Source organism: Bos taurus, chromosome 29 (assembly GCF_002263795.3).
Source record: "Bos taurus isolate L1 Dominette 01449 registration number 42190680 breed Hereford chromosome 29, ARS-UCD2.0, whole genome shotgun sequence".
Lineage (NCBI taxonomy): Eukaryota > Metazoa > Chordata > Mammalia > Artiodactyla > Bovidae > Bos > Bos taurus.
Window position 1 is genome coordinate 32,601,249 of NC_037356.1, and position 134,502 is coordinate 32,735,750.

The following is a 134,502-nucleotide window of genomic DNA, read 5'->3' on the forward strand; positions in this document are numbered from 1 at the left end:
TGTAAGCCTCTAATGAAATAAGCTATTTGGAAATTTTCTGTAAATGTAAGTGTTCTGCACATGTAAGATGTTTTAAAAGTATATAATATTTTTGAACTTAAATGAAATGCTTTTGAGGAAAATGAGAAATGTTAATTGAAAAATAATTCAAACAATATGAAAAACTACAGAAAGGAAAGTAAGTCCCTCAAAATTTCACTATTAAGAAATTATCACTGTTAGTATTTGAACATGTTTTCAGACAACTCTGCATGTCCATATTTACATATGTATGTAAACAGTGTTTCAAAAGTTAAATTGTATTCCACATTCTCTTATTTAAATGCCTTTTCCTCCACTCAACTTTGCATAATATCTAATATTTATTGATCTTTAATAATGTGTCAAGCTTTATCTAAGCCTTTTAAGTGAACCCTTATTTAATCTCAGAGCAGTGGCATTGAGTATCTACTTTTATTGTAAAGATGGGGAACTGAGGTTCAGAGAAGTGAAATAACATTTTCCAATTTCCTGCCACTTTAAGGAGTCTTAGAACTAACGTATTTGCTTCTGCTTATGGCTTTTTCTACTTTTATTACTATGTCTTCAGCACCCTGTTTATTGGTAATGAAATCAAGAGAGCTACTTATTTAATACGTCGATTCTCATACCTGCAAATCTCTGGGGAAAGAGACTTAGGGGTTGAGAAATTTTTAAACAAGCTCTCCTTGGAAGTTGTTCTGTGTACAGTCATGTTTGAGAACCACAACCTTGGTTTAAATTCCTAGGTTGGGTTTGCTGGATCAGTCTTAAATCTGAGACATAATGCCAAACGGCCCTCCAGAAACGTCAACCAGTTTACATTCCCACAAACCGTGTGACTAATTTAGGCTCTTTTGCTTGGATCTCTTTTTCTATTCCACAATAGTATCTTATAAATTGTTTCCTAGTTTGTCATCAGGACAGTAACCTACTTCTTGGCTATTTAGCGTGTGTGTGTGTGTGTGCGCTGAAGTTTCAGTTTGAGGTTGAGCACTTGTTTTGAAATATGTTAATTATTTGAAGTTCAGGAACCTTTGTGTGTATTCTGTTCAACACTACCTTCTCTTCCTGTCTCATCTCTCTAACACCTTGCCTCATGCTGTTCTCTTTCTGGTCTCCAAGCCATTGTCTTCAGGACTATAAAACGTATTTTTCTAAAATCCTACTGGATAAATGAAAGTATAAACTGCATAATTAGTACCTCCAGGTGGAAAACAGATTCTTGTTATTTCCACAAGAAGTCAACTATAATCTACCTTCTGCCCCCGTTTGATCTCCTTAGTTTATCCTATTCTTAACCCAGAATCCTTCTGCCAAATTCTCCAAAATGTCTTGATCTTACCAACCTCCAGTCTCCCCACGTCAGAACTAAAGTCCTCCCCCTTGTCTACGTGAACATCATTCCTTTACTGGATCCCAGAGTTTATGAAGCAAGATTCTCCTTGTACTAAAGTTCTAAATAAAACTCCTTTTCTCCTTTTCAAAAACTATCTTCTTCCTACCTAGGAAACTGGATTTCTTTGAATTTCTTTGTCCTCAAAGTAAAGAGTTATTTTCTCTCCTAAAGAATACAGACTTTTTTTTTTAACCCATTCGTTAACTATTAACTTTTAACAATTAAGATACAGACAATTCACAAGTTATACACAGACAGCCCCTAAGTGACCATGTACTCTGGAATATTCAGTAGGAGGGTGAGTCATCTCAGACTTAAAGTTTACATTATTCATTTATGACAGTAATTGTTTCTAATTGTCTGTATCTTATAAAAAAACATTTAAATCTATACGCAGAGAATAAAGCCCTGTAAAATTAGACATAGGTTAAGTTATCTGGATTTCATTTTGCCCAAAAGAATATAAAAATGTCTTCTTTTTCTAATGCATTTATGCAAGTGAGAGCTTTCGTTCTGATACAGTTTTCTGAAACAAATTATTTTATAAACTGTTTCAGATCAGAAGATTTTTAGTCTGTGAATGAGAGCATGAATGTGAAAGGAAGACGGGTTAGTACAAGCAGAATGTTGGGCTGAGGTCCTGACACTTTCTCTTCCCTTCTCTGAGCATTTGTTTCTCTTTGGGGCTGTCTCTATGTCATCTAGAAAGGTAGTGATTTGAAATCACAAATATTCGTTGACAATTCCATATAGGAGGCTGAAAAAAATAAAAGGATTTCATTGTTATGATGATTTTACAGAGAAGCATTCTATGAAGCAGTGATTCAAAGAAACGGCTGTATTCTCATATATGTGGTCGTTCAAATAATGTATCAGATTTCCTTTAAGTGAGGACATAGGCGGACAGGAATGCTAGTAAATTCCAGGGGAATAAACACTATTCGGTGATTTCTAATACTGCTGCTTTTATTTTTCAACATTTAACAAACACCAGTCTGGCTTAATTCTGGCATGATCCCAACCTTGAGAACGTCGAATTCAAATGAACACAGAATCGTCTCAGAGACATGGCTAAGCCATCTTCATACCCATGACATTTTGGACTGAAGATCTGTCAGAACACCTCCCAAACATTAACCGATAAAAATCGCAACCTCCTTCAGGAACCGGTTTCAGAAGAGAAAATTAAAACCTTTTGAGCTGTATCCACTTACTGTCTACTCTGAGAAAACAACCCATTGTTCTGCTGTACAAATGACTAATTTGACTAATTTTTTCCCCTGACTTGGCAGAATCTTTTATTGAACTGATTGAAATGACCAGATGTTTTGGCAGCTTATGTAGACATAATCTAAGAAACTCAGTAATTGACTTAAGTAAACGTATCAGGATGTGGACTGGCAATAGAATTGGGGATTCTCTGTTCTGTGATGACTTCAAATCCCTTTTTAAAAGGAAGGCTGCTTGTGTAGTTGAAATGCACAACAGAGATTGGCACCATCTCATTCATTTACTTTAGTAATTTATAGCCTATGTAGATCTGAGCAACTCTGTAACTTTCAGAAAAAAAGCAAGGAAAAGCTTCAGCATTAGAGAGCTATAAAAATTGTCTGTGAGGCTGTCTGCTCAAGTGAAATGAAATACTTCTCTGCATAAGAATCCCCAGATGAAAAGATTGAAGCAGACTTTCATTTGACTCAAATTATCTAGAAAATGATACAGTTGCTTGCCTTAAGTTTTTGAGTGTTTTTTTGAGAAACTATTTAATACCAGAATTTTCCATTTTATTTTTTGATTCTCCATTTTGCTTTTAGCACACTTCTGTGTTATAATCTCTACTGATAATTAAAAATATTCATCATAAATAACTCACTAAGGTCAACTTTCTCTTAAAAGCCTATAACCAAAAGAAATATTTTAAATTGTGGTTTATTCCTTAGAAAAGGAAACAGTCTAATGAAAAAAGAAAAAAAAAAAAAGGAAACAGTCTACACGTCTTTCTGTGTCCAAAAGTCTGCCAACCTGGGAAGACCACAGGGCAGACAGAAAACAAATGTCAAACTTTGGGCTGGACAATTCACTTGGCCTCAGGTTTTTTGTTTTTTTTTTTAAGAGTGTTTTTTTCCCCCTCTCCTCTAAGATTAAGGATTCCTCCTGAATTTGTTTAGGAAACAAGGTTTTTTAATATCTCTTATTTCCCCCTTTTCCTGTTTGTTCCTACTCATTTATTCCTATATTCTAAAAAATGTATAGAACCTGGGCTCTGGCAAGTGTGCAGACTCACCTCCTCTACACTTAGAACTAAGTGGGTGATTAGCACCTGTGTCCAGGAGTCCAAGCAACTTCCTCTTCCTTACCAGCTTGGAGAGCAGAGGCCATTACGTTCTGATTGGCACTCTGCACCCAGTGTTCTTGGTAAATATTGTTCTGTAAGAGCATAATAACAAACCCGCCAGCAAGTTAATCATTTGAGCATTGTTTTCCCTTCATGTGGTCAGAGGCAGACTGGCTCCACAAGTCTTTCCCTGTGCTGGCTGACACAGGAACCTTCCTGTCCTTGATAACAGCCTATGCCAACAACCAAACGACTGATCGCTCTCTTTGAAATCTGGCCTCTCTGGGTTGGTTGCTGGCTGGCCCTTTATTAGGGCAGATTACAGAGAATTCACATGAAACCTAACTGAGGCCTGCTTGAGGCAGAGGAGAGAATAAAAATACTTTATGAGATGATTTGGGTAAGCTGTCACCCAGTGGGTGCAGGATCTTAGCATTGTTTCGTGCAGACAGAAAACAACAACGATCAATGAGCCAGTCTCTTGTGAAGTGCTGGTTAGGATGATTGACACCTACAGATGTGCTGAGTCTGGGCTGCAGGTGCCAGATGTTGAGTAGCACTCAGGGACGCTTGGTGGCCAGCGCCATTCCCCTCAGTTAATGACAGTCCCTTACTCTTATACCGGTCCCTCCCACTCTTCATTTCTTGGTTGATCCTAGGTTCTGAACATTGAACAAAAGCCCAAACCAGATGTATATGAAACTGCAGTGGCTCTGACTCCTTTTAAAATATGCAGTTGTATTTTGTGATGGTTTTTTAGCCTAATCCTTGCTGTTTATCTATTAAAAAAATTTTTTTTTGGCTACTTCACAAGGCGTGTGGGATCTTAGTTTCCTGACCAGGGATCTAACTTGCACTCCCCCTGCATTGGAAGCTTGGAGTCTTAACCACTGAACTGCCAGGGAAATCCCTTTGTGATTTAAAAAAAAAAATATATATATATATATATATATATTAGTTCATTTATTTATTTTTGGTTGCACTGGGTCTTCACTGATGCACAAAAGCTTTAATCTCGTTGCAGTGCGTGGGGGCTACTGTTTCCTGGGGTGAGCGGGCTGCTTATTGCAGCGGCTTCTCTTGTTGCCAGCCACAAGCTGTAGGGTGCGTGGGCCTCAGTAGCTGCAGCTCCCAGGTTCTAGAGCACAGGTTCAACGTTTATGGCACATGGACTTAGTTGCCCCGAGGCCTGTGGTGTCTTCCCAGATCAGGGATCAAACCCATATCTCATATATTGGCAGGAGGATTCGTTACCACTCACTGAGCTTCCAGGGAAGCCCTGTGATGGTTTTTGAAAGCAAATTGCTTCCTAGGTTCTGGACATTGAACAAAAAACCAACCAAAGGCTCGGATGCTTTTTGAAAAATGCAGTTGTATTGTGTGATGGTTTTTGAAAGTGAATAGCGTATTTTATAGAACTCAGAGTAAAGGCAGTGGGAGCACCGGCTTCTCATAAATTAGCACAGTGCCTACAGTCCTCCATGGAACCCTCCAGCAAAAGTGAGTTGGCTATCATCATCCCACGTTGCGGGTGCAGACCAGAGGTCAGGGAGATTACTAACTGATTGGGCTGTGAATGGAACACACATTTGCCTGACTCAAAAGTTCTTTCCACTTACCCCAGGCTCAGAGCACTGCTCCCTAACATATTGAAAAATGATTCTCCTCTCTTGTGGCAGCTTCCTCATGAGTGAGGGATATTATTTCCAAAAAAAGAACAAATCAAAAGCAGTGGTGTCCCAAACATCAATATCCATTTCTACAACATTATGAAAAACATAGGAGTGCTTAAATTTTATTTTCCTGGCTATATCCAATGGGATAATTGAGAAAAATAGGCAGAAACAAGACTGTTTAGCCTGGATGGAAGGGAAGGTTGGGGGAGAATGGATACATGTATATGTATGACTGGGTCCCTTTGCCGTCCACCTAAAATTATAACAACATTGCTAGGCAGATATATTCCAATATAAAATAAAAAGTTAAAAAAAAAGAAAAAGAAAGAAGACTGTTTAATGTTAGGATAGAGCAATTTTAAAAAGGAAATAATCAACAAAACAAATGTTTTTTGAACTTTTTATTTTATATTGGAGTATAGCTGATTCACAATGTTGTGATTGTTTCAGGTGGACAGCAAAGGGACCCAGCCATACACATATGTGCATCCATTCTCCCCCAAACTTCCCTCCCACCCAGGCTCCCACATAACATTGAGCAGAGTTCCCTGTGCTATACAGTAGGTCCTCAAAACAAATGTGTGTGTGTGTGTGTTTTAATTTTTAAACCTGTATACCAAGCTTCTAAAAATTTGGAAACATTTGGATGATTCACTGCATTATCACTTTTCACATAAATGTTAGGTGCCCTGTAGATACAGCAATCGTCTTTTTTTTTTTTTTCAGTTTAAAAACTTTTCCACCAGAAAGATGTTTCGAGAAAGAAGGACCTATTCAGACATTTCCAAGCCCATTTGTCAAGTGCATTGCATTTGTACCCTCTCTTAAAAAGATGCTTTACAGAGTATGAGAGCAGTTTTTGTAAATTAATATCATCATTAAAAATAAGCTGGCTTTCTTGTCTGCCTCCTTTGACTTCTTGTGCAAGACTGCTGGGCCGGGCTCTGCAGGCAGCAGTTTTGGCATGGCCCTGGAGCCCAGGGGAATATTAACTTACAAGGCTTTCCCTATTTTGCTTTTACATGTCTGAAACTATTTCAAAACTTAGCGACTGAAATACAAGTTATTAAACACACTTTACTGGAGTGTAAGGAGTGCTTTCGCTCCCCTCTCCCTACTTGGAGAAAAGACGATGGGGAATGAATTCGTTTACTCAGAAGGCTTATTTATGCACTGGCCGCTTCGGTATCTACCTTGACACATTGCCCAAGGTTATAAAATGATAGTTACACAAAAAATGAAGCTGAGTTCATTTACCTAGGGTTAGCTCCTAGAGGCAATTTAAATGCCACCCTAGGATTTTTAAATACCATTTTGTTTTATTAAATTTTCGTGTATTCTGGTTGAGTAGAGACACTGGGTGTCAGCTGAAATGGGAAAGAGCCGGTCTTTGGTTTCTAGTTGTCAAAACCTTAAACTTTACACAGGTGTTTTTGCCCCTTCTTTCTGGCTGGCCCTATCCCCAGGAATCAGGCGCCAGATGGGGGAGGGGAGCTGAGCTCCTGAAGCCTCCTGGGGGTGTGCATTATTATCCCCTTCCCTGCCTGCCTGAGCAAGAATGGCTGGGTACAGACGGGTCTGTTTCTCTCCGTGTGTGTTCCTCCCGGTAGAGGGGCAGACACCGCTGGGGCACCGTCGTCACAGGAGGCTGGGAAGTGTCTGTGGGTCTCCAGCAGCTGGAAAAGGTTTGAGGCTCTTTGGCAGATGTTTGCTGTTCCAGCCACTTCATTAATGTTGGAAACTAAACCCCGGACTATTTCTGACCAAAGCCCCACTTTGTGATTGACAGCTGGGGTGTGCTTCCTTCTACCGAAGCCCTTTACAATCTGAGATCAGGAGAAGGGGAGTGAAAAGAGAGAGATGAGAGCAAAATGGGAGCTGGGCTAGATGCCATTGCTGAAAAATCAAAACTACAAAGGAAAGAGAGATGGATTTAAGGAGAAAGACAAATTCAGTACAACCAGTGAAGATTCTGAAGTCCCACCAAGTTCTCGAGTCTTAGACACATTATACAATGATACAAACTTTCATGCATTAACTTATTCATGACATGTACTGAGAACCTACTATGTGCCAGGTGCTATGCTGGTCTTGGTGATATAAGATGAATTGTTCAGTGGGTGACACTAACACAGAGAAGACAGTAATTCGGTAAAGAAACCCCTAAGATAGGAACAGCAACCCCAGTCTTGAGAAGTGGGGGATATTTTTCCAGAGGAGGTGACATATGAGATGGGCCCTGAATTACTTTTTCAGGCAGAGAACGAGGGAGGGGATGGGGTGCCTTGGGCATTCTCATTGAAGGCAAGAGCTGTAAAAAGGCACGGATCATGAAATGCCAACCTTGTTAAATAGATATTATGATGGTCACGTACAAATGAAAAAACACGCTTGTCTTTGATTATAAGTAACACAGAACTGGAGGCTCCAGACTCCAATATCCGGCATCCCTCTCCACTCTACTTGGAGACTTGTGCCCTCAGACCCCTTCTGAGATTTCTTGCGTCTGTGGTAGAAAATAGAAAAGACGGAAAGCCCAAGAATTATTACTTAATTTATTATGTAGCTATTTGAATACGCTGCAGATTTCCAATCGCAGGACCAGTTGCGGGAGAGTCTGGGCGAACGTTGTGCAGTGCTCGTGTGCACGCTGAGAGGAACGCGGGCTAGAGGGCGCGGAGGGCAGAGGCGAGGCCGGTTCCCCCCAGAACGGGCGGCTGGGGCTTTGGCGCAGTCCGGTCCCACGAGCCACCCGCAGCCGTCCGGGCGGCAGAGCGGCGATGCAGGAGCACAGGGAAGCGGCTTCAGATGCGTGTCTGAAGAGAGGGGGAGGGAGAGGACAAGAAGGAGCAAGGAAAGGAAGAGAGGAAAGAAAGAAAAAGAAATCAGGCTGGCAGATGGGGAGAAGGGGAAAAGCGGGAGTTCGATCGAGCAGAGGAGGCCCGAAGGCCTGGGAACAGTGGGGGAAGGAGAAATGGGCGCAAGCGGAGGAAAGGGACGGTGGCGGTGCAAGGGCCAGGAAGAGCCGGCGAGGGGAGGACCGGGCAAGAGGTGGAGGAAAAGACAGGGGCCAAAGGGCGCGCGCGTTCCGTGAAGGCCCAACAGAGGGTTCAAGTGGTTAACGCTCGATCCCTCGCCAGGGTCGCTGGGTGCGATGCAGAGGCCCACCCCACAGCACGCCGCGCCCTCCGCTCCCACCAAACAGTTTCTCGTCGCTGCAGACAACGCTGCACTTTCCAGCAGGAAATTTAGCTCCGCACCCAACAATGTCCTCTGCTTCAACGCCGTACCCCCTGGGACTGTCCCCAGCTCGTGGCGCAGCGTGTTCTGAAGGCGCCGGGCGGCGCTGCCCAGACTGAGCCCGGAGCATCCTCGGCCAGGCTTGGGGCAGAGGACAGGCCGCGGAACCCGCCACCACGGCCGGGGGCGCACCGGGGCCCAGCAGGGCGACCTCCAGGCCTTGCGGCGGGACGCGCGCCGCACCCGGACACATGGCTGCAGCTCCCGCGGGCCCTCGAGCTGTCTCTCCGGGGGAGAGAAGAATGAGCATAAGGAGATATGAGAATAAACGAAAATCGTACTAAATGCAGGGAAGGGGCGGAGGGGAGCCAGGGTGCACGCAAACACTTTGGGAATGAAGTTCCTCAAAGGCGCGTAGCGGGCCATGTCTAATGTAAGGCTATAATTCGGTTTATTACTACTTTTTTTCTAAGTGCCTCGTTATTAGTTCTCCAGGCGTGGCCCTTCCCTCGGAGTCGAACCACTCGCCCAGGCGCGCGCGTTCACTTGCTTTGCCGCGACTCCGGCTCCGGGACAAGCAGCTCCGCGGGGAGCCCGCCGCGATCGAGACCGCGAGATCTCACCAGCCCCAAACTCGGTCTCGGCGAAGGCCATTCGCATCTGTAATTCTTAATACTCCTTACGGCCCCGCGCAAACCCATTTCCAGACTAAATCGCGAGGAACTGGCAGCACCAACAGTTTCTGCCGAGCGCGGGCGCGCGAGGAGGATGCCGGCAGCACTGTCAGTCCGGGTGCCTAGGCTGGGTGGGGTCCCCTTGCCCAACAATTTCAACTGAAAGCAAAACTTCGTTCAGCTACTAATTGGAGCAGACTCGGAAGTTAGGCACCCAGGAGGCAAAAGACAAAACATTGCATGAACGCGTGTCCTCGAGAGTCCCCGAACCCTGCGCGTTGCCAGGGACCTGGGGGAGGAACGCTGCGGTGCCCGAGTATTCGGCGCCAGGAGCCACCGCCGGGCCGGCTGCCCGAGGACCGGCCGCACCGGCAGTCACTCTCCGCTGGCCCTCCTGGAGACGAAAAAAGGTTTATAAACAGAGTTAAAGAATAAAAATAAAAACACACACGCACACACATGTTTTTACTGATTTCTTTCTTTTTTTTTTTTAAAGTTTACTGGTGGGATAACGGACAGCGCTAGGGTCATTGATGGCTTGGGATCTCCGTGGAACCATTAAGTTCGCGATCCCAGCGCACACTCCGGGTGCTGGAGCGCGCGGGCTGGGCGCGGGCTGCGAGCCTAAGGAACGCGAGGGGATGCCGTAGTCCTCGGGAAACGGCCTCCGGAAGTCCAGGTGGAGAGGGAAGAAGGCAACCAGATGCTGGGGGTCGCCGATTCTGGGGGTCGCCGATTCTGGGGTCCGCAGTCTCGGGAGCCACGGCGAGGTCTCCACTTCTTTCTAGTAACAGACCAGGAGGTGCCGGCCGGCTGGGTGCTGGCGATGGGAGCGGGACCGGGAGCGCAGCATGCCCAGAGCGTCGGGCTCGGCGGGGGCCGCGGCCAGCTGAGGCCTGGCCGGCAGGCGGGGGCGGCGCGCGCTCCCCTCACCGCGCGCACACACGGGCGCGCACACTGCACACACACCTGGAGCTCGTCCCGGGAAGGGGGTGGGGAGGAAAGCCAAAGCAAGTGTCTTAAAATAGGCAGGCAGAAGAGCGCTAGACGCTGAGAGGCGGGAGGAGGCGATCGCGAGCGGCAGGCACTAGGCGCGCAGGTCCGCGCCGGGTTGCACAGGAGGGCTGGGCGGGGTGGGCGCCGACGCCCCTCGGCGGCCAGCCCTCGGCGCAGCTCCGCACCCTGTCCCGCAGGAAGCGCGCGCTGATTGACAGCTGCGATGTCCCCAAAAGGCTCCGCGAAGATGCTGATCCGCGGGTGGGTCTAGACGCGCGGCCGGCGCGCCCGGTGCCGCCTCCCCTCCGCACGCCTCCTGAGCCCCGCCGCCTCCCGGCCGCGGAGGAGCCGGGCCGAGGCCCCCGCCGGCGTGCCAGCCCCACGGCCCCGGCTGGTGGGCGCTCGCCCGGGCTCACCATGCACTGCCACGCGGAGCTGAGGCTGAGCTCGCCCGGCCAACTCAAAGCAGCCAGGCGGCGCTACAAGACTTTCATGATCGACGAGATCCTCTCCAAGGAGACCTGCGATTACTTTGAGAAACTTTCCCTCTACTCCGTGTGCCCGTCACTGGTCGTGCGACCCAAGCCTCTGCATTCCTGTACCGGTAAGACGGCCTGCGGGGGCGCAGTGGGGTGCGGCAGCTTTGGCACCAGGGTCGGGCGCTTGACCACCTCTGTTCTCGCACCCGAGGGCGAGAGGAAGGAACCCGGGAATTCTGGGCCCCTGCAAGGGAACTAGGCTTCTCCGCGGCTAGCATGGCAGAGGCCTCTGCAAGTTGGGGAAAGGCCCCGCAAGGTGTCGATGGCCAGGTTGGAAACGCAGTCACGGCAGCGCGCCCCCGAGAAACCGTGGCTCCGCAGCGCCCTGGGATCCGCCGGCAGGAGAACCTTCCTTCTTCCCAGCGCCGCTGTGGTTTTCCGGCAGAAAAGGCTTGTTTTCGGGCACAGAAGGCAACCCCCTGACCTGGTTCAGCGCCTAAATCACAGTTTCTCACCTGAGTTAACTCGTCCAACCCCCTCCTGTCTCCAGTGAGAATTTTACATGTAAATCAGTAGTATCCTGAGGTTCCCAGAAAAATCGTGAATCCGCTGAAGTTTGCTTTAAAGGATCGCCTTCTGGGAAAGTAGTACTTCTGGGGAAGAAGTGTGGCGTTGTGCGCCAAACACAACCCCCTGAGTTCTAAGCGAGTGAGAAACAATGCTCACAATAAAAACGGTCCTCAGGTCTGGTTTCCTTTCTCCATAAGAGCTAAGACCCTTGGGAAAGATAAAGAGCACTTAATAAATATATTTTAAAAGTCGTAGGTTTATATAGAAAATAAAACTTTACATTAAGAGAAGCTCCAAGTTTCATAGTACCCTGGTATTATAATTATAAAATCATTATAATTTGGATTTGGACTATCCAAACGTGGGTGTAGCAAAAAAAAATTTTTTTTAATCAAAAAAAAAACCTGTTGACTGTGCTTCAACTTAAGGTAAAAAGTTTAGTTTTTTCAAACTGGAAGACTCTTTGAAGTTATGTTTGTTGCATGGGTGATATGAAATAAATGAATTTAATTGTACTAACATTGAAAAAGTAAAGGGAAGTGTTAGCAGTGGTTTTCAAAGACAATTTTGTAATGTTCGGGCCAACTGCTGGTACACAATGCTTGGAATACTACATTTTCTGGTGGCTCCATTGACAGGCTCTTTAGGGAAATCAGTAAATCAGTGTGTGAATAGATAAAGTTCTTTCACAACCAAGTTGTTGCTACATGTGTTTGGTAATAAATGAATATTCTATTCAGTTACTCCTTTGTAAAATACAATTTGTCTGTAAGGTGAAGTTAGGTCTGATAGCCCAGAGTAAGACTTGAAATACTGAATTTCAAAAGCCAAGAAATTTATGAAACAAGAAATGAAGAAGAAATTTTAGAAACAAGACAGATATGGTTGATGTTGATGTTTTTACTTTTGTGTGTCTGCTGTGCGTTAGCCCTGGGATGACTCGTCCACATAGATCTTGAATGAAGAGAGGAGGTAGGCTGAACCTTATTTTGAGTATGAAGAATCATTTCCTGAAAAAACTCAAATCCCTTAAAGGAAAAAGAGAGGATCTGTTTTAATCATAAATCTCCATGAACCCTGCAAAGACATTGCATACCTGGGGGTCCCTAGGACAAAGCAGAACAGCTTCTCCTAAGCACCTTGGCATAGGCTGATGCCTGCAAACTTTTTAGTGACTTTGTACCATGCGTTGACTGGAAGGCAGCTTTTCCTGGCTTTTAGCAGTCACAGAGTTGGATCATAGAAGAAATCATGCCATAAAAAGAGTAATAAATAGCCTCCAAAAACAATGATCCAGTCATCAGTCAAGGCTGAGTAAGTTCTATGTTTTATTGAACCTTGTGCGGGACATAAATCAGAGGAAAATACAGTGATTCATATGTACTTTTGTGAGTGTTAAGAGTGAATTGCACATATTTCACAAACTAAACGTTTTGCTCAGTCTTGTGCTCTTGAAGTTCTTTGATGGTTTGTTGGGAAGCATGGTTGTTGGCACTGACATTCTTTCCCTATCATTCCCGCGCTTGATTTCTTTAGGTTGTTCTTTTGAAACGTGTGTTATGATTTTGCTCTAGTTGAGATTTAAAATATAGAAACTGGGATTGGCCAGTGGAATTAAACTCAAGAAAACTGGCTACAATAGTCCATCCTTTCAGATCATAAGCTTTCAGTGGGTTTACGATTACAGTTAAAGCCTTACATGTATTAGATCATGGGAATACCATTAACGACTTCTCAAAGGCTTTGCAAATACCACGCTTTGAAAGTTTTGCTTTTAACAGTAATATTCAGGTTCACAAATCTTAAGATTGGATGAACTTAATTTTTTTTTGAACTTAATTTTTATTAATTGAAAAAAACAGCAATAAGTTGCTGGCATCCATAATGAAACTATATATACATATATATATGTATATATAGGATAGAAATAAGTACCTTAGCACTTTGGTGGAACCAATGAATAAAATATTCAAATCAAGTGAAAGGCATAATTTGGAATTAAAGTTACTGAACTGTCTCATCCTTTGGTTTTGCTGTTTTAAGGTTTAAATAACTAAGAGAAATGAACTTTGTCAGATAAAATAATGAAAACTAAGATAGTAAAGTGACCACCCTCCACAATAAGTACATAAAATTGTAGAGAAAAAACTACAGTGTTTTAAAAGCCTCTACATAATTAAACAATCTGTGTTGTTTAGATTTAGCAATCCAAATGTCAGTTTATGATACCGATCTCCTTAGGCAGAAGAGCATGTATTCAAGTAAACTGAGAAATGGAAACATTTTTCATCAGGCAGATAATCGCCTGACAGTAATTTATTATTAGATACTTTAACCTTGATGGACTACTCATCTTCAAAAAAACTTATTTGTTTGAACAGGTCTTTTCTTATTAAAATATAGTAATTTTAGTTTTAGGACGCAATCTCTAAACGGATTTAAGTTTCCTAATGGATCTCTTACATCATATAATAGATATTGAGTGAAGCAATCCTTTTCTTAAAGCCAAAATAAAGGAATATTTGTCATTAAATTTAAAATGAAATAACTTAAAGAGAGTCTCCATTTGAAAAAAAATTGTTATTCTGACCATTGATGAATGTGGAACATGTTTAGAATTGAGTTTAGAACATGTTGTTCATATTTTAAAATCTGATAACAGTAATCTTTATTCAGAGGGGAACGATATTGTCGTTTAGAAGCCAGTGATGATCTCTCATAAATATTAGAATGTTGACAGTGATTGAAGCGCAATATGACTTGTAGTGTATGATATCATGTTTAACTTTCTGGTGCCTTGTTTTATTTTTCTGGTTGTGATGACTGTTTCTTGGTGGGAGAGTTGCTTGAACTGGCTTCTCAGGACAGAACATTGCAGAGGTATCGTCACGGTTCCTTTGGAAGAATCTCTTTCAGTTTGATCTTTAGAAATGGGCAGGGTTTCTAAATTTGAGGAGTGTTTGGAAAAAATGAGTAACTTGAATCACAAAAATGAGTTGTTACAATTTACCCTAAGAGTTTTCATATGAGGATACTGAGAAACCAATGCACTGTGCATAATTACATATAGCATTATAATTATTGAGATTTATAACCTAGAATTACCCTAGGTCTTGGACATGCACATTTAGGGGGAGCTGACTATGATATTTGAACATTTTACAACCCGTGACCGCTACATGATTTTTAGTGATCTTACTGAAACCTATAGTTTAATTCCTTTTCTCTTCTCTGGGTTCTGTTGACTGTCTCCGGGACCTCCAGTGGCCAGTCTTATAGAGCTGACTGGTGAGTTTTAGAGCTGGAAGGAAACATACCAATCACAGACCAAGCTTCCCAAGTAGACATACTTTTATTTTTTGCAAAGTCCCCAAACTCCCCTCCCATCCAGGCTGCCACAATATGGAGAAGAGTTTCATGTAATGTATGGCTGAGACCCTTCACTTCACCCGAAGCTATCACAACATTGTCTGTTAATTGATTATACCCAGTACAAAATTAAAAGTTAAAAAAAAAGTGCTGTGGTCACATCATCGACATATGACAGCTTAGACGTACTTTCAGCCCGCACCAAACACTGCTGCCTTTCATATTAGGGTACTCAGAACTCAGGAAGATTTTTCCAATTCATTTACACACCCAGGATAAATCCGCACAGTCACACCCAAGAGACAGTCAACCAGTCAATTAAAAGGGGCATGTGGGGAAGGGTGTTTATCTTAGGAGGTGGCTTTGAGAACATTTTATTCTTTGGTGGGTCTAAGAGAAACAAGTTCTTTTGGGTGGTGTCCTTGGGTTCATTTTTTTATCATAAAGATTGAGTGTCATCCTGGTTAAGAATGAAATGAGGTGTGGACATGTGTGATGACTTCTTTGGGACTTAGGGAGCTGGCCGCTGCTTCATGAGTTGGCTCCAGTGAGTCCCTAGATTGTAGCTCAGTTTTTTAAAATTAGAGCCCAAAACCCATTGGATATTGGGAGCCTGGCTCCTGGGCCCTGAAATGTTGATGGAGAAATGTAAACTGTGGGTTTGGAAAATGGTCTTTATCAACAGGCATTTGTATTTCTGCCAGAGGCAAATGGGCTTTTATTAGCAATTACTCATCTCTGTCTTTCCTGTTCCCATTCTCAGGGTAAATAAACTGAGGAATGCATGGGGTAGAGGACTCAGAGTCAGAATATATTTGGAGCGGAGCTCTTTTTGGATACTGAGTTTGGGATCCTCAGCTGTTGTCTCTTTCCTCTTTAAATTTTATAATGCCTCTGCAAAATAGAGAGGCTAAGGGGATTCCTTAGGAGTCAGTTTTAAGGAGTTTATTAGCAGTTTCTTCTCTGGTTCTGCTTTTTCTAATAGGAAATGGGAAAATGATTCCAAATTTAGCAAGTTAAAAATGCCTTTCCAAAAGTCTATAATCTTCAGTATCATTTAACTCAGTAATTTAATTCAACAAATATTTACACTTGGTTGGTGATGGCAGTCCCATTATTTTTAAGTTTATTTTAAGTCTTGACTAACAGTGGGGATATTTTAAACCTTTCTCTGAAGCACCTGTAGAGCCACTGCCTACTTTGTGGTCCTCTGAAGTCTGTTCGGGCAATTTAGAATTGTGGACATTAAGGGCATAGTAACCCACTCCAGTATTCTTGCCTGGAGAATCTCATGGACAGGGGAGACTGGCAGGGTTGCAGAGAGTCAGAGATGACTGAACTTCATGACTGAAGCAACTGAGCATGCATGCATGACAATTAAATCCTTTTGCTTACCATCTGGAATTTTCTTTTTGAAGTACACCTGAAGGGTATTATCAGCACCAAAATTGTCACATTAACCTCCTTAAATGCAACTCAACTGACACTGCATATATAATAAATCTTTTATGAAACCAGTTTCCTACAGTGTCAGTTGTACCTCTGGGTTGAAAATAGAATTTGTGATCCCAGCGTAGCCCGTATACAGTTGCTCGGCGGAAATCTAAATGAAAAGATTGTTACATTTTTACATCCAAGAAATCTATGTGGAAAGCAGTAAGGATGGTAAGATGTTGTTGAGATTGTAAAGAGAGATGAAAATGAAAGAAGAGATGGAATAGGGAAAAATAAAAAGAGTAGGTTTCTTTGAAACTCTTGAAGCCACTTGATTCCACCTTGTATGTAGCACAGTGTCCTTCAGGATGACCGTAGGGGTGACACAAAGGTGGCTTCTAAGATTCTTCTGTCCCTGCGTGGAGAGGAAATGACCAACGCTGATTTTACTTAGACACCTCCCTGGGGTGTCTCCCTCAGGGGAGAGCCTGGCGCCAGTGCCCTGCCTGGCATTTAGGCCTCACGGTGCAGGACTGAGCCCGGGTGAACCCAGAGCATTTTTAGATGCTGTTTGCACTTTGTTTTGAGGTCAGAAGGAAGGGGTGGAAGTTAGGCAGGGCACGGACCAGAAGCGCCCTCCTTTGTAGGAGCCTGGGGACTTTGGTGTTGGAGCCTACAGGCTGCACTCACCACTCATCCATCCAGAGTGAAGACACTTTGGGTCCCCTGGCGACACCGTTGCTGACCTCTTAGCTGGAATATGATTAGAGGTCGTGGGGCTTTGGTTAGATGGATAGATAGAGGCCTCATTCTGCATTCTCTTGGGGAGTGTCAGTGTCCATTCTGATCTTGAGACGGTGGAGTTTTTCTCATGGACCCCTGACTCTGCTAGATTCACCCCCTTCTAACCCAGAACTTGCCAAAACCAACAGGTGCTCTCTGGCCTGCTGCGAATCACTGGGCTGCAGGTCTTTTGGGAACAGTACGACAAAGAGGAGGAAGGAGAGAAAGAAAAATAGAGAACCTTTGGGTAGAGACTTCCCATGTGAGGCAAAGGCCCTCCGTCCCACCTGGCATGCCTGCCTCCGTTTCAGCTGCTGTGATGTTGGAATGGTTGTTTCTCCTTCCGTAACACAGATGACGGGATTAGAACTGGCCTTAGGATTGATCAAGAATGGGGTTCAGACCAGGACCGTGTACCAACTTAGTGATATTAATAAAATCAGAAATACTCTTGGTCCAGGAGGAGAGCTGTTTGTTTGTTTTTCACCAGAAATGCCTTGCAAACCCTCAGAATTTAATTTATTTTTATTGCAGTTTAATAACAGTTAGAAAAAGAAATGTCTTGTTAAAATGAATGCTCTAAATAAAAACAAGGTTAATTTTCCATTACAGTGTCTAATTACTTATCATCACCAGGGCATTTTTATATGGCGATTTAACTTCTTGGAAGCAGAAACTTGGCACACATTTAGGGAAGAAAGCAATACACCCAGATAGATATCAGAAGAGGGTCTAATTATATTTGGGCTGGAGTTGACACTTACACATGATTGCTCTGCCGAAGGCAGGAGGAGGGTCACTGAGGAAAGTCTCTGGTTTCTTGAGTGCTGGTGGAAACTGAATCTGGAGGGAGAGATGAGGTGCCAGTCACCTGTTGAAGCTGATGTCAGGACTTCTTGATCGGCCTGGAGGTCAGCTGTAAACGCTCCCTGACTCCCCTGGCAGAGTTCATGAGGATGAATGTGGCCCTTCTCCAAGGAGAAGCCAAGATGCAACTGAGCAGAAGCCAACCTGGGAGGCTCTTGGCACAAAATTAAATATGTTAAGAGTCTGAGCAGAGAGGCTTACGTGATTCCTTTTTATTGCATCTCTCTAGCTCACCACCATACCCTTAGAAACATGTGCTTCTGGATAGCAGGGATAGATAAGTATTTTCACAGAGTGCTTGCCACCGAGGTGATGTCAGTGTACTTTTGGTCACTATTATAAAAAACACTTCTCTGTTTGATATGTGATAGGATGATTGTCTTTTTGCTGTTCTTATGTGAGGGACGTCATGGAGGCATCTCATGAAGTCAAGGCTGTGCTTCCATCCCAGGAACACCAACAGGTCTCTAGCACTGACTTACCTGCTGGCTTCTACCACCACCTGCCCCCCTCCCTTTTCATGCAGGTACTTGAAATTCAGGATCATGGTCCTTCTGCAGACAAGATCACAGTCGCTTGTGGATTGGAGGATGTGTCACTTTGATGTTTCGTTTAAGCTGTCTGGGAGAATCAGCACTGCACACGTTCCTCATAGAAACTTGTAAACAACAGAATCTTATTATGTTCTTGTATCTAGGGGAAGTCGGAGTAAGAGATGCTCAGAGTCCCCTTCCTGGGTCCTGCAACATTTATCCCAAAGGAGTTGTGAACTGGGGAGGAAGGCTACAAATGCATACTCTAAACCTCATTCTTCATCTTCATCACAATAATGGAAATAGTGACTTGTTTTGAGGCTCTATGTGTAACAGGCACTGGACTCAGTGCTTTTTGATCTGCTTCCGATTGTTCCTAAGAGATGTTATCTCTACTTTTCTGATAGGAGGCTGAGAAATTAAGTCACTTTCCCAAAGTCACAGAATATATAAACATCTCTTCCAGACCAATTAAGAAAAAAAATGCAAGTAGGACTTCCCTGGTGGCGCAGTGGATGAGAATCTGCCTACCAATGCAGATAGGGGACTGGGTTCAATCCCTGGTCTGGGAAGATCCCACATGCCAGAGAACAGCTAAGCCCATGTGCCATGACTACTGAAGCCCAAGCTCTAGAGCCCATGCTCCGCAACAAGAGAAGCCACTGCAATGAGAAGCGCTTGCCCAGCTAGAGAGTAGCTCCTGCTCGCTGCTACCAGAGAAAAGCCCACAAAAAGTAACAAAGACCCAGCTCAGCCCAAAATAAATTTAAAAAGACAGCTTAAAAAAGGAAAAAATGCAAGTAGAAAAATTGGCAATTCATAGAAATGAAGATCTATGTCCAGTGAACATGAAAAGGACTTTCCTGGTAATCAAGAAAACACAAATGAAAACGAGGTACCGTTTCATACCCATCGGACAAGCGAGCATGAAAGAGTCTGATGCTATCGCTAGATGAGAAGGGTGCAGAACAATAGGCACTCTCATCCCCTGATGGTGGAAGTGTTGTTTGGTACAATTACTTTGGAAGCCATGTGGCAGCACCTGAAACTGCACATATGCACAGAAGCCCTTGATCTGGCACTTCCACCTCTGTTTACGCCCTAGATCACTGCATGTGGGCAACGGGATGCTGGGAGAGGAATGTTCATGTCTCTGTTGTTTATGCTAATGAAAAATCTCAAGCAGTTTAACTGCCTTCAGAGGAAAAAAATCATATGTATTGTATTCATGCAGTTAAATTCATGCAATAATGAAAATGAATGTGTGTGTGTGTGTGTGTGTTCGCGTATGCTCACTTGTGTCCAGCTCTTTACAACGCCATGGACTGTGGCCCGTCAGGCTCCTCTGTCCATGAAATTTTCCAGGCAAGAATACTGGAGTGGGTTGCCATTTCCTTCTCTGGGGTATCTTCCCGACCTAGGAATCGAAACCTCGTCTCCTGTCTCCTGCATTGCTGGGTGGATTCTTTCCTACTGTGCCACTAAGGAAACCCAAAAATGGATGACCCAGACCTAACTGTATGAAGATAGATAAGATTTAGAATTACAAGGCTGAGGAAGAACAAGCTGTAGGTTGACACCATGTATATAATGCTGGAAAATGTGTAGACTGATACTGTTATATTGTTTAGGAAAGCAGGTGCATGGGATTGGGAGGGCTACACACAGATTTTTTATTTTCCTGTGTAGTAATTTATTTATTAAGGAAAAGAAAAGGCCTAATGTCAGTATAGCCAGGCATAAATATTGGACAAAGTTGGTCACGGGCACAAAAATGTTCCTTACATTATTTTGTGGACTTTTCTGCATGTTTGAAAATTTTTATAGTATAAACTTTGAAAATGATAGTACAGGAGACTCCACATATTCATACACCTCTTGGTCTTGGGGACTTCTGATGGTTTTCTTCATTGCTTTCTATCCTGAAACAGAAACTTTTAAATACAAGCTTCCTGTATTCATACTCACAGTAGGGAAAGAACTTTATAATTAGACCTGTGTGTGTGCTCACCCTGAAACAACCAAAGCAGCTTCTGAAATTGGGTTTTGGATCTCACTTACCTACCCTGGCTGGATGGGGATGTCATTTATCACCAAGATAACTGCTGTTCCCCCAAGTAATGCTTTGGCATCTGAATAAATGGGCTGAGTTGGGCTTGGAGACAGGAGGGAATTGCTGATGAACTGTGTGTTTATTTTCCCTAAATACCCGTCAGTGATCATGAGAGCAAGAGTCGTGAGGTTCTTTTCCCCTCTTTCTTAATGATGTTTCAAAATCCAAGTAAATTGCCTTTGATTGCATCCTGCTTTGCTGTTTATCTGCTCAAATGATATGCCACCCTTAGCTTTTGACCAGTGGTCATTGCTATTAACAGTTTAACTTAAAATTTGTCTAGGGACATTGGTGAATATCAAATAATCAAAAACTGTTTTAAAAAACATAGCTTCTTGTATATTTTTGAGATTAGTTGTTTGTCAGTTGCTTCATTTGCTATTATTTTCTCCCATTCTGAAGGCTGTCTTTTCACCTTGCTGATAGTTTCCTTTGATGTGCAGAAGCTTTTAAGGTTAATTAGGTCCCATTTGTTTGTTTTTGCTTTTATTTCTGATATTCTGGGAGGTGGGTCATAGAGGATCCTGCTGTGATGTATGTCAGAGAGTGTTTTGCCTATGTTCTCCTCTAGGAGTTTTATAGTTTCTGGTCTTATGTTTAGATCTTTAATCCATTTTGAGTTTATTTTTGTGTATGGTGTTAGAAAGTGTTCTAGTTTCATTCTTTTACAAGTGGTTGACCAGTTTTCCCAGCACCACTTGTTAAAGAGATTGTCTTTAATCCATTGTATATTCTTGCCTCCTTTGTCAAAGATAAGGTGTCCATATGTGCGTGGATTTATCTCTGGGCTTTCTATTTTGTTCCATTGATCAATATTTCTGTCTTTGTGCCAGTACCATACTGTCTTGATAACTGTGGCTTTGTAGTAGAGCCTGAAGTCAGGTAGGTTGATTCCTCCAGTTCCATTCTTCTTTCTCAAGATCGCTTTGGCTATTCGAGGTTTTTTGTATTTCCATACAAATTGTGAAATTATTTGTTCTAGCTCTGTGAAGAATACTGTTGGTAGCTTGATAGGGATTGCATTGAATCTATAGATTGCTTTGGGTAGTATACTCATTTTCACTATATTGATTCTTCCAATCCATGAACATGGTATATTTCTCCATCTATTAGTGTCCTCTTTGATTTCTTTCACCAGTGTTTTATAGTTTTCTATATATAGGTCTTTAGTTTCTTTAGGTAGATATATTCCTAAGTATTTTATTCTTTCCGTTGCAATGGTGAATGGAATTGTTTCCTTAATTTCTCTTTCTGTTTTCTCATTATTAGTGTATAGGAATGCAAGGGATTTCTGTGTGTTGATTTTATATCCTGCAACTTTACTATAGTCATTGATTAGTTCTAGTAATTTTCTGGTGGAGTCTTTAGGGTTTTCTATGTAGAGGATCATGTCATCTGCAAATAGTGAGAGTTTTACTTCTTCTTTTCCAATTTGCAACTCCTACAGCTCAACTCCAGAAAAATAAATGACCCAATCAAAAAATGGGCCAAAGAACTAAATAGACATTTCTCCAAAGAAGACATACAGATGGCTAACAAACACATGAAAAGATGCTCAACATCACTCATTATCAGAGAAATGCAAATCAAGACCACTATGAGGTACCATTTCACACCAGTCAGAATGGCTGCGATCCAAAAGTCTACAAATAATAAATGTTGGAGAGGGTGTGGAGGAAAGGGAACCCTCTTACACTGTTGGTGGAAATGCAAACTAGTACAGCCACTATGGAGAACAGTGTGGAGATTCCTTAAAAAACTGGAAATAGAACTGCCTTATGATCTAGCAATCCCACTGCTGGGCATACACACTGAGGAAACCAGAAGGGAAAGAGACACGTGTACCCCAATGTTCATCGCAGCACTGTTTATAATAGCCAGGACATGGAAGCAACCTAGATGTCCATCAGCAGGTGAATGGATAAGAAAGCTGTGGTACATATACACAATGGAGTATTACTCAGCCATTAAAAAGAATACATTTGAATCAGTTCTAATGAGATGGATGAAACTGGAGCCTATTATACAGAGTGAAGTAAGCCAGAAGGAAAAACACCAATACAGTATACTAACACATATATATGGAATTTAGAAGGATGATAACAATAACCCTGTGTACGAAACAGCAAGGGTGACGCTGATGTATGGAACAGTCTTATGGACCCTGTGGGAGAGGGAGAGGGTGGGAAGATTTGGGAGAATAGCATTGAAACATGTAAAGTATCATGTATGAAACGAGATGCCAGTCCAGGTTCAATGAATGATACTGGATGCTTGGGGCTAGTGCACTGGGACGACCCAGAGGGATGGTGTGGGGAGGGAGGAGGGAGGAGGGTTCAGGATGGGGAGCACATGTATACCTGTGATGGATTCATTTTGATATTTGGCAAAACTAATACAATTATGTAAAGTTTAAAAATAAAATAAAATTTAAAAAAAAACAAAAACATAGCTTCTTAGCTGGGAACAATCATGTGGATGTTGGCACATAAGCTGGTGAGTTCTCTTTATAGTCTATAACCATGATTTGATTTTAAAACTTTGATGTGTGGTGTCAGGGATTGTTAGGAAGGAATGAGAACTATTACCATGGTAATCACACAGAGAGCTGTCTGTTAGGGGTGATGGATGGTCGTATTGTGGTTTGGAGAGGTTAACCTGGACCACATTACTTTCCAGTGACAACTGTGATGGCAGGTGCTTTGTTCAGCCTCTCTTAACAGCCCACAAATTCTTCTTTTCTCTGCAGAATAGTTGCAATGTATAAATGTTGCTTTAAGGTACTGTGACAAAACCCTGACATTTTGGGAGCTCTATCTTTCTATGTCCCTTCAGAGGGAATGTACTCCTTGGTGTGAATGAAACAGTCTGTACAGTCAAGAGTTTGCCAAAGCATTTCTCCTTCCAAAACCACCCCTCTGTCCAAAGTAAGGTACAGAGTGCATGAGTGCTCAGTCATGTTTGACTCTTTGCTACCCCGTGGACTGTAGCTGGCCAGGCTCCTCTGTCCATGGGATTCTCCAGGCAATAATACTGGAGTGGGTTGCCATTTCCTCCTCCAGGAGATCTTCCAGCCCCAGGGATCATACCTGGGTTTCCCTACATATCCTCCATTGGCAGGCAGATTCTTTACCAACTGCACCAGCTGGGAAGCCTCTCTCCAAAATCCATATATAAATGGAGAAGCAAATAGATCAAAGCATCCAGAGCCCACATCTCATCCCTACCGTCCATAGCCAGGGTCGCTGTGCTGTCTTTGGTACTTGGCAGTGTGGCGAGGTCTGCAGGAATTAATGACCACATCTGGAGGGTGGTGGCCAAACTGCACATGACTGAAAGGCCGGTGGATCTAGCAGACCTGCTGCCAGTGGACAGACTTTCAGGGCTACAGGAGCGAGGCCTTCTGCATTTGATCTTATCTGTATGGAAGCACAGAATGGCTTCAGTGAGAAGAATAGATTGAAACTTCATTTTTGCCACACTCTGTCCCCTTCCTGGGTTTCTCTAGTGAAATCTTATTCCTTCAAGATGGACTTACCAGGCTTGAGGCTCTGAACGGAGTGAATACTATCGAGAAACACACTCCATGGGCTGTGTGCGGCTGTCCAAGGAAGATAAAATGCAAGTCTTGCTCCTGCTGCCCTGACTGCCCATTTACTGGCAGCAAATCTGACGGCTCCACCTTTGATCTTCTCTTTGGAATGACTTGGGAAAGGACAAGCAAGGATTTGGTGTATTTATGGTAACTTTGAACAAGTTTCACTGACAGAGGGGATATATCTCACTAAGGTTCCAACCCAAGTTCTTTCTTTGTCACCACTGAACATTTGATTGAAATAATTCGTAACTTTCCCCAGAGGAGATTTTTTTAGGGAGAGAATGTTGTTAATTTTGTTATCCCTGGATATCATGGCAACTCATTATTGCTCTTAGCATGTTAGACAGCTGTGTGTCTTGGAAGCATGCTCTCAATCCTCAGTTGGGAGGACGGCAGAAAGGAATGTCCTACTGGAGGGCTGGATTTTTTTTTTTTTTTAACTGGGACATTGAGCCTGGGCAGTTAGCTGCATAAACAAAATGTGTTTCACTTTTCAGAGAACGGGAAAGTAAAAATAATAACAATTATAAATGGTAACTGTGAGCCATTTGTAGAGGAGCCAACTGTGCTCCTCTATACTGAGTAATTTAACCATAAGTGGATACTCTATAGGAAGTAGTTATGGTTATCACTGTTTTTCAGAGGAGGACAGTATTAGTAAAACTCAGAGAGGTGAAGAAAATCATAACACGATCCCGTGAGGAAGTGGCAGAGTTGAGACTGGAATTCAGGTCTGTCTCTTTCAATATCAAGTTCCATCCTGTGATAATATGTTGTTGTTGTTCAGTCACTAAGTCGTGTCTGCCTCTTTGAGACCCCATGGACTGCAGCATGCCAGGCTTGCCTGTTCTTCACTATTTCCTGGAGTTTGCTCGGTGATGCTATCTAACCATCTCATTGTCTGTCGCCCCCTTCCCCTTTTGCCTTCAATCTCTCTCAGCATCAGGGCCTTTTCCAATGAGTCTGCTCTTTGTATTAGGTGGCCAGCTTCAGCATCAGTCCTTCCAATGAATATTCAGGGTTGATTTCCTTTAGGACTGACCGCTTTGATCTCCTTGCAGTCCAAGGGATTCTCAAGAGTCTTCTCCAGTGCCACAATTCGAAAGCATCAGTTCTTTGGCACTCTGCCTTCTTTATGGTCCAACTCTCACATCCATACATGACTACTGGAAAAATCATAGCTTTGAATCTACAGACATTTGTCAGCATAATGATGTCTCTGCTTTTTAATATGCTGTCTAGGTGTGTCATAGCTTTCCTTCCAAGGAGCAAGCGTCTTTCAATTTCTTGGCTGCAGTCACCGTCTGCAGTGATTTTGGAGCCCAAGAAAATAAAACCCATCACCTTTTTTGAGATCATACAAAGGTGTGTCAATTAGGAGTCAAGTATATCTTCTTGCATGGAGGCACCATGCTCTGTGTAAGGAAAGGTCCAGTGAATGCCGGCTCCCTAAGGATTTATTTTGAATGTATTAACTCCTTTACACATGTATTATACAAATGTATTTATGATCATTTCACATGTTTCTGAACAATTCCAGATGAATCTTAAGCAGCAGTGCCTTCTTTGGAGGACGTGAGTGGTGGGCAGATTTTGGGCCTGCAGCCGTCTGGCTGGGTCACCCTGAACTCATGTCATTATTTCTGGACATTAGTGTTCCCTGCCCAGGGATCAAACTGACACCCCCTGCATCAAAAGTGCAGAGTCTTAACCACTGGACACCAGGGAAGCCCCTGGAAGCTTCTTCTTCTGGATAAAGCTTTTCTGTGGGAGTCCAGAGTAGAATTCCCAGGCATGCCTGTGTTCATTCATTTATTCATTCTTGTGAACCAGAGAGAAAGTACTGAACAATGGAATGCTAGCCAATTGCCTTGAGAGTTAAGATTTTGAGTATTTTTTGTGAAATATTCATTATTAAGTTCAGTGGGGAAAAAAAAAATCTGGGACTTCCCTGCTAGTCCAGTGGCATCTGCCTTGAAATGCAGGCCTGGTTTGATCCCTGGTTGGGGAACTAACATCCCACATGCCGAGGGGCAACTAAGCCTGGGCAGTATTACTGAGCCAAGAGAAATTCAAAGTGAGAGAAAAAAATCTGGCCATTTTTTTGGCATCGCTTAAAACAAAAGAATAAAAGATTAATTTCTTTCATATTTTATCCAGTCGGGTTGGGGTGAGTTCTGGGAATCTCCATTTTGAAAAAGAGATTGTAATGAAAAGTCAAGTTTGGGAATCACTGTAGTAGATGGTAGCTTAAGGATGAGATTGAGGTAATTTATATCCATGACTCAAATATATGAAGCTGTTGAGCAGAATGATCCTACTGGATGGATTTTGAGTCAGATGGTCCTGGATTTGTTTGTGTTTTATTATTGGTGTGACCTTAGGCAAGTCATTTAGTCTTTCTGACACTCAATTTCCTCATCTGTAAAAGGAAGATAGTAATAGCTACCTAATAGGGTTAGTCATATAGGTTAAATGAGATAATGTGTATAAAGCACTTAGCATTAGTTCCTGGCACGTAAGTACTTGGTAATTGATAGCTTCTATTACAACTAATTATCTTATAATAATAACCTCATCTTGGTTGGCTGAAGCACAGCCATTTAGAGAATGATTACTATTCCTGGTGAATGAAACTCAAGAAAAATTAAATATCCTTTAAAAACCACTTCACTCTAGGGCATTCTTGTGGGTTATGTCATTGTACTGGCTGCCTTGTAAGTCCTCTGCAACCTGGGTGGTCTGTGAGCTGTTGAAGTCTTCATGAGTAGGTATGTTTCATTCTCTCCACCATTCTGGTTTATAGTGTGAATTTAGAATTTTGTGAATTCATACATGAGTGGCACAAACAAGTCAAACACTACAGCATCACAAAATGTGCTTTGTTACTTTACTTTTTACAAGAATTGCTCGGGATTCATTTACCCCTAGGAAATATTTCATCATACATCTATGCATCTCAAGAACTGTTTTAGAAAAGTGGCAGAATTTCTCAGCATGTTTTTTTTTTTCCTTTGAAGAATAGAGTTAGGAAAAGTCTTTTCTTTTGAAAGAGAATATGTGTTTTTATTTTCTTATCTCAAAGTACTAAGAGAAGGAAAGAAATGCAGTTGATATCTTTCTTTCTGATTGGTAGTGTGGAAAAAGGTGGCAGGTTGGGGGTAATCCTTGTCTTCCTATATTTTTGAATCTGTGATTCAGAGGGAGTTCTAAAGGAAACCCCTGTATTACAGCTTTCGGTTGCTCATGGGGGTCTTTTATGATTGCCTTCTGATCAGTAATGATGACCATTGTATAGAAGGGGCTCAATGCACAGGGTTTGCATGGATTTTTCCTGGAATTGTGTTTCTTAACTACTCACTGGTATCTTAGGAAGCCAAGTATCTGCCAATGAAACTAACTGGTGGATCCCCTTCATAGGGTGAGAAGATTCCCATGGGCTGAAGGAAGTTACAGTGACCAGGGCAGCAGCTCTGTCCAACTATTTATAGTGGCGGTTCCTGCAGACAGTTTCTAGTGACATCATCCAGGTTCAGAGGGGGTGGGGGCTGGCTGGAAGCAGGTGGGATAGGAAGGAGGAGGTGCCTTGGGTGGTATTAATTTGTGGAGAGAATGCCAAAGTGGTCCCTTAAGCTCCTCAGAACCCTTGTAGAAATAGGACTCAGTTGGAGATAAGGATCTTTCTCCCCTCTCTTTATGTTTACTTTTGAAGACCATTATTTTTTTATTTATTTGGCGTGCTGTGCCTTACTTGTGGCATGTGGGATGTAGTTCCCCAACCAGGGATTGAACCTGTGCCCCCTGCTTTGGGAACGAGGAGTCTTAATCATTGGACGACCAGGGAAGTCCCTATTTTCATGATTTTTTTAAACCTTTTATTTTATATTGGAGAATAGCCGATCAACAATATTGTGATAGTTTCAGGTGGATAACAAAGAGATATGGATCTATGGCAGCCTGTTGAGAATACTCTGTTCCCGGTGAATTTGGAGAAGCAGTGTTTCTACTCTGGTGGGAGGGGAGCAGGCAGGGATAGGTCGGGGGTGAGAAAGAATGAGGGGGGTGGGGAGAGAGGAGTCAGCGGAAGGCTTAAACAGGCTATTCTCCTGACGTGTGGATCCTTATGTGCTTGTTCAGCACTTGTTGTCCAGATTTGAAAATGAGAATGGGACATTTCATTTGGGAAATTGCCCTGTGAGTACGTGCTGCTTCTCAGAGGCGTAACTCAGAACTGACAGCAGCGATGACTTGGGGTTGGGCCAGGACTTGCTCAGCCACATAGGTTGCCTCATTATCATATATATTATGATAATATATATTAATGATGCATTAAAGAGTTTCACCATCCTGGGTCATGGAAGATACTATTATCCCATTAGGATGCAGTAATAGTGCTCTTGCAGTGCTCTGCAGGAGATGTGTGTACTCGAGATGAGCAGGCAATGGGGGCACAGAGTTCAAGGTGGAATTGCTCTCAGAAAGCCTCCCCTAGGACTTCCCTGGTGGTTGAGTGGCTAAGCCTCCACACTCCCAATCAGGAGGCTGGGGTTTGATCCCTGGTCAGGAAACTAGATTCCAAATGCAGAAACTAAGAGTTCACGTGCCGCAACTACAAGATCCTGCATGCTGCAACAAAGACCAAAGAGCCTGCGTGCCATAACTAAGACCCAATAAACATAAAATTTTTTAAAAAAGAGAACCTCCTCTGGGGCCCCCTCTCTCTGGGTTCATTCTGGGTCGGCTCAGTGTTTCAGTTTCTGCATTGATAAGACAGACCTGCCTCCCCGGTGTGTGGGCAAGAGTGGTTGATTAAGGATTATTAACTTAATGCCCTGAGAAGATCAAGGTGCAATGAACAAGCACAGTCTCCACATGAGGGCAGCTGTTCAGTGTCAGGATCATTCTGCTTTTCCTAAATGGCTGGACCCCAGAGAGGCCAAACCTGGACCAACACCTGTCTTCCTGTTGTCATGAGCTCATGATGGCTTTTACACCTGTGCACAAAAGTCAGAAGAACAATATTCCATGACGTGTGAAAGTTATATCAGGTCCAGGTATCAGTGTCTATGAAGTTTTACTGGGGACAGCCATTCCCCTTTGTATACATACGGAGTCCTTTTGACGGAGAAAGTGTGGTCCACAGGATCTAAAATATTTACTATCCTGGCCCTTCGCGGGAAGAGTTTGCAGACCCTTGAATGAGACTGTTGGAAACAGGGTCCCTCGGCTGTGAAATGAAGTTGTTACCGATCCACATATGGGATGTCCTTCTAGGCTACAGCCTGATGCCTCACACACCAGGCTTGTGTAGTCATCTTGAAATGTGTGGAGGCCAGAAAGTGGGAGCTTAGTGGGGAATTTTACACAGACTCTCTGAACTTGGGATCAGGCTCTTAGCTCTATGGAGACATTTCCATGCCTTTCTAGAAATAACACTAGATTATTTTCTGCACAGAGACAGGGGTCAAAAATACTTCCAGGAAAGTGGTTGGGATTCCACTGAACTGGGGAGACTTTTCTTTATAGTTCTAAAGAGGAAATCTTTAGATTTCCCAGAGGAAATATGAGAATGACGACTGATGAGAGGCTGGGAGCAGCAAAATTACTGGCCTTTTTCCGTTTGAGGTTTGAGTGACTTTTATATGCTTCTTCTCTGACTTTAATTTGTTGCCTGGCCCTTGAAGTAATAGTAATAATAATAAACATTGTGCAATCACGGTAGCACAACCCCACCTGGAAGGGTGTGTATCACTGGATGAAGTGCATAATTGCTGTGGTCCTTTCTGCTGTGGTTTCCACACACATCTGTGTGTGTCCATCGGAATCATCAGCTCACCAGGGTCAGGGCTGCCAGGCCTCTCTGGAGGGACCAAGCGTGATTCTCTCGGTGCCTTGTCCCATCCTTGTTTTGTCTGAGCACTTGAGTTCCAGTGAGGCTTCTGGGTTCCAAAGCAACCGTGAAGTGTTAGGGGAAGTGGGAGACTGAAATTAACCTGATGAGGCGCTAACTTCCTATTTGTGTTGGGTTGTTCCAGCCACCAGCCTGAGAATCCTTTAGGTTTAACCCTTGCCACTGGGATGGAGTGGAGAGTGTGAGGGCAAGTGGAAGGCAGAGTAACTTCAGAGGAGAAAGTGGTTGATGTTGCAGGTAAAATTCTACCTGGAAGAGAAGTATGTGTGGGAGCACTTCATCAGACTTTCTTACACCAAATCAGAGGTGAAGTCACAAAGCAACAGTAATAACAATAATAAACAAAAGAACTGTAAAAACAAATACGCATGATAGCAGACACTTACGTAATTGTTCCTATATACCAGGCACTGCTCTGATGACTTATGTGAATTAACTTATTTAATTCCTAATGCAATCATATGAGACTATTTTTTTTTCTTTTTTTTTGGAAGTAAAGTTGAATTACAGCATTGTTTTAATTACTGCTGTACAGCAAAGTGATCAGTTATATGTATACTGTTTTTCATAGTCTTTTACATTATGGTTTATCAGAGGATATTGAATGTAATTTCCTGTGCAGACTAGTTCTCTTATAATCCCTGTTTCACCTGCAGCTGAGAAATGAAGCCTAGAATGTGGGAGAGGGTAGAATCAATGACTCTCCCTCCTAATTGCTATTTTCAGGCCTCATTGCATTTGAGACACTATTATTCTTCCTGTTTAATAGTCGTGTCTGACCCTTGGGACCCCGTGGACTGTAGCCCACCAGGCTTCTCTATGCATGGGATTTTCTAGGCAAGAGTACTGAAGTGGGCTGCCATTTCCTTCTCCAGGGGATCTTCCCAACCTGGGGATAGATCCCTTGTCTCCTGCATCACAGGCAGATTCTACCAACTGAGCCACAGAGAAAGCACCTAATAGAGGAGGAAGCAGATAGAACGAAGTAGGGAGATAGACCTCTTCCTGGGTGGGAGATTATGGGAGAGAAGAGGAGAGACAGCAGGATTCTAGGTTGTATAGAGAGTGACTACATTAAGGGATAATCTCTGAGATCTATGATGCTAATATAGAAAGACAAAAACTCTACTCAAAAAATATGTGAGAAAAAAAAAATATGTGAGGGAAGGCAGAGGAGAAATCAAAACCTGTCACGCATAGAGAACTGTGTTGCCTCATTTGGAGCTTAAACACCTGTGCTGGGTACAAAGTAGGTCTTCAGCAATATTTAAATTTATTTTTCTTTGATTACAACCAATTTGACTTTCCCTTACCTAGTTCTTTATTTCTAGGCAATAAAAACACCCCTAGAGTGATGAGGACATGTTTTTTTGCCCTCAAGGAGCAGTAAAGTTCTTACACAGCTGGAGCCCTAGGGAATGTCTGGATACCCAAATATGCCAGGTGTGCCAGTGATGGACGAAATTCACTATTTTATCCATTATGCTTCACTTCCTTAGGTATTGTTCCAGGGTGAGTACGATTTAAGTAAATTTCACCTGATTGTTGGATGCCAAGGTGGGAAAGGAGGGGTGGGATGGATTGGGAGATATATACACCACTATGGATAAAGTAGATAAGTAATGAGAAGCTACACTATAGCACAAGGAGCTCTACTCAGTGCTCTGTGGCGCCCTAAATGGGAAGGAAATCCCAAAAGGGGGATATATGTGTATGTATAACTGATTCACTTTACTGCACAGCAGAAAATAACACAACATTGTAAAGTGACTATACTCCAATAAAAACTTTAAATAAATAAATGTCACCTGATTATAAATATTGTTAATATAAATACCAGGTAGATAAAAATATTTATATAAGATATGTAGGATAGAAAAATAACAATACAGAGGGGTAGATGAGGGAGGGACTGCAAATTTGAGATTAACAGATGCAAATTATTATATAGAGAATGGATAAACAAGGTCCTACTGTATAGCATAGGGAACTCTATTTAGTATTTTGTGGTAAACCATCATGGAAAAGAATATGAAAAAAGAATATATATATATACACACACATAACTGAATCACTGTTGCACAGCATAAATTAATACAACATTTAAATCAACTACACTTCTATAAAAAAGAGTAATGGTGAATAGCTGTGTACCTGCCACTTGGTTTAAGACAAAGGGCATTTTGTCTTAGGCTGCCTATGCTCTGGCCTGACACTGTCCTCAGCGCTTTGCCCATTAAGGACCCCGTATCTCAGCTCGCTATGCACACCTTGTGGTTTTCTGCAGTCTTACCATGTATTTGATGGTTCAGCTAGTAAAGAACCAGCCTGCCAATTCAGGAGATGCAAGAGATGCAAGTTCGATTTCTGGATCTGGACAAAGTGAAAGTGAAGTCACTCAGTCGTGTCAGACTCTTTGCGACCCCATGGACTGTAGCCTACCAGGCTCCTCCGTCCATGGGATTTTCCAGGCAAGAGTACTGGAGTGGGTTGCCATTTCCTTCTCCAGGAGATCTTCCCAACCCAGGGATTGAACCCGGGTCTCCTGTATTGTAGGCAGACACTTTACCATCTATCTGGACATGGAAATGACAACTCGATCCAGTATTCTTGCTTGGAAAATCCCATAGACAGAGGAGCCTGGTGGGCTACAGACCATGGGATCTCAAGAGTTGGACACAACTGAGTGTGCACACACGCACATCATATATTTATATCTCTTAATCCCTTTAGTTTGACTGTATATTTATTTTTTTTTCTTGGAAGAATTTCCTCTTCCCTTTTTATTTAAATGTAAACTGCAAAATAAAATCACCGAGTCAGTTGATTGATTATTCATCAGAGACTTGTGACAGGTCAAGAAATCAATTATTTATCATTTTAATTGTGAGAGAATGGTCCATGGAAAGAATAAAATAAAATTGTTAAGAGAAGTACTGTTGGGTTTCATACCCACCATTCCCTTTCAAATTACAAGTTTTACAGTTAAACCACAGTGCAATTAAAATGTGAATGGACTGATTGCACAAAGAGTCCATCATCTCTTAATCACATATTGATTAGCTCTGCTGGTTTTTGAACTTGTTATAAATGTATTTTTGTGACTTGTTTTCTCATATAACATCCAAGATTTGGAATCATGTAGATTCCAAGAATCACCTATGCTGTGTGTAGCTGCAGTTCACTCATGTTCGTTACTGTATAGAATCCAGTATATAAATATTATATGTTTATCCACTCCATTGACTTTTGCATTGTTTCCAGTTCTTATTACCAATATTGCTGCTTGAATATTATTGCTAAAGTCTTCTTTAAAAAACAATGACCAGGAAGACTCATTTAATTTTTTTTATTATTAAAAAAATAGTCTTAGAGCTTAATGAAAATTATAATGTTTGTTCTTTGCACAGATAAATGTAGTTTCCATTTGGGGGCACATATTACATATTACATGGGTTTATTTTTAGTTGCTTTTGGGGTTAATTTTTTTCCTGAATTGATAATGATCTGTGTATTTTATTTGATAAACAAATCGAAGCATTGACTGTAAAAAAAACTGCCCCATTTTACAGGAAAGGCTTTGTAAATATTTTGATAAACAAGTTTGAAAATAGTAGTTAAATTAGAATGTGAAGGACTTTCTTCTCTAAATTAAACAGGATATAAACTTTTGTCATCCAGAGCAACAAACAAACAATGTTTCATTATGTAGCTCAGAGGGTCATTGCCCCCTTCTTTTATTTGGAGACTAGAAAAGAAATTTTTAACGTTTTCCAACTTAAAAAGATAGGACTGAAAATACTTGTGAAATCACTGCTAGAATTGTGCACAGGCACAGAGATTTAACTGGAGAAGGATTTAGAGTTCACTCTGCTTTTTTTTTGGACTAGAAGGAAAACCAAAGCCCCGAATAATTAGATGACTTCACCACCATCACAGCAAGGCTCTAGTCTTTTAGATAGGATTTCTCTAAAACAGTGTTGTGAGCTATAATTTCATTTTGAAATTAGAAGCCACAGCTTCTTTTCTTTTTAAATTTATTGACCATCTTCTGTGCTTTTTTTTTCTTTAAGCTTTTGGCTGTGCAGCAAGGCACGGGGGATCTTACTTCCCTCACCAGGGGTTGAACCTGCGTGCCTGAAAGTGAAAGTGCAGTCGCTCAGTCGTGTCCGATTCTTTCGGACCCCATGGACTGTAGCCTACCAGGCTCCTCTGTCCATGGGATTTTCCAGGCAATAGTACTGGAGTGGATTGCCCTTTCCTTCTCCAGGGGATCTTCCCAACCCAGGGATTGAACCGGGTTCTCCAGCATTGTAGACAGACGCTTTACCGTCTGAGCCATCAGGGAAGTCCTGCGCCGCGTGCATTGGCAGCAAGATCATTTGAATCAGGCTGCAATCGCAGGCAGTGGATACCGGGTGTTTGGGGCTGGGTGTGAGGCTTTTTTGTGTTTCTGGACTCGCCCCTGCCCTCCTGTCACTCCCTCCAGCGCCCCACGGAGCCCCACCCTCTGCCCCATCCTGAAACAGCCGTAATTCAGCGGGAGGGGGGCGGGAATTGCTGGTGAGCCCTGCATTTGCCCCGGGGTGGCTTTTGATTTCCTTTCCCTTTCTGGAGAATCTGAAAGCTTAAAATCTGTTTAAAGAACCTGGACTGGTAGGAATGTAACAGAGCCTGGCGGCCACCGTGGAGACTGAGGGTCCAGCCCGGCTCCGCTGTTGGTGACTCTGGACCAGCCACCGTCCTTTCCTGGGTCTCCTTTTCGAGTGTGAAGCAGGTATAATAGTACTAATACTGCTTTTTTGAGCTGAATCTCCATCATTTTATACAAATAATTTCACCTCTGAAATACATTTGAGGAAAAAAAAAAAAAAAAAAACAACCCCACATATTTCCTTATGTTTTTACATCAAAACCAGGAACACATTTGCAAGAGGCCAGAGTGCTAGTGGTTGGTTGCTGGGCTCACGACCTGTCCAGCCTGGTCACACACCAGTGCCCTCCTCTTGCACTCCAGCAGCACTGACACAGTGGGGATATTATACCGAAACTGTCACTGTCCCTCCTGTGGGGCTCTGAGCTTCCATCAGAGGCAAGGTTTGTGCTTCATTCTTCTTTGTGCTTCTGGCATCTAACATATTAGTGGCGCATGGTAGGTACTAAGCTTCCCAGCTAGTGAAAAAGAATTAGCCTGCCAGTGCAGGAGATGCAAGAGTCGAGGGTTAGATCCCTGGGTTGGGAAGATCCCCTGGAGAAGGAAATAGCAACCCATTCCAGTGTTCTTGCTTGGGGATTCCCATGGACAGAGGAGCTGGACCATGGGGTCGCAAAGAGTTGGACATGACTGGGCAACTGAACAACAGCACCAAACTGTTGAGAATTGTCTGTCCCTGGTGTTTCTTTACAGGAACTTGTTTTTTCCCTTATCATTTTCTTGTCCACACTTTCGGGCATGTGAGATCTTAGTTCCCTGGCCAAGGATTGAACCCATACTGCCTGCGTTGGAAGTGCAGAAGTCTTAACTTCTGAGCGGCCAGGGAAGCCCCTACAGAAATCTTTCTTACTATATTTAATGGGTTTCTCTCTCACTCAGCCTTCCCTGCTTCCTCCACACAATTGACTTTTTTACCCGGTCTGGGGACCACCCAGATCCTACACATGCAGTTTTCACACATTGCTGCTCCTCCGTACACCCCCTTTTTTTGGGGTGGGGTCTAAAAATTTATAATATGTAGCTTGCCACACTTAGCTAATAGGCTTTATTATCTGGAATGATCTGCTTCAGCGTGAGAATCCTTAAGTTGAAGGCTTTATTTGTCTATTTTACTGTGTCTGCTGTTTTTTTTTTTTTAATTCTCTTAGTTCACCCTAATTGTACTTCACCATGAGGGATAACGGTTCATTTCAAGTTAATCTACGAGACTAAAGTGTAGCCTATTTGATGGCAGACCGGAGTTAAATGGCAGCTGTTAAGCAGTGCATAGCAACTCCTCACAAGGGCTTAAACATGAAAAAGCAATCGGAGTAATAGAATATGCTGGAATTTGATGAGGACACTGAATGCTACAGGACAGGGGACATGAACTTGCAGTTGCAGACAATGACCATGCTTCCAAAGCGAGAGCTCCTGAGCCCTTCAGCCCCATGGTGCCCCCAAGAAGGGCTGCTGGGGTTACCAGCAAGTTTCCCGTGTAGCTCCCTGGACCTTTATGCTCTGTCGTCACACACCACCCGTTCCTTTCTTCCTTCAAGTTCCCTGTGATAGAGACATACAGACTTGCCCCCTTCATGAAACCATAAGGCTGATGATCAAACCAATTGCAAAACCTTTTAAAACTTTCAGAGATGAAAAGTGGTAAGAAATGGAAAGAAGTCACCCAGTGCACGTAACTGGCATTCAACATTTTTTTCATGAAAGAATCTAGTCTAAGTTAGTGGCTATCAAAAAATGCCCTAGTTGAAAGTATTTTAAGAGTGTGGACGCCCTAGGCAGGTGGGAGGGAGACCCAAGAAGGAGGGGATATATGTATACTTATAGCTGATTCACATTGTTGTACAGCAGAAACTAACAGCATTGTAAAGCAGTTATACTCCAATTTAAAAATAAATTTAAATAAAGAGTGTGGGTCCATTTGGAAATAAAAATTATTAATAAGCTCTCTTGCCTTTTTTTTGTGCACAGGAAATTTTGTCGATGGTTGTTATTTTTTGGATTTTATATAAACTTAGATTCCGAACAAGTTTATCAAAAACTTAGTGTCTCCATTGAAAACCTTAGTGAATTCAATCTAACCCTTAATTGATGGAGTGATCCATACTTAACTTTCTGGCTAAAACAAAAAAATCTAATAGCACTTATTGTTTCAAGTAGAGTTCATTAAAAACAAAACAGGTGTTGTGCTAAGACCGTGGTTATGATGGGGACAGAGCCTCAGAGCTCTGCCCCTGTGGTTGTGGGAGAAATATGCAGAGGAATAAATGTGGAGTCACCAGCGCAACGAGACATGGCACGTTCCATGATGGGGAAGGTCTGTGTGCGGAGGGGCGTCTAACCCAGGCTGGGATGGCGTAGCAGTTACGGAAGGCAGCATTAAGATGAAACTGCGGGATGAAGGAGCAGGCTGAAAGCGGTGCCCCAGCAGAGGCAGGACATTGCTAAACTGAGTTCGTGTTCCTGAATGCTGTAATAAATGTAGTTGAGCTTTTTTTTTTTTTTGATGGTTGAAGATCTTATGACCTTCAGGGTAATTATTATTTTTTTTTAGTATTTTTAAAATTGAAGTATAGTTGATTTATAATGCTGTGTTAATTTCTGCTGTATAGTCAAGTGATTCGGTTACACATGTTTATACATTCTCTTTTATATTCTTTTTTGTTACAGTTTATCACATGATATTGAATATAATTTCCTGTGTTGTACAGTAAAACCTTGTTGTTTATCTGTCTAAATATACTTGTTTGCATCTGCTAAACCCAAGAATAATATTTTAATCATCAGTGTTTATATAATATTGCAGATGAAATTGTATCAAATGTAGTAATATTAATGACAACATGGTCTGAAATGCATCTTGAGAAGCTGTATTTTAAAAATAAAACTCAATACTACTGTGGTAAGACTATGAAAACCATTAGGGTGAATTGTGTGTTCTTGAATCATGACTTATTGTTGCTTCATAAATCTATTTTTTCCCCCCTTTTCATCATTTTCCCCTTGGAAGGTCAGAATATTTTTCATGTTTCTTGATGAAGTTAGGACTTTGTGTTTTACCAGGAATGGAGGTTCACTGATGTACTGGGTTTACTTTTAATTTTATAATGAGCCCCTGGAGTGACAGGGGTAAGCTGTTTCACTTCTTTTGAACTCTTTTTCCTTTAGAACAGAAACAGTATGCTCATTAGTCAAGTGCTTGGAGATTCTTAAATATCAAATAGGAAACTTAGGAAAATGTAAAGTATGATTCTCTACATATAAATGTGTTTGCCTGTTCTAAGCAGATGTATGATAAATGTGTCCTGAAGTAAGTCTGATTGAGAATTTAACCATTTATAGTTCATTGTAAAGCATTGGAATCCTAGTTGCAGCAGGTGAAAAGAAAAAAACTCGCTGATAATTCTATTGGACTTTGAGAGAGTCGTGTGAGAGTATTCCTTGGGCAAACCACACAGCTGTGGGATCTTAGTTCCCTGACTGGGGATTGAACCCCGGCCCTTGGCAGTGAAAGCATAGGTGTGTGAATATTTTTGATTCTGCTCCACTCATCATTTGGTTAGCTCAGTTCATCAGAATCTGCATGGGAGTTCAGGAGATATGTTAGCTTGGTTTGTGCAGGATACAGCTCAGCACCATTTGCAAAAGCTGAGTCTGAGTTCTAATACTTGCTTTACGGAACCTCAAGAGAGCCCAGTGACCATGCTGGGGTTTGTGAGAGAAGGGGCTGTGTAGCTATGAGTTTCCTTATCCTCAGAGGCTTAGGATAACTGTGTTTTGTTCCTTGATAATATAGTGGCTCGGAGAAAACCATTTCTGACTACTTTACCTCCCTAACTTATTTTGGGATTACAGTTCAACTCTAGGGATATTTTCAGAAAGAGAAAAAAAATGTAGCCACTTTTTCCCATAGCTCTTCTTTTTTTTTTTTAAATCATTTAGAAAGTATAGTTACATTTCCTCATACTCATTTCAAGCTATTACCAACTTCTTTCTCTTTCTATTCTATCTTCTTTAAAAAATTTATCTTTAATTGAAGTACAGTTGCTTTACAATGTTCAGTAGCTCTTCAAGGAACATCATACAGACCACTTGGCAGTCCGTGGATCAGCTCATGTCCACCTAGTAGAGTGGTCCATCAGTATTGCATTTATAGGGGCTTCCCTGGCAGCTCAGACGGTAAAGAATCTGCCTGCAATTCGGGAGACTTAGGTTCAATCCCAGGGTCAAAGATCCCCTGGAGAAGGGAATGACTACCCACTCTAATATTCTTGCCTGGAGAATTCCAGGGACAGAAGAGCCTGGTGGGCTACCATCCCTGGGGTCACAAAAGAGTCGGATGCGACTGAGTGACTGCCACTTTCTCGTTTTTCTTGATTGCATTCATAACACTTAGGGGTTTGGCGCTGTAGGCTTTCCTGAAGTAGAGTTAATTAGGCAGCTTAGTTTTGAGATTATGGTTCTCATGGGAAGACTTGCAGATCGACTGGAGCGGCAGAGTGGGAGGACCAGTGGTTCTAGAGAGCCACGAGAACAGATTAGACTGTAAGCCAGCTGCTGCTTGTCCCAAGCCTGGAGAGTCTTTGATTAGAACTGTAGGCCTATAGACCTGAAAGGTACTGAGGCTGCTCATCTTAAGGACCTTTGTTTGGCGTAGGAGAAACAGGTGTGTGTCAGCTCAGACAACATTCTTGGAGCACCCACTCTTTGCCAGGTTGAGGGAGCAGCTACAATGATGAATTATCCCCTCAAAGAGCTTACTGAGCAGTAAAGGGCTGCAAACATAAGTCAATTTAAATACTCCGTGGAGGCACCGTGGGAGCACAAAGGAAGAGATTCAGCCCTGTCCCTGTAGGAGGCAGCAGGAAGGGCTGGGGAAGGCTTTATGGATGAGAAAACCTAAACTGAATCTTAAAGGATGAAAAGAATTAGCCAGGGGAATGAGAAACCTGGGGTGAGGCTAACAGCATCCTGGGAAGAGGGGAAATAGAACCAAAGATGAGGCGGCTTGGGATAGCATGTGTCTGGGAGCTGCGGGCAGCTCAACAGTAATAGGAGGTAAAGTGCAGAGAGCAAGTGCTGAGAGGTGGGGTGGGAAAGGAGCACACCATAGAGGTTTTGTTCTGTAGACTCTGGAGAGTCCCTACCTGGCTCTAAGCAGGAGAAGAGCAATCGAGTTTGGGTTTGGGGAGAATCACTATGGGGGATGGCTTTGCAGGAACAAGACTGAACACAGGAGGACCAGTTAGGAGGCTCTTGCCATCACCAGGGAAAAGATGATGGACTAGGACAGTTCCCATTGTCAGGCGGCTCAAGTGGTAAGAAATCTGCCTGCCAATGCAGGAGACGCAGGTTCAATTCCTTGGTTGGAAAGATCCCCTGGAGGAGAAAATGGCAACCCACTAGTATTCTTACCTGGAGAATTCCATGGACAGAGGAGCCTGGGGGGCTGCAGTCCATGGGGTCGCAAAGAGTCGGACACGACTGAGCACACGTGAACGCACACGGGACAGTGGTAGGATTGGACCAAGAATGGAGCCTTAATGGGCAGGAGAAAATTAGGAACCTAAGCAAAACCCCAAAGAGAGAAAAGAAAAAATCAGCAAAGAGTGTCAAGAAGAGGATTTCAGAAGCAATGGGTGATGGAAGCTACTAAATGTAGCTGAGGGATCCAGTTGGCTAAAGACTGAGAAGTGTCCAAAGTGGTGGTCTGTGACACAGCAGTACCAGTAGTATCTGGGGGCTGGCTACAAGAGCAAACTCATGGCCCACACGAGAGACATGGATGTAGAGATGGCTGTTGACGATCTGGACAGATCATCTTTATTGGAGTGGCTGGGACAGGATCAACACTGCAGACAATTTGGGAGTTAATATAAAATGAGAAAGTGGAGCTAATATTGTCTTGAAAGAAACTTGACCGAGACAGAAAAGTGAGTTTGTTAGAGACAGGTGTAAGTCAACAAGGCACATTTCTGGAGCTTCCCTGGTGGTCCAGTGGTCACGACTCTGTGCTTTCAGTGCAGGGGGAACGGGTTTGATACCTGGTCAGGGAACTAAGATCCCGCATGCCACACAGCATGGCCAAAATAAAATAAAATAAAATTATATGTTAAAAAAAAGAAGACACATTTCTTAGCATGGCTAAGACTTGAGCACCTGTTTTTGTTTTGTTGTTTTTCCTGTCTAAAGGAAAGTAGGAAGATTGAGGTTTATGATAAGGAGGTGGCTAAAGAAAAAAAAATATGTAGAAGACTTACATATCCTTTCATAACCGTGTAAGAACAAATGTAAATTACTGTATAGTGGGATTGAAAGAAATGGCTGTTGCCTTGGGGTTGTGAGGCATGGGGTTTAATTCTGGCTCTGTTTTTCAAGGTTTCTTTGAGAAATCTTGTGTATGAATAATAATACATTGTAGGAGCCTCCCTGGCAGTCTAGTGGCTAAGACTGTGAGCTCCCAATTTGTGGGGCCTGAGTTCAATCCCTGGTCAGGGAACTAGATCCCACATGCTGCAGCTAAGAGTTCAAATGCTGCAGCTAAGACCTGGTGCAGTCAAAGGAATAAACAGATAAAAATAAATATTTAAAAATCCCATATGTTTAAAAAATAGTACATTGTGTATTAATAATAGCCCACAGCTATTTATGGCAGGGACCTGGTTAGAATTCCAAGTCCCTTACCATTAAGTGTGTAAACATGAGCAAATCATCTAGACATTCTTAGTGTTTGTTTCCTCGTTTCTAGAAAAGGCAAAATAATATCCACTATCGTGAGTTAATGTGGTGATTAAATGAGAAAGTGTGTATGTAAACTCTACGGTGTCCCCTATTAGCATAGACAGGATAAGTACTCAACAACTGTTTGAAGGAATGACTAAGAGAATTGATGTAAAAATCAGCAGGTGACTAGGCAGGCTGTTTAATATCGGAATGTTGCAATTTCCCCATCTGTGGAAAAGGGCTAATAATAGCACCCTTTCATTTATAGAATTTTATTAAGAGAAAAAGGAGCCATTTATGAAACAGTTGTATGAAATTTAATGCTTCAGAAGTTAAAGGAAACATTTCACAGTACTGACGATTAACTGATTGGCTATCTTTTTCTGTGTCAGTTTCCTTGTAAATCCTCTAAAGGAGAAATTAGTCAAGTAATCAGTCAATCAGCGATCATTCATGCGTATGTGCATAGTCGCTAAGTCGTGTCTGACTCTTTGCAGCCCCATGGACTGTAGCCCGCCAGGCTCCTCTGTCCTCCAGGCAGAAATACTGGAGTGGGTTGGCATTTCCTTCTCCAGGCAGCAATGACTCATTGAATGTCTAATGTATGTAAGAGAACATTCTAGACACTGAAGGAGAGCCACAATAAACCAACAACAAAAGTCCAGGAGGAGCTTCAAGTCTAACAAAAGACATGATGTTCCAGGGTAGAAGTGATTCTAGCCGTGTCAGGAGCTCAAACAGTTCGCGGTCAGGAACTTGTTCAGAAGAGGAGAGCATTTGCAAGTCACTTCTTTTTGCGGATGCACTATGTTTGGAGAAATGGCAGCTGTTAAGACCAGTGGTGCCCTTGGAATAATCCCATTCCTTGAGCTGCAGTAGTCTCCCTGGCAGCTTTGCGACTTCAAGGAACTCTGACCCCAGCGGCTTCCTTGGCCTCTACATTTCTTACTCGGGAACGAGCTCATTTGGAATGGTGGTCACTGATTACTCTGAAATTTCTTCCTTTCCACTGCTTTTTATATACAGACTAGGTGGTGGGAGAAATAGAAGAGGACGTAACAAGGCAGGGTTGTGAACTTCGTGTTCATCATGGAAATTGGGTGACTGCTGCTTTGTCTTCTTGGACATCCTTGAAGGCTGTGTGAAATTTGCATCTGCCTGGAGATGTTATGGCCAGTTCATCTGTGAGGCTGCTTCTGCTTTCTCAAGCTTTGGCTTCCCGGTGGCAGCCTCCACTCTTGGACCACCATTTCTCAGTATACTCCCCACCCTGAACCTTTGGTCACAGTGCTCACTCAGCATGAGTATTTCCCAAGCTGCTGGTGACTGTGGAGGGCACAGTACTACTAGCACATGAGGTTCCATCTTATGTTTCCTGTATGACCAGTTGGCATGTTGTGTTGTAGAGCTGATGTGGAGTGGTGGGTGCCGGGAGGTGAAAGCAGTAATAGAGCCTCCACCCGTTTCTTGCTGAGATCTATCTCGATTGCTTCCATTGCAAGTGGATTTGGATGCAATGGAAATTTATACTTTTCTGTAGGCAAAGAAAGGTCAGTAGGAGCAAGGACTGCATCAGAACAAGCAATGGGATGCTGAACCAAGGATCATTTCTTTTTTTGAGGTTTCCCTGGTGGCTGAGTGGTAAAGAATCCACCTGCAATGCAGGAGACCCGGGTTCGATCCCTGGGTCCTGAAGATCCCCTGGAGAAGGGAATGGTAACCCACTCCAGTATTCTTGCCTGGGAAATCCCATGGACAGAAGAGCCTGGTGGGCTGCAGTCCATGGGGTTGCGAAGAGTCAGACACGACTAAGTGACAAACACTGATTTACAATGTGTTAATTTCTGCTGTACAGCAAAGTGACTCAGTTATGCACATATATACATTATTTTTCAAATTCTTTTCCATTATGATTTATCCCAAGATATTGAATATAGTTCCCTGTACTATATAGTAGGACTTTGTTGTTTATCCATCCTACATATACTAGTTTGCACCTGCTAATCCCAAACTCCCACTCCATCCTTGGCAGCTACGTATCTGCAGGAACCCATTCTAAATAAGGATTTGATCAGAACTTCTGTGAGAGAGAATCCAGTGTCCATTTCACCCTGAGATTTTCCAGAAGGAGCATTATTGAGACCCACAGGCACACCTGCCGACACAGCCATTTTTGTTACAGTTCTGTCTGCTATTGCCACATCCTTATGTAAACCCAGATCGGAGAGGTCATCGTGGGAGGCTGCAGGCTGACATGGGGGAACAATGCCCCCATTCACAGGGTACAAGGGCGGGCCTGTCTCCTGTGCCAAGCAAAATGGTGCCCAGGATAGATGTCACTCTTCTAATCTTGTTTCAGGTGATTAGAACCAATTAAGAGGGTGACACATAGCAGAGACGGAGAAGGAAAACACAGAGGGTGTCAGTTGGTTTCTCTTGGCCCAAGAGAGAGAGCAAGCATTTGCATCTGCCTGCTTCACAAGTGCCCTTGTAAACTGTTGGACACCTTTAGCTTGTCTGCTGACCTTTCCGGGCTCTTCTCCCCCTTGGTTCCTGAAACAGCAGAGTTGCTACCTGCTCAGTGAGAGTCATTTAGTCTTAAAGAATCTGGTGGGAAATGCTTTTCTCTTTGGAGAGCCTACTGTTATTGCATGCTTCCTTCCCAGGAGCACACAGAGCCTGTCCATTTGGTGCAAACCGTGGAGGGAGGAGGCCAACAGGTGCCATTGGGGGAGCATTCTGGTCCATTCGGGGGGCACCAGGCTTGTTTTGATCTTCACTCAGATGGGAGGCTTTAGCGGGATCCCCTCTTGGGCTAGGAAGGGGACTCTTTGATCTTGCTTCGCCTAATAGGCAGAACCCTCTTCTCTGTTTCCTCTAAGGACAAAAATAAACAGAGAAGCTGAGTTTGTGGACAGCTGCATAAACATGCAATTTGGAAGTATGCAAAAAATATGTGGGTTATATATACATTCGTACACATATCCTCTTGATCTGGTCTTGCATCCTTGTGACCATCGCTGGATCTGAGATTTTCTTCGGATGCAGTAAAATCCAGTCCCTTAATGCTTCGAGGAGTTTAAGGACTCAGAGCACTTGGGAAGAAGCATTTCTCTCCCTTGGACATGCAGCAGTTCTGAGACATTCCAACTGTAATCATTTCAAGTGTAATAAGACAGCCCTCCTTAACATGTCAAAAGCAGGCTACTCACACTGTAGACGGCAGGTAACTTGATTGTGTAGTAGAGGCAATAAGTTTACACTTAGACAACAGAGTCTGCAAGTCTGAGGCCATATTCGTCTTCTTTTCTGTGCCCCTCCCTCCCAAAGAGGTCTTTCTTCTGACACTTATCACTTATTTAATGGGACCACCATTTGCCTGCTCACAGGCACAAAACCCTGGAGTGACCTAGTCTCCTTTGCTCTCAACCTCCAATCAGTCTCCATAAACGTTCTCTATTAGTCTGTCTCTTCATTGACAGAGTTCAGGTCATTGACGTGATCAGAACTAATGCAACAGTTTCCTAACTGATAGTATAGCTTTACATTTAATGACATACATAAAATATTTCGGATAATAATATGATAAGATGTGGAAAGCTCATACACTTTAGATGCTTGGGAGAACAGAGAAGAGACATTGACATTCAAGAGACGGCAGTGGTTAAATGTTTAGAAACGTTTCACTATTTAGTGCTGGTCTCTAGTTATTTTCCATGGCTTTTCCTCCCTGACCAGTCCTGCAAGTTTTTGTCTTTGTACCCGTGTCACAATGCTCCCTCTGCCTAGAATGCTGGCGTTCATTTTTTCCTTCTGCCGATCAAAATCCTCTCTGTTAATCAGAGTGGCTCATAGCTATGTCCTTCCTGAACGTTCCAGGCAGAAATCTTCACTCCCTTGACTGGATTTCCAGAATTCTTATATGCTTTATTCCACTTTTAATTGAATACCTTGCTTTCTAGTTTCCTGTGTATATTTCTTACCTGTCTCCTTACTAGATTATGGATTCCTGGACCAAAGTGGGGTTTATTTTATTTACTGTGTTTTTTCTTAATTGAAGTCTAGTTGATTTGCAATATTGTATTAGTTTCAGATGTAGGGCAAAGTAATTTGATATTTTTTCAAATTATTTTCCATTATAGGCTATTATACTGAATATAGTTCCCTGTGCTATATAGTATATCCTTGTTGCTTATCTGGTTTATGTATAGCAGCGTGTATTAGTGGTCTTCCATATTCCTAATACACACCTCCTCTCCCTCCCTTTTCCCTTTGGTAACTATGTTTGTTTTGGATGTCTGTGAGTCCCTTTCTGTTTCATATAATGTATGAAAGTGAGTGAAGTCTCTCAGTCATGTCCGACTCTTTGGGACCTCAGGGACTATAGCCTACCAGGCTCCTCCATCCATCCATGGGATTTACTAGGCAAGAATACTGGAGTGGGTTGCCATTTCCTTCTCCAGGGGAATCTTCCCAATCCAGGGATTGAACCTGGGTCTCCCACATTGTAGGCAGACGCTTTTACTGTCTGAGCCACCAGGGAAGTCCATATAATATATAATGTATAGGGTAATTTATGTTATTTTTTTTAGATTCCACATGTAAGTGATATTATATAATATTTATCTTTCTCTTTCTGACTTCCTTCACTTAGTATGATAATCTCTAGGTCCATCCATTTGCTGCAGATGGCATTACTTCATTCTTTCTATAGCTCAGTAATATCCTACTGTATATATGTACCACACCTTAAACTAGTCATCTGTTGTGGGATGTTTTTTCCCCTCAAACATATTTGTTACCTGCAGAGCATAGCATGGTGCCCTGCATAAGGTAACCCCTAAACAAATACTTTAAAAAGCAGATGGATGGTACCAACCATGATATCCACACATTTATCTAATATTCCTTGGGTGGGGGGAAGGGATAAATTAGGAGACTGGGGTTGACATATACACAGTTCTATATATAAAATAGATAACTGTTAATAATAGGACCTGAATACTGTATTCACAGAAAACTCTGCTCAGTATTCTGTAATGACCTATGTGGAAAAAGAATCTAAAAAAGAATGGTTATATGTATAACTGATTCACTTTTCTGTACAGCAGAAACTAACACAAAGTTGTAAACCAATTATAATCCAATAAGAATTAATTTAAAATTAAAATAAAAAATAATATTTTTATGCCCATCATTTTGTGCCTTTGTGCCCATGATTTCTTTTCCTAACCTTATTGAGACCAGGCTTTTTCTCCAGGAACTCATAGCCTGATTCAATTAGCAATTCTTGACAGAACATTATTTCTAATTACCCTGATCCCATCACCCTCTCCTGGAGAGTCAAATCTCACTTAAAGGATGCTTTCAACAATTGGGCCCAGTGCTCTGTGAGATTGGTCTTTAGCGATTCAAACTGTAATCAACTCACATCCCCCCTTTCACCCATACCTGCTCCACAGACAGCTGTTAAATCATGTTTTCCATGTTATATCTGTTTAATTAATTTATTCATTCGGTAAACTTTGCTCCTGCTCAGTTGCTTCAGTTGTGTCCAACTCTTTGCGACCTCGTGGACTGTAGCCTACCTCTGTCCATGGGATTCTCCAGGCAAGAATACTGGAGTGGGTTGCCATGCCCTCCTCCAGGAGATCTTCCCAACCCAGGGATCGAACCCTCGACTGTGTCTCCTGAACTGGTACGTGGATTCTTTACCCGCTGAGCCACTGGGAAGCCCAGTAAACTTTGAGTATCTATTAAATGCTCAGTACTCTACCAGATGCTGTCTCTAAGATTTAATTCTGGACTTAGACGCAGTTTTGAAATTGAGCTCAGGGACTTCCCTGTGTGGTCCAGAGATGAAGAATCCACCTCCCAATGCAGGGGACACAGGTTCGATCCCTGGTCTGAGAAGAGCTCACATGCTGCAAAACATTAAGCCCATGTGCCACAATTACTGAAGCCCTCGCTCTAGATCCCGTGCTCTGCAACAGGAGAAACCACGGCAACAAGAAGCCTGTGCATTGCAGCTAGAGAGTAGCCCCCTTCACCACAACTAGGGAAAGAAAGCCTGCGTGCAGCAGTGAAGACCTGGAGCAGCCAAAAATACAAAATAAAAATACTGATAAATAAATAAAATTTCTTTGAAAAGAAATTGAACTCAGTCTAGTAGGAAAGACATACATAAATAGAAATTACCCACAGAGTGTGACAGTGCTGTGACAGAAATGTGTTTTTGTTATATAGTCACAAGCCTCTTCCCTGGTGGCTCAGTGGTAAAGACTCTGCCTGCAGTGCAGGAATCTTGGGTTCAATCCCTGAGTTGGGCAGATCCCCTGGAGGAGGGCATGGAGACCCACTCCAGTATTTTTGCCTGGAGAATTCCATGGACAGGGCAGCCTGGTGGGCTACAGTCCATGGAGTCACAAAGAGTCGGACACGACTGAATGACTAACACATACACATACAGTCACAGAGGAGGGATATTCCCTGGAAGGGAAGAAGGTGGGGAGAGGGCAGAGAAGGATTCCTGGGGATTTGGTAATTCTGTGAAAGCTTGGAGCAGTAAAAAAGAAAAAAAAAAGTAACTTAACCAGGGGAAGGAGAACAGGGCAAATAGGACAACCTTTGCGAGTGTGTGTGTGTGTGTGTGTGTTTGCAGGGGCGGGGGGTGGCTGAGAATGCCTGAGAGTATTCGGAGGACCGACCAGAACAGGGTCTGTGATGAGTGAGGAAGCTGCAGAGGTGGGCAGGTTTTGCATGCCTTGCTAGAGAGATTGGATTTTGTCTGAAAAGCTACTGAAGGATTTATTTATGTCTGTGGAATTTAGCCCATGCCAAGCTTTACAAATTCTGATAACATCTGCAGCGTGTTACTTTTTTGTGGCATGAGAGGACGGTTTGGTAAGAATACTTTTTCTGTTTCCAGATAAATTTTGGATAAAAACATTGGAAAAGGCATACTAACACATGGACAGAGGCCCCTGACATGAAGGTAGCCATTCAACAGCATTGAGTATGGGTGGTCAGCGAGCAGCTGCAGGGCTTACAAAACCTGCTCACTGTCCTGACCTGGCCCTTCCTGTCTCCCCAGACTCCTGCTCTGCTTCGTGCACGTCCTCTCAGCTGTCCCTGGGATGCGCTAAGCTTTTCCCTGTTCTGGTCCTTTGCCTCAGCCATTCCGCATCCTGATACACTCATTCTTTCTATGGCTGGTTCTCCTCAACCTTGAGATTTCTTCTAAAAGGTCTTTTCAGAGGCTATATCTCAGACTTCTTAATCCCAAACCCCACCTGGATATTTTCCATCATTCCATCTGAACACTTCTTGCATATACTTAATACAAGTATGCTTATATATTTGTTAACTTTCTACCATATTATTTATTCATCTTCTGTCTCTTTCTCTAGACTGTAAGCTTTCTTTTTTAATTTATTTATTTTTGATGGAAGGATAATTGCTTTACAATATTGTGTTGGTTTCTGCCATTCATCAACATGAATCAGACATAGGTATACATGTGTCCCCTCCCTCTTGAGCCTCCTTCCCACCTCCCACGCCTTCCCACCCCTCTAGGTTGTTACAGAGCCCCAGTTTGAGTTCCCTGAGTCATATAGCAAATAGGCTGTAATCTTTCTGAGAGGAGAGACCAGGTCTCTCTGTCTACCACAGGTGCTCAGGAAATATTTAGGTGCTATTAAATGTGGAGGTTTCTGTGTGAACACCCATCAAATATGGTGGAACATGAACCCTAGGATATGGGCAATGACCTTTGCTGACCTCAGGCTGACCAAAGGGGAATCTAATCACTATCCAAAATCCACGGTGATGGCCATATTATAGATGAGGCTAAATTATAGCAAGATTCTTTCCAAGTATATTCTTGGACAGTCTCAAAGTAGGTCTGTGATTCAGGGGATGTCACAACCTTTCTGCTTATGCTATGGTGACCCTCCCTGTAAAAGTGAGTCTATAAAGAAAGTCAGGGGGACTTCCCTAGTGGTTCAGTGGTAAAGAATCCTTCTGCCAATGCAGGAGACAAGGGTTCAATCCCTGATCTGGGAAGATCCCACATGCTACTGGAGCAACTAAGCCCATGTGCTACAACTATTCAGCCTGTGCTCTGGAGTACATGAGTTGCAACTACAGAAGCCTGTGCACCCTAAAGCCCATGCTTCATAACAAAGAGAAGCCACTGCAGTAAGCCCACATGCCACAAGTAGAGAATAGCCACTGCTCACTGCAACTAGAGAAAGCCAGTGCAAAGCAAAAAGCCAGTGCAAAGCCAGTGCAGCCAAAATAAATAAATATGATTTTAAAAAAGGCAGTGAGTAGATATAAATGAGAATAATATGGACATGATGAAGTTATGCTCAATAACTTGCCTTTTAAATATGGCAGAGCCATGTTGACATGGAGATTCAGTAATGGAATTCTGGGATGATGAGCTACATGAAATCAGGAGTAGAATTGCCATGAGGCTCCTATAAGGCAGAGTTCAGAGAAAAGAGGTTTATTCACTTAGAGACAGGAAGACTGGGAGGCTTCATGATAGTTTGTGAGCATGTCAATCAGTAAATCAACAAGCATTTGTTGACTTACAGTTTGAACTTGGTGATAAGTTGCTTTTCAACCCTGGCTGCGCAACAGACTCCTCACAGCCCACCTCAGGCCATTTAAATCAGAACCTCTAGGGGTGGGGCCTGGGAATGAATATTTTTAAAAGCTCCCAAGATCATTTTAATTTGCAACTGGGATTGAGATTTACAGGCATGGAGTCTCTTTGGAAGATAATCAGATGTGTAATACGACTCCTGTCCTTAAGGGGCTTGATTGGAGCTTGAAATTTAACAATGACAACTCAAGTGATAACACAAAGCCTGTGCCAAGTGAGTAGTTTGTAACATGTGTAGATGAGGTTAGAGTAGGGACATATTTTTGTACTTGGGATACTTCAGTTCAGTTCAGTTCAGTCGCTCAGTCGTGTCCGACTCTTTGCAACCCCATGAATCGCAGCACACCAGGCCTCCCTGTCCATCACCAACACCCAGAGTTCACTCAGACTCACGTCCATCGAGTCAGTGATGCCATCCAGCCATCTCATCCTCTGTCATCCACTTCTCCTCCTGCCCCCAATCCCTCCCAGCATCAGAGTCTTTTCCAATGAGTCAACTCTTCGCGTGAGGTGGCCAAAGTGTTGGAGTTTCAGCTTTAGCATCAGTCCTTCCAAAGAAATCCCAGGGCTGATCTCCTTCAGAATGGACTGTTGGATCTCCTTGCAGTCCAAGAGATTCTCAAGAGTCTTCTCTAACACCACAGTTCAAAAGCATCAATTCTTCAGCACTCAGCTTTCTTCACAGTCCAACTCTCACATCCATACATGACCACAGGAAAAGCCATAGCCTTGACTAGACGGACCTTTGTTGGCAAAGTAATGTCTATGCTTTTGAATATGCTATCTAGGTTGGTCATAACTTTCCTTTCAAGGAATAAACGTCTTTTAATTTCACGGCTGCAGTCAGGGACAATTAATTAAATATCAGTTATGTACCCAGCCTTGGAATAAATTCTGAAGGCGATACAGAGGAGAATAACACACAAGAAACATCTGTTTCATATAGAGGAAAACAGAATTAACAACTTTGAAAAAACCAGAATGGTATTTGCTATGGTAAATTATGATTGGGAATTTAAGTGCATTAAGATATTGAAAAGGAATTCCCTGGTGGTTCAGTGGTTAGGACTTGGTGCCTTCACTGTGTGATGCAGGTTCAATCCCTGGTCAGGGAACTAAGATCCTGCAAGCTGTGCATTGTACCCCCGCTGCACCTCCCTCACCTCCCCCACCAAGAAAAGTATTGAAGAGATACAATTAAACATATTTGGAGAAAGTTTCTAGTTGGAGGTAGAATTTGAGTTTTGCCTTAGAGAACTGCAAATAATTTAATTCTACAATTTAAAGAGGACATACTTCTTCTTCCCAGGCAGCATGGTATGCACTTTGCAGGAATTATCTCATTCAGTGATCACAGTATACTTCTGAACTATGTTATTATTATCTCTCTTTTGCAGGTGGCAAAACTAAGGCTTATTGAAGAAGACATTTGTCAAAGGCCACACAAGGTATAAAGTGGTAGAGTTAAATTCAAAACCAGGGCTGTGTGGCCCTTGGACTGGGCTTGAACTCATGTCTATAAGACCAGCATGAGCAGAGAGGGAAGGCCAGGGTAGGCAAAGTACATTTCTTGCATGTTGAGTAAGTAGCAGGTGAGGTTGAGTAGACCTTTGATTGAAAAAGTGAGTTGGGGCCCAGTTCAGTTTATCAGAGATTTTGATGTCCATTTCATGGAATGTAACTTTATATAGATCTCTCAGCAGGTGAATAGATAAAGAAGATGAGGTACATTTACACAATGGAGTACTACTCAGTCATAAAAAAGAATGAAATAGGAATTTCCCTGGCAAGCCAGTGGTTAAGACTCTGCCTCCCAATATAGGGTGTGTGTGTTCAAGCCCTGGTCGGGGAGCCACATGCCTCATGGCCAAAAAACCAAAACCATAAATCAGAAGCAATACCGTAACAAATTCAATAAAGATTTTAAAAATGGTCCATGTCAAAAAATATCTTGAAAAAAAAAAAAAGAATGAAATAATTCCACTTGCAACAACATGGTTGAACCTAGAGATGATCATACCAAGTGAAGTAAGTCAGAAGGAGAAAGGCAAATACCATATGATAAAACTTATATGTAGAATCTAAAATATGATACAGATGAACTGTTTTACCAAACAGAAACTGACTCACAGACATAGAAAACTGACTTGTGGTTGTCTGGGAGAAGGGGGCAGGAGAGGGTTGGATTGGGAATTTGAGGTCAGCAGATGCAACTATTATATACAGGATGGATAAAAATCAATGTCCCGCTATACAACAGGGGGAGCTATTTTCAGTATTTTATATATTATATATATATAACTATTTTCATATAATATATATATATATATATATATATATATATATATCTGAATCGCTTTGCTATACAACAGAAATTAACACAACATTTTAAGTCAACTATACTTCAGTAAGGGCTTCCCAGGTGGCACAGTGGTAAAGAATCCACCTGCCAATGCAGGAGACACAAGAGATGCTAGTTCAATTCCTGGATAGGGAATAGTCCCTAGAGTAGGAAATGGCAACCCACTCCAATATTCTTATCTGGGAAATCCCGTGGACAGAGGAGCCTGGTAATCTACAGTCCATGGGGTTGCAATAGAGTTGGACATGACTGAGCTACTGAGCACACACACACATACATACTTCAATAAAATAAATTTTAAAAAATGTCTCAGAAGTCAAGGCATGAAGGCCGAAGGGCCTGAACAAGGTCAGTGACAGAGGGACAAGGAAGCATTCGATTTGGGGCACCTTAGAGAGGAATATCTGTTCTTCATGTCCAAAGATGGCAGAGCATGTGGGATTGGACAATAAGTACCTTGGGGCTTATTTTGGCTTGATTTGAGTTTGAATTTCCTTACATTACATTAAAGAAAGGTAGGGAGACGTTCAAGGTCAGGAGGGGCGGCGGTGAGGAGATACCGCTCCTCCAAGGTAAGGAGCAACGGCTGCACTTTGCTGGAGCAGCCGTGAAGAGATACCCCATGCCCAAGGTAAGAGAAACCCAAGTCAGACGGTAGGTGTTGCAAGAGGGCATCATAGGGCAGACACACTGAAACCATACTCACAGAAAACTAGTCAATCTAATCACACAGACGACAGCTTTGTCCTGATGGAACGTGGTCCACTGGAGAAGGGAATGGCAAAAAACTTCAGTATTCTTGCCTTGAGAACCCCATGAACAGTACGAAAAGGCAAAATGATAGGATACTGAAAGAGGAACTCCCCAGGTCAGTAGGTGCCCAATTTGCTACTGGAAATCAGTGGAGAAACAACTCCAGAAAGAATGACGGGATGGAGCCAAAGCAAAAACAATACCCAGCTGTGGATGTGACTGGTGATAGAAGCAAGGTCTGATGCTGTAAAGAGCAATATTGCATCAGATCAGATCAGATCAGTCGCTCAGTCGTGTCCGACTCTTTGCGACCCCATGAATCGCAGCATGCCAGGCCTCCCTGTCCATCACCTGGAATGTTAGGTCCATGGATCAAGGCGAATTGGAAGTGGTCAAACAGGAGATGGCAAGCGTGAACGTCGACATTCTAGGAATCAGCAAACTAAAATGGACTGGAATGGGTGAATTTAACTCAGATGACCATTATATCTACTACTGTGGGCAGGAATCCCTTAGAAGAAATGGAGTAGCCATCATGGTCAACAAAAGAGTCCAAAATGCAGTACTTGGATGCAATCTCAAAAATGACAGAATGATCTCTGTTCGTTTCCAAGGCAAACCATTCAATATCACAGTAATCCAAGTCTATGCCCCAAACAGTAATGCTGAAGAAGCTGAAGTTGAATGGTTCTATGAAGACCTACAAGAACTTTTAGAACTAACACCCCAAAAAGATGTCCTTTTCATTATAGGGGACTGGAATGCAAAAGTAGGAAGTCGAGAAACACCTGGAGTAACAGGCAAATTTGGTCTTGGAATATGGAATGAAGCAGGGCAAAGGCTAATAGAGTTTTGCCGAGACAATGCACTGGTCATAGCATACACCCTCTTCCAATAACATGAGAAGACTCTACACATGGACATCACCAGATAGTCAATACCGAAATCAGATTGATTATATTCTTTGCAGCCAAAAATGGAGAAGCTCTATACAGTCAGCAAAAATAAGACTGGGAGCTGACTGTGGCTCAGATCATGAACTCCTTATTGCCAAATTCAGACTGAAATTGAAGAAAGTAGGGAAAACCACCAGACCATTCAGGTATGACCTAAATCAAATCCCTTATGATTATACAGTGGAAGTGAGAAATAGATTTAAGGGCCTAGATCTGATAGATAGAGTGCCTGATGGATGGAGGTTCGTGACATTGTACAGGAGACAGGGATCAAGACCCCCATGGAAAAGAAATGCAAAAAGCAAAATGGCTGTCTGGGGAGGCCTTACAAATAGCTGTGAAAAGAAGAGAAGCAAAAAGCAAAGGAGAAAAGGAAAGATATAAGCATCTGAATGCAGAGTTCCAATGAATAGCAAGGAGAGATAAGAAAGCCTTCCTCAGTGATAAATGCAAAGAAATAGAGGAAAACAACAGAATGGGAAAGACTAGAGATCTCTTCAAGAAAATTAGAGATACCAAGGGAACATTTCATGCAAAGATGGGCTCGATAAAGGACAGAAATGGTATGGACCTAACAGAAGCAGAAGATATTAAGAAGAGGTGGCAAGAATACACAGAAGAACTGTACAAAAAGATCTTCATGACCCAGATAATCATGATGGTGTAATCACTGACCTGGAGCCAGACATCCTGGAATGTGAAGTCAAGTGGGCCTTAGAAAGCATCACTACGAACAATGCTAGTGGAGGTGATGGAATTTCAGTTGAGCTATTTCAAATCCTGAAAGATGATGCTGTGAAAGTGCTGCACTCAATATGTCAGCAAATTTGGAAAACTCAGCAGTGGCCACAGGACTGGAAAAGGTCAGTTTTCATTCCAATCCCTAAGAAAGGCAGTGCCAAAGAATGCTCAAACTACCGCACAATTGCACTCATCTCACACGCTAGTAAAGTGATGCTCAAAATTCTGCAAGTCAGGCTTCAGCAGTACGTGAACCGTGAACTTTTCCAGATGTTCAAGCTGATTTTAGAAAAGGCAGAGGACCCAGAGATCAAATTGCCAACATCCGCTGGATCATGGAAAGAGCAAGAGAATTCCAGAAAAACATCTGTTTCTGCTTTATTGACTATACCAAAGCCTTTGACTGTGTGGATCACAATAAACTGTGGAAAATTCTGAAAGAGATGGGAATCCCAGACCACATGACCTGCCTCTTGAGAAATCTATATGCAGGTCAGGAAGCAACAGTTAGAACTGGACATGGAACAACAGACTGGTTCCAAATAGGAAAAGGAGTATGTCAAGGCTGTATATTGTCACCCTGCTTATTTAACTTATATGCAGAGTACATTATGAGAAACGCTGGGCTGGAAGAAGCACGAGCTGGAATCAAGATTGCCAGGAGAAATATCAATCATCTCAGATATGCAGATGACACCACCCTTATGGCAGAAAGTGAAGAGGAACTAAAAAGCCTCTTGATGAAGGTGAAAGAGGAGAGTGAAAAAGTTGGCTTAAAGCTCAACATTCAGAAAACGAAGATCATGGCATCTGGTCCCATCACTTCATGGGAAATAGATGGGGAAACAGTGGAAACAGTGTCAGACTTTATTTTTGGGGGCTCCAAAATCACTGCAGATGGTGATTGCAGCCATGAAATTAAAAGATGCTTACTTCTTGGAAGGAAAGTTATGACCAACCTAGATAGCACATTCAAAAGCAGAGACATTACTTTGCCAACAAAGGTCTGTCTAGTCAGGGCTATGGTTTTTCCAGTGGTCATGTATGGATGTGAGAGTTGGACTGTGAAGAAAGCTGAGTGCTGAAGAATTGATGCTTTTGAGGTGTGGTGTTGGAAAAGACTCTTGAGCGTCCCTTGGACTGCAAGGAGAACCAACCAGTCCATTTTAAAGATCAATCCTGGGATTTCTTTGGATGGAATGATGCTAAAGCTGAAACTCCAGTACTTTGGCCACCTCATGCGAAGAGTTGACTCATTGGAAAAGACTCTGACGCTGGGAGGGATTGGGGGCAGGAGGAGAAGGGGACGACAGAGGATGAGATAGCTGGATGGCATCATTGATTCAATGGACGTGAGTCTGAGTGAACTCCGGGAGCTGGTGGTGGACAAGGAGGCCTGGTGTGCTGCGATTCATGGGGTCCCAAAGAGTTGGACACGACTGAGCGATTGAACTGAACTGAACTGAGGGAGATTTTGGAGTTGAGCATGTCTCTCCTTCTTTTAAGAAAGAGGCCAATGGCAATTTTTCTGAAATTGTTTAACTTTTATCTAAATTAGCTGTAGCCTGTAAGGATTGAATGACCTTTGATTCAGTTCAGCCCTGGATATTATTTAATGTAGGCCCTGAGACTAAGGACTAAGCTACTTCACGTGGCTTATCTTAGAGCTTCTGAGATAAAGGAATTACGTAAGTTCAACCTTTCCTTCTGATGTAGAACTGGTAATATTTTCTCAGTGAGCCAGTAAGCCTTAGTTCTCATTTCCCCTGTTTTCTTTAGTATTAATTACAGGTCCCGGGTTGTATAAGATCTTTCCTTAATAACCCAAGAGTTTACCAAATGAGATCTTCTCCAAGTCTTGGATGGGAAGCCTTTCCAGATCTTATCTTGGGCTTCCCTGATGCTGTACTGACACCTGTGTCTTCAAGTGCTGTGCTCGCACTGCCTGGGGTGACAGCAGGGAGAAGCAGGGGACAGTTCCGAGTCTGCCTGGAGCTCTCTGCTCTTGCTGTCCTGTGCTAGCGTAGGAAAGACTCTATGCCTTGATGACTGGGATCCTGGTTGTGAGAAAATACTAGGTGAGCCAGGAGCGTTATTACTAATGATTTTCACAAGGGCCGAAGTGTTTGGGCCAAAAATAATTAGAGTGAGCAATAGAGCTACCAGAAGAGCAACCAAATAATGAGATGGCAATTAATGAACCGGCTCATTTTTCTTTTTGGCTCCAGGACATTAAGCCTTTGATTTTGTCATGATGACTAGTAGTAATATTGTTCATTTATACCTTTATTTAATAGTTATTGTATCCCTTTATTTGATAGTTATTTTACTTTTCATTTCTTTTAGTTTTAATCTTAATTTAATATCAAATCTTTTATTTTATTAATTTATTTGGCCGCACCGGGTCTTAGTCTCAGTATTCGGACTCTTACTTGGACCATGTGGGATTGAGTTCCCTGACCAGGGATCAAACCCAGGTCCCCTGCGTTGGGAGCGTGGAGTCTTAACCACTGGACTACCAGGGAAGTCCCAAGTCTTTTATTTTAATTAAAAAATTAGATTCCATCCCTCATACCCACCCCAACATAAACCTTATGAGCAAGAATGCTTTTGGTGCTTTGTAACTTTCTGATTTCCTTCCCTGTGATAGGCCCCATAATAAAGGTCCCCAGTGTTTTGGTGTGTCGATAATGATCCACTCCAGTATTCTTGCCTGGGCAAGAGATCCCATGGGCAGAGAAGCCTGGTGGGCTACAGTCCATGGAGTTGCAAATGAGTCAGGCACAACTGAGCAACTGAGCAACTGAGCATGCTGTACACTGGACCTCCCTTTAGGTATCCATTTCCTCCTCCCTTTAGATCCAGAAGTATCGGGAAAAGCCTTTCACCTTACTTTCATAGCCAGGCCTCCAGGATGTCATGGGAACTGCCAGCACACAACTGACCCAGGCATCAAGCTTCCCCTCCTACGACTGCCTGCCCAGAGATTCCAGACAAGCAATGCTAGGTGCTCCCCGGAGCCCATTTGTCCTAATTTGTATATTAAGTGCTTCTCCTATCACCTTCGGTGTTTCTCCGTTCTCCTCAAGAAAGACCAGATTGCTTGCAAACCATTTCTCAGACCACAGAACACTGAGTCGTGGAAACTTTGGGCTTCTTTCCATAACTAAAGTGTTCAAAGAGTTGTAAGCCGAGGACTGATCCTGTCCTTTATTGCACAAGTTATGTTTGCACAAGACATTTATCAAGATTTGGTTGAACAAATTCCTCTCCCCCAACCCTAACTTTTCTTTGTTCTCCTCCTTCTGAAGAAAAGAGGTCAATAGGCCAGTTTAGATCTTCTCTGAAGCCTTAGCTGACCCTTGCTGGTTCTGAAGTAAAAGTGTGGCTTAAGACCCACTAATTTCCCTGAATCTTTCAAAGATTCTGTTTCTGGAGGCCCCTTCTTCCAAGGTCCAAACTCCCCTGGGCTCTTCTCTCCCTTTTTTGGCTTCTCAGAGTTCACACCCAGAGAGACCCATTGGTTTCAGAGATGTGGATTTTTAAGAAATCTTCTGGTCCCTCCCCCTTTAAAAAAAGATTTATTTATTTAGCTAGATCCTCTAGAGGAGGGCATGACAACCCACTCCAGTATTCTTGCCTAGAGAATCCAATGGAAAGAAGAGTCTGGCAGGCTATAGTTCATGGGGTTGCAAAGAACTGGACACCATTGAGCGACTAAGCACACACACATCTATTTATTTATTGGCTGTGCTGGGTCTTCGTTGCTGTGCAGGCTTTTCTCTAGTTGCGGATAGTAGGGGCTACTCTTTGTGGTGGTTTCTTTTGTTGCAGATGAGCTTTAGGGCATGTGGGCCTCAGTAGTTGTGGCTCCCCACTCTAGAGCACAGGCTCAATAACTGGCACATGGGCTTAGTTCCCAAGGCATGTGGGATCTTCCTGGACCCAGGGATTGAACGTGTGTCCCCTACATTGACAGGCAGATTCTTTACCACTGAGTCACCAGGGAAGCCCAGAAATCTCCTGTCCTTTGTTTCATCTTTGTCTTGTGTGGGAAAGGTTGGATTAGATGGGCTGGCTGACCTCCATGTAGACACTCTGTTGGGTCTGCAGGTGGGTTCAGGGCTGAGGCTGCCATGGAGGGTAAGGCTAGGGTATGCTTTTTTGAAATTTCATTTGTTTTTTATTTTTTGGCCATACCTCTCATCGTGTGGGAATCTTAGTTCCCCTACCAGGGATCAAACCCTCGTCCCCTATGTTGGAAGTGCAGAGCCTTAACCACTGGACCACCAGGAAAGTCCTGGAGGTGCTTTTTTGATCCTTATGCCTGAATCTGAGTTGGGTCTCTTGTATGTCATACTTGGGATCCATGCTGTGTGTGGATTCTGAGATTGTTTACCGGCCTTGACAAGAGGTGACATTGATAGTGGCTGTGGGGAGAGTAGGGTGTGGCTGGGGTGGAGGTGGGAACGCTGGTTATGAAAGACTAGCAAACATTAGTGTGTGGACAGTGGGAGGAGCCACATGGGGGATGGAAAAGTTTGGCAGGACAGGCTCTTCCTACATGAACTTTCTCAGAAATTCCTTAGCAGAAACGAGCTGGCTTGGTGCTTCTGAAGGAAGCTATAATGGCTGTGTATCTTTGACTGTAATGCCCAAAGAGTTCTGAAACTCAGGATTATAGAGATTCTTGCTGGTTAAGAATAAGAAGAAATTGTGTTGCCCATGACCTGTACTTGGAGTTGGTGTGTTCGTGCTGATTATTTCCCATTTGAACTCTGATGAGCCAGGTGCCCTCATCAGTTAAGTGAGCAGGATAACAGGTGTCACCACGAGTCTGTATTTAATTGCTACCTTAGAAAAGTGACAGCCTGAGCATGACTCTAATAACTTCACTATAGGCCTAAAAATATAAAAGACTAACTGCGGTTCTTCATCTTCTCTGTGAATGGATGTTTGCCACTGAGATCCTGGTGCGGTGTAGATTGGTATGAGGCTATTTTGGGAGGCTTTTGCAGTGTCCAGGGAGTTCATCCAACCAGGGTCTTTATCTGTACTTTAAATGACATGACCACACTCCTGCCTCTGCCAGCCCTCTAATGAGCTGTGGGGTAGTGATGTGGATGCAACAGACCAGCGAGGGACCCCGCTGTCTTCTGACTCTCTCAGCTCCGCTCCCAGGCCTGAGAAGATGCTTCCTGGGGCAGCTCTCAGCTTAGCTCTCAGATGTGTGATGAGAGAGGGAAGGCGGGTTCTGGCCTGAAATAAGGACCCAGGGATGCTGGGCACAGGGCCTGCGGGGTTGGACCGTTGGAAGAGAGCTCGTGCCTACAGGACACACTGTGTGTTCAGCTCTTCTCACTGGGGCCCGAGTTGCTTTGGTCAAAAACTCTCTTTTCTGTGCTGAATCTAAAGAGTGGAGATGAATCTTTTTTGACTGTTGAAACTACTGCAGAGTCCCGTTGAGTCTGAGCTAGTAGTTAGTTATGCTTCACGTGGGAACTGGTTTCTGTCATGTTGAAGGCAGGAAGGGGAGAAGTTCTGGGAAGGACTGTGCTTGTCTGGGGGTCCCTGTCCGAGGATAACTCTTAGTCTATAGGTGTATTGCCCTTTTCAGTTTAGCATAGTATATATATAGTGGTATAATAGTATAAAATAGTATATGTAAGTGAAGTACATCAATGATTACATTGACATTTGTATAATTTTCCATTTTCTGATTAAATTTCAAAATCTTATTCTAATATTCATCTCATAGGCAGAAGAGACCCTAAATTAGTATATATATAGCCTTATTTTATTTATTAATTTATTTTGTTGAAATATAGTGGATTTGCAATGTTGTATTAATTTCTGCTATACAACAAAGTGATTCAGTTATACATATATATATATATCCATTCTTTTTAAAAAATATTCTTTTCCATTATGGTTTATCTCGGGGTATTGAATTATATATCTTTATTTTAAAAATTTGTCCCTTTGTACATCAACTCTACTTCAATTGAAAAAATTCTGTGCTTTGAGATATCTTGGTAGAATTCTACACTGCAGTTTATTGACCTTATTTTTTTTCTGTTAATAATTGACAATTTTTGAACCAGTAGTCCTGAGCTTAGAATCTAGTGAGAAGTAGGGTTTATCTGTGCTTGTACAACTTTTCTACAGCAATTGTTAACACATTCCCAGCTCTGGAAATAAATTTGACTAATTGGGAGAAGCAGTGTTGATGTATATCTCTAGAAATAAGAGTTGCAAGTTCTATAAAAATGCCTCTCTGCTTCTCACATGGTCAGTAGGGAAATGGCTCATGGAAAATGAGAAAATACCTGGGTATCTGGCTACAAATCTGAGTTTCTTGCCATGTGTGTGGCTTGGCTCAGTTCTTTGGTCTTGGTAATAGGCTCATTATTGCCATGTTAGATGGATTTCAGTATGTCATACTTTGTTTCCATCCAAGCTGTTTCTCAGGAAACACAACTGTTTGTCCTCTTTTTCTTGTTGGACTAAAACCATGGCACCATCTTTCTTCCAGGCAGACCAGTCTATCCAAATAGGACCTCCTATGTCTTTCAGAAATCTGTGAGCTTTGCTGGTTTTTCTGTATGTGGAATGTACACAGCTTTTTTTTGGTGTCTGTGTTTCTGTAGATTTAAATTTTCTACACTGAAACATGTTGCTTCCTACTGGGAAAAAAAATGAATGTGATTTAAGAAGAAACAAAAGATGATATCCTTTGTCTGTTTCTTTTGGAGAGGGGGAATGGGGCACTGAGTCATGAAAATTATGGAGCCTTGAGATAAGAATTAACTATTTGGATGTCATGTGAGCCAACATGTATGCCCCGTGCTAAGTCACTTTGGTTGTTTCTGACCCTTTGAGACCTAATGGACTGTAGCCTTCCAGGCTCTTCTGACCATGCAGTTCTCCAGGCAAGAATACTTGAGTGGGTGGCCATGCCCTTCTCCTGGGGATTTTCCCCGTCCAGGGATCGAACCCACGTTTCTTATATCTTCTGTATTGGCAGGTGTGTTCTTTACCATAGTGTTACCTGGGAAGCCCATGTGAGTCAATATTAGTGCCTAATTCACAAGCACACCCTGGAAGAGGCAGAGGTTTAACTGTGCTTGAATGTGCATCAACTGTCTGGAACAATAGAATGCCATAAGGGAAAGTCCCTGGTAAGGTGTATTTTAGGATTTTGAAAGGTAGCATGATATAATAATGAGCATGGCCATGAATCAAATTTCTGTACAGATTCCAGATATTTGCCCTCATCATCAGATAATCTTTGTGAGGAGTAAAAGAGATATGTGTGTGCGAAGTTTAGCCCGTGGTGGTGCCAATAAACTCTCCTCCCTTTGTCCCCTCCATCTGCCCATCACCTTGAGGTTATGGGTGGAATTTAAGGGATGTGAGGTTGACTTAGCATCTGTTAAGCATCTCTTCTTTTGGAGAGATTGGGTTATTATTTTTTTCTTATGAACAAATTGATGTCAATGTTTCGGGCCATTGAGCTTTAATATAGTCAGAGATCTACACTTATTTCCACCTTTCTCTTAAATATCTACTAGGATGTTTAGGAAAAATTTCCAAGCAGAAGTCTTTCAGACTGGCTGTTAAAAATATCAGATTATTAGCTGTTAATCTCTAATATGTTCAAACTTCCTAAAAACTGGACCACATGATTACAGCCATTCCAGAAAACAGTATGGAAGTTCCTAAAAAATGAAAGATAGATCATATGATGTGATAATTTCACTTCTGGATACGTATCCAAAGAAAGTAAAATCACTGTCTTAAAGAGACACCTGTGCCCTCGTGCTCAGTGCCACGCTATTCATGGCAGTCAAGACATGGAGACAGCCTAAGTATTTGTTGACATATAAATAAAGAAAAAATGAGATAAACATTCTCTATGCAGTGAAATATTACTCAGTCTTGAAAAAGGAGGAAAGCCTGCCACTGTGACAACATAGATGAACCTGGAGGACATCACGCTGAGTGAAATGTCAGACAAAGACAAATACAGCATGAACTCCTTTAGAGGTGAAGTCTAAAATAGTAGGACTGAGAATTCCCTGGTGGTCCAGTGGTTAGTTTCCACTGCAGGGGTACAGTTTCCATCCCTGGTCTGGGAGCTAAGATCCACCCACATACTACACTGTGTGGCAAAAAAAAAAACAAAAACAAAAAACAACTGTATAACTCATAGAATAGAAACAGAGAAAAGATTTGTAGGGAGCTAGATTGCAGAGTAAAAGCATTAACCATTAAAATAAATAGACTATATGAATGAGGAAGAATTAGTGTCTGAAGCCAAACAGTACTCAGCACTCTGGCAGGCTCTTGCCTAGAAAGGCAATACGTGACGTGAAAAAAGTGACGTTAAAAGAACATTTGTCTCTTCAATGGACACGAGTCTGAGCAAACTCCGGGAGATAGTGAAGGACAGGGAAGCCTGGAGTGCTACAGTCCATGGACTCACATAGAGTCAGGCATGACTTAGCGACTAGACAACAATAACAAACTGGAGGTCTGGGCTCTGGTCCTAGTTCAGACATCGACTTTGTGTGACTATCCCGTCAAAGGCTGGGTTAGGAAAAACTACTCTCTGTGTTTTGTTATTCAATGTGTCATTCCCTATAAATCAAATAGCGTCGAAGTCTTAATTGTGCGTGGTGAGATTAATTCAAAGATAGTCTTTTGCCTTTATAGTTAAAATCTGGATCACCTATGAGGCTATCAGATGAGTAAATAATTCATCAGTCCACTCCCTTGTGAACGGACAAGATTTAGTGGTTCTGGGGAAGTTTACGTGAGGGCATTAATACTCTTGCTCTTAGCTCACTCATTAACTGCAGCTAATATTTATTTAGTTGATGCCATTTGCGAAGCATGGGAAGTACATCGTGGGAAAGGAAGTATAAGACAAAGACTTCACAATTGAGTTGACGAATGTAAGAGACTCCGTATGTCCGAGTGTGGTTATTGCTCGTAAAGTCGTTGTATCTTGGTACTCAAAAGGACCCTAGAAACCACCCAACTCCCCCAACTACTGATGAGGAAAACTCAGAGAAAGAGAGACCTCATCGTGGACTGAGGCCAAGGTGAGGGGAATGGCGTTGTTGAGTAGAGTTGGATCTTAGACAGGATGGGGCTCAGTGCAGGGAGCATCTTGCTGTAGGAACAACTCTCTTTGGTCCAGTTGACCAGTTAGTTACCATGGTCCACATGATTCACATTCAGTGTGTTGCAGGATTTTATTGCTGTTTTCTCTTATTACCTACAAGAGCAAGACTCAAGCATGAGTAAATATTGATATCTGTTGTATAATTTTCTCACTACTGTTTGGGGGTACGCTGGCTGCCATTTGATCTTAACTCCTTGAACAAAAGAGAAAGGGAGAGGAATTGTTTCATTCTAACAAGAGCCTTCCACCAAACAACAGAGTTCTGTCCCTCTCTTTTCAATTAGTAGATTCCTCTCAAGTTTGAGTGCATTTTGCAACACAGTTATGTATCTGCATAAGCTTCAAAAGTACACTTTTATCAGAAAATAATGGGGCACCAGGAAGAGGAGATTTAACCATTGAAATCACATGACTATCTGCATGACATCAAGGAATCTTGATGGAGATGCCTGCATTATGCTGGTTATCACAGTAGAGAGAGATGTGCTAGTCATTGACTGTACTGGGGGCTTACCGGGCACTGGTTTGAGAGGCCTCCAGTTTAATGTTTTGCCTTCATGTTCCAGGGTATCCCAGGTGAGTAATGCTTTACAGTGGTAAAGCATTCACCTGCCAATGCAGAAGACGTGGGTTTGATCCTTGGGTTGGGAAGATCCCTTGGAGTAGGAAATGGCAACCCGCTCCAATATTCTTACCTGGAGAATCCCATGGATAGAGGAGCCTGGTAGGCTACAGTCCAGGGGGTGGAAAAGAGTCAGACATGACTGAGTACACACACAGAGAATGCATAGGGAGAGGAGGAAAACTAAATTGGACTTAGAAAATTACATTTTGGCATGAGATGCTCAGTGTTTGGTGGCTGCTTCTCCTCCTGGGTAGTCAAGAGCTTGCCTGGGCCCCACAGGACCACTGACAGAAAGCAATCTTCAGTGGCTTCTCCTTGGCACTGCCCAGGGTCCTAGCACAATATGTATTTTCCCGGTCTGCCTGGTGGAGATTCCTATACCATGAAGATAGGTCTGGAATATCAGAGAAGGGGAGAAATTTTCAAAACTTACGTCAAGAGATTTCCTAGTGAGTAAGCTTATTGAAAGTGGATCCTTCTTGAAATTCTCTGGTCATTTCCACTGACCCTGTATTCCTACTTGTGCTGCTTGCTTCTTACACTGCAGTGTCTCTGGTTTATTGGTCCTATTTCCTTTCCCAGCTCCATTGATGAAGATGTACCCCAAGGCCCAGTCCTTCATCCCCTGATGGCCTTAAATCTTTGTTCTTGGGAGATGAATTCTACTTTCAACCCTTCAGTTATGTGCTGACCAAAGGTTAATGCCTTGTTGAGGAAAAAACTCTATGAGAAACTGACTGAAAGCTAGTGAGACCAAAGCACAGGACTGAGAAGACTGTCCCACGATTCAGAAAGCAGGCAAGGTCCAGATCCTGCAGGGCCCTCACGGGCCTTGGTGAATAGTTTGGGTTTAGTTTTAAATTCAGTGGAGATCTGAGGAACAGTTTTATCCATGAAAGTAACATGTTTAAATTTGCATTTTACTTCATTCTGGCAGTTGCTATCACAATGACCCAGGTACAGCAGCTTGGGTTATAGCTTGGTAATAACAGAGGTGGAAAGAGTTGCTGTCATTCACTTGCTAAGTCATGCCTGACTCTTTGCGACCCCATGGACTGCAACCTTCCAGGCTTCCCTGTCCTTTACTATCTCCTGGAGTTTGCTCAGATTCATGTCCGTTGTGTTGGTGATGCTATCTAAACCATTCCATCCTCTGCCACTCCGTTCTCCTTTTGCCTTCATTGTTTCACAGCATCAGGGTCTTTTCCAGTGAGTCAGCTCTTCAACTCTTATTCTATGTAAAATCCACAGACTCATCTCCGAGTCCTTCAGCAAAAATGAGTTTATGACCATGCATACCTGCCAGGAATCATATGTCAAAATCAGTGTATGATTTTACCTCAAACTAAATAAGCCTCTGCAAGCCGTGTCTCTTCTAATGAAACACTGTCACGGGACAGAGGCAGAGGCTCTCTGCTCCCAGCAGTTCTGCTGCAGTATTGAATCTTCCAGCATCTTCTCTGTTCGCCCTCCTCTCTCTTCCCAATCTAGTGCTTCTCCAGATCCTGTGGGTTCTTCCTAGACAGTGATTCTGAAATCTGTTCCTTCCTTCCCTCTCAGAACCCAAGCTCCTCCTTTTTTCATGACCAGCCACTGTACACTCTAGAGTGCAGAAATCCATCCTGAATTCCCATGAGTCTTCTGCCATCCAGCATTTGCCATACGCTTCTTTGTCTACTTATTAACTTTTATTGTAATGCCTCATGTCTCCAGTGAGATAATTAGCTTCGATAGGCTTCACAGATGATGGTGACAGTGAACCAGACGGCCCCTCCTGGTCAGTTTTGTGTAGCCTCTATCCCTGTGACAATAGAACCTTAACTGGAAATGACAGTGTACAAGAGACAAGACAAAGGGGGATTAGGTTAGCACAGAAAGCAGGATTAATGTTTGTTTTTTCGATTGTTTTCTTGGCCGTGTCACAAGGCCTGTGGGATTCTAGTTCCTTTACCAGGGATTGAACCCATGCTCCCTGCAGTGGAAGCACGGAGTCTTAACCACTGGACTGCCTGTGAAGTCCCAGGATTATGATTTCTTTGGAAATAGAAGCATCTCTGAAATTTGGAAAGGTAGTACTTTTTTGACTGTTGGAAAAAAAAAAAGACTACCTTTTTTTGGTATAGTTCTTCATTTTTTACAAAATTGTTTTATACTCATTATCCATTGCTATCTTTCAGCAAGCTTGGGAGAAGTATTATTAGTGTCATTTTTAGGAAAGAAAGCTGAAGGTTGGAAGGATGGTTTGACCAAGACCACAGACCCCAAACGTGTCAGAACAATGTCTCCCGTCTTCTAATACCAGGTAAAATCAGTTCAGGTCAGGCGTGGCATTTTCACTGGGAAGATGCACTTAAAATTTTTTTTTAATTTTTATTTGAAGGATAATTTCTGTACAATATTGCTTTGGTTTTTGCCATACATCAACCTGAATTAGCCATAGGTATACCTATGTCCCCACCCTCTTGATCCTCCCTCCTACCTCTCACCCTTTCCCACTCCCCTCGGTTGTTACGGAACCTCAGTTTGAGTTCCCTGAGTGCATTTCCATTGGCTGTCTATTTTACATATAGTAGTGTATGTGCTTCCACGCTCCTGTCTCCATTCATCTCACCCTCTCCTTCCTTCCTCCGCCCCAACCCGTATCCATAAAACGATGCACTTTTTAATTCTGTCCTGAAGAAGTTTGCAATCTAGTGAGCAATAGATGGGTAAACACATTAACTCTTGCTCCAAGGTTCGAATTAAGTAAGGGTGAATAAGGACACGTACAAAAAGCTGGGGTGGGGGTGCCTGGAGGTAGGAGTGATGAATTCAATCTCTGTACTAAACAACAGCTGCTCTGGGAAGCTTTCCATCCATGAGTGGTTACAAGGAATGGCTAAAAGCAGGTGTGGGTGTATGGAGACAGCAGAATGGCCAGGAGGAGAAAGACAATGTCATTTCTTATGTATGCTTTGGTGCCAGAGGACATGGAGCAGTGACAGCTAGAGGGTGGTTGATGACCACATCTGGGTGGGTCACTTTAGGCAGGATGGGAAGGTTCACACACCTATCTTCCAGCTTAATTGATTTCACGGAGCTCCCGGTGAAGCCCTGTGTTTTTGTGGGCGTCTGTCATTTTGATGATGCTGCAGGTTGAATGTGGTAAGACCGAGCTTGTTTCTTTGCGAAATCAAGAATCTGAAAAGATGGCGTGATGCAGTCCAGCCTTCTGGGGTTGCTCTCATGTCTCCTCTTTGTTTCCCAAATCTTCATTGCTCTAAATACCCAAAATGTCTTCTCTCCATCCCTTTGTGAACCTTCTTCAGTTTTTAATTTCACTAGATGCTTATTCCAGAATCTACATTATGGCAGTCGCATATGGATGCTGGAATAAATTTATTCCACATGTTTCTAATTCATTTACACTTAACTCATCAAAATGCCCACCCACTTTTTTTTTTTTATGAGGTAGTTGATGGCTAAGATGTTTTGTTAGCCTTTGAGTTGGCCTCTTAAAACATTTTCTTTTTTCTTTAGTAATACAAAGCCATAACCTGTAAAGGGAGCATGTATTCCATTAACTCTTACTGGGCTAGAAACTTAGTATGTCACAGAGTTAAATGGCCATTCAGCCTCATTATATCCTCTTTCCTCCCTTCCTTGCCTTTCTTTCTCTACAGCCAAAGAAATAGATACACAAATATTTAAATAAAATTCACATGCTGTTTGGTCCAGAAACTTACATTTAAAAATGTACCCAGCAGGGATAGATGTTCATTGCAGCATTATGTGTCGTAGCAAAAACATAACTATCCTAAATGTCCACAAAGGGAGGAATGACTGAATAAGCATCAGGTGCAATCACAGTGTAGACCGCTGTATTTAAAATGTTTATGTAAGTGTATGTTTAGGTATTGGGATGAATTACATCAATTATCAACAGAAACAGAGAACAATTTTTAACATATGATACAATTTTAATAAATATAAACTCACTTTCACCCGCTGTAAACAATTTGAAAGTCTTCTTTCTTTATGTGTGTTTTTATAAAAAAATTAATTAAAAAATTACTTATTTATTGGCTGCACGGGCTTTTCTCTAGTTGCAGTGAGCAGGGGCTACTCTTTAGTTGAAGTGCATGGGATTCTTATGGCAGTGGCTTCTCTTGTGGAGCACAGGCCCTACGGGCTTCAGTCGTTGTGGTGCATGGACTCAGTTGCCCCATAGCATGTGGGATCCTCTTGGACCAGGGATCTAACTGGTGTGCCCTGTGATGTCAGGCAGACTCATAACCACTGGAACACCAAGGAAGTCCCTATATGGATAATCTTCAAGAATGGTAAGGGAGGAGGCTTCCCTGGTGGTCCAGTGGTTAAGACTTTACCTTCCAACACAGGGGATTTGGGTTTGATCCCTGGTCAGGGAGCTAAGATCCCATATGCCTCAGGGCCAAAAAGCTAAAGCATGAAACAGAAGCAATATTGTAAAAAATTCAGTAAAGACTTTAAATAATGGTCCATGTTAAAAAGAATCTTAAAAAAAAGATTATTCTTATAGACAAACAAGCACTGAACTTTGATGTCTGGTTGCCACTTACCCTCAGCTTAGCCTTTTCTTAGTCCACCTTCAACACAAGATGAGGCACGTTAATTTTAACCATGCATCTCTGTTTGCCCTGCAATTTTTAGAGATTGACTTTGGTACGGTCCTGTGTGCCACCACCTTCATCCTTCTTCACCTGCAACTAACCTTGGGAAGGGCTATGAATTGTTTATCCAGGTGTGCAAAACCACAGTAGTTATTTCTTCATGGTTTTAGGGGGACATCACTGGTACTAGTGGTAAAACCCACCTGCCAATGCAAGAGACATAAGAGACGTGGGTTCAGTCTCTGAGTTGGGAAGATCCCCTGGAGGAGGGAATGGCAACCTGCTCCAGTATCCTTGCTTGGAGATCGCATGGGCAGAGGAGCCTGGTGGGCTGTGGTCCACGGGGTCGCAAAGAGTCAGACATGACTGAAGCGACTTAGCACACATGCACTGGCTAGATTAGCCCTCTCACCGATTTACTCTAGCTGTCTTGTTTTGCTGTTAGGGCATGTAAAGACCCCCACTTGGCAAAGAGAAGCTGGCATATTCTAGTGTTGCTGAATCTTGCTTTTCATGCATATGTACAGAGGATAAGAAGAGAACGCATGTGTAGCTCACAATTAAGTCTGCTTTCTTGCTAAGTCCAACTTCCACTGAGCTCATTCACGGAGCATCAAACCATTGAAGTGAAAAGAGGAAAGAAAGAGAGCTAACGGCAATTAAATGCATTTCATCTGTATAGTAATCTACATGGGGAAATTATTATTACTCCTGCTTTACAGAACAGGAAATTGAAACTAAGAAAGTTTTGCTAACCTGCTCAAGGTCCCTCCAGGAGTCAGTGAGGTCCCGTTCTTTCCATTGTCCTAGCTTACCAGCCAATGTGTAGGGATGTGAGTCCATGGGAGCCATTTGGTGTGGGTGGTTTTATGATTTTCCCCAGGAAACTCAGCCAGAGCTCCCCAGTTGTTCCACCAAGTCTGTCTTTTAGGTTAACTGAATACATCTCTACCCATGTCTCTGTGTATGCTGCCTCTGTTCCTCAGAAGCTTTCTGCGGGTATATAGGTCACACATTCCCAGGACATAAATCAGTCAAGCAGGCAGCTTAGAGATCCTTATCCACTCAGACCTTTGACCTTCGCTTGTGTCAACCAGAATGTGGGTGTAGAGAGCCAATGTAGGGACTTGGTGTCTTGGAGGAATGGAAGAGGAACCCCCAGGAGGTGTATGGGTGCCGACACGGTGCTCTGGGGTTCAAGTCCTGCTGTAGCTAGGGGTAGACTGGTGTCTACCAGTGGGGAGGAGGAATTATGTTGGGGAGCTGTGCCTGAAATTGGCCACTCTGGACTGTGCCCATACTCGGCCCAGTTGCATTCACGTGTGTCATTTCCACTCAGTTTGCAGAATCCACTTGGGCTTCCCAGGTGGCTCAGCAGTAAATAATCCAACTGCCAATGCAGGAGACGAGGGTTTGATTCCTGGGTGGAGAAGATCCTCTGGAGGAGGAAATGGCAACCCACTGCAGTATTCTTGCCTGGGCAATCCCAAAGACAGAGAAGCCTGGCCAGCTACAGTCTATGGGGTCACAAAAGAGTTGGACAAGACTGAGCAGCTAAACAACTTGCGGAATCCACGCGATGGAACATTCTGTTTAGCCTCCTGAATGTTTCACTTCTTCCCAGGCTGCCCGGGATGTCCCTGAGCATCAGCCTATCACAAATGTGCTCAGGTTTTCTAATCCCAAAACAGTTTCTCAAAACTGTCCCACATTTGGCAGGCAGCTATTTCTAGGTTGACGGTACATGCAGTTACGTGATACCCATCTTACAGCCTTATTGGTCTGGGGGCTGGGTTAAAGAAAACAGCTATTAGAAGATGCATTCACTGTGGTCATGTTTATATTCCTTTTGTCAACTAAAATGTGTTTGTTTAAACAAAGTCTTTGGTTTATGACAGTCATTACTCCCTCTCAGTAGCAGATAATGTGCTCAAATTTCCCAAGTGTATGTAAATGATCCAGGGTGGCTGGGCAGCTGTCTTCAGTCAACATTTTCACATAGTGATAATTCTCAGGAAAAGGAAAAGGCATACTTAATACATAGTGTTATACATTATCTGCCTTCTCAGTAACCCAAGTGGCCCCCCTCCATTGTATGTGATCATTTATCATTTCCCCTCTATTTTTAAAACCTAAATTCGATTTTTTAGCCAAAATGTAAATAGGGGGCTAGATGATTTCATAGGACTTCTGTGAGAATGTGAAATGGGAGTGTGTAAGTGCTTGGTGGAATGAAAGCTCTGGGTACTGTTTTGTTGGAAATCAGGTCATATATTAAAAGAAGGAAAGACAGGGAGCAGCTGGCTGGAGTATATTTGGTCTCACTTTTCTGCTCTCTGGTTTGCCTCTCAGGAGATGCCCCGCTTTGCTGCACACACAGAACCCACCCTGTGTCCTGGTGCAGCCATGCTGTTCTTTCCTTAGGGACACACATCAAATACTAAAAACACAATATGGTGTCTCACTGAGATTGTGTTTATTTACGATGATGGCCTCCCTGAACTCTCCAAACATTTATCAGCATCCCAGAGGCCTCATGGGTATCTCCAACATCAGAAGGTGCTCTTTTCACTGAATGAAGTTGCTCAGTCATGTCTGACTCTTTGCAACCTCATGGACTGTAGCCCCTCCAGGCTTCTTTGTCCATGGGATTCTCCAGGCAAGAATCCTGGAGTGGGTAGCCATTCCCTTCTCCAGGGGATCTTCCCAACCCAGGGATCGAACCTGCATCTCCTGTGTCTCCTGCATTGGCAAGAGGGTTCTTTACTGTCTGAGCCACCAGGGAAACCTACTGGGGGAGTACAATTTTGTTACTGAACCTGCATCAGAGTATTGGGTAAAGATTTCTGAAATTATAAACTTCGGTGAATAGAATGTTGCCTTAAATCAGTACCATTCTTCCGAAGTTTTTTATTTTGTTTGCGTTTTTTTAATGTGAGGTTTTCATTGGGTTTAAACTTTGTGGAATCAAATATTATAAATCTCCAAAAGCCATTTTTAAATACCCATAATTGCTTTCAGCCTATAGAGACCAGGATTGTCAAAAGAATAATTTTTCCCAATGGCACCCCACTCCAGTACTCTTGCCTGGAAAATCCCATGGACGGAGGAGCCTGGTAGGCTGCCCATGGGGTCGCTACGAGTTGGACATGACTGACTTCACTTTCACTTTTCACTTTCATGCATTGGAGAAGGAAATGGCAACCCACTCCAGTGTTCTTGCCTGGAGAATCCCAGGGACAGAGGAGCCTGGTGGGCTGCCGTCTATGGGGTCGCACAGAGTCGGACACGACTGAAGTTACTTAGCAGTAGCAGCAGTAATCTGTAAGGTCAGGGGAAGTCTAATACATTTTTAGTAGGATTTGCTTTTTTAGAGACTAACAAGTTGATTCTAAAATTCAACTGAAAAAATTAATTAATGACAATAGCCAAAAAAGTTTTATAGAAAGAATAAAAAGGGAAAATTTGTTCTATAATAAAACTCCCCAATACCCCACAATAATAAAAGTGGAATGGTCTTATAACAGGATCATATATTAGTTCAGTAGAGTCCAGAAACAGATACATGTATATATAAAGTAATCCATCTATTTCTAAGGCCCCATAGGACCCAGTGTATCTGTAGAATTCTACTCAATGACAACTGAAATCTGATTACAGAAGCCTTGAGCATGAAGATCTTTAGTATTTTTTAAAGGAATATATTCAAGGATTTTACCCAGTACACCCCTAAAATGTTTTTCAGAAATCCTCTCAAAGTAGTCTTCACTCTCCCCAAAGTGCAGACTCTCGGCAGCCCCCTCAAAATCTGCCCCTTTCTGTTCCACCCGGTTTCCTAACTCTAGCCTCCCCAACCCCACCTCCTCCTGCACACCCACCGCCCTCCTGTAGCAGCTCTACACCTGTTTATAACCATACTAATAGAGGGCAGCCCTTGAGAAGGGTGGTTCTTGTCCTAGTTTGGCTGCTTGTCTACAAAGCAGGAAGCTCTCATACTTATGGTGACTAAAATTCCCCAGTAGACTCTCAGAATTCTGATAAACAGAAATTCCCAACTTCATTTCTTTAGGAACTTAATGTCTCAAAGCTGATACTTTAAGTAATGGACTAGTCAGATTTGGAGAATTGTTGGCTATCTGTTTAGAAAAAATAAAGTGACACGTCTATATTTTACCAAATAAACACTTTGTAACTATGGGTTTCAGTAGATTAGAATATACATTATTAGATTTAGAACTTATGTATATTTGTGAATATGTGCATGCTAAGCCACTTCAGTCATGACTGACTCTGTGCAGCCCTAATCTATGGACTGTAGCCTGCCAGGCTTCTCTGTCCATGGAATTCTCCAGGCAAGAATAATGGAGTGGGCAAGAATAATGGAGTGCCAGGCCTTCCTTCAGGGGATCTTCCTGACTCAGGTATGGAACCCATGTCTCTTAAGTCTCCTGAACTGGCAGGCGGGTCTTTACCACCAGCGCCACCTGGGAAGTCCATGTTTGTGTATACACAGGGGCAGTTATGGAAGTTTACCTCTAAGATTTGGGGTTGAAAACTGAGAGGGGAGACCTTTATTTTATATATTTCCGATTATTTTAAAGTTCTTTTATAACAACTTGTGTTACATTGGTAATGAGAAACAAAGTAGTGAATTTTGCTGGTGGTCCAGTGGTGAAGAATCCTCTTGCCAATTCAGGGGACACAGGTTTGATCCCTGGTCCAGGAAGATTCCACATGCCTCAAAGCAACTAAGCCCGTGTGCCACAGCTGCTGAAGCCCGTGCATCTAGAGCTTTTGCCTAGCAATAGGAGGAGCCACTGCAATGAGAAGCCTGCCTGCTACCAGGAAAAGCAACCCCTGCTCACTGCAACGAGAGAAAGTCTTCATAGTAACAAAGACTCAGTGCAGCCATAAATAAATAAACAATTTTTTAAAAATAGTAGTATAAGAAGCTTTTAGATCGTTTCTTTTTGAAGAAGCAGCATTTCATAATGTATACAGATACAAAACCACTGTACAAGGTATCCTACTTTTTCTTATTATAAAATATCATTCCCAGATTCTTTTCTTTAAAAGAAAGAAGAAAACCTTAAGTGTTAGCCTTGTCTGGATAGTTATTGGAAATAGTAGCCCTTGATGATTTATTGTTTAACAACTTTGTGGTTTCTACTGGGTCTTATCAGACATGTGGTCAAAGAACAGGAGAAGTTACCTGTTTTCGTGGTTGTGACTGGGGTCTAAAAACAGAAGCATGGAGATGAGTAAGAAGAGAAATGCCAGCCTAGAGGAGAGAGCATACACACAGCACGCAGGAGCTTTTGTGAACACTAAACAAGTGTGAGTGTTATCTGGCTCAGATATTCGCCTTGCTCTTGTAGTGAGTTGTTGGGGCTGGGCTGAGTCCCAAAGGGCACCCCAGAACTTCCTGTTTTCGTCATATATCAAGATGGGCTCAGGATGAAAGGTGCTTTCATGACATTAGTATGAAAGTGAACAAGTGAACGTGTTAGTGGCTCAGTCTTGTATCCTCTATCCATGGGATTCTCCAGGCAAGAATACTGGAGTGGGTAACCATTCCCTTCTCCAGAGGATCTTCCCAACCCAGAGATTGAACCTGGGTCTCCAGCATTGCAGGCAGATTTTTTTTTTTTACCATCTGAGCCGCTGAGGAAGCCCCATATAAGAGCTTGAAGAATTCTTCGAAATTATCTCCTTTTACTCACTTTACAGCTGATAAAACTGAGGCCCAGAGGGATAAAATGATTTCCATAGGTAGTGATAGTGACATGTTAAACACAGTTCTATGGAATAATGGAAAGGAAGGGCTTTTTCACTTGAGCCTTAAAAGTATCAGCAAATAAGAAATGGTGCAGCCCTCAAGCCACTCAGCCCTCAGCCACTACCCCCGCCCCTTGGTGAGCCTGAGGGAACTCAGGAGGGAGACCAACAGGCTGCAGGCTGCTCACTACCCTTGACCACTGCAGCTGCCCCCAGTGGTGCACCCCGAGGGGGCTCAGGAGAAGAAGGAAGGGCTCAGCTATACTGGCCCCAGATAGCTGAGGTGCATATCAAAGGAATGACTTTAGTGAGTCCAGATTTGTTCTTCTCTTGTGCGGAAAAGTGCTAAATCCATTAACTTGGGATGTCTGTGTTTTCTCTCTCCTTCTCTTTTTAAAACTTTTATTGGAGTATAGTTGCTTTACAATGTTGTGTTAGTTTTGGCTGTACAGCAAAAAGAATCACCCATATGTATACATATATCCGCTCTTTTTTGGATTTCCTTCCCATTTAGGTCATCATAAAGGACTGAGTGGAGCTCCTTGTACTATACAGCCGGTTCTCATTAGTTATGTATTTTATACATAGTAGTGTATGTATATCAATCCCAATATCCCAGTTCATCCCACCAACCCTTCCCCCTTGTTGTCCATGCATTTATTCTCTACGTCTGTGTCTCTATTCATACTCTGGAAATTTAAGTTCATCTGTACCATTTTTCAAGATTCCACATATAAGTGATCTTATAGGATATTTGTTTCTCTCTTTCTGACTTACTTCACACTGTACGACAGTCTCTAGGTCTGTCCATGGTTTTCTTTAGTTAATAGTAATCCTTTGATGTTGTGACCACCTAGTCTTTGTTGCAAATATTCCTATATATCCTGGCTCCTCCCTTACCTCTTCAGAGCAGTCCCTTGGAGCTGTCTGCAAAGATGCTCCTGGGCTTCATGTCTTAAGAAAGTCCCTAAAATATAAAACATAACTCTCAACTTTTAGGTTGTACAATTCTTTTCAGTCAACAAAAGAGAAAACATATTTTTGGACAGGAAAGGTCTCCTCTCTTAAAATTCAGAAGAGGCACAGAACTGTCTGGGAACTACCACACCTCACGACCCCAGCACACCCTGGGGCAGACATTGCTAATCAACCCCAGCTCTCTTCCATCAGCTGGACTCTGACCCAGCCTGAGAATCCTCCTTAACATAGAGCTGGAGGCAGCCACTATAACAGATCTGAATTTTCATGTGAATTAAAATCTTTTGGGCCCCTCTTTTCTAAATGATGCATCTATGTGATTCATGGTGTGGTAACTGCCCCGTAGTTCAAGCCAGAAGAACCTAGTTTGACTCCTAAATGTGCTTGTTTCTAGCTCTGTGACACCGTCTAAGTCCTTTAGCCTTTCTGGCCAGAACTGTTTTCTTGTCTCTGAAATGAGGGAGTTGAAGTAACTTTTAAGCATCTTTCTACCTCCGAAAAATGTTTTGATTCAATGTTTGTAGACTTCCCAGGAAGAATTTATACTTAGAACCATGTATTTTTTATAAAGACCGGAGGTGGTTCTCAGGTACTTTGTATATTACGAATCTATTTCAGATTCCTTAAGTCTTCAGTTCCTTGCTTTATCTGACTACTTCCTTCTATCTGCTGTGTCATTGACCCATATCTGTGAAACCAGAATTTAAAGATTCTAAAGGAAGAGATGAGGAAAGAGTCATTTAAAACCAGAGGGATTTTGGGACCCTCTTCTTTGTCCTGTAAGACTTGAATGTTCTCACCCATTAGGCTGATCTAACCTGCATGTGTTCTGTCCGCCCAGCCTTCCCCATTTATACCCGGTTGTGAACAGGAGGCCCTGCCAGGCAGACGGGTCTCACTGTGGGGTCCTCTGGGATCTCTGGCCCCCTTTCTCTCCCTGCCCCTGCCCCGCCCCATGTGACTCGCCTCCCTGTTTGTCTTCCAGGCCCCACTTCCCTCCGGGCATATCCTCTCCTCTCGGTGATCACCCGACAGCCCACGGTCATCTCCCATCTGGTCCCCACCACCCCGGGAATCGCCCAGGTTCTGTCCCGCCACCCGGCCACTGAAGCTGCCTCTGCGGAGGCCCCAGGCGAGAACCACGGGAGCAGCGAGTCTGAGACGGAACAGCCCACGCCCCGGCAGAAAAAGCCCCGCCGGAGCCGCACCATCTTCACCGAGCTGCAGCTCATGGGCCTGGAGAAGAAATTCCAGAAGCAGAAGTACTTGTCCACCCCAGACAGGTGAGGACACGGGGAAGGGACTGTTCCAGGAAAGGCCCTTGAGAAGGGAGACTCCTTTTGCTCTCAATGTGGCATGGAGGGCCACAAGGACTGTTCTAGGGTTTGTGCAGGACACTAGGGCAGGAGTCTGTCCATGGCTCAGCTCAAGTAATCTCAGCCTTGGTTAAACAAAAGCCAGCCCACCTGAGTGCTTCCTAGGTGGTGCAGTGGTAAAGAATCTGTCTGCCAGTGCAGGAGATGCAAGAGACCCAGGTTTGATCCCTGGGTGGGGAAAATCCCCTGGAGTAGGAAATGGTCAACTCACTCCAGTATCATTGCCTGGAAAATTCCACAGACAGAGGAACCTGGTGGGCTAATTATAGTCCATGGGGTTGCAGAAGAGTCAGACACGACTGAGCCATTAAGCACACACATAGCTCACCTGAATTCATCATACTTAGTCCCAGAAGCCTGCCTGATGCTGAATTTTTACTCCTCACTGCATCTCTGTATGTTAACTACTGCAGTACAACAAGCATGGTGAAAGTGAAAGTTGTGTCCGACTCTTTGTGACCCCATGGACTATACAGTCCATGGAATTCTCCAGCAGAATACTAGAGTAGGTAGTCCTTCCCTTCTCCAGGGGATCTTCCCAACCCAGGGATTGAACCCAGGTCTCCCGCATTGCAGGCAGATTATTTACCAGCTGAGCCACAAGGGAAGCCCAGCAAGCTTGTTTACCATACAACAAGCATGGTAAAGCTTAGCAAATGGTTGCCCAGGCGCTCAGCTGGGAAACAGGTTTGGTGTTTAAAACCACTGACACTTAGGATCAGATGCACTGGGACTAGACCTGGAATTGAGGTCCATGATCTTCCCAGGCTTCTGCCTACCCTCCAACCCCCAACTGGCTTAGCAGGCACACCTGGCTTCTGCATGGCAGCCTGGATTAATGGGGCTGTGGAGCTGTCAGATGTCCTGATGAACTTGACAGGTACCAAGTCAGAACCATTTGGCTGAGACCAAGGAGGACCTGGATGAAGGTCTCTTCTTTAAACCCTTTTGAGATCTCAGTGAGGGTGGCTATGACCCCTGCTTTACTCAGAGGCTTCAGTACCTCCCCACTTTCTTTAATTTAGCATCTTAGCAAAGAAATATGCCGCAAGAGTGTATGTTCTACCTTGTTCTTTCAAACTCACTCTGGAATGACTGGCCTAATGTGTGACCCTGTTTATTGGAAGGATTTTCAAGGTACTTTTGCTCTTTCTTTGCTTACTGCCTTGTCTATTTCAGGTCTGACCCTATTAAAGAGAAGGAAAGGAAACTCAAATGCATTTCAAGCTGTTTATTAGCTGCTCGATAAAAATTTGAGAGAGGAGCTTGCAAGTCATTGATTAAAAGGGAATTTGTTTACTGATTCAGTTAGTTGAGCTCCCAGCAGCTGTGTGCAAGGCATTGTGGCAGGGATTATGGGTCCAGAAGATAGCAGACAAGAGACTTGCTCTAGAGGAGGTCACGGGGAAGGATGTGGCTGCAGTAACCACATCACGACTTGGGGTGTGGATGCCAACATGTTCCTGAGGGCTCCAGGAGCACAAAAGTATTGCTGAGTGTATCTGGTGGCAGCTGGGAAGCCTTCTCAGAGGACGTAGCACTTCAGAAGCACTTTGATCCCAGGAGGGAGATCCCACAGAGGGAATAACGTGCGAAAGGCACAGATGTGCTGCTGGGCATGCTGAGTGCTCTGCAGGTGATAGATGTCTCCAGCTCCAGGAGTTGGGGGGTGGTGTGTGGGGGGAGTGAGGCTGCAGAGATGAGAAGGACCCTGTATGTCTGACCAAAAGATGTGGACTTTGTTGTGCAGGCTGTGTGTCAGTAGCTGTGAAGAGCTGCGAGTGTTGTGGCCAGATTTACGTTTTATTTTTTTCATTTTTTATTTATTAAAAAAAACTTAGGCCATGCCCTATAGCATGTGGGATTTTAGCTCCTTGATCGGGAATCAAACTTGGGCCCCCTGCATGGGGAGCATGGAGTTTTAACCACTGGACTAGCAGGGAAGTCCCGAGATTTACATATCGGAATCTTCATATTGGTAGCACCATACGTAACAGAGAGGGAAGAGTGAGAAGAGATCGAGCAGGGAAAGCAGGTGGACAGAGTCCAGGGAAGGTCATTGAAAAGAATTAAGGTGGAGACAGTGGGAACAGAGACGAGAGAATAGATCTGAGACCTGTTGTGAAGCCAGAACAACAGAATTTCCATTGGCGTGAGGCAGACAGCTGAGAATTCTGTGGCTCCTGCCTGGGCCACCAGGGAAAGAGGGACAAGCATTAACTGAAGCTGGAAGGCAGAGGGCAGAGTGAGTTTGGTGAGGAAAGAGTGCATTCTGTTTTGGACATGTGCAATTTGGGGCACCTTCAGGCAGAGGATGGAGGCAGGTCTGTGGTTTGGGGATTAATAGATGAGATCTCTGGGGCTTCCCTGGTGGCTCAGATGGTAAAGAATCTGCCTGCAATGAAGGAGACCTGGATTCGATCCCTGGGTCAAGAAGATGCCCTGGAGAAGGGAATGGGTACCCACTCCAGTATTCTTGCCTGGAAAATCCCATGGACAGGGGAGCCTGGCTGGCTACAGTCCATAGGGTCGCAAAGTGTTGAATACAATTAAGTGACTAAGCACACTCACGCGCGCGCGCGCACACACACACACACACACACACACACACGGTGTTCTGCTATTCTGATGCTCCCTGGTGTAACGAAGCACCTCCTGCACTCAACACACGTGGAGTACAGGAGGTGGAGTGGGCATCTGGATTTATGAATCAGCACACTCAAGATGACATTCTAGGCTTATTTTAGAAGTTAGAATTTTTTTTTTAGCAGAAATGTTAGTTCCAAATCAACCTCCTGGGGCTTCCTGCTACCTGCCCAGGCACCTCTCAGGTGAGCTTGATTCACTTGCCTGCAGAAGAGGACCATCTGGCTGGCGTGGAGGCTGCCGCCCAAGCTGCCCCACCAGCTGTTCCTCACCTCGTACGTGACCGGGGCCATGAGCACGCCTCCTCCCACGGCGCACACCCTCTTCCCCTGTGTTTGTTTCTCCAGTCTCCTAGGTGACCCCATTGAAGCGAATTTGCACAGGGAAGTGAGAATCTGTAACGGCGGCAGGTAATGAGAGAGAGCTGATGACAGCGAAGTGTGTTTCTGGGGCCAGCATGAGTCAGGAGTGCATTTTTCCCAAGTGAGCTCATCCTGGTTTGCCAATGCTGTGGCAGAGCTGTGAACTGATCCTTCCATTCACTGATGCACCTGACGGCCTTAGGTGAACTGGCCAGGAAGGCTATGGAGAGGGGGGAAGCCCTCTGCCTCCAGGGAGGTCTGGGAGACCCGTGGGATGGCCCCCCTGGGCTCTTGGTGTTTAAATGAATAGCTACCTGGGATGCCAAATTGTGGCCAGAAAGGCTACGATGCAAAATTTACCTATGCCCCCCAAAAAGCTATCCAGAGATACCGTAAACTGCTATATGGTTGTTAATAACACTTGTTTATAGTGTACCCGCTGGGTGACAGGCATTGTTAGGTGCTTTGCATTAGCAGTTCTCAAAGGGTTTGGTCTTGGGACCCTTTTACATTCCTAAAAATTTTTGAGCCCCACCCCCCAGAAAACTTTTGTTGGTTAAACTATTGATATTTACCAAATTGAGTATTAAAGTTGAGAAAGTTTAAAAATATTTAGTTACTCATTACAGGATAACAATATTAGACCTATCACATTAACATAAATAACAGTTTTTAAATTTAAAAATTTTCCAAAAAAGTGAGAAAAACTGATCTTGTTTTCACTTATGCAAATTTATGTCTACCTTAATAAAAAAAGTTTAGATTCTCATATGTGCTTCTTGGGCTTCCCAAGTGGTGCCAGTGGTAAAGAATCCACCTGCTAATGCAGGAGATGCAAAAGGCGCAGATTCAATCCCTGGATCGGGAAGATCCCCTGGAGAAGGAAATGGCAACCCACTCCAGTATTCTTGCCTGGAAAATTCTATGGACAGAGGAGCTTGGTGGGCTACAGTCCATGGGGTCACTGAGTCGGACACGATTGAACGCACACACACCTGGGCTGCAGGGCTTCATTAGTGGGGAGGCTAAGGACTGCTAGCACAAGGAATTTACTGGCTTCAGTCTGTTAATGACTTTCAATAAAACTGTCAGCTTACAGTAGCCCTTTTACTGGGCAAGCAGATAGGTGTGAATGGGGATTGAAGCCAGGAGCTGAAGTCCTTGAAGGAAAATGGTTTTTCTTATTGGAGATTGAATTGGGCACTCTGGTCCAAGCAGGGGGTCTGAGAAGGGTACCTGGCATGCCAGGAGCCACACCTGGAGCCTTCACTCCTGTACCACTGGTCTTCCTGATGGTGAGGTGTCGCTTGTTACTCCTCAAGTAGAGAAAGTTGAAGCTGAGGTGCTGTGCTTAGTCGCTCAGTCGTGTCCTATTCTTTGTGACCCCATGGACTGTAGCTGGCCAGGCTCCTCTGTCCATGGGGCAAGAATACTGGAGTGGATTGCCATGCCCTCCTCTGTGGGATCTTCCAACCCAGGGATCGAACCCAGGTCTCCTGCATTGCAGGCGGATTCTTTACCAGATGAGCTACCAAGGAAGCCCCAGGGAAGCTTGGGTGCAGCTGAGGCTGTGTACCCAAGTCCCTTGGCCCAGGCTGGTGGCTCTGCAGGCTACAGAGAAATGTAGGACCACGCTTGGCCATGGAATGGGGAGCAGGAAGGGGACGGATGTAATGTTCCTTTTGGAATCCGTAACAGTTGAGGGCAGGGATGAAAGATGAGTCAACCTGTCAAAACGTATTTTTGAGCCCTCGTTCTTGATTTAGAATGCGGTAAGCACGTTTGTGATTATGAAGGAAGCAGTGGAGTAAGGGAGGCAGAAATAACTCATGAGAAGCAGAGACCAGCGAGAACTCAGAGCTCCCTGGTTGAGACGTGACCTGTGCAGAGGAAGCAACCTTCAAGGGGGTTTGTAGAGATAGCAGGGGTCGGGGGTGGGGGTGGCAGGAGGCTTATCACCCGGAAAAATGGGACTTTACCTTTCCTCCCCAGTTTGGATTTGGGGTCAGAGCCTTCATTTTATACAGGATCAGAGTAAAGAGTCTGTCGGGTCAGGGAGAGGACTTTGCAGTGAAGGTTCAGAAATTCCTTTCAGGTTCCATGTAGACAGTTCTTAGGCTTGGGCATCTATTTTTTAGCTTCACAGTTTCCTCCATAGGATTCTGGGAAGGGAAGCAGAGCTCTTTGGGAGGAACTGGTTTAATGGGGAGGTCCACGTGTTGGTAACAGGCCTTCCCCTCTTCCTCATCATCCCCCTGTCTCTCGTGCCTTCTAGGTTGGACTTGGCCCAGTCTCTGGGACTCACTCAACTGCAGGTGAAGACCTGGTACCAGAACCGCAGGATGAAATGGAAAAAAATGGTAAGAAAGAGAATAAGTCTTAACCATGGGCCCATCATGATCGGAAGAATTCTTACTACAGGGCTGGCAAGAAGGCAGGAAGGACCCTTTGGTGGATTGAGCTCCAGAGACTGGAAGGCCTTTTACCATGCTGGCTGGGAGGGAGGCCGTTTGAACAAAAGGATGAGCAATTCTTTCTGACCTGGATTTCCTGACCAGAGGGATATTCTTTTTCACAGTTTCATTGGAAATAAAAAGGAAGCCTCCAGACTTGTCTGTTGCTGCTTTTAACCCCACCTAAAATCCCACGGACGGAGGAGCCTGGTAGGCTGCAGTCCATGGGGTCGCTAAGAGTCGGACACGACTGAGCGACTTCACTTTCCCTTTTCACTTTCATGCATTGGAGGAGGAAATGGCAACCCATTCCAGTGTTCTTGCCTGGAGAATCCCAGGGACGGCAGGGCCTGGTGGGCTGCTGTCTCTGGGGTCGCTCAGAGTCGGACATGACTAAAGTGACTTAGCAGCAGCAGCAGCTAGCCTTTTCAAAGAACTTCCTTCCCACTCCCACCAATAGCTAAGAATAGAAGTCAGTCCTCTCTGTTTTTTAGAGGACATGTAGGGTGCACCTGCTCTTGTAGAATTCTCAACTCTAGTGGGCATCAGAGGAACCTGGGTGGCAGGTATGAATGCAGAACTCAAGGCCCTTCCTAAGATTCTGCTTTGCTGGCCCAAGGCAGGGAGTGTTAACTAGCACCCAGGTTCCTCTGATGCATATGGTATAGTGACTCTGATTTCCCAAATACCACTCTAGTGCCTTACAGATGAGTTGTTCCCTATTTGGTTTTTAAATGAATTTATATAGCAATAGAAGGGGAAAATGTGGAAGCAGTGACAGATTTTATTTTCTTGGGCTCCAAAATCACTGTGGACAGTGGCTGTAGCCATGAAATTAAAAGACGCTTGCTCCTTGGAAGGAAAGCTATGAAAAACCTGCTGCTGCTGCTGCTAAGTCAGTTCAGTCATGTCCGACTCTGTGCGACCCCATAGACGGCAGCCCACCAGGCTCCCCTGTCCCTGGGATTCTCCAGGCAAGAACACTGGAGTGGGTTGCCATTTCCTTCTCCAATGCATGAAAGTGAAAAGTGAAAGTGAAGTCACTCAGTCATGTCCGACTCTCAGCCACCCCATGGACTGCAGCTTGCCAGGATCCTCTGTCCATGGGATTTTCCAGGCAAGAGTACTGGAGTGGGGTGCCATTGCCTTCTCCCTAGACAGCATATTAAAAAGCAGAGATAACACTTTGCCGACAAAGGTCCACATAGTCAAAGCTATCGTTTTTTCAGTAGCCATGTACAGATATAAGAGCTGGACCATAAAGAAGGCAGAGCGCCAAAGAACTGAGGCTTTAGAATTGTGGTGCTGGAGAAGACTCTTGAGAGTCCCTTGGACTGCAAGGGGATCAAACCAGTCAGTCCTAAAGGAAATCAGTCTTGAATATTCACTGGAATGACTGATGCTAAAGCTGAAACTCCAATACTTTGGCCACCTGATGTGAAGAGCTGGCTCTTTGGAAAAGACCCTGATGCTGGGAAAGACTGAAGGCAAATGGAGAAAGGGCAGCTGAAGATGAGATAGTTACATAGCATCACTGACTCAATGGATATGAATTTGATCAAACTCTGGGAGATGCTGAAGGAAAGGGAAGCCTGGAGTGCTGCAATCCATGGAGTTGCACAAAGTTGGACATGACTTAGTGACTGAACAACAACAAATTAGTGTAAACAGCTCTTTAAAAAAGAAACATCTCTACATTTTAAGGACCTCATTTCATAATGGCTTAGCCCTCTCTTTTTCTTATTCAAAAAAAAGCAACAGTTAAATCCAGATTTTCCAAAGCAGTTGTCTCACTTCCAGTTTTGAAAATTCCAAGGGTCAAAGCCCAGAGAAAACAGGAGAGTTGGGAAGAGAGTGGGAAGAAACCTCTGACCCAGGCCTTTCCATGTTCTCGCTGGGTCTCTGGCCCCCTCTCCTATCCTGTGGACCGAGCATCTCAGGCCTGCCTGCATGATGTCCTAATTGCTAGGCCATCTGGTCACAAGCCTTGGTGTCTCAAGGGCTGGAGTATGAATTTTCTACAATGACCAAATAACTAAGACCTCCTTCCCCTGCACCAGCTACCTAGTTTTCAGAAACAAAAAGAGTTAATAGGCACTTTTTGATAATGGGTAATAGATTTGAGTTTTCTCCATTTTGTGTTTTTATCCAATATATGTATTTTTTTCTCTGAAAACTTTGGTTCTTGCTATTGCCTGCTAACAGGCTTCCAGATGGTGCTAGTGGTAAAGAATGAGCCTGCCAGTGCAGGAGACATAAGAGATGTAGGTTTGATCCCAGGGTCAGGAAGATACCCTGGAGGAAGAAATGGCAACCAAGTCCAGTGTTCTTTCCTGGAAAATTCCATGGGCAGAGGAGCCTGGTGGGCTACGGTCCATGGGGTCGCAAAGAGTCAGACATGACTGAGCACACACAAGCAAGAGTCCAGAGGAGAAGTGAAATATTGGGACAGCTTGCAGGGAGAAATTGAAATGGAAAGATAAATAAGATTCGATTAAACATGTTGTTGCTCCCCAACTTCTAGAATGCTCAGACACCCATGGAGCCTTTTAGGGGACTGATCTCTAAGGGAACCAGATCTGGGACCTGGAAACACTGGGCTGTGTTTCCCGGCGTGCCCCTCCCTGGTTGGTTTTGGGCAAGTCTCTTCACTGCTTTTTGTGCAAGTTCCACCACCCACCTCCTTCCCCGTCCCATCATCGTCATCAAAATTGATGTCTCCTGAGTGGCAGAGGCATTGTTTGAGTTGGTTATCAGCGATCTTTTCGTGACTCAAACGATGGAGGCACTGACAGCCCGCCAGCCCTGCCAGCACCGCCCAGTGCCCGTGGGGAACACGTGTGCCCCTGCCACTGACGTCAGCTGTTTTCCACCAGCCTCTGCACGGCTGGCACCGCTGCAGGCCGTGTGTCGATAGTTATCAATGTCGTAGAAAACAAAATGGAAGTAACTGCACAGATTTAAATCTCCGAGCAGTCCACAAGCCAACCGAAGGCAGGCCCCTTCCAGAAATTTCACCTTATGAGCAGTGACTTTTCACCAGGCAGTAGAGATGTGGCTATAAGACACCAGTTGTTGTTGTTGTTGAGTTGCTAAGTTGTGTCCTACTCTTTGCGACCCTGTGGACTGCAGCACACCAGGCTTCCCTGTCCTTCACTATCTCCCATAGTTTGCTCAAATTCACGCCCATTATGTTGGTGACACCATTCAACCATATCATCTGCTCTTGCCCCCTTCTCCTCCTACCTTCACTCTTTCCCAGCATCAAGGTCTTTTCCAATGAGTAAGATACCAGGCCATCCATTAAAAAAAAATTCAAAAAAGGTACTCAGTCAGTGGAGGTAGCTGACCTGTAAGTCGCTCATTATTCAGAGTGATCAGGGCAACACTGGAAGGAAATAAAAGGTTCAGCATCAGTAGGAGAAGGGAGGGCTTCCTGGAAGGGGTGCCATCTAAGCTGGGTTTAATGGATGAATAGACACCTGCCAGATGAAGTTTGGAAGGGTGTCAAAGGCTGAAGGAAGGAACAGAAGTACACAGGGGCACTGCAGGGACCTCAGAACAGCTGGAGTGAAGAGGAGAACAAGGTGGCTCAGGTGTGGGTCACGTTCTGACTTTCTCAAAACAGCAAGGCATTGTTGGGATCCTGATTGCTTCATAGTTTCCCCTGGTAAAACTTTCAAGGCTGCCTCTTCAAGGACTGGGAAAGAAAAGAATAATTGAGTAATAAAGATGTCTCAAGGCAAGTAATCTCACTGGAACTGGAAAAAGAGCATTCGCTTCTCAGAGTTACTCGCATGCTGCCAGAACCGAGATAGCATCTCTGACTAGTTTTTACCGGTCAGCGTGTAGAACCTGTGGCAGGTTGGGTAAATGTGGTCTCCCACGTTTGGTGGGATCTGCACCCTCCCTTCCGTTTCTGCTTGGCTTGGGTTCCAGTAGGGCCCAGCAGGCTTCGTAGCGGGCCAGAAGTACCTCATCATTCAGGGGTACTTTTCATCTCCAAAGTAGGGTTCTGTTCTGTGAGAGGGTCCAGATGGGTGGTCCCTTCCTCTCCCAGTCACAGAGCTGGGTGGGCCACGTACCATGCCCAGTGGTCATCTTGTGCACCAAAAGTCTCCAGCTGGTCAACAATTCTGTGTAACTGCTACCGGTTTCTACCTATGTAATCGTGGGCAAGCGCCTGTTTCCTCATCAGTAAATGCCTGATGTCCACCTTACAGGGATGCAGATGAGGTCAGTGAGCTAATCTGAGCCAATCCCTGTAGGACCCAGAACAGTGTCTGCCCCATAGGATACAGTCAAGAAGTGTTAGCTGCTGTTCATCTCAGTGTTTTTTTTTTGTTTGTTTTTAATTCTTTACCCATTCACAAAATTCATGTCTATAGAAAATCTCAACTTTTGGAGGCCAGGAGAGATAACCTGAAAATGAATTCTGCAAGTTTCCGGGATGCTGGTTAAGACAGTCAGGTGTTTTTCTGCATCCTCCCCACCTGCAAGCCTTCCCCGGTCAGTTGGTGCTTTAGCATTCAGGATTGAGTTGAGTGGAACATCCCATCTTCTGGCAGAAAATCTGCTAAACAGTGAGCTGGGGGAACATCTGTGCTGGAGATGGTGAATGTCTCAACTTCAGAGAAATAGCATCAGTTACATGGCTCTCTGGACTTCCCTGGTGGCTCCATGGTAAAGAATTTACCTGCCAATGCAGAAGATGCGGGTTCAATCCCTGGTTCAGGAAGATCCCCTGGAGAAGGAAATGGCAACCCACACCAGTATTCTTGCCTGGGAAATCCCATGGACAGAGGAGCCTGGTGGGCTACAATCCATGGGGTCGCAAAGAGTCAGACATGACTGAAGCAACTAGACAACAGCATGGCTCTCATTCCCATAGAGCAGCAGATAGAGAAAGGGAACAAAAAGGCAATGGGATAATGAGTCCATGGCCTAGGATCTGCTGGGAGGTTAGGAGGTCGGTAAGATAAATGTGGTAGAAATATCAGTTGAATCCTTCCCTTGCACATTACGTGCAATGAAATACCAATAAGAGTGTTAGATTCAGGCAATCGAGGTTTTGTATTCAAATCCCAGCTCTGCCTTGGGTTGCTTTTCCACCATGACAAGCCACTTCTGCCTGAAAAGTGAGGGAGGTAGAAGGTTTCTCTCTGCGCTGACAGCCGGGCCCTCCCATCAATGTGCCCGTCCCCCGCCCACCTGTGCAGGTGGAGAAGGAAGGTCCTGACATCCCCAGCAGGAGGGCACAGGAGAGTCTAGTTTTAGAGTTTGGAGGAAGGCTGCCAGCGGGCCAGGTTAATAAAAGTAGGTGGTGTGCTGGGTGTTTTTCCCAGAGGCGTGTGACCTCACGTGCAATGGGTTGCCTGGCCTCTCTGGACGAAGGAAAGTAAATTGGCTCCAGGGATGCCTAGGGAGGAGGGGTCCTGAGAGAAGGGCCGCAGAGTGCACGTGAGTGTGTAGTCTTAGCATGGGGTGGTTGCGAGATAATTGCATGTCTCAGGTGTGCTGGGAGGCAGAGGCCAGAGGTCAGGTGCAGAAAGCAGCCAAGAGTGTAGTTATGTCCTAATTATTGCTTGTGCTGGAATGTTTTATTCCATTTAGAAAATGGTCTGATTGTTTTGATTTTTTTTTTTTTCATGCTGTAGGAAAACAGCCAGGTGGGGTCTAGCCAAGCTGTGTGGGTGGTGTTCCCTAATTGCTGGGCTGGACTTTCTTTTGCCAATTAGGTGGCTTCCTTAGACCTGCTCTTTTATAACTTGATTACTACGTGGGGCAACTCGATTTTGTATAACCTCTTTCATACTGAGTGGAGCTGCTTTCAACACGTCAATTTCATCTTGGCACATTTGGGTGCTTTCAACAGCCTGCGCTCACAGTGAAACCAAAATCAGATACTGACATATGAAAAGGAATATAGAGACCTCTTTTCCCCAGAGGTTGATTCTGTCAGCATCTCTATCTTGTTAGAAGTCCCCTTCATATCTCTGTGTTAGCTGTTTGGATTGAAAGTACAGTGGCTGAGTAGATGCCCAGCTAAATGGAGGTGTTTAGTGCAAATTTATGGTTTTCCTTATACCATAAGCAAAAGTTAACTCAAAAGGAATCATAAACCTAACTAAACATTAAAACTATGAAACTCCTATGGCTGATTCATGATGAGGTTTGACAGAAAACAACAAAATTCTATAAAGCAATTATCCTTCAATAAAAAATTAAATTTAAAAAAAGTTATGAAACTCAGAGGGAGGGGACATACATATATCTGTTGCTGATTTATGCTGATATATGGCAGAAATAACACAATATTTTAAAGCAATTTTCCTCCAATTAAATTTACATATTAAAAAAGGAAAAAAGAACTATGAAATTCTTAGAAGAAAACATTTTCTTTTGGAGTAAATGCTTATGACCCTAGGTTAGGCAAAACCTTTTTAGATAAGACACCAAAAGCACAAGCAATAGCAACAAAAATTGCACTTCATGAAAATTAAAAACTTTTGTTCTGCTGAAGGACATCATCAACAAAGTGCAAAGGTGGGACTTCCCTTCTTAATTTGCCAGGGGTTAAGAATCTGCCATGCAATGTAGGGGATATGGGTTCAATCCTTGATCAGGGAACTGATAATATCCCCCATGCCAAGGAGCAATGAAGCCAATAAATAAATAAACATTTTTAGAAATGACTTGAAAAGGCAACACAGAACAGAAGAATATATTTGTAAATCTTCTATCTGATAAGGGGCTTTCATCCAATGTATTAGTATTAATAGAGAACTCATAACTCAGTAATTAAAAAGGACAACCGCATTTTTAAATGGGCAAAGGATTTGAATAGACACTTCTGCAAGGAAGATATACAACTGGCCCATAAGCACATGAAAAGATGATGAACTTCAATAATTATCAGGGTTGTACAAATCAAAACCACAATGAAAAGCAACTTCACAACAGCTAGGATGGCTGGAATGAAAAAGACAGGTAGTAACAAGTACTGGGACTTCCCTCTGGTCCAGTGGTTAAGATTTAACCTTCCGATGCAAGGAATACAGGTTTGATCCCTGGCTGGGGAACTAAGATCCTACATACTTTGAGGCCAAAACAAAACAAAACATAAAACAGAAGCAATATTGTAACAAATTCAATAAAGGCTCTAAAAATGGTTCACATCAAAACAGCCCTTAAAAAATGAGTTTTGCAGAGGATGTGGAGCACTGGAGCCCTCACATACTGCTGATTGGAATATAACATGGTGCTCTTGCCTTAAGAGAACAGTCTGGAAATTCCTCAGTCTTGGACTTCCCCTGTGGCTCAGATGCTAAAGAATCTGCCAGCAACGCGGGAGACCCAGGTTCTATCCCTGGGTCGGGAAGATCCCCTGGAGGACAACACAGCAACCCACTCCAGTATTCTTGCCTGGAGAATCTCAAGGACAGAGGAGTTGCTGGGCTACAGTCCATAGGGTTGCAAAGAGTTGGACACAACTAAAGTGACTTACCACGCACGCATGCATCGCTCTTTCACAGAATAGGAAACTGAGGCCCAGAGTCTTTAAAGGACTCTCCCAAAAACAAAGTAGACAAGGGGCACAGTTGGTGTTTAATCTAGTTATTCTACTTTCAAAACAAGAACACACTCTCTCCTATGTGTTACTGCTTCTTCAAACAACATAAAACCATATGTTTCATATTTCCTTTTCTGATTACAGAAATACATGATCATTGTTGAAAAATTTAAAAAGACATTAAAAAAGAATTGAAATTATCCTTGATCTTGAGACTACAAGCAGGGTAATGTGTAGTTGTCTAGCCACCAAATTAAATTATGCTGGTTTAGAACCCATTTTCACAAAACTATATTAATATTTCCCATGTTATTATATGTTCGCCTATATAATGATTGTAATGGTTGTTAAGTTTTCTCTCTTTGCCATATACTATAATTATGTACTCAATTATATGGTGGAAACTGTAGAGTATTTTTCTGGCTGTTGTTGCCATTTTTGTGATGAACATTTTTGCACATCAGTCATTGTCCCAATCTTTGATGACTTCCTTAGGCTAAATTGTTAGAAGTAGAATTTCTGTGTCAAACATTATGCACATTTTTTTTTAAGACTTTTGATTTGCATCCTCAGGTTGTCTTTTGAAAAAGCTGTACCAATTACACTTTTATACAGACATATGAGTGTTTATTTTCCTGTTTGTGACACTGTTTTTTTCTTTTAACTTATCAACTTGCTGTCACACTCATATTTTAATTTTCACTTGTTTCCCTATTTTTGAAGTTGGATTTTTAATGTATTTATGATCATTGTATTTAATAGAAATGATCCTGACTAAAAGTACATTGAACCTTTCATGAATGAAGCTGTCTTTGTAGACTGCAGGTGACTCCTGGAGAATATTTTTTGCCAAACTTTGCAACTTCATTGCCGGGAAGGAATGGTTTAGAGCAGGGGTGCCCAACCTGGGATCTAATGCCTGATGATCTGAAGTGGAGCTGATGCAATAAAAATAGAAATAAAGTGCACAATAAAATGTAATGTGCCTTTATCATCCTGAAACCATCCCCTCCCCAGTCTGTGGAAAAACTGTCTTCCACGAAACCAATCCCTGGTGCCAAAATGTTGGGGACCGCTGGTTCAGAGATGGGGGAGTGGGAAAGTGGAGGGAAGAAGTTATTTCTTAGATTTGATCTCATTTGTCTCCTACGTAGGTTCTTAAAGGTGGACAGGAAGCACCCACAAAACCCAAAGGTCGTCCCAAGAAGAACTCCATCCCCACATCAGAAGAGATAGAAGCTGAAGAGAAGCTGAACAGTCAGGTTCACAGCCAGGAGCTCCTAGAGCCCTCCCAGAGCCTGGAGGGGCTCTGTGATATGCAGAAACCAAAGGCACGCGTTGTCCCTGTGGAGGTGGCTGAGTCCCCAGGCCAGGCCCAGGAGTTGCCAGTAGCCTCTCCGGAACCCCCACCATCAAGCTAAAATAAAACTCTTGGTCGAGGGGAAGGGGGAGACTGGGAAGAAGGGAAAGAGAGAGGGCAGGGAGACCAGGGAGAAGAAAGCTGCCAAGAGCCCGAGACCTGGGGGAGAAGACCACGGCCGGCTCCCTCCCTCCTGCCCACGGCTCTCAGCTCCAGCTTTTGAGGAAGACTTGCTAGCCTTGGCCTGCTCTTCCTGAAAGGCTGCCTAAGCCACACAAGCCCTTGACTAAGGGACACAGTGCCTTGGAACTGCCAGCCCCAGTTGGGGTGACGCCGTGGAGCTGTCCAGGTCCAAGCTCCCCCTGGCATGATGGGGGACACTCCGACCAGCCTCGGAGCAGCTAGCCATCAAAGCAGAGATGGAGGAGTGGGCAGCATGCCCAGGTTCCTTGCTGACTCAGCACTTATTTCTGTAGCTTTAAAAGAAAATTTAATGTTTTTGATTGTTGTTTTTTTTGGGGGGGAGGGGTGGTCGGTGAGGGTGGGCAGATAAGAGTTGGGGGAAGGGAGTTTTGAGTTAATAGAATAAAGTTTGTTTGAAGACACGTGTGCCTTTGTACCCATTATAAGGTAGTCAGGTGACCCAGGAACTGATAAACCTTGTTTTTCTCGCTTGATTCAGTTGCCATCCCTGAAGCTGCAATGCAGATATGTTAAGATAACTTTTATTTTTTAATTAAAAATAAATCTTTCAAAAAAGATGGGATGTGTTGTTTCTTCCAGGGAGTGTATTTAGATCTTCTAGAATATGTCCTATGGAAAGAGGGTGGTGCTAGTGGTAAAGAACCCGCCTGCCAATGCAGGAGACACAAGAGACCCGGGTTCGACCCCAGGTCTGGGAAGATCCCACATGCCATGGGACAACTAAGCCTGTGTGCCCATGTGCTGAGCCTGAGCTCCCTATAGCCTGTGCTTCATAACAAGAGAAGCCACTGGAGTGAGAAGCCCATGTATCACAACTAGAGAAAGCCCACACACAGCATCAGAGACTCAGCACAGCCAAAGATAAAATTAAGAAAAAACAAAAAACCAAAACTCGTAAGCCTGTGAGCTTGTAGTATACAACTCCTTCGACAGGACTGGATTCAAGTATCGTGACTGCCACTTCAACTTTGCTAAGGCCGTGCCTTCCCTTGGCCGTTGAGATCAACAAAGAGAAAGCAGTCTCTCTCTTAACGCAGAGGTAAGGACTTGGCTTCTGCGAACCAGTTCGTGCAGCCCACACCCAGCTGTCGGCCACTGCCTCTCTCAGCTGAGCCCACCCCACCCAGGGCTTTAGGATCTGCCCACCAGGCGGAGTCACCACGGCCAAAGTAAGCAGGTGAGTCCTGCCAGCTGGGTCTCCCTTCTGTCCTGTTCTCCTGCCCCAGGAAGGCCCTCATTAGGACGCAGCTTTCTTAGGCTGGTTTGTCTCTGGTCTGGGCTCTCATGCTGTCCTTCTCCTAGGCGTCTGACAGTGGCCACCACGGCTCAGGGAGAGGTGTGTGCACACATCTGGGTTTCCCTCAGCTGGGCTCTGGGCACTGTTTCTGACTTCCAGCCCTGGGTTCTTGGCCCATCATCTTTGGTATTGTTTCTTGGCCCTATGTAAGAGACAGGGGTTTGATCCCTGTATCGGGAAGTTCCCCTGGAGGAGGAAATGGCAACCCACTCCAGTATTCTTGCCTGGAGAATCCCATGAACAGAGGAGCCTGGTGGGCTACAGTCCATGGAATCACAGAGCCGGACACAACTGAAGCCACTTAGCACAGCACAGCACTTGGTTGGTGGGGTGAGTGCAGAGTCTTAAGAGCTTGGGGTATCTTGCCTCCTGTTTTCGAAGCCCCAAGCTCAATGTCACCTCCACTGACCAGCCTTGAGCTTGTCCTCCAGCCTCAGCTCTGTGGAGTTCAGCCCCATGGCTCAGAGGTGGGTCTGGGCTGGGCCTTTCCAAAGCCGATGGGTGCAGATTCAGGGGCCAAGTCAAGCTCCTTCTCCACCTCCATCCTTCCCTTTTCCTTCCAGGTCTCAAGCCTCGTGACCAGTACCCAGAAACCAGTTCCACAAGTCCCTGTGGGGGACCGCCTCCTTTATCAGCAGCCACTGGATGTCTACCTTTGAGGACCCTGCTGAACAAAAGCATTCTCTTCTCCAGCATCCAGGGTGGTGACCCCTGTGGGTTCAGGGTCTTATTTTGGGATCTGCTCACCTGCTGCCTTTTGTTTTTCAAAGGATGGAAGAGGGCGGAGGCAAACTGACCACGGAGGGAAGGTGACCACGTGAGATTCCTGCATCCCTGTGAGGATGGAGGAGTCTCTTACAAGCACTATAGCTGATGCTGCCCCTTGGGCTGCAATGTGGACTGTTTTTCCCAGTTTTACAGGAAGCTTACTCATTGGAGTGAAGTTGATCATCTAACCCTGGTCGTGCAGCTGGCGGGGAGCCATGCCGAGAACTAAGCCTGGTGGCCTTTGTCCTTGCCGAAGGTCTCCATGACTGGCCTGCCCTCTGTCCCCACTTGCAAACCACCTGGGCCTTCTTGGGGTGGTGGTGGGGAAGTTGCTTCCAGCAGCAGTCTGCTCCCTGCACACAGCTTCAACCAGATTGCAAGGTGGCCTCCCTGCCTCCACTCCCACCACCTGGACTCCCAGGGCAGGTCCCAGCCTCCCAGGGTGCCCAGGCCTGCTTGCCGAGCTCTACATTCATGTTCTGGGGCATGGCACCCCCTGAATGACTTCTCCATGGTCTGCAAAGGTCTCACCCAGCTTGACTCACACAATCTCCCAATGGGTCATGCTGTGAGCTTCGAGCCCTCACATTAGCCCAGGCAGATCTATCAGAAACCAACCTTCACTGGGCTGGTTTCCAGTCAGTCTCAGAGATTGATCAGTCCTAGAGCCATCTTAGAGAAGGGGGCCTGCGGACCTCAGTGATCTGCCCTTTGAGCTGTGTATAGATTCCCCTGCACTTCTCAACACCTTTCAACTTCATCACCCAGCCTTGCCCCACGGCCTGAGAAGGGCCAGGGCTGGAACTGGACTGCAGGGCAGGAAGCTCTTTCCTCAGGAAGCTGTGCTCTGTCAGCCTGCTTGCATATTGTCCACTCAGCAGAAAATGACCAGGGACCTAACAGGACCGGGTTAAAGGCTGTCCTGGGGACTCACCCCAAGAGCTCCTGCCTGGGTCACCTGCTGGATGATTGCCTGAGCCCCTGGCGATTTTCTGTAGCTGCGACAGAAATCTTACCCCATCCAGTATTTGAAGAGCAGGAAGTACTGGGATTAGACAGCTGAAATGTGCTTACAGCTGAAATGTGCTTTACACACACACACACACACACACACACACACACACACCCCATGCCTGTTTCTCAGGATTTCTATACACTGAATGCCTGTTTGTCTAAAGTTTGTGGGGGGCTGCTGCTCTGTGTCCACATAGACTCCCTGGTGGTCCCCTCTCTGCTGTCCTCGTGGAGGGAGGACCTGAATCTTCCAGGCTTCTCCAGAGGCTTCTCCCTCCTCTTTGGACCCTTGCAGTCCCGCTCCACGAGGCTGCGCCCCTCCCTACCCAGGAGACAGTGTCCTCCTCCCCACTGGCTCCCTCTCCCTTCCCCTTCTCCAGCATGAGTTTGAAGCCACGTCTTCCCCTTCTTTCATTAAGCTCACCTCTACGCCAGTCTAACCTGTTCCTTTCTCCCTGCTTCCTCTTAATGCATCTTTTGTCATCATCGTTGTGATCCTGCCATTCTTCCAAAGAGCACACGGATGTGTTTGGTTTCCCTGTTAGAGCATGAATTCCTTCAGGCTGTTTTCCAGTTGATACGTTCCGAGTTTCTGCACAGAGGCTCCCAAGAACCACACACAGGCACTGGAAGATCAGGACCTGCTGACACCGCTCCTGGCCCAGGGGTTCTGTGTTCTCAGCAGGAGGGTCGGTCTGGCTTTGAGCCATACACTGCCTCTCCCATCACTGACCCCTGTTAGCACCTTGCTTGCTGGCGGCAGGGCAGGGGGCTGCCAGCACTTTTCAGAGAGGAGAGAGAAGGCTGAGCAAAACATCTGTTGTCCTCAGAAAGAGTCCCACCAGCCAAGGGACGCTATGCCAGGCTTCTTCCCCAGGGACAGAGGCACTGGGGAGGGTGATGGGGAGCCCCCACTTGCTGGCCTGCAGGGACAAGGGTCAGCTCACCTCTATCTGGCTAACCCTTTGAGGGGAAAGGCATTGAAGCGGCTTCGAAGAAGAAACCCTTGGAACATTCTCCAGATCACAGGCTGGGATGCAGCCGGCAGCCTGGGAAAAAGATGCATACAGAGGTGTTTGTCTAAAACAGAATTAAAATCTTATGTAGGGCTTTCCGGGTGGCTCAGTGCTAAAGAATCTGTCTGCCAGTCCTGGAGACACAGGTTCGATCCCTAGTTGGGGAAGATCACACAGGCTGAGAAGCAACTAAGTCTGTGTGCCACATATACGGAGCCCACGTGCTGCCAACTACTGAAGCCCGCACGCCCTGGAGCCTGTGCTCCACAAGAGAAGCCACTGCAATGAGAAGCTGAAGCACTGTACCTGGAGAGTAGCCCCCATTCAGCACAACTTGAGAAAAGCCCATGCAGCATAGAAGACCCAGCACAGCCAAAAATAAATAAATAAAAAATTTAAAAATCTCCTATTTAGACGCAAATCCTATTTGTAGCTGGTGGCGGGTGGGTGAGGCGGTCTGCTCTGGCTCCTGAGGTGATGTGGGAGGTGGCTGAAGGGAAGGCATCGGTCCTGGAGGACTGGGGGGACAGGGAAGGAGGAGGTGGCAGCTGCGCCTAGGGCTCACGTCTAAAGCCTTGGGGCTGGCAGCACTTGCAGGTTGTGGGGAGGGAGGGCTGGGGGAGACAGCAGAGAGAGGCCTGACACTCAGGCAGGAAGCCAGCAGTGACCTCTGCCCTCAGAAAGTGGGGTGTCCCGGCCTCTGGGCCCAGCAGCAGTGTCAGCCCCATTGGAGTCAGCAGGCGCTTCCCGTGCCTGCCCAGGGCTGGTGCCAAGGGCAGGGGAGCTGCGAGGGGGCCAAGGAACATGTCTCTGTCCTCAGTAAGCTTGCCGGAGACACACCTGAGTGAGTGTTGGAGCAAAGGCGGGGATTCCAGCTAGATCTCTATGTTTCTACCCTGCCCCTACCCAGGAGCTGGTGTTCTTTGTGGGCAAGGAAGGTGATTCATGGAGGGCGCATCCCCACCATGTCCTTACCAGGCTAGGCCACTAAGGTAGCATTGAGTCCTTATGTTGGACCCTTGTACACCCGGGAGGGTGATTAACACTGGAACAACAGGTGTGCGATAAGTCACCTGAACCTGCCTCTAATCCCAGATTGTTGCCCCAATCCTGGGCGGAGGGTGGTTTGGGAGGCAGAAAGGTCCTGGTAACACCGCCTCTAATCCAGGTGCAGATGCTGAAAAGAACGGAGCTCTGCATCAGCCTGCTTCGGCCTCCCTGCCTCCTTTTGCTCTTGCCCCTCCTGTGGACAGGGGATGCGTGGTCCTCCCCGCCTCCTCCCCCATCCAGCTGTGTGTGCCCGTCCAGGTGTGCGTGCTCATCCAGCCATGCGCACTGTCGGCCCCTGGCTGCTCCAGGTCAGTGGTGGCCGGGAGGGTGCGGGCAGACGCTGTGGTTGCTGAGGGCTGGTAAGTCACCGTGACAGGCCCCTTTCATACTGACCTCCTTTCCTTCCAAAACCCTCTTCCCTCTGTTTACTCTGGTGCTGATTTATTAGATATGCAGTTAAGTGCCCATTTAGCTCTGCAAACTGTCAGCACCCCTGCTTTATGAATAAGATTATTCACTGACAAAACCTTTGAAACATTTTTTTTAACAAGAGGGTGGGGAGGAATGGGGGAGAGGAGAGGACCAGGAAGTAGCGCCCCGGGTCAGTGAGGAGGCCAGGAGGGACCGAAACCAGAGCGTGGCCTCTCAGCTCAAGAATGCAGCCAGCGCCTGGAGCTGCCTCACACTCACCCTGTCCATCAAGACAGGTGTCATTGCGTCCATGGGACTGTGGGGTCTAGAGTTCACTCCTTTGTCTCAGCTGCGTGTGCCTGCTCTGAGTGGTTCTGAGAATCTCAAGGCCTGCTGGGTGAGTCGGTGCCCCTTGGGCGTCCTCGGTTGATGGGCCGGTTCTGCCAGGGCTCCCCTCCTCCATCCAGGTGGCATCTCTTCCCAAGCACCCACTGCTTAAACACACAGAGGGTAGCTGACCCTGGTCCGTGTCTCTCTATACCCTCTGACCAGATGCCAGGCCCTGCAATGAGGACCACTTACATCATCACACCTAACACCTCAGCAGCCCTGTGATGGCAGCATAATTAGCATCTTGGCTCAGAGATAGGGAAGCGAGGCCAACATGGTGAGGTCTCCCCAACACAGCTATGGGTCTGTCTCCCCCACAAACCATGCCTGGGCTTACTTCTAAGAAGGCTGAGGTGACCAAGTCTGATCTGAGGTCAGTAGCACCCTGCAGGTGCCCTCACCCACCTCCCACACAGCTGTCACTGGGGTCCCCATCATGGCATGCTCTTACAGTGCGGGGTACAGAGAACAGAGCGCAGTCTTCCCCTCAGGTGTGAATGATCAAGTCCTCCAACTACCCACCTGTGATGGTGAATACCTGGTTCCCCCTCCCACTTCTATTGTGTTTTCAGAGGCTTGGAAAGAGTCGGAGTTTGGGGGTGTGTTGTCCTTGGCAGTGACCTTGGAAAGGGGTGCTGGCATCTGGAGGAAGCTTGATGGGAGGGGTCACGTCTGAAGCACAGAGACAGCATAGATCCTCGCTACCAAGTGGCAGGCAGTGCCAGGGGATACCGGCTTCCACCCCGAAATGGGAGGGGCACAGAGAAGCTGGGAGACCCCCAATAGGATCTGTGTGGAGTCATGAGACTTCTATTCTGGCTCTGGACGTGGATGCTGTGCCTTCTTGGCAGTCCTGGGTGCCCTCTGAGGTCTAGGCCAGCCTTGGAGCTTGCCTTCTGGACCCAGAGGTCCCAAAGCTAGTGTTCCTTTTCCTGCTCCTCCCTGTCCTCCTCTTGATTTCTCCCTCAGCCATTTATTTCTCTCTATTTGTAGTATGTGTTCAGTGCAAACAAATTCCCTAATACGAGAAAGTCACTGTGAATCTGAGCATCGTTAACACAGATACAAGGATGATCCAAGCAGATGTTCCACACACAAATAGAAAGCAACAAGGAGTATTCATGAGATATACAAAAGCTTGAGATGTGTTGGAGATGCTTGTTTTATACTGTTTTCTAAGAATGGCAAATATTTGCTTTTGTTATCAAGACTATACGCCTGTTTGGACCCTGGAACACCAGAGTATGGTCATGGTAATCAAAGAATACAATGAGTGCATATTTCTAAACATAGGTTTCTGCACACACAGACAGTTGTATAAGATGTACTTTCCAGAATCAAGCTGTTTTCAGACCAGGTGTCTGGTTCTAACCATTTAAAACACTGGCTGACAGAGTGTGCTTCAATGCTAGCCTTATTCATATAGGTGCAAAAAGTATTTATAAAAATAGCATAAAAGAATTTTTATGAGCTCAATTCAGGTTAAGTTTCCAATGTTCAATTTATCTCAGTTTTTTTTTTTTTAATTTCTTTCAAGATTTACAAAAAATGTTCACTGGATGTTTTAAATTTTTACATATACTGAAAAAAAGGCACTAATTTAAAGTTATTTGGGACATCCCTGGTGGTCCATTGGTAAAGACTTCACTTTCAGTGCGAGGGGTGTGGGTTTGATTCCTGGTCAGGGAGCTAAGCTCCCACAAGCCTCAGGGCCAAAAGACATAAAACAGAAACAATATTGTAACAAATTCAATAAAGTCTTTAAAAATAGTCCAAAAATTCTTAAAAATAAATAAATTTATTTGGGGTCATATTCTCTCAGCCAAAAGAATCTGACTCTTTTGGTGAATGGGAATATGTGAAGGGAAATGCCCAGTTTTCAACCTTTCTGGCTTATAAGCAACATTTAGTAATTATCTTCCATTTTGGGTAGTTTCCAATCTATAACTACTCTGGCACACGCCAGTTACTTTCAGCAAGTCAAGTGCAAAACCCTGGAGGAAACAATTTAGTTCCCAAGAGAACAGTGAAGGCTTATCAATGGAAACCTTTATCCAGAATAAGTCAGCATTAAATCAGTGCTGCTGAAATAATACAAAGAAGCTTCAAGGTAGAACCTGCAGGTTCCCTCCACTGTACACATTGATAAGGAACCTGGAAATTTTCATACTATCTAGTTACTTTACATCTGTATAGATTTAACCAAAGTGAAAACTGAATCTCCATTCTACATTCTGTTTTTTTATTCTAGATCAAGGTAAAGTCTTTTCATTTCCAAAGTGGGGTTTTGGGTATCCACATTTCCTAAGCCATATTATTTTTATACTTGGATCTCTCTTTGATTTTGTATCAGAAATCTCATTTTCCAGGTTTTTAACATTGGCATCTACCATAAAATTAAATCCCTCAGATGTTCTTCAAACCAATCACATTTAGGAGTCTCAATAACTAAGCCACTGCTGTACAGCAGAAATTTTTACAACATTGTAAATCAATTATTCTCAATAAATTTTTTTAAAAGCCCCCAAACACCCCCACCCCACCCTCCAAAAAAGAAAGTAAGTGCTAAATAATTGTTTGATATGAGGGACATGGACAACTGTTAGACCCTGTAATGCTTACCTTTATGTGTCAAAATTAGCTAAGCTATGTTGTTTGGTCAAACATCAGTTTAAATGCTGCTGCGCAGATAGATATGATTGCCATTTATAATCACTGGAAAACTGTATGAAGTTTCCTCAAAAAAAAAAAAAAATAGAACTACCATAGGATCTAGAAACTCCACTTCTGGTATTTATGTGAAGAAACCAAAACAACAAAAATGATAGCTACACCCCCATATTCATTGCAGCATCATACATGCTAACCAAGATATAGAAGCAACCTAAGTGAATACTGACAGATGAATGAATAAAGAAAATGTGGTATGTATATATATGTATAATATATATCAGATCAGATCAGTCGCTCAGTCGTGTCCGACTCTTTGAGACCCCATGAATCGCAGCATGCCAGGCCTCCCTGTCCATCACCAACTCCCAGAGTTCACTGAGACTCACATCCATCGAATCAGTGATGCCATCCAGCCATCCTAATGAAATATTATTCAACCATAAAAAAGAATGAGATATTGCCATTTGTGACAACATGGATGAACCTTGAGAGCATTGCATTAAGTGAAATAAATCAGACAAAAATCAAGTATCATATAACCTCACTTATGTATTAAATCTAAAAAAAAGACAAACCACACATACACCCCCCTCAAAAAAAAAAAAAAAGAACAAACTGAGCTCATAGATACAAAGAACAAATTGGTGGTTTCCAGAGGTAGGAGTGAGCAAGATGGGTGAAGGTGACCACAAGGTACAAACATCCAATTAGAAGATAAATAAGTCCTGGGGGTTAGTATGCAGCATGGTGACTACAGTTAACAATTTTTTGTTGAATATTTCAAAGTTGCTATATGCAGAGTACATCATGAGAAAAGCTGGGCTGGAGGAAACACAAGCTGGAATCAAGATTGCCAGGAGAAATATCAATAACCTCAGATATGCAGATGACATCACCCCTATGTCAGAAAATGAAGAACTAAAGAGCCTCTTGATGAAAGTGAAAAAGTTGGCTTAAAGTTCAACATTCAGAAAACTAAGATCATGGCATCCAGTCCCAACACTTCATGGCAAATAGATGGGGAAATGGTGGCTGACTTTATTTTTGGGGGCTTCAAAATCACTGCAGATGGTGACTGCAGCCATGAAATTAAAAGATGCTTACCCCTTGGAAGGAAAGTTATGACCAACCTAGATAGCATATTAAAAAGCAAAGACATTACTTTGTCAACAAAGGTCTAAAACCAAGGCTATGGTTTTTCCAGTCGTCATGTATGGATGCGAGAGTTGGACTGTGAAGAAAGCTGTGTGCCGAAGAATTGATGCTTTTGAACTGTGGTGTTGGAGAAGACTCTTGAGAGTCCCTTGGACTGCAAGGAGATCCAACCAGTCCATCCTAAAGGAGATCAGTCCTGGGTGTTCTTTGGAAGGACTGATGCTAAAGCTGAAACTCCAGTACTTTGGCCACCTCATGCGAAGAGTCAACTCATTGGAAAAGACTCTGATGCTGGGAGGGATTGCGGGCAGGAGGAGAAGGGGACGACAGAGGATGAGATGGTTGGATGGCATCACCGACTCGATGGATGTGAGTTTGAGTGAACTCCGGGAGTTGGTGATGGACAGGGAGGCCTGGCGTGCTGTGATTCATGGGGTCGCAAAAAGTCGGACATGACTGAGCGACTGAACTGAACTGATGCTGTACATCTGAAACCAATACAATGTTACATGTCAGTTCTATCTGAAAAAAAATTGTAAAAATTGTCAAACTAAAGAAAGTTTTACAATGAGCAGCAGACTTTGAGTGAGTCAGATAATATTCCATAATATGGGTGGGCTTCTTTCAATCAGTTGAAAGTTGCAAGTAAAAACATTGAGGCTGCCAAAAGGAAGAAATTCTGCTTCCATGCTTCCTTCAGACTCAAAACTGCATCAACTCCTGCTGGAATTTTCATCCCACCAGTCTGCCTCACATATTTAGGACTTGCCAGTCCCACAATTGCATAAGCCAATACATATCTATCTTTTTCTTTATCATGTCTATCCATAGATGATCTATATCTTCCACTGGCTCTGTTTCCTTGGAGATCCTTGAGTAACTCCCATCCCAAGTCCCAAGTACAGCTCCTAATTCAGATGCTCCAGAGGAAGAACTTTCTTTCCTGCCCCGTGCTGTCTCTTCCCTCTGCCTTCTTTCCTTTGATTTTTCTGTCTTTCATATGGCAGCTTTTCTCATCCATGATCCTTGCCCAACTATATAAATGATACATGAGGTAGTTGATGGAGACTTCAGGTAGAATTATCAATTGGTGGGCTTTATTTACCATAGGGCTTTCAGGCTTGAACCTGGCCTCTTTGGGGGGCAGGGGGTACCTATGTTTGTAAGTTGTTTGCAGTGAAGGCATTTATCAAAGAAATAAGTGTGATAATAGTTCCAAGAATTTGAGTGTGTTCATTTCTAGATGAAGAAAGTCTACTTTATGCTTAGTGTGAATGAGAAAAGACCCACATCAAGGCAACTGTCATGAAAATTTGGAACACGAGGAATGTGAGAAAGATGCTTATATACATCTCCTGGGGCATGTTTGAAAGCATCTCTAGAATAGACACCTAACTCTTCTAGCGTCTGCTAGGGTGTACATGGCCAGCATAATAGATGTTGCCAAATCACTCTCCTACATGTCCCAACTGAAAGCAGTGAATGACAGTGTGATCAGACTTCAGGTTTTGCAATCTAATTAGGGTGAAATGGTATTTAATTATCATTTTAATTTGCATTTTCTCTTTATTAGAGAGGTGTGGCATATTTTCACATATTTATTGTTCAGATATATTCCTCTGTTTATTGTATATAAATATCCTTCATTCATTTTTCTTACTTGAGTAGTTGTTTATGTATTATAGATATTAATTCTTTTTCAGTTATAAAGTGTTACAAAAATCTTTTCCCATTTGTACTTTTCACTTTGTGTTTTTAATGTTTTGTTCTATAAATTTAGAATGCTTCTTTTAAAAAAATTAACATCTTTGGACTGTATCTTTTTTATATATCATGTAGGGTATTGTTATTTTTGTCATTATTATTTATATTTATTATCTTTTTTATATATCATGTAGGGTGTTGTTATCTTAGTCGTTAAGTCATGTCCGACTCTTTGCGATGCCACGGACTGTAGTCTGCCAGGCTCCTCTGTCCATGGGATTCTCCAGGCAAGAGTACTGGAGTGGGTTGCCATTTCCTTCTCCAAGAGATCTTCCCGACCAGGGATTAAACTTGAGTCTTCTGCATTGCAGGCAGATTCTTTTACTGCTGAGTCACTGTAGGGTAGGGACATATTTTTCCTCCCATAGGGACAGGTATCATGCCTTAAATAGCCATCTTCCACTGACTTGTAATGACACCAAACTTATGGATATATTGATATATTTTTAGATCTGTGTCTAGGGGGTCTCTGCTCTCTCAATTTGCCTTTTGTCTATCCATGTTATAATACCATGCTCACTTTATTTTATTTTCTAGTGAGTTCCTTTAATTTCTAGTGAGTCTTACTGTAAGTTTAATTCATCTCCATAGACTCTTCATGTACACAATTGTTTTGCCTATTTTTAAATGTTAAATTTAGAATTAGATGATCAACTAGGTGGGAAAAAACTCTGCCAGTAATTTTATATTTTTCACTGAATTTGTACTTTAATTTGGAAGATATACTGTCTATTTAAAGTTGTTTTTAAGCTCTTTAAGTTCCTTTTCATAATTAAAAAATAATTTTCTCCACAAAAGTCTTATGCATTATTGTTAGAATTATTCCTAGGTACTTTATAGTTTTTGTTGGTATTGCAAATGGTGTGTCTGTGTTAGTCACTCAGTCGTGTCCAACTCTTTGTGATTCCATGGACTGTAGCCTGTCAGGCTCCTCTGTCCATGGAATTCTCCAGGCAAGAATACTGGAGTGGGTAGCCATTCCCTTCTCCGGGGGATCTTCCCGACCCAGGGTTCAAACCCAGGTCTCCCAAATTGCAGACAGATTCTTTACTGTCTGAGCCACTAGGGAAGCCCCGTTGCAAATGATATCATTTTTCAAAATTTATATTTTCCATTTGATAACTGTTTGTCTGTAAGAACACTGATGATTTTATATACTGATTTTATGTAGAACTTTGTTAAAATTCTAATATTAGGATTATAGACATTCTCAAGTATTCTAAATAAGTATATCCTCTGAGAACAATAGCAGTTTTGTTTTTATACTTTTCAATCTCCTTTCTTCCTAATCAATCAATTTTAATGACTCTAGGTTGATTCATGTTCTCTTTTTTCTTGAATTAGTTTTAAAAATTATTTTCCTGGAAAATTGCCCATTTGGCCAACCTTTTAAAATTATTTCATTTTTGTTTATTTATTTAGGTATAGTTGACATACAGTATATTGGTTTCAGGTGTACAACATAATGATTAGGTATGTGTTGCTGCTGCTGCTGCTGCTGCTAAGTCACTTCAGTCGTGTCCGACTCTGTGTGACCCCATAGACGGCAGCCTACGTGGCTTCCCCGTCCCTGGGACTCTCCAGGCTGGAATCTCCAGGCTGGAGAACACTGGAGTGGGTTGCCATTTCCTTCTCCAATGCAGGAAAGTGAAAAGTGAAAGTGAAGTCGCTCAGTCATGTCCTACCCTCAGCAATCCCATGGACTGCAGCCTTCCAGGCTCCTCTGTCCATGGGATTTTCCAGGCAAGAGTACTGGAGTGGGATGCCATTGTCTTCTCCATTAGATATGTGTCTACACTTCCAAATGATCACCCCATAAGTCTTGTTAACGACGTTCATCACCATACATAGTTAACAGATTTTTTTCTTATTATGAGAACTTTTAAGATCAACTTTCTTAACAGCTTTCAAATGTGCAATATAGTATTGTTAACTATAGTCACCATGTTACACATTATATTGCCAGGACTTATTTATTTTATAACTGGGAGTTTGTACATTTTGACCATTTTCACCTATTTTGCCCCTCCCCCCACCTCCCCACTCTGGTAATCAGCAATCTGTCTCCCGTATTTGTCAATATTTATAAGCTTGTTTGTTGTATGATTTTGTTTTGTTGGCTATTACTTATGAGATCATATGGCATTTGTCTTTGTCTGACTTATTCCACTTTAGCCTGATGCCCTCGAGTCATATGACAAGACTTCATTCTGTTTTATTGCTAGATAATATTTCATTGCATATATATAAACCACACCTTATTTATCCATTCATCCATCAACAGGCACCTAAGTTGTTTTCATATCTTGGTTATTGTAAAGAATGCTGCAATGAACAGAGTGACACATATATCTTTTTTTCCCCTTACCACAGTAATCTACTGTAATCTACCTTTTTTACTTTTTAACTTTAAAAAGCATATATCTTTTGGAGTTAGAGTTTTCATTTTCTTTGGATAAATATCCAAAAATGGAATTTCTGGTTCACATACTAGCTCTATTTTTAATTTTTTGAGGACCCTCCATACTGTTTTCCATAGTAGCTGAGCCAATTGACATTCCTATCAGTACTGCACAGGGTTCTCTTTTCTCCAGATCCTCAACAGTTCTTGTTATTTCTTATCTTTTTGGTAGTAACAGGTATGAGGTGATATTTCATGGAGACTTTGACTTGCATTTCCCTGATGATTAGTGATGCTGAGCATCTTTTTTAGTACCTGCAGGTCACCTGTATATCTTCTCTAGAAAAAAAGTGTCTGTTTAGATACTTTGTCCATATTTTATTTGGATTGCTTTTTTTTGCTATTGAGTTGTATTGTTCTTTATATATTTTGTATATTAACTCCTTGTCAGATAGATGATTTGCAAACATAACCTCCCATCAGTATAGGTTGCCTTTTCATTTCATCGCTGGTTTCCTTTGCCTTTTAGCTTGATGTAGTTTCATTTGTTTAGGCTTCCTTTTTGTTGCCTTTAGTTTTGATGTCAGATCCCACAAGTCTTCACCAATGTCAAGAATGACTATGCCTTTTAAAAAACTGGTTGCCGGAGAACTGAGAAGATGGCGGAGGAGTAGGATGGGGAGAACACTTTCTCCCCCACAAATTCATCAAAAGAACATTTAAACGCCGAGTAAATTCCACAAAACAACTTCTGAATGCCGGCAGAGGACATCAGGCACCCAGAAAAGCAACCCAAGTCTTCGAAAGGAGGTAGGAAAAAATATAAAAGACAAAAAAAGAGACAAAAGAGGGAGGGACGGAGTTCCGTCCCAGGAAGAGAGTCTTAAAAAGAGAGAAGTTTCCAAACACCAGGAAACCTTCTCACTGCCGAATCTGTGCCGAGCCTTGGAAGCACAGAGGGCAACATAACAGGGAGGAAAAATAAACAAACAATTAAAACCCGCACATTGCGAGCCCTACGGTAACTCCCCCAGCGGAGAAGCAGCGCAGACGCCTGCATCCGCCGTTAGCAAGTGGGGGCTGGGAGGGACACGCTGCACGGGCTGCATCGCAAGGATCTATCCTGAATACCCGGAGCGCCATCTGAGCGAAATAATTTGGACTAGCAAACCAGACTGTGGGATATCTACCACGCAAAAAGTCAGCCCTAACCTAAGACACCACCAGACCTGCGCACGGAACAAAGGACTGAACAGAGATAGCCGGCAGCAGACCATTCCCCTCCGGTGATAGGAAGCCAGAGCCGGAAGGGGACAATTGCAGCCCCAGAAAGACATTATCTATAAAACTGTAAGCAGGTTTCTTTGCTAACTAAAACTTCTTGGGGGTCTGGACGGTCAACATCTGCCTGAGAAGGTGTGCCAGTGCACACCTAGATAACCGAGCGGCAGGGAGGCGATAAGTCACAGCAATCGCGCGCGCCAAACACCTCATCACCTGAGCTGCTCGGATCTAGGAAGGGCACAAAACGCAGGCCCAACCGAGAGTCTGCGCCTCTGAGGACTACCCGAGTGCCTGAACCTGAGCGGCTTGGACCTGGGAAGTGCAGGCAGCCCAGGGCCGGCCACAGATGGTTCCCGGCGGAGCAACCCAGAGCCTGAGCAGCGTGGGCAGAGAGGCTACACACGCCGTGAACGGGGGGCAGACCCAGTGTGGCTGAGGCACTGCGAGCACACGCCAGTGTTATTTGTTTGCAGCATCCCTCCCTATCTCCCCTCAGCGCGACTGAACAAGTGAGCCTAAAAAAAAAAAAAAAAAGTGTCCTCCACCATCCCCTTTGTGTCAGGGCGGAAACCAGACACTGAAGAGACCAGTAAACAGAAGAAGCTATAACAGAGGGAACCGCCTTGGAAGCTACAGGCAATAGATTAAAACCCTGTGGTTACTACCAACTACATAGGAAGGGGCCTATAGATCTTGAGAAATATTAGTCGGACCAAGGAACTAGCCAAAAATGAACTGAACCCACAATACTCACAACAAAACCGGAGAAAGTCCTAGATATATTTTTACTATTTGTAGGATCATTCTTTCTTTCTTTTTTTTTTTTAATTGTTTCTTTTTAATTAAAAAAAATTTTTTTAAGTCCTCTATTATTCCTTTAATTTTCACTTTTATAACTGATTACTTTGCAAAAAAAAAAGAAGACCCTATTTTTTTAAAGCAAACTTCATATATATATATTTTTTATAATTTTTTTGACCTTGTTTTTTTTTTCCCCTTCTTTTCTTTAACATATTATTTTTGAAATTCCAAACTCTATTCTAGATTTTTAATTTAATTTTAGCTTTTTGGTATTTGTTATCAATTTTGTACCTATAGTTTTTTTTTTTTTTTATAATTTCTGTGACCCTTTTTTCTTTTTTCTTTTTCTTTTTCTCTGTTTCTTTCTCTTCTCCTTTTAAATAAAATTGTATATCTGAAATTCCAAACTCTACTCTAGATTTTTAATTTATGCTTTTTGGTACTTGTTATCAATTTTGTACCTGTATTTTTTTTTAATAATTTATGTGACTTTGTTTGTTCTTTTTTTTTTTTTTGTCTCTCTTTCTTTTTCTTCTTCTTTTTTTAACATTGTATTTTTGAAATTCCAAACTCTATTCTAGATTTTTAACTTTTGCTTTTTGGTATTAGTTATCATTTTCGCGACCTTGTTTGTTTTTGTTTGTTCATTTTTTCTCTCTTTCTTTTCCTTCTTCTTTTCTTTAACATCGTATTTTTGAAATTCCAAACTCTACTCCAGATTTTTAATTTTTGCTTTTATGTATTTGTTACCAATTTTGTACCTTTAAGAACCCAATCTTCAGTACCCGTTTTTCACTAGGGAGTGAGATTACTGGCTTAACTGCTCTCTCTCCCTTTGGACTCTCCTTTTTCTCCACCAGGTCGCCTGTGTCTCCTCCCTAACCCCTCTCTACTCTACCCAACTCTGTGAATTTCTGTGTGTTCCAGACGGTGGAGAACACTTAGGGAACTGATTACTGGCTGGATCTGTCTCCCTCCTTTTCATTCCCCCCATTTATCCTCCTGGCCACCTCTGTCACCTTCCTCCTTCTTCTCTTCTCTGTATAACTCTGTGAATGACTCTGAGCCGTCCAGTTGTGGAGTGCACATAAGGAAGAGCTTACTGAATAGCCCACTTTCTCCTCTATTGATTCCACCTCATCTCATTCGGGTCACCTCTAACTCCCTCCTCCCTCTTCTCTTCTCCATATAATGCTGTAAACCTCTGTGGGTGACCCTCACAGTAGAGAAACTTTTCATCTTTAACGTAGATGTTTTATCAATAGTGCTGTATAGAAGGAGAAGCTTTGAAACTACTGTGAAATAAGACCGATAACTGGAAGCAGGAGGCTTAAGTCCAAACCCTGACTCCAGGGAGCTCCTGACTCCAAGGAACATTAATTGACAGGAGCTCATCAAATGCCTCCATACCTGCACTGAAACCAAGCACCACACAAGGGCCAACAAGTTTCAGGGCAAGACATACCAAGCAAATTCTCCAGCAACAAGGAACACAGCCCTGAGCTCCAAGATACAGGTAGCCCAAAGTCACCCCAAAACCATAGACATCCCATAACTCATTACTGGACTTTTCATTGCACTCCAGAGAGAAGAAATACAGCTCCACCCACCAGAACACCAACACAAGCTTCCCTAACGAAGAAACCTTGACAAGCCACCTGTACAAACCCACACAGAGTGAGAAAACGCCACAATAAAGAGAACTCCACAAACTGCCAGAATACAGAAAGGACACCCCAAACTCAGCAATTTAAACAAGATGAAGAGACAGAGGAATACCCAGCAGATAAATGCCCACCAAACCAAACAAAAGAGGAAGAGATAGGGAATCTACCTGATAAAGAATTTTGAATAATGATAGTGAAATTGATCTAAAATCTCAAAATCAAAATGGAATCACAGATAAATAGCCTGGAGACAAAGATTGAGAAGATGCAAGAAAGGTTTAACAAGGACCTAGAAGAAATAAAAGAGAGTCAATATATAATGAATAATGCAATAAATGAAATTAAAAACACTCTGGAGGCAACAAATAGTAGAATAACAGAGGCAGAAGATAGGATTAGTAAATTAGAATATAGAATGGTAGAAATAAATGAATCAGAGAGGATAAAAGAAAAACGAATTAAAAGAAATGAGGACAATCTCAGAGACCTTCAGGACAATATTAAATGCTAAAACATTCAAATCATAGGGGTCCCAGAAGAAGAAGACAAAAAGAAAGACCATGAGAAAATACTTGAAGAAATAATAGTTGAAAACTTCCCTAAAATGGGGAAGGAAATAATCACCCAAGTCCAAGAAACCCAGAGAGTCCCAAACAGGATAAACCCAAGGCAAAACACCCCAAGACACATATTAATCAAATTAACAAAGATCAAACACAAAGAACAAATATTAAAAGCAGCAAGGGAAAAACAACAAATAACACACAAGGGAATTCCCATAAGGATAACTGCTGATCTTTCAATAGAAACTCTTCAAGCCAGGAGGGAATGGCAAGACATACTTAAAGTGATGAAAGAAAACAACCTACAGCCCAGATTATTGTACCCAGCAAGGATCTCATTCAAATATGAAGGAGAAATCAAAAGCTTCTCAGACAAGCAAAAGCTGAGAGAATTCAGCACCACCAAACCAGCTCTCCAACAAATACTAAAGGATGTTCTCTAGATAGGAAACACAAAAACGGTGTATAAAATCAAACCCAAAACAATAGAGTAAATGGCAATGGGATCATACTTATCAGTAATTACCTTAAAAATAAATGGGTTGAATGCCCCAACCAAAAGACAAAGACTGGCTGAATGGATACAAAAACAAGACCCCTACATATGTTGTCTACAAGAGACCCACCTCAAAACAGGGGACACATACAGACTGAAAGTGAAGGGCTGGAAAAAGATTTTCCATGCAAATAGGGACCAAAAGAAAGCAGGAGTAGCAATACTTATATCAGATAAAATAGATTTTAAAACAAAGGCTGTGAAAAGAGACAAAGGTGGTCACTACATAATGATCAAAGGATCAATCCAAGAAGAAGATATAACAATTATAAATATATATGCACCCAACATGGGAGCGCCGCAATATGTAAGACAAATGCTAACAAGTATGAAAGGAGAAATTAACAATAACACAATAATAGTGGGAGACTTTAATACCCCACTCACACCTATGGATAGATCAACTAAACAGAAAATTAACAAGGAAACACAAACTTTAAACGATACAATAGACCAGTTAGACCTAATTGATATCTATAGGACATTTCATCCCAAAACAATGAATTTCACCTTTTTCTCAAGTGCACATGGAACCTTCTCCAGGATAGATCACATTCTGGGCCATAAAGCTAGCCTTGGTAAATTCAAAAGAATAGAAATCATTCCAAGCATCTTTTCTGACCACAATGCAGTAAGATTAGATCTCAATTACAGGAGAAAAACTATTAAAAATTCCAACATATGGAGGCTGAACAACACACTGCTGAATAACCAACAAATCACAGAAGAAATAAAAAAAGAAATAAAAATTTGCATAGAAACTAATGAAAATGAAAACACAACAACCCAAAACCTGTGGGACACTTTAAAAGCAGTCCTAAGGGGAAAGTTCATAGCAATACAGGCATACCTCAAGAAACAAGAAAAAAGTCAAATAAATAACTTAACCCTACACCTAAAGCAACTAGAAAAGGAAGAAATGAAGAACCCCAGGGTTAGTAGAAGGAAATAAATCTTAAAAATTAGGGCAGAAATAAATGCAAAAGAAACAAAAGAGACCATAGCAAAAATCAACAAAGCTAAAAGCTGGTTCTTTGAAAGAATAAATATAATTGACAAACCATTAGCCAGACTCATCAAGAAACAAAGGGAGAAAAATCAAATCAATAAAGTTAGAAATGAAAATGGAGAGATCACAACAGACAACACAGAAATACAAAGGATCATAAGAGACTACTATCAACAATTATATGCCAAAAAAATGGACAACGTGGAAGAAATGGACAAATTCTTAGAAAAGTACAACTTTCCAAAACTGGACCAGGAAGAAATAGAAAATCTTAACAGACCCATCACAAGCATGGAAATTGAAACTGTAATCAAAAATCTTCCAGCAAACAAAAGCCCAGGTCTAGACGGCTTCACAGCTGAATTCTACCAAATATTTAGAGAAGAGCTAACACCTATCCTGCTCAAACTCTTCCAAAAAATTGCAGAGGAAGGTAAACTTCCAAACTCATTCTATGAGGCCACCATCACCCTAATACCAAAACCTGACAAAGATCCCACAAAAAAAGAAAACTACAGGCCAATATCACTGATGAACATAGATGCAAAAATCCTTCACAAAATTCTAGCAATCAGAATCCAACAACACATTAAAAAGATCATACACCATGACCAAGTGGGCTTTATCCCAGGGATGCAAGGATTCTTCAATATCTGCAAATCAATCAATGTAATACACCACATTAACAAATTGAAAAATAAAAACCATATGATTATCTTAATAGATGCAGAGAAAGCCTTTGACAAAATTCAACATCCATTTATGATAAGAACTCTCCAGAAAGCAGGAATAGAAGGAACATACCTCAACATAATAAAAGCTATATATGACAAACCCTCAGCAAACATTATCCTCAATGGTGAAAAATTGAAAGCATTTCCTCTAAAGTCAGGAACAAGACAAGGGTGCCCACTTTGACCATTACTATTCAACATAGTTTTGGAAGTTTTGGCCTCAGCAATCAGAGCAGAAAAAGAAATAAAAGGAATCCAAATTGGAAAAGAAGAAGTAAAACTCTCACTGTTTGCAGATGACATGATCCTCTACATAGAAAACCCTAAAGATTCCACCAGAAAATTACTAGAACTAATCAATGATTATAGTAAAGTTGCAGGATATAAAATCAACACACAGAAATCCCTTGCATTCCTATACACTAATAATGAGAAAACAGAAAGAGAAATTAAGGAAACAATTCCATTCACCATTGCAACGGAAAGAATAAAATACTTAGGAATATATCTACCTAAAGAAACTAAAGACCTATATATAGAAAACTATAAAACACTGGTGAAAGAAATCAAAGAGGACACTAATAGATGGAGAAATATACCATGTTCATGGATTGGAAGAATCAATATAGTGAAAATGAGTATACTACCCAAAGCAATTTATAGATTCAATGCAATCCCTATCAAGCTACCAATGGTATTCTTCACAGAGCTAGAACAAATAATTTCACAATTTGTATGGAAATACAAAAAACCTCGAATAGCCAAAGCTATCTTGAGAAAGAAGAATGGAACTGGAGGAATCAACCTGCCTGACTTCAGGCTCTACTACAAAGCCACAGTTATCAAGACAGTATGGTACTGGCACAAAGACAGAAATATAGATCAATGGAACAAAATAGAAAGCCCAGAGATAAATCCACGCACCTATGGACACCTTATCTTTGACAAAGGAGGCAAGAATATACAATGGATTAAAGACAATCTCTTTAACAAGTGGTGCTGGGAAAACTGGTCAACCACTTGTAAAAGAATGAAACTAGAACACTTTCTAACACCATACACAAAAATAAACTCAAAATGGATTAAAGATCTCAACGTAAGACCAGAAACTATAAAACTCCTAGAGGAGAACTTAGGCAAAACACTCTCCGACATACATCACAGCAGGATCCTCTATGACCCACCTCCCAGAATATTGGAAATAAAAGCAAAAATAAACAAATGGGACCTAATTAACCTTAAAAGCTTCTGCACAACAAAGCAAACTATTAGCAAGGTGAAAAGGCAGCCTTCAGAATGGGAGAAAATAATAGCAAATGAAGCAACTGACAAACAACTAATCTCAAAAATATACAACAAGAGCTACAGCTCAACTCCAGAAAAATAAATGACCCAATCAAAAAATGGGCCAAAGAACTAAATAGACATTTCTCCAAAGAAGACATACAGATGGCTAACAAACACATGAAAAGATGCTCAACATCACTCATTATCAGAGAAATGCAAATCAAAACCACTATGAGGTACCATTTCACACCAGTCAGAATAGCTGCGATCCAAAAGTCTACAAGCAATAAATGCTGGAGAGGGTGTGGAGAAAAGGGAACCCTCTTACACTGTTGGTGGGAATGCAAACTAGTACAGCCACTATGGAGAACAGTGTGGAGATTCCTTAAAAAACTGGAAATAGAACTGCCTTATGATCCAGCAATCCCACTGCTGGGCATACACACTGAGGAAACCAGAAGGGAAAGAGACACGTGTACCCCAATGTTCATCACAGCACTGTTTATAATAGCCAGGACATGGAAGCAACCTAGATGCCCATCAGCCAATGAATGGATAAGAAAGCTGTGGTACATATACACAATGGAGTATTACTCAGCCATTAAAAAGAATACATTTGAATCAGTTCTAATGAGGTGGATGAAACTGGAACCTATTATACAGACTGAAGTAAGCCAGAAAGAAAAACACCAATACAGTATACTAATGCATATATATGGAATTTAGAAAGATGGTAACAATAACCCTGTGTATGAGACAGCAAAAGAGACACTGATGTATAGATCAGTCTTGTGGACTCTGTGGGAGAGGGAGAGGGTGGGGAGATTTGGGAGAATGGCATTGAAACATGTATAATATCATGTATGAAACGAGTCGCCAGTCCAGGTTCGATGCACGATACTGGATGCTTGGGGCTAGTGCACTGGGACAACCCAGAGGGATGGTATGGGGAAGGAGGAGGGAGAAGGGTTCAGGATGGGGAACGTGGGTATACCTCTGGCAGATTCATTTCGATATTTGGCAAAACTAATACAATACTGTAAAGTTTAAAAATAAAATAAAATTAAAAAAAAAAAAAACTGGTTGCCCTATTCTTTCCATAGAATTTTCCTAAATTTAAAGAGAAATCTTATTTTATTTGTATTTATTTCACTTTTTAAATTCCTGGTGTTACTTACTGTATTTAAACTTTTTCTCATCTGGTTTTGCTCTTTTATTATACTTTCTTCTTTCTTCCCCTCTATATGCCTATGTGTGTATGTTTAGTCCTCTGCGTTATTTCTAACTTCTTATTTGTCTATTTATCTTATTAATGTTTAGACTATCTTTCACTACTTTATACACACATGTATACACACCTATATGTTAGGTAATGGAATTTACTGTTCTTATCCTGTTTTTCTTATGATTTAGTTTTAATTATTTTATACTTTCAATCTTTCCTTTTTCTTTGACATGTGAAACAAGAACATATTTTAAATATTAAGAAATACTTTTACTACTGTTGGAGAACATGGTTTGTGATAGCAATTCTTTTGATATTGGTTAAGATTTGTTCAGGAATACAGAAGTAGTCAATTTTTATAAATATTATATGTGTAATTAATAAAGTATTTGTCTAATATAGATTTTCCAGTCAAATGTTAATTTCACTTTTTGTGTCCTTATGATTCTAGTGTGTTTTTATGAAGACTATATAACTTAAATGATTATATATATATAAGTAATTTAAAAAGCATTATTTAGTGGTTCTTCTTTAACATCAATATATCTCTGATTCTCAAACTAATTTAAGAAGTTCCCCTGGGAAGAATATGCTTTATTTTTTATCTGATGCTAGAACTTCAGGTTGATATTATTCAACAGAACACAATTAGAGCAGTGTGAGAAAATGTCGAATTTTTCATTCGATAAAACAAAGCTGGTTATTTCTGTGGGCTTGGAATTCTAAAGATGTTTATGACTGCACCATAAAGTCAGTTTAAAATTTTGAGCATAAATAGTTAAATATGAGAGCTTCTATAATTGTATGTTAGATATTATTCATTTCTTATGATATTTATTTTTATGATAGGCTTTACGTTATTGCATCTAAAGTAGGAATACTTGCTCTATGTACTGCAGAAATACTTTTGGAGGGTAGTTAGCAAGTAGATGTGGTGTTTTGGTCATTAATATCATCTAACTGAATAAATTGGACTATTAATGTTCAAGAACAGTTTTCTAGGTAGCAGAAGTATAGACCATGAACTTCTAGATGTTCTAGCTGGTTTTAGAAAAGGCAGAGAAACCAGTGACCAAACTGCCAACATCCGTTGGCTTATCAAAAAAGCAAGAGAGTTCCAGAAAAACATCTATTTCTGCTATATTGACTATGCCAAAGCATTTGACTGTGTTCAGTTCAGTTCAGTCGCTCAGTCGTGTCTAACTCTTTGTGACCCCATGAACCGCAGCACGCCAGGCCTCCTCGTCAATCACCAACTCCCGGAGTTCACTCAGACTCATGTCCATTGAGTCAGCGATGCCATCCAGCCATCTCATCCTCTGTCATCCCCTTGTCCTCCTGCATCACGTCCTCCCAGCATCACGATCTTTTCCAATGAGTCAACTCTTCGTTTGAGGTGGCCAAAGTTTTGGAGTTAGCTTCAGCATCAGTCCTTCCAATGAACACCCAGGACTGATCTCCTTTAGGGTGGACTGGTTGGATCTCCTTGCAGTCCAAGGGACTCTCAAGAGTCTTCTCCAACACCACAGCTCAAAAGCATCAATTCTTTGGTGCTCAGCTTTCTTCACAGTCCAACTCTCACATCCATACATGACTACTGGAAAAACCATAGCCTTAACTAGACAGAACTTTGTTGGCAAAGTAATGTCTCTGCTTTTTAATATGCTAGCTAGGTTGGTCATAATTTACCTTCCAAGGAGTAAGCGTCTTTTAATTTCATGGCTTCCATCACCATCTGCAGTGATTTTGGAGCCCCCCAAAATAAAGTCTGACACTGCTTCCTCTGTTTCCCCATCTACTTCCCATGAAGTGATGGGACCAGATGCCATGATCTTGGTTTTTCTGAGTGTTGAGCTTTAAGCCAACCTTTTCACTCTCCTCTTTCACTTTCATCAAGAGGCTCTTTAGCTTCTCTTTACTTTCTGCCATAAGAGTGGTGTCATCTGCATATCTGAGGTGATTGATATTTCTCCCACAATCTTGATTCCAGCTTGTGTTTCCTCCAGCCCAGCGTTTCTCATGATGTACTCTGCATATAAGTTAAATAAGCAGGGTGACAATATACAGCCTTGACGTACTCCTTTTCCTATTTGGAACCAGTCTGTTGTTCCATGTCCAGTTCTAACTGTTGCTTCCTGACCTGCATAAAGGTTTCTCAAGAGGCAGGTCAGGTGGTCTGGTATGCCCATCTCTTGAAGAATTTTCCACAGTTTATTGTGATCCGCATAGTCAATAAAGCAGAAATAGATGTTTTTCTGGCACTCTCTTGCTTTTTCATGATCCAGCAGATGTTGGCAATTTGATATCTGGTTCCTCTGCCTTTTCTAAAACCAGCTTGAACATCAGGAAGTTCACGGTTCACGTATTGCTGAAGCCTGACTTGGAGAATTTTGAGCATTACTTTACTAGCGTGTGAGATGAGTGCAATTGTGTGGTAGTTTGAGCGTTCTTTGGCATTGCCTTTCTTTGGGTTTGGAATGAAAACTGACCTTTTCCAGTCTTGTGGCCACAGCTGAGTTTTCCAAATTTGCTGGCATATTGAGTGCAGCACTTTGTGGATCACGACAAACTATGGAAAATTCTTAAAGAGATGGGAATACCAGACCACCTGACCTGCCTCTTGAGAAATATGTTTGCAGGTCAGGAAGCAACAGTTAGAACTGGACATGGAACAACAGACTGGTTCCAAATCCAGAAAGGAGTATGTTAAGGCTGTATATTGTCACCCTGCTTATTTAACTTATATGCAGAGTACATCATGAGAAACTGATGGGCTGGATGAAGCACAAGCTGGAATTACAATTGCCAGGAGAAGTATCAGTAACCTCAGATATGCAGATGACACCACCCTTATGGCAGAAAGTGAAGAATTAAAGAGCCTCTTAATGAAAATGAAAGAAGGGAGTGAAGAAGTTGGCTTAAAACTCAACATTCAGAAAACTAAGATCATGGCATCTTGTCCCATTACTTTATGGCAAATAGATGGGGAAACAACAGAAACAGTGAGAGACTTCATTTTTTGGGGCTCCAAAATCACTGCAGATGGTGACTGAAGCCATGAAATTAAAAGATGCTTGCTCCTTGGAAGAAAAGTTATGACCAGCCTAGGCCCATATTAAAAAGCAGAGATATTACTTTGCCAACAAAGGTCTGCTCTAGTTGAGGCTATGGTTTTTCCAGTAGTCATGTATAGGTGTGAGAGTTGGACTACAAAGAAAGCTGAGTGCTGAAGAATTGATGCTTTTGAACTGTGGTGTTAGAGAAGACTCTTGAGAATCCCTTGGACAGCAAGGAGATCCAACCAGTCCATGCTAAAGGAAATCAGTCCTGAATATTCATTGAAAGGACTGATGCTGAAGCTGAAACTCCAATACTTTGGCCACCTGATATGAAGAATGGACTCATTGGAAAAGACCCTGATGCTTGGGAAAGACTAAAGGCAGGAGGAGAAGGGGATGACAGAAGATGAGATGGCTGGATGGCATCACTGACTCAGTGGACATGAGTTTGAGTAAAGTCTGGGAGTTGGTGATGGGCAGGGAGACCTGGCATGCTGCAGTCCATGGAGTTGCAGAGAGTCGGACATGACCGAGTAACTGAACTGAACTGAAATAATAGATACACAGCAGAGTTAGCACTCAGCTTTGGAATTCAGCTTATACTTGTCTTTAGTTCCCTCCTTATTGAGTTGGTTCTTTGGGGAGACAGCTAGTTAAGTTCACTCTTGAGGAGACAGGCCCTTGGGGCTGGTGATGCTTGTCCAGGCTGCTTCCTTAATCTTATATCACCCTCTCCTCCCAGCTCTGGGGTTCCCATTCAGGAGCTTCAGCTGTGAAGTCCTGCTCTGTGGTACTGGCTTGGCAGAGCCTCTTCCTGCTCTGACCTTCTCTGTCACTGAAGCAGACATGAATTGTTCTTTAGTCAATGACTCTTACCCTGTGCCCTCCTCCTTTCCCAGGCTGTTAGCCTCTTCAACAGGGATCATCTTGCAGTGCCCATCACCCCCAGAACCTGGGCTAGGGCTGAGCCCACACTCAGGGCTCCACTAAGTAACACTGATGGATGGGGTGATAGCTTCATCCAAGAGAAGGAAATGACAATGTCCTTTTCTCCTGAGGTTTTATAATATCCTTATTGAGCAAAATATATATGGCACTAACACTGAGTCCCTTGACTGTGTGTATACCTATGTAAACCTTGTTGGTCTGTGAAATCCAAAAGTCTTGGATCCGTAGCTCTAGTGGATGGACCCTAAGTCTGCGGGACTTAGGAATCATTTAGGACAATAAAAAATAGATTCTTGGACCTTGTCCCAGGCCCAAGGAACTGAAAAATGAGAGCCCAGGAAAGCTGTTTTAAAAAAAGACATGCAGATTATTCTGATGTGGGTGGTATTTAAATTAGGCCTCAAACACTGGGGAGAGTTTGGACATGGTGTGTTGGAGGTCCATTCATGTGGTTGCAAGTGGCAGGATGTCCTTCTTTCTCAGACTGAGTAGTATTCTGTTATATGTACCAGAATATACAATACACAATCAAGGAACTCAATGAAGATGCTTATAGGACATTTAGGTTGTTTCCATGTTTTAGCTATTATAAATAATATAGCTATTAATTTAATATAAATAATATGGGATGTACAGGTACCTCCTTAATAACCAAAGAAACCCTGAGAAAAAAGAACAAAACTTGAGGAATCCTATTTCTTGATATCAAACTATACACCAAAGCTATAATAATAAAAACAGTAAGTGCTGACATTAAAAACAGACACAGAGACCAATGGAACAGAAAGAGCCCTCAAATTAAACTTCTATATATACAGTCAGCTAATATTCACCAAGAGAACCAAAACCCAGTAGGGAAAGTATAGTCTCTTCAACAAATGGTGTTAGGAAAACTGGATAACCACATGTAGAGCATTGAACTTGGACCCCTATCTTATGCCACTCACAAAGAGTAACTCAAAATAGATAAAAGACTTAAAACCTAAGACCTGATAACTTAAAACTCCTAGAAGGAAACATAGGGAAGAAACTCCTTGCCGTTGGTCTTAGCAATGACTTTTTGGCAATGAGACCAAAAGCATAAACAAGAAAAGTGGAAAACAACAAATGGGACATCAAACTTAAAGCTTTGGCACAACAGAAACAACCAACAATATGGAAAGGCAACCCTGGGAGTTTGAGCAGAAGACTAATGGATGCTCAGGGTGAACTGAGGAAGGGAACTACTGAAGATGGAGACACCAGGGAGAAGGCCACTCAGATAGCTCCAGAATGAAGTAATGAGGACCCGCAGGAGGCAAACAGCAGTGGGTTTGAGGACAGCATCATATCTTGTGGCCTGGCTAGGAGTCAGCTGCTCTCTTGTTTGTTTGTTTGTTTGTTTAAGATTTTTTTGATGTGGACCTTTTTTTTTTAGTTTTTATTTAATTTGTTACACTACTGCTTCTTCTATTTTTTTTAATGTTTCTTTTTGGCCATGGGGCATGTGGGCTCTTATCTCCCCAACCAGGGATCGAACCTGCACCCCCAGCATTGGCAGAACTCTTCTACACTGGACCAGCAGGGAAGTTCCTCCCTACTCTTCTTCATCACATGTCTGTCCTTTACAGACCTGCCTAAACCCCCATGTCTGCACCAAGCTATATGTTCTTGAGGCAGGAGATGTACCTTATTCTTCTCTGTGTGCAGAGTCCTGGCAGACCAACTAGTAATAAGTAATTATTTATCTTGCTAATGATGATCATTCCACATAATGCTTCTGGCTTGAAAAGACCCTCCTGAACCCAGAAATGTATTTCTCAGGATCAAAGTATAGTCCTGGGTGAATGAGGGTAGGAGAAAATGGACCAGAGAACAGTCTACTAATAACTCAAAGAGATCAAATTTAAAGAAGCAGCAATCCTTTAATCCCAGGCGATATTGCTTCTGCTGCAAACCCTGGAGTCCACATCACCATGCAGATGAGCCCTGGCTGCAGTCTCCAGCCACCTGATCCTCAGAAGGGGCAGAGAACATTAGCTGTTCCATAAGTGGGCACAATGGGCTGTTTGGGTGGGGCAGGACACTGTCATTTAAGCCACAGCATGCCTCTGTCTCTCTTGGAGCAATTGATGTGATGGAGATGTAGAGAACCTTAACCCTAGCTTGGCACAGAGGCAGCCTAATATTCCCCAAGGCTCTTTTACCCAGAAATTCTGCATTATAGACAGAGGAACCAGTATGCAAACCTGCGGTGATGAAGGGCCACTGAGGCATGTGGCATGGTGACAGAGCAATGGAATTTCCTGGAGGAGGGACATTTTTGGCATCATATCTAGACTTCCTGTCTCAGGCAAGACTACACTGTGGTCTTATTTCTCCTCTTTATGTCACCTGTATTTCCATTTTTCTGGAGGAAAGTAATTCGTGCATGTTCAGTTGCTCAGTCACATCCGACTCTTTGTGACCCCCCTGGACTTCAGCCAGTCAGGATCCTCTGTCCATGCAGTGTTTCAGGTAAGAATACTGAAGTGGGTCACAGTTTCCTCCTCCAAGAGATCTTCCCAACCCAGGGATCAAACCTGAGTCTCCTGTGATGCCTGCAGTGGCAGGCAGATTCTTTACCGCTGAGCCACCTGGGCATCCCATACCTAGAAAAGTGCTAAATTCCTTAACTTGGGATATCTGGTTTTCTTTAATTAACAATAATCTTTTGACATTCATACACCTCCCCTTTGTTAAAAAACTTCTGTATAACCTGGTTCCTCCCCTCACCTCCTCGGAGCCATTCTTTCAGAGTTACTTGAGATGCTGTCTCCTGGGCTTAAAGTCCTAAAAATTTGTACCAAATAAAACACAACTTAACCTTTAGGTTGTGAATATTTTTTATGTTGACACAGGGGTAAAGAAGTAACATGAATGATCATTAGCAGAGACTAATTGACCATAGGTTCTCAAGAACTGAAATAGTCAGTTCATCCATGTTCTATTTGAACTCCTAAAGAGAAAACACATCCTAGGTCTGATGAAAAGAGGTGTGTCTTTAGCAATTACCATAAAGTTTTATGGGACCTTAACAAATTCCCTGTTTTCAAAGAAGCACAAGCAATTCTTCAGCTCCAAGGACATCACGAAAATTTGTGTCTCCTGGGTGTTCTTTGGAAGGAATGATGCTAAAGCTGAAACTCCAGTACTTTGGCCACCTCGTGTGAAGAGTTGACTCATTGGAAAAGACTCTGATGCTGGAAGGGATTGGGGGCAGGAGGAGAAGAGGATGACAGAGGATGAGATGGCTGGATGGCATCACTGACTCAATGGACGTGAGTGTGAGTGAACTCCGAGAATTGGTGATGGACAGGGAGGCCTGGCGTGCTGCGATCCATGGGGTCAAAAAGAGTTGGACATGACTGAGCGACTGAACTGAACTGATTCTAAGGAAGAAGCCAACTAAGGTGCCTGGAGGAATGTAATCCAGATTCTACCAACCAGCTGCACACTGCTGGGGCTTGAATTCAGAAGTGAATCCCATGAGGAGGCAGCTACATGTAAGGGGATGCTTATCTGAACTGCAAACTTGGTGAAGGCAGGGGATTCTTCACATGGGCAGTTGTAACCTTTCCATCATTTGGTTCCAGGGATTACAGGGGCCATGTAGCATCTGGTTGTGATGGTTTTGCTAGAGAAGCTGTTGAGTGTGGCTGCTGCAGCACTCAGATTCTGTCTTTCCAGCTTTCCTGGAAATTTGCTGAGCTCCCTAACATTCTTTGCTGGGAGAAACACCAACAACCTGAGATATACAGATGATACACTGTAATGGCAGAAAGTGAAGAAGAACTAAAGAGTCTCTTGATGAGGGTGAAAGAGGAGAGTGAAAAGTTGGCTTAAAACTCAACATTCATAAAACTAAGTTCATGGCATCCAGTCCTATCACTTCACAGCAAATAGAAGGGGAAAAAGTAGAAGCAGTGACAGATTTTATTTTCTTGGGTGCCAAAATCACTGCTGACAGTGACTGCAACCATGAAATTAAAGATCTTGCTCTTTGGAAGGAAAGCTATAATAAACCTAGACGGCATATTAAAAAGCAGAGATATCATTTTGCTGACAAAGGTAATATTGTCAAAGCTATGGTTTTTTCCAGTAGTCACATACAGATGTGAAAGTTGGACCATAAAGAAGGCTGAGTGCCGAAGAACTGATGCTATAGAATTGTGGTGCTGGAGAAGACTCTTGAGAGTCCCTTGGACTGCAAGGAGATCCAACCAGTCAATCCTAAAGGAATTCAAGCCTGAATATTCACTGGAATGACTGATGCTGAAGCTCCAACACTTTGGCCACCTGATGCAAAGAGCCAACTCACTGGAAAAGACTCTCATGTTGGGAAAGATTGAAGGCAAACGGAGAAAGGGCAGCTGAGGTTGAGATAGTTACATAGCACCAACTCAATGGATATGAATTTGAGCAAAGTCTGGGAGATATCAGAGGACAGAGTAGCCTGGCATTTTGCAGTCAATGGGATCTCAGAGTCAGACACGGCTTAGCAACTGAACAATAACAATTTATGACAAGATAGCTCTGTCCATGGGGTCACAAAGATTCGGACATGGCTGAGCCACTAAGCACAGTCTAAAGCATACGATGGTGAAGGATAGTCTCTTCAATAAATGATGTTGGGAAAACTGGACAAACACATGCAAAAGAATAAAACTGGACTCCTGTCTCACACTATCCACAAAAATAAACTCAAAATAGATTAAAACCCTTAATGTAAAACCTGAAACCATAAGAAAGCCGTGTTTCTTCCTAGAAGGAAACATAATGAGTAAAATTCCTAAACATCAGTTTTGGAAAAGATTTTTTTAATTTGACACCAAAAGCAAAGACAACACTAACAAAAAGCAAGCATAAACAAGTGGGACTATATCAAGCCAAACATTTTCTGCCCAACAAAATGAAGACAACCTATGGAATGAAAATATTTTCAAATCATATATCTGATAAGGGGTTAATATCCAAAATGCAGAAAGAATTCAAACAACCCAATAGCAAAAAAACAAAACAAAACAAATGAACAACCTGTTAAAAAGTGGGCTGAGAATCTGAACAGACATTTTCCCCCAAAGAACACAAAAATGGCCAACAAGTTCATCAGTAATCATCAGGGAAGTGCAGATCAAAAGCACAGTGAGATATCCCCTCATACAGGTTAGAATGGCTGTCATCACAAAGACAAGAGAAAGGTGTTGGTGAGGATTTGGTGTATGCCCCCTGATTTCAGTTCATGCTCTAGCATGCCCCTCTGAGCAGCTCCTCTCCCCCAGCTGCCCCTCTGTCACCTCTGACAGTGAGAGCTTTGAGTGATGGGGAACACATGTGGTGACGTAAGTGTCCTGTCTCAATGCCTTTCACGGGGCTGGCTGTTTTGTACCCTAACCCGAATGTTACTATGTCAGAGGTCCTCGACAGTGCCTTCTAGGAAAAGCAGAGTGTGCCATGGCCTAGAGCAATGAGGAAAGCAGTGTTAGTCGCTCAGTCATGTCCAACCCTTTGTGACCTCATGGGCTGTAGCCCACCAGGCTCCTCTGTCCATGGAATTCTCCAGGCAAGAATACTGGAATGGGTTGCCATTTCCTTTTGCAGGGGATCTTCCTGACCCAGGGATTGAACCAAGGATTCCTGCATTGCAGGTAGATTCTTGACCATCTGAGCTACCAGGGAAGCCCTAGAACAATGAAGGCCTCCATTCAAATATTCCAAAATACCCCAGGCTTCCAGAAAGACAGAATTCTGAGTGAACACTGCACCTGGGGCATCTGAAACTGAGGTAATTGATCCCAGAGTATTGTGTGGACCAGAGAGCTGGGTGTGGCAGAAAGAGTACAGGATTTAGCTGAATCTTGGCTTTGAATTTGTTTCTGCCCCAAGCACGTGTCTTTTCCCCTCCCTTTCAATGGTCTCAAGTTTCCCTTTAAATGGTGCCAAGTGTGTCGAGAGGCATTACATGCACAGCAGCCCAAGAGGAGGCTCAGTGCAGACACAATCAGAGCAGAAGTAAGAGTAATCTTGGAGACAGAAACGCCAACCCACTCCAGTATTCTCGCCGTGGGAAATCCATGGGCGGGGGAGCTATAGTCCAGAGGGTTGCAAAGAGTCAGACGTGACTGAAGCAACTTAACAGGCAAGCATAGGAGTAATCTGGGAGGGCTTCCTTTAGGAGGTGAGTCTTACCAAGGACTTTGAATGTGCTAGACCACAGTCACCCTGGAAAACACACAGATGCCAAGGTTACCCCAGGGGCCACCGGCAAGTCCCCATCCTCCACTTCATCTGGGCTTGGCCTCCTTGGCTCCCACTTCAGGCCTTTGGGGAGAGGTTGACATTCACTAACAAAGGGATCCTTTGAGAATCCTGGGAGCCCAGAAAGAAAAGCACGATCTGGACTCTCCATCTGCCTGCCTGGCTGTTGTGTAAGAGCCGCAAGGGGAAGAGGAGCAGTCGGCCCAGGGTGGCTCACAGTGGCTGCAGTCAGTCCCCAGCCGCAGAGAAGCCAACTCCGCTGGCTGACAGGCTAGGCCTCTCCCACAGGCCTTCCCTGGGACTAGACAAAGGAGGAATAGAGAACAGGAAAAGGGCGGAGGGTGCAAATAAAAATTAATTAACACTATTTTTCTTTCCCTTTCTGAAGGTAATCCGTTAATCCTAAGAATTGGGATGCATGCCTGCCCCTTGGTCCATAACAAAAAGGGAAGGTCAGGAAGAATCCATCATATTCAAGATTCTCACCTGTTAGATTTACTTTTGTCAATGGCTCTTTTTGTGGCAAACTCCTGTGGAGTGAAATGGGCCTTCTTGGCTTGGACTAAGATGGGACAGTCATGGCCAAGGATGGCCATCACCAGGGAAGTTTTGACTTGGACAAATTGGCAGCTGCAGGAAAACTGCATGTCAGGACTTGAGTTACTGAGGGAAAAAGAGGGAGTATGATTGTTTCTCAAGTGCTTTCCAAATAAATCTTTATTCCATCAACAGGTTTTTCTCTATAGCCCATTACACTCCACTTTTTCACTGCTTCCATCCAGGGACCTTGTTAGGGATTAAAAAGGTTCTTTTTGAGGTCTTTGTCTCTAGGCTCCAACATAATCAATATAGGAAAGCGTTTACCATCCTGGTCTCCACAATTTGGAAATGGGCAGAAGGAGGAAGAAAAGGGATGACTGGAAAGGAAATACGAAAAGTAATTTGGAACCAATCAGAAAAACCGGGAAGCTACTCTCATGCTTAACCTAAGTAAATGGACCACCATTCCCTTGGTTGTTCAAGTCAGACACTTGTGTGAGCATCACTGGTCCCTTCCCCCACCCCCTCTGCATCCATAGTGAGGGATCAAGCCATTGTGGCCTCTTGTCTGGGTTATTGGAATGGTCTTAAATGATCTCCTGATCTAACATATCATTGTCCTTCAATCTAACTTGCAAATCACGACCAGAATTTTTTGTTCAACTACACAACTCGATCATATTTCTTCCCTGGTCTAATGGCTCCCTACTGCTTTCAGAATAATTTCCAAACTCCTAAGTACGGCAATACTTTGGTTACCTGATACGAAGAGCCAACTCATTGGAAAAGACCCTGATTCTGGAAAACAGTAAAGGCAGGAGAGAAGGGGACGACAGAGTACAAGATGGTTGGATGGCGACACCGAGGACATGAGTTTGAGCAAACTCTGGGAGATGGTAAAGGACAGGGAAGCCTGGCTTGCTGCACTCCATGGGGTCACAAAGAGTTAGACATGACCTAGTGACTGAACAACAACGAAGTATGGCAATGTCTGGGACTCCAGGGTCCAAGCTCACCAATCATCTGGTCTAATCCCTTCTTATAATAGATGAAGACAATGAAGCTTTGGAAAATGTAGTGACTTGCCTTTGCCCAAGGATACCAAGATATTCCAGCAAAACTAATCCTAGAAGCACAAAAACCGAGTCAAATACTCCTTCCACGCCGTTCATGGCTTCCTGTCACCATCAGAGAGGAAGTGGGGGGAGGGACTGAAACCCTGCAAGGCTCTGAAAAAGCCCTTTCTCTCATCTGTGTCTGTCATCTCTTTGGCAAACTAGGGAGGACACCAGTGAGCTGTCACAGGGCATGTGAAGCCTTTGGAAAATACAAATCCCTCAGTTAGGAGAGTCTAAGCAATTATTTACTTGTCATCTTGGGAGGGTAAGGCAGGATTAATCTGAGCTCAAAGAATCAGGGTAAAAACAAAGGTGTCATTATTACTTTAATAATGATAATCATTTACTAATCTGCAGACTCTATACAGGTATTACTCCACCCTCGAGTAGTTTACCTGTTACAATTGGGGCTAAGCCAGTGGTGAAGGTGGAGAAGAGAAGGAGCCAGGTGATGGACACCATGAGGGTCAGAAGGTAGGAAAACAAACTGGAGAAAGAAAGGGTGCTGATGTGCTGCTGATGGAGGGAGAGTGCGGATGGTCCGGCAGGCAAGACATTTTACAGTCGTAAAAGTCATAAGCTGTTTCTCTTAGGGAATACTTTATAGTGGAACTCACATTTCTCATTTTTCTTTAAAAAGACTATAAAAAAACACATCGGGTCTTAGTTATGACTTGCAGGATCCTTCTTTGTGGCACATGGACTCTAGTTGTGGCATGCAGGGGGCTCACAGACTCAGTACCTGTGGCTCACAGGCTTTGTTGCCCTGTGGCGTATGGGATCTTAGTTTCCTGACCAAAGATTGAACCAGTGTCCCCTGCCTTGCAAGGCAGATTCTTAACTACTGGATTACTAGGGAAGTCCCTCTCATTTCTCTTGTTGTTGTTTAGTAGCTAAGTCCTGTCTGACTCTTTGTGACCCCATGGACTGTAGCCCACCAGGTTCCTCTGTCCAAGGGATCTGCCAGGCAAGAATACTAGACTGGGTTGCCATTTCCTTCTCCAGGGGATCTTCCCAACCCAGGGATCGAACCTACATCTCCAACATTGGCAGGCAGATTCTTCACCACAGAGCCACCTGGGAAGCCGCTCATTTTTTCTTATTAGGAACCAAAAACAAGAATGTTAAGTGAACTGCCTAAGATCCCACAACTTGTCAATGACAGAACTTGAACTAGAACTTGAGTCTTTTTATAGTTAGTTGTGTGGTCCAAGAAGAGCCTACATGGGTGCTGGACAATGTAGCACTTTGGGGAAGAGAAGGGCCAGAAGATAAGGTGTTAGGATGTAGGTCTAGGGGCTAGTTCACCACCTTCCCCCTCTCCCCCAGTGCATTTCAAAAAATATAAAAGGGCCCAAGTGTGAGGAATGGGCTTTCCTAATAGCTCAGTTGGTAAAGAATCCACCTGCAATGCAGGAGACCCTGCTTTGATTCCTGGGTAGGGAAGATCCACTGGAGAAGGAAGAGGCTACCCACTCCAGTATTCTTGGGCTTCCCTGGTGGTTCAGCTGGTAAAGAATCTGCCTGCAATGGGGGAGACCTGGGTTCAATTCCTGGCTGGGGAAGATCCCCTGGAGAAGAGAAAGGCTACCCACTCCAGTATTCTGGCCTGGAGAATTCCATGAACTGTATAGTCCATGGGGTCAAAAAGAGTCGGACACGACTGAGCGACCTTCACTTTCACAAGTGTGAGGAATAGCCAGAATCCTCACTTCTGGGGCTGTCCAAATCAAACTGGCATCTAAAAGTGGGAGAGAAATTGTCAGCTCTCAGTAAGAGAGTGTGTTGCTTCCTCTGGAGCTTTTCAATTTTTCCAGGAGTGAGAACTCATATAAAGGAGGAAGAAAATAAAAGACATCATGAAAAACTGCCTTCTAGCAATTGTCCTCTTTTCTTGAATCAAGCATCCTCAGGTCTACATATTCTCTCGGTAGTGTGCACTTCTTCTTGGCAGCACCTACCACTGAGGTGACTTTACCTGGAGTCGTGGGGCTACTTGAGTAACACCTGCTTCCCTTGCTGGACTGCAAGTGTGGTTGGGGCAGAAACGCCCTTGGCCTTTTCTTTGCTGCCTAGTATGGAGTTTGGCACTCTGCTGTAGTTAAGATGTGCCACCCAGGGTGCCACCCAGATCCACTTCAGCGAAGAACTTGCTGCCCACCTGTGGGGAACTCAGTCAGCACAGAGCCTCCTGCTGTCAGCATCTTTAGGGTCTGGTTCCGCTGCACAACAGCATCTCTGAAGGTCATACCTCCCAGGTGGGGGGCACTCTACAGTGGTGAGCGAGTGGAGCAGGGGGTAGTGAACTGAATGGTGACCCCCCAAAAGATACGTCTGGTCCTAACCCCCAGACACCTTGTAAATGACACCTTATTTGGAGAAAGGGTCTTTGCAGATGGATTTAAGTTAAGGTTCTCAAAATGAGGTCATTTGGGGTTTAGAGTAGAACCTAAATCCAGTGACAGATGTCCTTATAAGAAAAAGGCAGGGCTTCCCTGGTGGCCCGGTGAAAAAGAATCCGCCTGCCAGCGCAGGATACATGGGTTCGATCCCTGAGCCAGGAAGATCCCACATGCTGAGGAGCAGCTAAGTCCATGTGCCACAACTACTGAGCCTGTGCTTTAGAGCCCGTGCTCTGCAACAAGAGAAGTCACAGCAATGAGAAGCCCATACACCGCAACTAGAGACTGGCCTGCACTTGCTGCAATTAGAGAAAAGCCCTCGCAGCAAGAAGACCCAGCACAGCCAGAAAAAAAAAAAAAAAAACAGGCAGAGACTGGAAGGACACTGTTCAGGGATACCTGGAGTCACTAAAAGTTGGAAGAGGCAAAGAAGGTTACTCCCCATGAGCCTTAAGAGGGAGCACGCCGGCCTTGCTGACACCTCATGCTGGACTTCCAGCCTGCAGAACTGGAAGGAAAGATATTTCCGATGTTGCCATTGGTTATGCATCCCTAAGAAACCAACACACGGGCATAAAGGACTGCATCTGGGCCACCGATGACCGGTTCATGCTCTGGTCACTGCTGGGTCCCCGAGGTTCTGTCAGGCCTGAATCATGTGCAGCTTCTTTTTTTGCCCAATCTGCTTTCTTCCTTCCTCCTTTCACAGATTTTGATCCCTAATAAACAACTCACACTCCAAAGTTGGTCTCACTGACGGTTTCTGGAGCACTCAGCATGGCACACTATACTAAGATATTTGTTAAATGAGTAAATTAAGTAGAGAGTGTGTTCCTGCGAAGCAAGCAGAACGGAATGTTGTGCTCAGTCAAGCCCGACTCTTTGAGACACCATGCATTGTAGCCCACCAGGCTCCTCTGTCCATGGAATTCTCCAGGCAAGACTACTGGAATGGATTGCCATGTCCTCCTCTAGGGGATTTTCCCGACCCAGGGAATCAAACCCAGGTCTCCTGAATTGCAGGCAGATTCTTTACCAACTGAGTCACCTGGGAAGCCCTTATCTGGGAGGCGAGAACTATGTCTTATTCATGCTGACAACCTTAAAGTTTAGGACAGTTTAACACAGAATATGTGTTCAATTACAACGTCTTAAAGAAAGAATGCATGAACATATAGATAGTTTGAATTGAATTGATAGATTCAAATGAATTTTGGTAAAAATACTTTTGTATATTTCATGTGAGTCTCCACTGAAGAAGTAGGAAGGAGAGAAAAGAGGGAGGAGGGAGAGAAAGAAGAGAAGAGGGAAGGAGGGTGATCATGGCTCCCTGTGCCCTGAACTCAGCCAAGTATTGTCTTCAGGCTCCTGTGAGGGTAAGAACAGAGGACACAACCTCTGTGAAGGACAGCTTTCCCCCTTGAGGGCAACATTTTTGTTCCTGTAGCGCCAAGACTCTCCCTATCAACATGCAGAAATCATTTCACCATTATGCCCCTAGACACTCTGACATAAATCCTTATGGATAAACATTTTTAGTGTAAAGAGCAAAAATAAAACAGAAGGGACATGTTCCAACAAGGCGGTGGAATGCAGGTAAGGGAGAAAGAATTGCCACTATTTTCAACAGTCGGAAAGTCTCCGTGGAGGAAATGGGATTTCAGAATGACTTTCTATCTCAGCAGTTCTCAGAGAATTAGGGCCTCAGAGGTCATGGACCGCGGCACCTTCTTTTAGAGATGAAGACACTACAGCCCAGAGACAGCAGGGGTTCTGCTACCAGGTGCCCGGAGAAACGAGGCTAGAACCTCAGAGTGCTTCCCGCCAACTCTGAATGGGGCAGAAGGAAGGAAGGAAGAAGCACAGGAGGAAGTGGAGGAGAGAAGGGGTACTGGCAAAATGAACAAGGTTTTAGCACATGTAGGGCTTTCCATGTGGCTCAGTGGTAAAGAATCCACCTACCAATGCAGGAGACACAGGAGACCTGGGTTCGAGCTCTAGGTCAGGAAAATCCCCTGGAGAAGGAAATGGCAACCCACTCCAGTATTCTTGCCTGGAGAATTCCACGGACAGAGGAGCCTGGCAGGCTACAGTCCATAGGGTTCAAAGAGTCAGACACGACTTAAGTGACTTAGCACACATGCAAGGGAAGGTAATCACCCGATTCTGGCTTGGGGCTTCAGACAGACTATAGCATTCATTCCCTGTAACAAGGATGTGCTCTCTTCATTTCATCATCCAGGAAGTGAACTCAGAAACATTGGGTGAGTTTCCCAAGTAAAGTGTAAAGTTAGGATTCAAAGTCTAGTCTGACCCCTAAAACTGTGCTTTCCTAGAACAGCATGTTATAAGGGAGAAGGTGAGAATAAAGTGGAAATGAAGGATTGGCTGCGATAGATGGGTTACCTCGGGGAAGCCAAGGAAGGAGAACAGGAGTGGGGATCGAGGAACCCCCAGAAAAGAGTCTTAAAGCTCAGAGTGATAGGAAAAGGGCACTAGGAGCCGTCTTCTTATCTGCAAATGTCTAAGGAGAGAGGAGATACGGCGGTAGTGTCTGTGTCTGGAGTTGGAGCTAAAAGCTGGTGTTGAAGGTGGAACACTGGGTGGGCAGAGGGGCCGTGATTATCCCCGTGGGGGAGATGCTACTGCCCATCAGTACAGAGGGCATGACTCTGCAAGTGGCAAGAAACAAGTTTCTCGGACCTTTGGAAAACAATAGACAGGAAATGGAGAGGGTCAGAAATAGGAGCTTTCTTAGGAGTAAGGGAGGCCCAGGGGAAATAAGAAGCTATCCTACCAACCTTCACTGGGGGCCCTTGTTTTAATGTCCATCTTCCTCAGTAGACTGAATCTCTGGAAGAGAGTATCTGTTTCCCAGTCCTAGTGGAGTAGACACTCAAGAAACAAACCCTTGGGTGCCTTTCAGCTCCAACAGCCTACACTATTCTGCTATTCTGTTAGCACCATTTTCATTCTAGAAGGAAAAGTGCGCTAGTTGGCCATAATTTTGTCTCTAAAGATGCTCGAAGTAAATAAAAAGTCCTTTCTCTCACCCAGAGAGCTTGTGTCAGGGTAGATAAATAAACACAGATACAAAAATTTCACAAAAGTTACCTGCCCTAAACCCCTATTGTCTGTTTTTCTAGAGTTGTCTGCAACAATAACAATGTTTTTGTATTGTTGGGACTTCCCTGGTGGTCCAGTGGTTAAGACTCTGCACTTCCACTGCAGGGGGCACGGGTTTGATCCCTGGTCAGGGAACTTAAGATCCGGCATGCCTCTTGGTGTGGCCAAAATAAAAAGTATCGATAACTTTCACAGCCACATTTACTGAATGCTTGCTGTCTTTCAGGCGCAGGACTAAAGGCTGTAATCTGCCCAAGTTCACATATCTGGCCAGCAGTGGACTCAAGGAGAATGGGTGCCTTGGGAAGGGTGATGCGGCATTCAGTTGCCTGCTTCACATGGAGCAAGGCAGTCAGGGCTATCATGGACAAAGTACAGGTGAACAGGCTTCTCAGTGGAAGGCAGAGGTGCCAAGTCACAGATGGAGGAAGTCTGAAGAAATGGGAGCTTCCTCTGTGGGACTTGACTCCCCACTAGCTGAGCTGATGGCTTTCCTACTTTCTTGCCATGGGTTTTCCTGTAATGAGACTAATTACTGTATTAATCCTCTCTTTGCCAGCAGATGAAGATGCCAAGCCTGCCAGACGGGCTCCTGCAGCTTCCCCTGCTGCTCCAGGCCAGTCGCAGGTTAAAGCCCTGTTGGCAAGAGCTACCTATGGAGCTGGACTCCCAGTGTGGGGCCGCAGAGTGGGGGAGTCAGGTGTGATAGAAAGAATGGAGACTGAACGGAGCACCTTCCCCCATCTGCTGTTTCTATGCTTCCAACTCCTTCCAACTCCTCTTAATGACATCGAGGAAACATTTCCAAGCTGAGCTCAGAAAGCATGGGTTAAGCCCAAAGCCCTGTGCTGGGCAGTGGCTGTTCCAGCACAGAGAGAATCACACTGGCTTCTGTATGTCTGCCTCCCTCATTCCCCAGGAGGAGGTGGAACTTCAGTTGCTAAGACATGTCTGACTCTTTGTGACCCTATGGACTGTGGCCCACCATTTTCCTCTGAACACGGAATTCTCCAGGCAAGAATACTGGAGTGGGTTGCCATGCCCTCCTCCAGGGCGACTTCCTGACCCAGGGATCGAACGTGCATGTCCTGCATTGCAGGCAGATTCTTTACCTTCTGAGCCACCAGGGAAGACCCCTCACCTTTCTCAACTCCATCGCCAATCATACAGGACTCTCTGACATCTCAGCATCTCTGGGCAGCCCTTCCTTCTCTGAATTCTCTAACAATACACCTCTGGCACAGGGTCTAGCAGAGGTTACACTTCACACTTGAGAATCAATCTGTCTGTTCAATGTGTGCAGGACTGAGCGAGCACCTGATCAGAACTGTAGTGGGTGTTGGAGACAGGGCAGGAGGGAAGACCCAGCTCCTGCCCTAGCAGGAAGGCAGATTAACAAATGGCAAGTGGAGTGTTAAGACAGGGCAGGTAAGGACTTCTGGGGTGCAAAGAACAAAGGAACTTATTTGAACCAAAGGATTCAAGGGAAGCTAGCCATTTCTGAATTTTCTTTAAAAAAAAATTATTGGAGTATAGTTGCTTTATAGTGTTATTTTCTGCTAGACAGCAAAGTGAATTAGCTATATGTATACATATATCCCCTCTTTTTTGGATTTCCTTTCCCATCTAGGTCACTCCAGAGCGCTGAGTAGAGTTCCCTGTGGTACATGGTAGGTTCTCATTAGTTATCTATTTTATACACAGTACAGTATCAATCAATCTATATATGTCAGTCCCAATCTCCCAATTCATCCCACCCTCCTCCTTGGTATCCCTGTTGTTCTCTGTGTCTGTGTCTCTATTTCTGCTTTGCAAATATGTCCACCTGTTCCATTTTTCTATTTTCTGACTCTTTAGTCATTTGTGCCTGGAAA

At 43.5% G+C, this 134,502-nt stretch overlaps 1 protein-coding gene and 1 non-coding gene across 2 annotated transcripts; both read left to right on the forward strand.

Annotated features, from left to right (window-relative positions):
• Positions 1-10,481: 10,481 nt before the first annotated feature.
• BARX2 (BARX homeobox 2) lies at positions 10,482-92,649 on the forward strand. The gene is given in 4 exon segments (NM_001101266.1): positions 10,482-10,942; positions 77,106-77,403; positions 82,780-82,864; positions 91,685-92,649. Coding segments are annotated over 4 exon segments (837 nt in total). The 5' UTR covers positions 10,482-10,755; the 3' UTR covers positions 91,952-92,649.
• A 40,041-nt stretch (positions 92,650-132,690) lies between these two features.
• TRNAG-UCC (transfer RNA glycine (anticodon UCC)) lies at positions 132,691-132,763 on the forward strand. The gene has a single exon. It is a non-coding gene; the product is annotated as a tRNA-Gly (tRNA).
• The last annotated feature ends 1,739 nt before the right edge of the window (positions 132,764-134,502 follow it).